This window comes from Rhipicephalus microplus, chromosome 7 (assembly GCF_043290135.1).
Source record: "Rhipicephalus microplus isolate Deutch F79 chromosome 7, USDA_Rmic, whole genome shotgun sequence".
NCBI classification, from domain to species: domain Eukaryota; kingdom Metazoa; phylum Arthropoda; class Arachnida; order Ixodida; family Ixodidae; genus Rhipicephalus; species Rhipicephalus microplus.
In genome coordinates, this window is record NC_134706.1 from 34,545,090 (window position 1) to 34,672,739 (window position 127,650).

At 45.4% G+C, this 127,650-nt stretch overlaps 3 protein-coding genes across 9 annotated transcripts; 2 read left to right on the plus strand and 1 right to left on the minus strand.

Moving 5' to 3' along the window:
• Positions 1 to 21,003: 21,003 nt before the first annotated feature.
• LOC119180345 (uncharacterized) lies at positions 21,004 to 55,863 on the plus strand. Of its 2 annotated transcripts, none has more exons than XM_037431528.2 (9): positions 21,004 to 21,273; positions 30,260 to 30,358; positions 31,941 to 31,993; positions 33,366 to 35,301; positions 39,719 to 39,894; positions 47,362 to 47,508; positions 49,427 to 49,520; positions 54,807 to 54,856; positions 55,666 to 55,863. In XM_037431528.2, exons 1-9 carry the CDS (start codon positions 21,258 to 21,260, stop codon positions 55,687 to 55,689), a joined length of 2,595 nt encoding a protein of 864 aa, XP_037287425.2. In that variant the 5' UTR covers positions 21,004 to 21,257; the 3' UTR covers positions 55,690 to 55,863. The 2 variants fall into 2 exon arrangements, with proteins under 2 accessions (XP_037287425.2, XP_037287427.2); XM_037431530.2 differs by having other exon boundaries at positions 21,126 to 21,273; positions 47,365 to 47,508.
• A 13,717-nt stretch (positions 55,864 to 69,580) lies between these two features.
• On the plus strand, positions 69,581 to 120,094 carry LOC119180350 (uncharacterized). 6 transcript variants are annotated; one of them, XM_075868994.1, is made up of 4 exons: positions 69,581 to 69,732; positions 74,621 to 74,712; positions 114,664 to 114,976; positions 117,493 to 120,094. In XM_075868994.1, the coding sequence occupies exons 2-4, from the start codon at positions 74,661 to 74,663 to the stop codon at positions 118,433 to 118,435; spliced, it is 1,308 nt and encodes a 435-aa protein (XP_075725109.1). In that variant the 5' UTR covers positions 69,581 to 69,732; positions 74,621 to 74,660; the 3' UTR covers positions 118,436 to 120,094. The 6 variants fall into 6 exon arrangements, with proteins under 6 accessions (XP_075725109.1, XP_075725111.1, XP_075725108.1 ...); XM_075868996.1 differs by lacking the exons at positions 114,664 to 114,976; positions 117,493 to 120,094 and adding exons at positions 93,700 to 94,072; positions 97,908 to 104,388 and having other exon boundaries at positions 69,632 to 69,732; XM_075868993.1 differs by lacking the exon at positions 69,581 to 69,732 and adding an exon at positions 73,663 to 73,801.
• On the minus strand, positions 70,191 to 74,197 carry LOC142767406 (anaphase-promoting complex subunit CDC26-like). The gene has a single exon (XM_075868997.1). It carries the CDS (start codon positions 73,819 to 73,821, stop codon positions 73,594 to 73,596), a length of 228 nt encoding a protein of 75 aa, XP_075725112.1. The 5' UTR covers positions 73,822 to 74,197; the 3' UTR covers positions 70,191 to 73,593.
• Positions 120,095 to 127,650: the final 7,556 nt, after the last annotated feature.

Here is a 127,650-nt window from a genome sequence, read left to right on the forward strand (position 1 = left end):
TTGTCTCTCTGTCAAAGTTTAGTCACAACATGGGCTTGCGCTTTCATTTAAAGTTACTTCAGCATGTTACAACTCGTCAAATGTGGCACAAGAGGAGCAGTGAGAACAGAACTGCATCATGCGAGGACGCTTAGAGAGGGCAAAAACAATAAGCTATCCTACGTAGCCCACACACCAGTCTCTTATCTGAACCCTTTCTCCGTTTGTTTTTGTTTGGTGAGAAACAGCCCTTATCTTTGGTTGGCAGATAGGACGCACCTTGTCAACAAGAGGATGGTACAGCTGGTTGGTTCAGCATTGTAAGCAATAAAGAAAGTGCCTTAGGTCCTGCCCACACACACATGTGCACACATTAGTCTAGTTAACTGCTGCAGCTTGAGAGTTTTGCTATTAGTGAGGTCCAGATCAAAGGAGTAAATATTTCGAGCTGGGATGAGCAAGGTTTTCCTGGAAGTGTTCAAGGGTGCTCGTGAAAGTGTGACAACTTTCACTTGAATCATGTTGCAGCTTATGTTGCATTGCTAGAGAAGCGTGCTGAGTGTCGCTAAGGACGACAGTAGTGCTCCTACTAGGATAAACAAAACTACAACGGCTTTTCTGCCAGGCTACAGAATCCATTCCCGTAAAATGCGTGGTGTAGCAATCTCTCCATTTCAATATTGCGGTGTTTTCAACTGAAATTCATCAAAGCTTCAGAAAGCAGTACAGTTCTCCTTAACATTTATCATTTATTGCAAACCAGTGAACTGTCTTCATGTCTCCCATTAGAATGGGTCATTGACCAAGAGAAAGTGTGTCGTTTGATTTACACAATAGCTTATCGTTGTGCTGGAATTTCAAGCTCGGACAACTTTTGCTTAAATTTACACAGCTTGCGTTGTTTCCTTTTGAAACTAATATTCATTTTTCAAGTTCTTCAAGCCTGCTGCAAGCCATTTCCAAGGAAGGCTTGTAATGAGAAAATCGTCAACAATCACCACATTAGCATCTATTTAGGTGGCCATGAAACCTATATGTATATTAATGCTGAGATTCGCATATTATGAAGCGTTTCAGCGCTCTTAACACTGGTTTTGCTTGCACACTTTCTCTAGTTTTTCGGCAAGTGGTCTTTAGTGAAATATGGCAATGCTATTTTTGTAACTTTCTATGGTGCTAGCTCATCTGCCAAAACAGCATCGTCTGACGAACTATGCTAATTGGGTTGAATATTTGTTCAAGAGCATATCTAATGAGCCACAGTTGTTGTTTTCTTTAAAAAAAGGGTGTTTGTTATAGTATGGTGAGCATTGTTACTGAGTGAATGAGAGGCACCTCATTGTTTTTGAGAGCTTTGGAAGAGAAAGTATTTGCCAAGCTCTGTTGGTCCGTTCACTTCAATTGTCAGCTGGAGTCACTGACATCACGTGAGGCGTCCCTTATGCCTATAACATTGTTTGCAAATTACTGTTGTGGTATTAACGCAAGGCTCGATCGAGGTTTCCAAATGTTCAGAAACTGGCGCGCATCAACTGCACTGCCGGAAAGCATTTCTCCCTTGCTAGTGTCTGGTGCTGTATAGCGTGACGCTGTTAAACAGAGCCCTGATGTGTGTTGCTTAATTCTTGTGGCAATCATGGTGTGAGCTTGAGCTGCAGTAGTCTACGTAGGTTTTACATGATTGGTCGGTCAAAAAAAACAAAACAAACAACTTGGATGTTGTCAGAAAGTGACTTATGTGGCCTCTTTCTGCATCGTTGGTTGAGGCTCGGCTTGCAGTACTTGGCTCTGGCATCCTAATCTGCTCGCTGCTTGTAAGCTTCCGACTGTTGAATGAAATGATAATATTGTTACACTTGAAGGAGACCGTCAAAGGCTGGGAGGGGCTGTTTGTTAGGTCGTGAGGGTGAGCTCAGGAACGGCCGACTTGTCAGAGCTCCACCTCATCTTCTTCGTTTATAACTCGGAGCGGCAAGTACAGTCATCGTGCTGTTCATTGTCTTTGTTCATGTGCACATTTAGAAGACAAGTACTGATGCAGTTATCGAAAGAAAAAAAAACGAAGTAAGTAAATTGCTCGAAGAGCCACCATGGATTGACTTTTTTTCCTTTGAGTACTTAATGTTGAAGGCCTTATGTTTAATGTTATTCTGTTGACAAAAAAAAGTTAAACTGTGACACACTAATACCACTCAGCTGCTTACTCGAATCACATACCTTCACATATGGCTTCATGTGGGACGTCACAATCGGTCATTGCATAAATAGTGGTCTTAGCCCATTCAGATGTGTGTGAACAATGAAGAACTCTTTGCAAATTTGTTGACTAATTATTTCAAGACACACAATATCCTACTCCAGCAAAATCTGCAATAATGATTACTTTTGTGTTTTAGAGTAATTAAACCTAATCAGACTAAAATTCAATGTCTTTGAAGTCACTCATGTTCTGTGTTTGTGTAATTAATATCAAACTTTATGCGTCTTCCTCTTTCTTAGCTACTAGCCCACAGAATAGTATAAACAGGTTGTGTACACAAATGTGCATAAACCACTTTTCAATGATTAATCTTTTCAGGCTCGAAAGAAAAGGAAAACGTGGCAAAGTTACTGAAAAATTTTGTTTGCTCGATTAGTAGAGCCTTTTCCTGTGTGAATGAAACGGTACCATTCTTTTAATTCAGTGGGCTTGCTTTATTTCACTGATTGAGTAGAAAAATATAACTGAAAAGTGGCTTCACAGCATGCAATCAAAAGTGGTAATAAAATAAAAGCCAGGACACAAATGCCCCGACATAGATAAGTGCGTCCGTCTGGTTTCAAGAAGCATAAGTATGACGAGTGTGGTCTTTATTGGTTCTGTGTACGACCGCTTTTTTTCGGTGATGCATATAGCCATCATGCAACATTTTGTTGGAAATTCTCACTCTGACCGTACACGTCAATGGTTGCGAAAGGGTTAAAAATTCGCAGCATTGAACGTGTTCATAAAATAAGTAAGGATATAGAAAGGAGCACGCACAAGTGTACAGGCACTGTGCTTGTCGATGTACATGTTCTTTTTGTTTCACCGGTGTGTTTTGTGACTACCATTGAGACAAACCAACCTGTCCATGTCGAGGTAGTGTCAATGCTGACTTTGAGTCTCACACGCTTTAACTGTGACAATTTTTTTGTATGCACACCCACTTCGTCACTCACCGGCTTATTTATGTCATGCCTGTGGACTGTGCTCACGAACCGTGGTATTGAGCATTTGCCGTTTGGTGGGGGGTAATTCTTGCAGCTTTTATAGGTGGTGGTAAGTAAATATAAGTTGTAGAAGAGGTGTTAGAGAAGTGCTGACATGATCTTGAGGCTCCCCAAAAGGAGTATTTTTCATTCCCATGGGATTCAAACTGGAGCCCAAAAACTCATACGAAATATTTTACTTTGATTTGAAAGGAACACCAAAAAAAGCACTGGCTTAGTTTAGATTGATTAACTGCACTTTCAGAACTCTAATGCCATATGCATCACTATCATTACTTGATTATCAACCGAGAAAGTCGAGGATGAAGTTCCATTTTTAAAGTTCGTGCTAGAATCTCTGCGTGTGTCGTCAAAAATTTCAAAATGTATTTTTCGCATTTGCACGAAACTGGCTTGATGATATTCTCCTAAACTTGGTATGCTATGGCTATGACACCCACAGATGACAATACATTTTATCTTGTCGATTAAAAGCTATGTTGGATCCAAAATCTATAACATCAAGGTGTTTCGAGAGAGAATCTTAAGGTGTCATCTCCCCACGTATTTTCTTTTGGCACGCTTTCTTGCTTACCAAGCATTGTGTCACGGTAAGAGTGGTGGTTTCAGTATTGTGAAATTTTACTTTGCTAATACGCGAAATATTATGCGAAATATTGTTTGGTCTTTAGTGTCTCTTCAACGTGAAAGTGTGCTATGCCGGGGTCTAGCAAGAGTTCAGTACGTCAGTAAAATGAATGCCATAAGAGGGCAAGGAAGTAAGATGGGAAGAAAAAAAGATCCATTGTTGGCAATCGAACCCACGAATACTTTCTCCCACGGGCGATGGCTGGCTATCGTTTAGCCTAGTACACCGCCTCTAAAGCCATGACGGAGGTTATGTGAATGCACCTTTTACCTCCATCACCATGCCCTTGTTCGCAGGGTGGTGCACCCATCTGTAAACGGGAATCAGGTTATGCGTAGCTTCCGTGATTAGCTCAGGCAAGGCACTGTTGCTACTACCGTGCCATTCGCGTGTTTCCAATAGAAGTGTAATTTTTGTCAATGTTCTGACACCGCGAGGAGGAGGCTTTAAACAAAGCCCCGCTCATAGAATTCATCAATTTTTAAGTGTAGCTCTCCTACGCTCGCCCGGCTATTGCACTGCATTCCGCACTCACAGAGAACACACAATGGGTGTGGCGTGGCTGTTCGCGTTTCGCGGCACATTGGTAAAGTGCATACTGAGCATCACTGTTTGTTTGTAGCTGCCATCTCTGCACCGGATTCACCGTATGTGACGTTTACATGTACGTTAACGACTTCAGCTGCCGCAAGGGTTATATTATGATTATGATCCGTCTGAATGGAGATGTGTGGCTAGGCATCGAAGTGAGTGCGTGTAGCATCAAGCGGTGCTGTATCTGCCGAACACCAATACATGGTGTACTAGCTCTCATGTAGCATTGCACTATAAACAACCAATTACTTCTGTAAAGACTTGTTTAACTTTCCTGTTATATTGATTCCTGTGACGAAGGGATCAGCAAGGTTCTTTTTTTTTTTCCTCACCCGGTATTTGCAAGCCAGCCCTTCTGTAATGGGCATTATCGCGGCGAGCCGACGCAGTTCGCCACGTTTCTGAACACGGCATCTTGCATGAAACGTAAATTTGCAGAGATCACTGTTGGGAGTCTCTGGACGATTCTCTCGTTGTTGTTTATGTGAACCACGAGCGAGTGACGGCAAATGCCAGAGTCACTACTAGTATGTCGCAAGTTGCCGCATTTACACGACTTCAGACTTGTGTTTACGCGTTATTGGGAAACTGCCGCTTCGATAGTGTTTTTAAGGTAGGGGTATAAGGAATATATTCAATGCATTCCCAAGCACTACGAAACTCTGTTCAGGGTTAAAAAAAAAATTCTATATTCGTTTCAGTACTCTTCTCACAGGTACTGGCTATTATTGATTGTACAAGTGGTACCGCATTAACAGCACCAATTTTAACAGCTATTGGTTGGTATCGGAAGGTATTAGTGTGGTAAGCACTGCACTACTGACTGTCTGCTGTGTTCTTGCTAACATTTGTCGTTGTGACTTGAAGGCTGGGGTTTTATTAAAAATGTGACCTCGTGCTAGATATAACTGTATGCTCATGTTGTCTCTCATCCAGTCTTCTCTTTCGCACAGTTCCTGAGAAGTCTGAGTCAAATTCGTTTCTAATTTAGATGTTAGTAAGAAGGGTAGGATTCCTTGTGGTGATTTTATGCTGCCAGAAGTGTTGCTACAGTGAAACGGAAACGGTTATCGAGCAAGCATTAATAAACTCTGCAAGCTTCATTTACGATGTATATAGTGACCGATTCTATTATTGCTCTTTATTTGTAAGCCTGTGTTGTTTTGACATGGCTCGTGGCTTTTGTATTATTCGTTGCAACAGTGGGGCACTTTCTCTGCACTGAACTGTTCTTTCGAGATGTCAAGGGTTAGGTGTTGACCTGTGGAAAGCCAAAGTCTGTTCCTTTGGAAGGTTTCTCAGTGTTTGTAATCTCAATAGTGGGATAATGTGCGATTCACCAGAGTTTACGTTTTTATCTCTGAATAAACTTGTTTTGGAACGATAATGAAAAGATTTCTGAATTTCCGGGTCCCACATGCGCCTGCTGTTGTGCTTCGGCTTCCTTTGACGACTGTTATTATAAGTGACTACAGTAGCTGTGCTGAGCGTCCATTTCTTGCTTCTTTACTATGACCTAAGAAATCCTTGAATTCATTTCCCCTGGTATACAGCACTGCATATCGTATATCTTGATTGCTCGTCTGTTCTTCGATCAGGCTAGTTGATTTTGTCTAAATCCACATACATCATTTTACCCTGTAATGCCCACGAGCAGTTATGCCTTAGAAGAATTGTGAGAAAGTACTTACCATTTTTACTCTTCTTATAGTATTCATTTGAAAAAAAAAAAATGAGAAGTTTCATCTGAGGCATAACTTGATTACTTTTACTAGAGGTGTATAATTACTTTGGTACATGTGTAACTCAGTTTAATTTAATTATAACATGATAAATATGCAATAATTAACTGCTTCTTCATGAACCTTTGAGAGCTTCTTTACCTTTTTTGAGCAAGTTCACTGTGTCAGACAGTGGGCATTATGTTCCTTTAACGATTGTCCACTGCATTCACTCTGAGAACTATGTTCTTTTAAAGCACAGAACCACAAAAGACCTTATCGACCTCGCGTTCCATGTGCTTAGAGGATGTTACCTCACACCACGGAAGCACTTTCTGAATTGCTGACTGACAATTAACAAGAAACTGATTCAGTGAAGCAAGTATTTCGTATTGTGGATTAATAGCACATGAATGTCAGTTTGTGCCAGCAATAGAGCATCTTGAGACATTTTGTTCTGTACCTTGCAAATAACTTTCTATTAAGCTTGAACATCTTGCTGAGGACATATTTACACCACTGCCATTCAGAATCAAAACTTACATTATTTATAATAAATAATGTCAGTCAATTCCAGGCAAAAAGCTGTCAGATGTTTGACCTTGGAGCCTACAGAGAGAAAGGGGTTGTTGATTTCACATATTTCTAACAGCGACAAATGAATGCAGACTATAAAACAAAAAGATCAACTTGCTCGAGAAGTTATTGAGACAAAGCAATCAGTTGCCGATACAAGGAATGGAATGGTAAAAACCGCGATGGAGAGACTCAAACCCAAACGTCTGGCAACATCGAAGGTGTTAGAACAAATTAGGGAGCCAGCACCCCCAATTTTTTGCCGATTCCCCACATCCCTTCTCCTTTATTTGCCATAGCAGTGTCGTACAGCACTGAAATATTTGCTTGTGCCTTGCTTTCAGAGCACCACTGTGACACGCATCCCTGCATTTCACTAAACTTAAACGCTTGAACTACCCTCTGTGCTAAAAGCTTCTTATATATAGAGCCTGCCCACGGCAAATTATCTTTTCACCCACTTTTCTTTCTTCACATTTACGTTACAATTGGGTCTAATAACTTCCCGTGTACATTCCTTGGTATTATTGTCTGTTGGATCTCATTAATATTGTGTCAAAACATGGAAAAACAAGCCCATAAGTATACACTTCCTTCTCTATTCATTAACGAGGGTCTCATACTGGCAGACTTGGTGCTTTTAGGTTGTATACGAGGAACTATTGGTCAGCTGCCCACTCGTAATAAGTTCACGTGCTACGTGACGCCGCACAGGCTCATAAAGGGTGTACCACACTCGATGCCATGGCTGCTGGTGACACTGACTGACATTGCCACGTTTAAGAAATTCGCATAGACACCCAATAAAGTGGCTGGGGGTGGATAGCTGCCGTGGTAGCTCACTGTTAGAGCATTGAACACGTTATTCGAAGGTCACAAGGTCGGTTCCTGCCCACCGCAAATTATCTTTTCACCCACTTCTCTTTCTTTACATCTACATTACAATTTGGTCTAATAACTTCCCCTATACTTTCCTTGGCGTTATTGTCTGTTAGATCTCATTAATATTGTGTCAAAACACAGAAAAACGAGCCCTTAAGTATACACTTGTTTCTCTCTCTCTCTCTCTCTCTATATATATATATATATATATATGTGTGTGTGTGTGTGTGTGTGTGTGTGTGTGTGTGTGTGTGTGTGTGTGTGTGTGTGTGTGTGTGTGTGTGTGTGTGCGCGTGCATGGGTGCGTGGTTTCAATGTAAGCAGCTCTGCTAGAGCTCTCTCCCCACATCCCCACACGTTCTGCCCTACCTCCCGTTTTCCGGCTGCGACGAAATGGCGTATCCGGGTGCGTCTGCCGTGCCAAGTCTGACACCCCCTCCCCCCCCCCCCCCCCGAGATGTTTCTCGCAACACTTTTCTAACACCGGCGCTAGCACCAGTGCTGCACTGTTCTGTCGCCCCGAATATGCCACCTAGCCTTGTTCATCCCCAGCTTGCCATTCTTCCCTTCGCAACAACCCCCGCCTTCGTTCCCTCCTAGACCCGAGGCGATGTCTCCACAGGAGCCATTCATCCCACCTCGCCCTATCGCTGGGGTGTGCGGGTTGTCTCTCGTGTCTCGCTTCATTTTCGTTTCTGCGCGAAAAACCGCCGCTGCTTTTCTGTACCGTTCCGTTAGCTCCCGTGTCCGCCGCCAGGGGGACCTAGTTACCTTTTTCGCACGGTCGGTATCGTTTTGTGCGCGCCGGTGGTGCGCCTCCTCCTCCCCCCTCCACCGCATCTGTGCTGCGCTTTGTCGGTGGTTCCTGGTACGTTTGCACGGCGAGCGCGAGTCTCCTTTCGACGTGTCTCTTTTGTCCCTCAGCCCCTTTCCACTCCTGCCTCTCACCTCTGTCACTGTCCTTTTTGTCTCACACGCGACGCAGTGTTTAGTGCCGTCGTTCTCGGTTTCGCCGTTCGTGTGCGCCTGGCGCGATAATCTCCTTAGCTTTGTCTCTTTTCTGTATTTTTGTGGTGCGCAGGCTGCGCGCGGCGGCTCAAACCCGTCCCTTTGCTTCACGCCGTGTTTGTTTGTTTTTTTTTTTTACCCGGATTCGCGCTCTTTGCCGTGCTGCCGGATATCTTGTCGTTCCCGCAGGCGGAGGACGTATCCCTAGTGTCGGTTCCTCGCGAAAGGAGGAATAGAACGCGAACAAGAGAAATATTACGAGAGTGATAAGGGACATCTCGGTCAACAAAAGGCTCGTCAAGCTTTTTTTTTTTTTTCGTTCTGCGTGTGATAACGGACCACAGTCGGGCAAGCAACCACGTTACGTCCGCAAGCCAGCTGGTTGTCTCGTTTTCGAGTCCGGTGCTGCTAATTAAGTAAACGACTTTCGTAAATAACAGAGTTCAACCTACTTTTCCGGGGAAGAAAAATTGTCTATGAGAGTGTTTGTTGAAACAGTGCTGCCCCGCCGCGGTGGTCTAGTGGCTAAGGTACTCGGCCGGCTGCTGACCCCCAGGTCGCGGGATCAAATTCCGGCTGCGGCGGCTGCATTTCCGATGGAGGCGGAAATGTTGTAGGCCCGTGTGCTCAGATTTGGGTGCACGTTAAAGAACCCCAGGTGGTCTAAATTTCCGGAGCCCTCCACTACGGCGTCTCTCATAATCATATAGTGGTTTTGGGACGTTAAACCCCACTTATCTATCTATCTTGAAACAATGCTGCTAATTTGATTGATTCTTGTACGAGCATAATGAGCCAACTGGATTGTCAGGTCGTCGAACAAACAATTTTGCCGTTCCGCGCTATATTTCGGTGAGGTGGTGAGGGGGGGGGGGGTGGCAAGGGGAGTTTAGGCCCGAATTTGCAAACCAACCGTTATCCTTGTCTCATGTGTTCCTCGAGTTTACAACTCTACAGTCGTTTTAAGGGCATAGAAAGGGTAACTGGGTAAAAAAAAAAAACTGATTGGTTTGTGAATACCAGTTTACATTGTTTATCAGACGTACTAAAGACAAAAATGGGATAAAGAAAACGCGAGATAATGCTGAGGTCTATTTGTGAATAACTGCCTTAGTCGTCATGCCAGCAGGAAAATTGGCAAGATTGAAGAAAATCGGCGAATAAAAAGAGCAGCGTGCGTACGTGTACAGTCGTTGTACAGATCTCGAATTAGAACGGGTAATTCATTATCATATTGCCGCCGTATAAATGAGAAAAAAAAGCGCTTCTTCCTCTCCACAACCTCCTCCTCTCCTTGGAGCTGTTTTCGAAGCAGCCGAACTGTCCGCCCGCGCGTCAATCGATGAATGCGTAATGGTTTATGTGGGCGTCCGATGGTGCGCGCGGCGTTGGTGTAATTTTTTTTTTCCATGCAAGTCGACTAACTCATTCATCTCGTCGAGGTATTATGGCGCCAGTAGAACGATAGTTATAGCGCGAGAACAAAACGACGACACAGAGACAAGAAGGACACGAAAGTCGTTTTGTTCTCGCGCTATAACTATCGTCATGCCATACCAACTAGCCCAAGCTGCCAGTAGAACGTTTTGAGGGTCACGTGTGTGTGCGCGGTAAGTAGCTATTGGTGTTCGCCCGTTATGACGTCATTGGTTAAAAAAAACAAAAAAAAAACCGACGCTATCACTAGTCGAAAATTGGCGCACTGGAAAGCAGGCAGTAGTAGTGAACCAGGAAGCAGGTCACGCTATTACTTTCTCATCCCTTGTTTAACACTTGCGGGAGCGTTGGCACAATTTTGGGGAGGGGCACGCACGAACGTTGAGCCCCACCCCTGAAAAATATTCTGGCTGTGTCCCTGTTGGTTGCTACTGGCTAATGTTCGCAGCGTCAGTCATCTCCCGTCATTGAAGTTTGGCTGATGCCATCGTTCGCTAACTATCGGATATAGTTCACTATGCTGTATCGGCGGGCGTACTACAGGTATTGTTGAAGAGAGGGATACGATTGGTGTGGCTTGAACCTCTCGTCCCAATTTCTTTTTATTATTTTTTGCATTTTTACACGTGTATACATACCATGGTGATATATACACACGCGCCCGCACAAACGCACGCAAAAAAAATGCATGCGGTATGGTTCAACCTCCTCGCCCACGTAGAAGAAATAACTGGCTACGCCACTTGATACGTAATGGTCTGTCCGCTTTTCTGCGCGGTGCTGCCAACGAGGCACCTTAGTGGCTGGACAATGCCAGTGGCACCGTTATATCTCAAAATATTGCTGGAAAGTACGGGTAAGGGAAAAGTTCGAAAGCGGTGCAGCCGGCCCGGGAAGAGAGTCGGGCCCAGCGTTCGCTGGCGTTTTCCCCTTTGCTGTGGTGCGCCGTCGCGCTATAACGCCGCCGGGCTGGCTCGGTGCATTGTGTGACCCGGCGGTGCATTGTGCGGGCGGCGGCGCCGTATTTAATCCCTTCGGAGGTTCGCCGTTCGTCGATGCAGTCCGTGCCTCTCCTTCCCCGGCGGCGTGGTGCGATCTCTCCGAACTGCCTGCCGCTCTTCCCTCGTCTCGCCCAAATACGTGCAGCGCGCGCGTCAAGCGCTTAGGCCTAGCCAGTGTCCGTGCCCACGATTTTTTTTTTTTTGGGGGGGGGGGGGGTATAGTTTATGAGTACATCGGCTAACTTTCGATGTGAAGGCGTGTGGATACAGTTGTTACCATGTTATAACTACGTTCTAATCAAGTGACCACATTCCGCAGACTTCAAAGTGGATTTGGGAGGGGGGGGGGTGGCTGCGAAATGATGGAAGGAAGATAGTGTATGCAAGAACTCTGGCAGAACATCTTCGCCAAAGGAGTTACGCAAGTCCCTCTACCGAGTACAGCGGATGCGAGGAAAACCGATGACGTTAGAGGGAGATAGTGGAGCGAAGGAGGTTGGAACCTGGTGTGGGAGAGAGCAAAGTTTAGTAATAGAAGGAGTATGGTATAACTGTCAGTTCAAGCGCACGGATAAACAGAAAGGAAGAGAGGACAAGCGCTATTCGTGCGCTTGTTTATTCGTGTGCTTGAACTGACAGTTATACCATGCATATCGAAGAACTAGCCCAACTTTCGATTCTGTTGCAGTAGGAGAAGTGCTGAGTCAAGGACTCGGGGAGGAGGAGGGGGCCGAGCGTTGAGAGAGAGAACAGCGCTCGGTGAAGTGGAGAGGAGGAAGGAAATAAGCAGATGGAGTAAGTGTAGAGCAGGCGAATGGTAATTGGATATTACGCAATAAAATTTCAAGGCGGGATTGAAACTCGGGTACCCACAGTCGAAGGGGAGCAACCACTCGGCTATCCAAGAATTTTAACTGGATATATATATATATATATATATATATATATATATATATATATATATATATATATATATATATATATATATATATATATATATATATATATATATATTTATTTATTTATTTATTTCAAAGTACCTTACAGGCCCCATGAGGGGCATTGAGTAAGGGGGGCTATACATATATACAAATAAACTGGAAAAAAATGTACAAGACAGACGATTGAGCAAGGGGGGAATACATATAGACACCTCAAAATGAAAAAAAAAGTACAAAAGAAACAATTGAGTAAGGGGCGCAATACTTATATACATCTCAAACTAAAACAAATACAAAAGAAACAATTGGAAAATAATAAGTCAAACAAAAAGCACCAACATGTACAAAAGTTCAGCATGTACAAAAGATACACGCATAGTAACCGTGGGCGAAACACTGTATTTCCTGCGCATGCAGCGGCCACAAGGCAGAATCCTCGCGCACATGAATGTGACAATCACAAAAATGAACCAATACGGACCAATGAATTATGATACGGCATCTACTTGCTGAGGCATGTGAAGTGGCTATATATATATATATATATATATATATATATATATATATATAAGCACCATACGATTGCGGACAAGATTGATTTTGATTGACATGTGGGGTTTAACGTCCCAAAATCACCATAGGATTATGAGAGACGCCGTATAGTGGAGGGCTCCGGAAATTTCGACCACCTGGGGTTCTTTGACGTGTGCCGAAATTGGAGCACACGGGCATACAGCATTTTCGCCTCCGCCGAAAATGCAGCCGCCACAGGCGGTATTCGATCCCGCGACCTGCGGGTTAGCAGCCGAGTACCTTAGCCACCAGACCACTGCGGCGGGGCAACTGCGGACAAGAAAACGAGGAAAAGAAGATAGCGATGAGAAAGAAAGTGATAGAAAGAAAGAGATTGAACGAAAAAAGAAAGAAAGCTTAGCAATGGCTAAGGGCTGTAGTGGCCGAGCTAGCTGACCTCAACTGCGAGCTCGTTTTCGGCCGAAAGTGGACAAGAACACCGTCCCGCCGGTGCAGCGGGACCCTTGACGCAAAACCTGGACACGACCTGCCTGAATTAGGACGTCTGGTGACCTTTCTTACAACCGTGTCGTGTTTGTAGCGTGTAACGTAACAACTACTACTTATATTTGGCCATGGTTAGCACGAGCAATGGCTTCAAAGGAAGGAAGAAATCGGCAGCATCAGTGGCGTAAATCTAAAAGAAATCAGAGGGAAGAACACACATCCTGCATGGCGGCCATGTTTTTATAAACATGTTTTATGTTTGATTATGCAAAATTTTGAAGTATGCCCTGAAATGACGAATATTATGAGCGTTGGCCTCGGCGCCAGGCCAGCTAGGGAGCTTATAACCTAAAAGCAATGAGCACTCAATGGTCGAAACGTACGGTGATGAAGTTAGCTTCGAAGTGTGGGCTCTTTTGTGTTGTATAGCATAGTGTGCCGTGCCTAACTAGTGTGATGCTTTAAAGCGACACCAAACAGAAACAATGGCTTGGTTTAGATTGGATAAACTGCCATCTGAGAACTCTTACGTCACGCGTCTCACTATCATGAGTTAATTATTTGCGGTGCAAGTTAAGGTTGAAGTTTCAATTTTATATTTTGCGCCGAAATCTCGCGCGCGACACCAACATTTTCAAGATGTATTTTTTTTTCGTGTATACTTTGGTGATATTGGGTCGATGAAATCTTTTCGCATTCTATAGGTCTATGGCGCCCATAGATGACGGGGTATTTCAATTTTATCTACTAGAGGCTGCGTAGGGCTCGATAGACGCCTTCGTAATCGATGACGTCATGGTGTTTGGTGTGGGAATATCAAGGATGGCGTCTCCAGCCGCATTTGCTTTTCGCGCGTTCACTCGCTTGCCAAGTGTCGCGTTGCGGTAAGAGTGGTGTTTTCAGGGTTTGTTTAATTGCAGTTTACTAACACCCCAAAAGTCGTTTTTTTTTTTCTTTTCAGTGTTCTTTTTCAGCTAGATTTCCAGGGGGCACACTTGCAAAGGGTGCCCCTCCCGAGCCCCAGACCACCAGAGGTGTTGGGACCCCCCTACCCCCCTTCTTACCCAATAATTCCATTGGGTAGCACTTTTGAAGTCAAAGATTCGCTTCCTACTTGGTAGTATATTGAGTCATAAAATTGGGTACCACAAGGCTTCATGTAAGTCATAACCAACCGCATTGTGAGGGACACGCATATCAAGAGTATACCGTGATGATGCGTTCTCATTTCGTTGCATTGTGCCTTCTCCCCGACAAGTGGCCGTGGTGTGGTCTAGTTGGTAGGCCATGACGACTGTTAAAGCGCTATTGCTGAGAACGACGACAAAGGGACAAGAAGGCGGCGCGAGCGTCTTGCCTTCCCCTTTGTCGCCGTTTCTCAGCTCGCGCCCGAACAATCGTCATTCCCCCGAAAGTTTGTTCTGCACCTCGCTCGGCGTTGCACTTCTGGCGGGATATGGGCCCACCTTTGACGCTGATGACATTACATATGATGTGTGATTCCGACGTGATTTCTCAAAATTCGGGACTTTGTAAAGTTTTTAGTGACGTGAATAGGTCACGTGGGTCTTTCTGTCACTTTTCGTCTTTTAAAGTGCCTCTTAACAAGACACCTTGTGGTAATAATAATAATAATAATAATAATAATAATAATAATAATACCATTGGTTCAACGTCCCAGCACCGCGATACGATTGCGATGGGCGCCGTATAGGGGAGAACTCAGGAAATGTAGACCATATGTGGTGCTCTTTACCTTGAATTGACATCGTGCCGTTCGCTATAGTCTCTAGCATATTCCGCCTCCATCGAAATGCGACAACCGCGTCCGGAATCGAACCCGCGACCTTAGGGTCGACAGCCGAGCAGCGTATATCCACTGCTCGCACCTCGGTGGTCTAACGGAGACACCGAAGGCTTACGTCTCTCTCTGAAAGACGTGCTTCGTGACACCGGCACAACACCCTTTTCGGTTTTAGAACAGCTGGAATGCCCCCCCCCCCCCCAAAAAAAAAGAATATTGTAGCAAAGTCGACAGCTGCAGCTTGTTGGTACGGTTTCACATTATATTTTAAGCAGCGCAAAATGACAGGACAAGAAGTGGACACTACTATACGAACGCTCGTATAGTGTCCACACTTCTTGTCCCGTCTTTTGGGCTGCTTTAAGTTGACATAAAATATTCATCGACTGATTCTATAAATTTCCGCTAGGTTTGCTATAGGAAGGCGCCGTGTTTCATTAATCCACCACCGGGTGGTGCCTTCGTGCCAACAAACGGCTCGGTAAAGCTGCTCGGGGGGTGCAGGGCGTCTGATGCACGCACGCCACGGATCTCGTCGGTCGCCTGGACCCGACACGTTTGCGTGCTTCTTCACCTCCTCCCCGAACCCCGGCTTAAGACTAATGACGCAGTGCGTATGCCACGCGGCTGCCTTTGAACGAATCACAGAGGAGGAGGAAGGGGATCGGAAGGGGAAGGTGGGGTGGGAAGGGAACGCAGATCGAACGCCCTGCGGGCCGCAGACAGGCCGGCTAGCCCTATAGCCTGCTCGTCGCGTCGTCTCCCCTGTGGAAAAGTCGGAGAGGTTTGCGTTGTACGCTGTGAACTATTTGTGTGCTTTAGGGGCGAAGCGCCTTAATTAGGGCCGAGGCTTCTCCGTCCGCTGGCTGTGACGGGGAGATGCGTTCATCTGAGACGCAAAGGTTTAACAATAGACTAATGTCAGTCGTAATTGCGGCGAAACAATATAAAGCACCTACGAGCACAAACCCTTTATGCTAGTCGGTGACTTCAACGCGTAAATTAAGGACCTTAGGACCTTGTTTTGTCGTCGACTGTCTCGCTCAATATGCCTACATTTTAGGGGGCAACACTCGGGTGACGTATATATACGGTATAGTCGAAACATTAGCGAGACTAAAACCCCACTTGCTTCGCCCACTTCTCGTGATTCACTTCGTAAAGATGTCCTTTCTTTCTTTATATTTTTTAGTCCTGAGTTGACGCGTATGTGGTTCTGTTTGTGGAGGGAAGATGTGTAAATTTAAGGGTTCGTTTCCTTTGTTAGGCACTGTATTAACAAGAGCTAACAGGCGCTGATGCCAAGGAAAGTATGTTGTTAAGAGTAAACGTAATGTAAATGTAAAGAAGTGTACGACGCAGCGACGATGGCGGTAGTGGATGTACAGTGCCAATTTTTATGAAAGGGAACACGGGAGCGCGTGGCCTGCGTGCTCAGGCTGCTGCTGGCAGCGCGTTCAAGCGGGAGCGAGAGCAACCACTGTCTCTTTTCGCGTCATCTTGCGGCGAGCAAAAGAACCATTCGTTGCTCATGTGGAACAAGATATCGTTTGTACGCGGAATGTTAGCGAGCCTTGCAGTCACAGCGCACCAGTGACGCAGTACGTTGTATTTCGCGGGCACGTATTATGCCATACTACTACTACTACTACTACTAATAATAATAATAATAATAATAATAATAATAATAATAATAATAATAATGTGAGGTTTTACGTCCCAAAACCGAGCTATGATTATGAGAGACTTCGTAAACACCATATGATGTTCTTCAACAGTCACGGACATTACCCGGGCCTCTACCATATCACCTCCATCGAAATGCGACCGGAATCGAACCCGCGACCCTCGATTGGCAGCCGAGCACCTTAGCCACTGTTCCACCGAAATGGACGGAATGTATTAGATTTGAGAAAACTCACTAACACTTAAAGGATAGAAAGTGAGAAGTCTTAATTCATTTAAGCTCGTTGAAAAATAGTGTGACCTGCCCCATGCAAGAGTGCGCAAGAACAAAACGACGACACAGAGACAAGAAGGACGCGAAGAACACAACTTTGTCGTCGTTTTGTTCTCGCGCTATAACTATCGTCATGCCATACCAACTAGCCCAAGTTGCCACACTTCTAAGAGTGGGCAAGCTACATTTGGTCGAGGTGTCGCATGGAATGCCTCGGCATATTTTAAAACCGTCTGGCTAGAGTTAGCTTGAGCACCTCGTGTAGCATGGGCGTAGGCAGATGGGAGGTGACACCTTTCTGAAATTGCCATTTTTTCGATCTTATGCCACGCGAAAAAAAAAAAATCAGGGAAGGTTGGGGGGGGGGGGCAGCTTTTGGCTACGCCACTGTCGCGTAGTGGTGCTTTGCTTGTAATAAAAAGGCTTCGTTGTGAGAATGGCCATGTGGTGGGCGAGTTGGCTTTACATTCAATGGACACTTTTAGTTGGGCGTACGTAACGAGCCCACGTACTCAGCACGGCAACGAGAGAGAACTGCGCATGTGCAGTACGTAACGCATCGAATACAGAGATGCGCGCTTACGCCCGAAAAAGAAAACAAAAACGCGGCGCGCCTAAACGTGACGAGGCGAAGCGTACGCGGTGTGACGCTCTCGCGATATCTCTGTTGATATAGGAACCAGATAGCAAAGCGGCAGCGACGGCGTCGAACGCAGAGAGCAACAAAGCCGGCCCAAACCGAGTATACTTTACTTTGAGGGACGATGTTGCGCTGCTACAGCTTGAGGGCGCTAAAAAAATTGCCCGCAGCTTCCCTCGGGGAACACTGAGGAGGATGCGGAGCATATAATTGGTTAACGGGGTGTTAAAGTGCGACTTACTTGGGTCGATGGCTAAATTGGTTAACGTGGTTGTGAAATGGGGTGTTAAATTGCGACTTACTTGGGTCGATGGCTAAATTGGTTAACGTGGTTGTAGGAGGGGGTGTTAAATGAGTGAACACGTACACACGTATGCGAAAGGGCGGCGCTGGTCGAAGGGACGTCGATCATTGTGTTTGTGGATTCGTTGGAATTCATTTCACCGCGACCTTGGACGTCGACGCGCCGTACAAACCAACCGACGAGCGGCAACTGAGCGAGCGAGCGCCGACCTTGAGTATATATACAGCTCGACGGCGCATGCACTGTCAGCTGTTGAATGTTCTCGAAGCGCGACGCCACATGCGCGTCCACTGGAGAACAGCGTTCGTGTTCGCCATTCTTTCCGTTTCCTCGGTCCTGTATTTTCGCTCTACAGTGCTTCGCGCTGCTCGTCTTACTTGCTCTGACGTCACTGAGACGGTCATATTGGTGCGCCGCATGACACACGCAAGCTTTCTGTCGTCACATGTGATTGTTGTATCGGTTGCAAGTTCTCCCGCCATCGACGACGGACAGAGGCCAGTAACGTTCTGGCCGCGTCGTTATCAATATTGAAGCAGGTCGAGCGCCGCGCGATGTGACCGTGCGGTTTTGTGCCGCCTTTACGTCATCAAGGTCGCCATGTTATGGTACGTTGTAATGATGCTACCATGACGTCACGTGCGAAGCGCTAAAGTCCGTCTGTGTCCTTTTGCCGTGTTTGTTTCGTATTAATTTATGACAACCATCACGTTTCCTTTTACCTTTGTAATATAAGCGACGGTCCGATCCCCCTCCGCCGCCCTACCCGATGTGGGCCACACGGTAATTATTATGATAGTGAATTAAGAGGAGCGAAAGACGTTTTACTTCTGCCGCTACTGCCCGCACGGTGGCGTTAGTCGAATGTCGCCTTCTCTCCATCTCTGCTTCGTTCCTTTTTTATTCCTCTATGTCGTACTCGTGTCGCATACTTCCTCTTCTTTGTTCTTTATTCCCGCAGGCCGGTGCTAACAAAGGAGCTCGCGTGCTCTGCCCGCGAGCTGCGAGTGCAACAAAAAAGAAACTCATCGATTCGCGTCATCGGAGAACACAGGGCACGCGCTCCTCGGCTCTCTCAAAGAATACACCGACACGTCCTCTCTCCTTTCCCTCACTATGCGCTCTTCTTTCACCTTCCCTTCTCCGGATACAGTGCCTTCTACGAGTGCGTTGTCATACGAGAAATGGATGGATGGATATATGGTGCGTGTTGCAAAGCAGCGGGCTCCGCTCGCGTGCGTCTCGCTCCGGCACCGCCCAATCCCTCTTTCCCCAGCCACCTTCCCCCTTTCCCCCTATTCTGTTCCCTATTTGTTGTATTCCGTTATCTTCATCTCTCCTCAGATTTTTGCTTGTCTAAGGGATTCCCCCCCCCTCCTTTGTTTTCCGCCTTTTCCCTAGCGGGCTATACATAAGCATTATCAACAGAAAGAGGGAACACCTCCTCTCCATTGACGTCACAGCCTCGGCAGTGCCTTTGTGTGTGGGGGGAGGGTGGGGGGGTCTCGTATAATAAAGTAACATTAATATGAAACAATGAATCGGGTTACATTGACAAATCGTACTCTCGAGGCACTGATGTCGTTAATTTTACAATTATAGACATGCTCGTTCTTAAAGGGCCACTAAACCACCCGGACGGAGGTCGAAATTTAAATGTGTAGTTGCAGTTGCGCTAAGGTTGCGCACCACTTGCGGTAATATGAATATTCCTTGTTGCCACTGTTTTCGTTTTTCGCAATATTTTAACACTTTGGAATTCCTTCCCGAGGTACGCGCTAGAACGGTCCCCTGAAGTATGCATTATCGCTCACGTCGCATGGCCTCGGTTCCGGATTTCCAAGCTTTCTCGTGAACCGACAAATCGCGTAATAATATTTCGCACAGACTCCGGAACGAAATATTATATGACGTTTTGGGTTGCGTTATTTTGCGCTGGCCGAGAATACTGTTTTCGGTTCCGCTCCGGTATACACTGGTTTTGAGGGCGCATCTCACGTAGCAGTGCGCAATAATCGTTGTGTAGTGGGTGTTGAGAAGGTGTAGCGTTCGGTATTGTTTGGCCGTCTACCGAGCTTGCTCGAGCGAAGAAACTTACGACCGTACGTGGCACCCGCACGCGCCCATATATAAAACGCTGGTCAGTTTATATGCGTGCGCGGACAACCTTGGCCGCTGGCTTTCTGCCCAGCGACGGCGTGTTCATCTGATATTAGGTGGCCTTGTTTCTCAACGGCCGGTTTTCGTGTGGCGAGTATGTACTGCGCATTGCCAGCCTAAAGGTTCGTGTCCTGTCTTCGCATTAGCATATGCTTTCCTTTGTTACGCAATATATGTCACGCCGCTCTAATAGTAACGCGTTTCTTCTTTTTTTTTTCAGTCAGAATCGTTTGGAAACGTGTAAGCTCGTCTTCGTACACGTGACTAATGCACTGGTTTAAACGACGTTCCAGGCTTCTTCGATGTCGTAACGCATGCTAATGGTTCAGTAACGTTTGGTTGAATGTCCTACGCCGCTGTACGCCATGGCGCATTGGTTTTCACATTCGGGAGGCTGCGTTTTCTTGCCAATTTCTAAAGTGCATCGTAGCCGACACCTGTCTAATGTAGTGTTGGCTGCTCTCGCAGATGGCGCCAGCGTTGAAAACGAAAAAATCATAGCATCGTCGTAACTTTCAAAGTAAAGGCGCGCCTGCGGCGACGACGATCGAAAAAGCGAGGGGCGCGCGCGCCTGCCTGTCAATCATCCCTGAATGCGCGCTTGTTATTTGTGTATACATACGTCCGAGAAGAGAAAACGAAGGCACGCAATGGCGCGGCCTTTCCCTCTTCGCAAAAGCATTCGTCGCCGTTGTCGTAAGCTGCGCGCCCTCTGTCGCTTTGCCGAAAGGGAAGCCAGCAGGAGCGAGAGGCCTAGCGATGTGTAGGGTAGGCGTGCGCGCACAACGTACACACAGGGCAAGCAGCCGCTCGAGAACGCAAGCCTCCCTGCAGCGCGTTTTTTCTGGGAGGAGGAGGCGTGCGTGGAGCTCTCTGTCCCGCGCCGGCTATTTATCTATCTATCGGTCGGGGCCGAGCTCGGAGCGAAGCCCGAGTGAAGTATGGAGGGATGAAAGAGACGAAGAGGGGGGGGGGAAGAAGCGTTGCGATGGATGGGGGAAGGAAAAAGCGCGGGAAAGTAAAAACGACGGGTGTCTCGGTCCGGCGCCTCCCGCTCCTTCCCCCCCCCCCCCCCCCCCCCGCCATTCGTCCGTCCGCTTGGCTTTCCGGTCGCAAGGCATTTGCGTGTCCTGTCGGCTAGCTCGCTCGGACGCGTGGCTTCTCTCGCTCTTGCCATGGGTTTCGCTCCTGCGGCGGCGGCGGACACAGAAGCGGCGACGCCGGCACACGGGGTGCTCCACGAAACTGCGGCGGCAGCAGCGCTGCTTTCAGAGAGCCGAGCCGAGTTGTAGTGTGTGTGTGCGCGTGTGTGTGTGTGCAGCGAACGGCACGACTTTGGATTTCTCGGCCATGTTGGCGTGGTACGGTAAGTGTGCTGCTAAGACGTTGCCTTTTATTTGTTCCGTTTTCACTTACGATCCTTCGTTCGCCGAAATCAAGGCGAGCAGCAGCTGGTTGTCGTCTGCTCGCTCCCGATCCGCCATGTAAACAAACACGGGATGTCGAGCGGCCGCCTCCGCCACCGATTGTGTGTGAGCAGGCCCCCGCTTACTTGCGTTACCTGCGAGGTTTCAGTTTGCCGTGTTGGCGAAAAGATCCGCTTGCTCTTACGTATCGCAATCTGATTTCGATACGCGCAAGACTTCTCATCGGGGTGTCTGCAAGTCCGCTGCTCATTTCGTCGTCTGCTAGCTGCGCAACGCGTAGTAAGCGGTACTTTTCATGTTTACCCTGCGTTATCGCGAAAAAGAAACGGGGTCTCCGCCGTCTGCTCGGTTTAGGCTTAGCAACCTAGTCTGCGATGGGCTGGGCTGCGGCGTTGCTGCATTCGTTGCTTCGGGCGGCACCCCTTTTTATTTTCTTTTTCGGGCCGTAACGAAGCCGCTTGCACTGCTTAGTGTCTGCAGTGCGCGATGCCGAGAAAAGGAGGTGCTTCCCGCTGCGATGTGCGTTCGTCTGTTCGCGAGGACTGTGACCGGAAGGGAATGGTGGTACGTGGGTGAAAGAAGGGGGGGGGGGGGATATGTTCTCGTACTACGGACTCTACGGCTCAGATCGATTGGAAACTGGAGGAGAAAGAGGTCGCGTGAGCTGTTTGGGCGGGCGGTGGGTGGCAGTGGAGCGAGTGCGGGGGGGAGGAGAAGAGAGAATGCTTGCTTGCCCGCGTTTCGTCGAGCCGCGCTGTCAGCCCAGGGAAACCCAGTTTCCTTGGAAACGGCGGCTTGCCGGCACCCGAGCGAGCCCGAGGCTTTTACCCCGGTACACAGCCAGCGGCGCGGGCTTCCTTTGGCAGTCGTCGACGCGTCTTCCCGGGCACGCACACACACACACACTGGTGCGTGCGTGTGCGCGTGGAGATTTAATTAGTACCCTTTCCCACACTCTCGCTTCGCGACCCCTTTCCCGGGACTGCATCCCTGCGGGGGCCCGTCGTACTGTTGAGAAAAGGACGCGCCTGTTCGAGAGATAAGCAGGCCAGAGACGCTGCACGGAATCGCATTGTAGCTCCCCTTCACCCCCTAAATCCTACCCCTTTGTCACTAGGTCGTTTTTGGAGAACGCTCTTTGAGAAGCGAGTGTACTGGTAGTTTCCTGTAGGTGGGCGTTCTCCCCTCCCTCCAACGACGACAGGATGCGGTGGGGTGGCTTATGATGGTATGGGCCGCCTACGCGCAGCAGTACGTGGTCAACGAGGAGGAAAGGGGGAATTGGCGATGACCAATTGTTCCGGGATGCATGGGACGAGTACTACGCGCGAAGTGTAATCGATTTTGAGAATTGGAAGTTGGGGGGGAGGGCGACGACGTTCGCGTTTTTATCCCTATCGCATTGCTCTCTAGTGCTCTCCTCCGCCCTCGTTTTTTCACCCTCACTTTCTGACTCGAGTTGGTCCTAATTTGGTGGCTCGTTGGGTTTAAAAATAGAGGAGAGATCAAAAACGTGATACGTTATACCTTTTTTTATTGTTAGTGAGATGGAAGCAGGGAACACAAGTGACCCACAAGAAAATGCATGTCGGGGACCAGAAATCATCAGTAGCATGCAAAACCTGCTCCTTCCTGGTTAAAGAAGCCAACTTGCACAACCAATCTAGGCAAATGAAGGAAAGTTGTCGTTGCAGTGCAGGCTGGCAGCTTCTGTTTGATAGAAGGCCGAGTAATGACTTGCGCACTTATTCTGCCAAGTTCAGAGGTGGGCAAATGCATTTCTCTTGCATGGTTTAAAGGGACTGGCAACTGGCCAGAATGTGGGATTACACTTCGGTTAAAATGTGAAGACCATGTGTTTAAGTGACCGATTGAACCATCTTTTTTTTGTGATGTAACATTTATAATTTCAAATTTCATTTAAGAGTTGCAACATATTGGTATTATATGCAGCCTTGGGGGTAGGGCCTTGTAAGCCAAATTGCTCTTTCAATAGCAAAAATAAAATAATAGAACACCATCAGAATTTTTGCTGAGGTATCAAAATGGGGAGGAAACGGAAAAATAAGAGAATACATCACAAAGCATGATATCATTCTAATGATTAGAAAAAGAGGAAGAAAACGAGTTTTATTTCCTGTAGTACACCAAGAGCTATGTACTTGGTTACCTTAAGGTTCCGATACCGCAGAGGCATTCACCGGAATAAAAAAACAGGTATCACAAAGGAGTTAATGATTATTACGACAAAGAAGTTGCTTCAGTGTGAATTTTGTTTTTGCACAAAAGACATTGGGGTAGCTGATTAAAGCAAGACTGTATGAAGTAGTTGCGAGTACGCTGACTATATCTAGTGTAGCAGCGAATCACCCGAAAACGGTTTTTTGATCGGAGGCAGCTTGCTGAGAAAGACGTGAGTGCATGCTCGTGTCTATTTTTGTGTGGACCACCGAGAACACAACGGCAAGGTCACAGTGACAACACTGGGTTGCAGCGGGATGTGGAAACAGGCGCATTGCAAAAGCTATAACCTCGTCAGTCCCAAGAATTCACTAATGAAGAAAAGATTTTGCGAAACTGTGTTGTCTGGTTTCCTCGTCAGTCCCAAGAATTCACTAATGAAGAAAAGATTTTGCAAAACTGTATTGTCTGGCTTCCTAAAAACGAATACAGAAAGATTATGAACTTCAAAAATTTAAGCTTTGTATGAAAATGTTATGGTACTCCTGAGCTTTTGAAGTCTTTGTGATTGTTTGCAACAAAAGTGTCAGACAGAAATGTCTTCCAATATGACCTTCAGGGTGTTTGAAGTTAAAGGAATGTACTGTAGACGTTTTAGTTCACACTACAACTAAAAAAAAGAGCTTTCACTTATTAGGAGGACACAGCCAAGTGCTCGTATAGTATGCAGCCGTTTTGTTCACTTCTTTTCCTAATATGACTGGGCACACGACCCTACTTATCTGGGCTCAGCGAAAGCAACTCATGCTTATTTTGGCAAGACAAATTTGGACACGCAGATATCGAATTGTGGTGATCATAGGCATTTCAGCCGGGGGGGGGGGGGGCAAGGAGGGCACGAGCCCCCCCCCCCCCACTGAGAAAAGTGCGGGGAGGGGGGGGAAGGCGCTGATCCCCCAACTTTCGACAGTGGTCACTCTTGGCTGCATGTTGGGGAAACCAACAAGTAAGGCGGAGTTTTCCGTCCCAACATAAATCACTCAATTGTGTTCTTACAAAAAAATGAAAATGTTACGAAGCAATGTCACGACATACCTCGATTTTGCCAACACTTCTCCTGTGATGATTTTCGTTGTAGGCTCTTTGCAATGCAGGTTGCTTATGCAACGCTTTCGCGTCTTGTGCTGTAGTATTGTAGAGCAGGCAAGCGCTGAACAGGTGCCGTATAATATTACATCACTTGTTCATGCTTTTATTCTGCTTTGGCTTGTCGTTGGAGTTACAGACGGGATCGAGCAAACTTTTTATGGATCAGTCGAAGCATTTCCTGCTTCCGGAAAATAATTTTCTTCAAAAAGAAAATGTTACCGCCGCTGCTCTGTCGAAGCCGTTGTGAGATGAGTGTGACGAATCGTTTTTGAAGTTGTTACGTTTTTTTTTGTACAGAAACGCCATAAATTGTTTCCGGTTTAGTCTCTGATAAACTTGATTGGCCTTGCTTATGGTAACTTCGAGCCATAGTGGCAGCTTGTAAAGTGGCCACGAATAAAGCAGTGGACTCGAGCTCAGTAGGAAGCTCAGCTTCTAAGCTTGCCCCACAACTTGACCCACCAGACCAGGGAGAAGGTCAGAAACCGTGCTTTTTAGCCCTATGGAGACTTAGTTAAGAATCGGGCTAGTTGGTTTTCACTCAACTTCAATTGTCGTTTACAGCTCAAAATACATTTCAGAGAGCTAGAAAGTGCACACGTGCAATGCTGCTTATTTCACTCTATTCCTCTTTCTCTCAGCCAGTATGAGCTAACACAGATGTTACGTGCACCAACTACTAAACACCGTTATGCTGAAAGTGGAAATATTTTATTAAAGTCATAATCTATCTTGCCAGCTGCTATATGTAGTCTCTGCTCATGTGATTGGCAGCTAACCTACTTGAATTACATTTAAAAGGAGATGCTCTCCGACTTCGTGATGTCATGTAACAAGCAGGCGATTTTGTGGCGCACAGAAATTTTTAAATGCTGAAGAACCAGTAGCGAACGATATGCCGTGATAAAAATAGTTTATTTTCTTATTTTTATGTGGTCTTCATGTGGTCGTGCTTAAGTGGTTATTACACGATGGATCACTTTCACTTAATTTGTTGACTCGAGTAACCAGCTGGTGCTGTGTGCATGACAAGAACTGTTTACGCCGATCATATACAGCTAACAAGCGTTTCAAAAGGAAGCAACGATGTATAGTTTATTTGCCCACATTTTGTTCTTTCTAAGAAAAATGAATGTATGAACAAACTTTATTTAAAGTCCAGCAGTTTTCACCGGGCGAGTTGGGGGAAGAGGGGAATAACCCCTGTCCCTTTGTTGTACTTATGGAGATACCTGGGGGCCCGTTATGGAGCTTTAATACAAATACAATGAGTGTAAACAATGCACGACGCCCCTAACAACACTAATTATACATTTAAAAGGACTGCAAAGTTGATAAGTTACAAGTAATATAACGATAGTGATATTAATAATAATAATTGCACACTCCATCAATAGTGTTTGGACTAATAGCAAATATGGCAAATTATGATACACGCATGCCTGAATATATGCAAGACAGTGTAATACTTATTGTGAAAAAATGTCAGCAATAATTCATTGAAAAAACATGGTTGATCCTTTCATCATAGAAATCGGCATATAACACTAAAGTAAAATGCGCCTTTACATGTTTATGGCAGATTGATAAAGGAGGGTTTGCCGAATGTTTGTTTTGGTGTTTTGCAGCTATAGCCCTGTTCAGCGTGAATGTATCCTTGATGACGCTTGGTACATCTCTATCCCTACGACTAACATTCACGATGAATTTATTAAACAAACCATTGTGGTATCTGTAGATGTTAACCGCCAAACCATAATCGGAGAAAGAGGCGTGATAGCAAGATGAGCATAGCATATTGGATGCTTGAATCGGGCTAGGAGGGCCATTCCTCGGCCTGTTTGAGTGAGATTGAACTTCAATGGTATTCAAGAATGTGCGTCGTCTCACCTCTCTGTATGCAAATTCATATCAAAGTGCCAGCGCATCGATGAAGTTCTCCCTCCAAAAGTACACACACACATCATATACATACAGACATACATACATACATACAAACATGCATAAACACATACCGGCTGACGATTAAAGTAGATTCGCCCCTCCACTCACGTAAGAGTTGGTACACCACTGGTGGTGATCTGTAGCCTTTGACACTACAATATCCGATGGGGTACTCTGGGACTGGGGAGGTTGCAAATTTAATAATCAGTCAAAAAATGTGTATCAGCACTATTTTTTTTTCACTTTCTACCTTTCTAGCATCCTTTCCTCACTTGTATGTTAGAGATACCAGTGTAGTTTACACTTAAAAGGCCCGCTTGATTGGTGGTTTACAGCTTAAATGTGCAACAAAGACCTATGTTCTGGCTTTCTGCATGTTGCTGGTCTGCAAGTGTTCACTTGTACATGGCTTTTAGTCAGAAAATTGTAGTGTCACTGAATTCATTGCAATGTGGGTGTTTCTACTACAATCAATAGAAATTATGTATAAGAAAGCCTATTGAGAAGATTGGTAATAGGCACACTCAGTTTTCAACCCTCCAGAGAAGGAAGCGAAAACGAGAAGGGCCGGTAGTAGTGCCATGAAATTGGCGTAGCAGCCCTATTACTTCATGATTTTCTAAGTGTCCACTTTTTATCTTCCCTCCTTGCTAACTACAAGCTAATCAATTGTATTTGTAAAGCTTTAGCACAATATTGCTGTGTAAAGCTTTAGTGCAATATTGCTGTCGAAAATGTGCAAATACCATGCTTGATCACATACCCAAGTGACCACTTCTGTGATCTCATTGCGAAATTTTTTTCAGCTCATTTATTTTCATTATTTTCATTATTTCATTATTTTCAGCTCATTTTATTTTTGTAAAAGCAAATGATGTTTTATAGTAAAATGTCAGAATGCATGTGTTTTAATGTTTCATCTTTAATAATCCTTTAAAATGCATGTTGTATTTTTATGTTGTTCATGGCACTGCAAAACGTGGCATAATTGCACAAGAAATTTGCACAGTTTAGTAAAGATTTCTGTATGTGCAAGTAGTTAAATACGAGCAATATCTCCATACAAAAGTCTTCCATCCTCTTGGCTTTGTACTGGTCGATGTAAAATCTTTCAACTTTTGTAATTGTGTATCGCAATGGTTTGCTTGTGATGGTGGTCCCTATTCGCAGGCCATTCCCCCCTTTTTTATTTTTTTATTCGTAGACTTGATCATTGTGTATTAATGGCCAGCCTTGTAATGGTTTACAATGGTTGTACATGTCTAAATCTTTTACAATGATATCTTTTACAACAGAATGACCCATGTAATAGAGAGTTATTTACATACCAACTGTAAAAGGTAACATAATCGTGCTCTGCCTTTACAATGAGGCGACCTGTATAACGAAGTAGTCTAAATGTCCCAAGTACTGGACATTGAGTTTTATGTTTTCGATTGTAATGCGCCCTCTTGATAAATGCTTCCTTATTATCCCTTTGCAATGTGGTGTGGCCTTTTCTTGAAAACACGGCATTCTTTGGCCTTTCTTTGTGCTATAGTTAAACCCCTTTATAAGAGGCATGCTCTGAGCAGCAATTTATCAGATCTCTCTTCTCCTTTGTAAGCAGGTCACTTTGTATGCATTTTCTTATCAACCCGCATTTCAGTGTAGGCACTCTAGTGTCTTCTATACCCATTTGTCTTTCATATCAGTGTCTCTTATAAAGGGGTTGAACTGTATTGGCGAGCGATAGATGGCAAAGGCTGAGGCAATGGTTAATTAAGCATTCTTGTTGCCCTCAATTTTCCTTACCCCCCCTCTGGTTTAAATACTTTGCTGCACGTGATAGCTTCGATGAAGGCAGTATCCTGATAAACGAGACAGGAACGTGGAACATTTGGCCGGAACTTCAAAATACGTTGCTATGTTTAATGAGAAGTATCAGACAATTATGCTGAGGAAAGTGTAGGGGACATTATTATTAGCAATCGCAATGTAAATGTGAAGAAAGAAAAGTGGTTGAAAAGATAACTTGCCGTGGGCAGGGACCGAACTTCCAACCTTCGAATGACGCGTTCGGTGCTCTGCCAACTGAGCTACCATGGTGGCTATCCCCCTATCCACTTTAGTGGGCATGTTTGTGCATTAAACGTGGAAGTGTCAGTCAGCGCCGCAACAGGCAGCGCTGACTGACACTTTGTTATTGCAATATGAAGGCGTTGCTGACTGATGCTGCTGCTTTTGCAATTTGAAACCAAGCGTATAGGCGAATAGACTACTTTCTGCAGCAGCACTGCCCAAGTCAATGACATGGAGACAGCCACGTTTAAAGTAACTTTATATGGTCCCTACGGGACCAGACGAGCGGATAGGTCTGCCATCTTGCCTTACTAGCAACCACAGCTATGTGGCAAAGTTGCCCTCTGTTTTTGCAGGCAACACGCCTGTCGTGTTGCTTATCAACTTACTTGGCTTGCAACCTTCACACATTGTTTGCAGGGCTTGAAGGCCGCTTTTTTACCCGATTGCCATCAAAGTGCAACGTAAAAGCTGGCTAAATAACATGGCAAAAAAAAGCGACATTCTTGGTCCGCACGTGGTGAAAAGTGCAGAGCTAGCATTATCAACTTCTTTTGTCTTGTGACATTCACATTTGACACATTTGTAAAAATTTTTGACCGACTAACAAGCGGAAACATTCAGTATTCACATTATGCTGATGAAATGCGACATTCATTTACCTTGAAGGTACATAAAATCACCTGATTAACTGCGGTGAATATAATGCAACGAAGAATTATGCCTGGGGCTTTTGAAATGCCGAAGAGCACAACGACGCACTCTTTGCACAATTTGCGTTGTGTGATGCATGGTTGTTACTTCACTATTCTAAAACGATTTATCACATGTGTTAACGCAAATCGATACCCGATATGTAACCTACATAAGGTCAGTTTAGAGCGCAACTTGAAGTTTCAGCGTAGCTTTGTGGTACAGTACTGTAATGCCACGCAAAAGACTCAAGTTCGACTCCCAAGTAAGACAAGTATGTTTTTTACGTAGGTTTTTCGTTTTGTTTGCATGCGATAGTGGTCACGGACCCTGTTCGTGGCGGTGTGCACATAGAGGTGATCCGAAGTCACCACACGCATCTATGAACCGTGTTCAGAAAAGGCGCGAAGACCGGCCGGATTTTCTTTGAACTTGACTGGGGATCATTCGCGCGAATGCAGCAGCGGAGTCGAAAAACATAAAATTGGTTTGAGCATCAGCTTCTCCACAATGCATGGTTGTTAGCGGCGGCGTTGGAAAACAGTTGTGCTACTCTGGTCCCATAGTGGTCATATACAGTTGCTCTGGCCACGGTCTGCCGTTAGCACCATATATTTTTGATTAAACGTACCGGCTGTCGAAAAGTGTCAGCGCCATATATTTTTGATTAAACGTACCGGCTGTCGAAAAGTGTCGACTACTGCTTGCTTTAAATTTGGACTTCATAACGTTGGCATTGAATGGTGTAAATGTCTTGCATTTATAGATAGCCTAGCGCGTGTCATAGAAGGGTACACTTGTATTCCATTTGTGATAGAATCTCTTGATAGACTTTGCACTCCATAGACTGCCTTTATGAAGAAAGCCCTTTTGATAGACCTTTCCTTGTACTCGCAGGACGCGCGGAGACGGGCGGCGTGGACGGCGTAGGGGCCCAGTACGCCAGCTCCCCCCAGGTTCCCTGGAGGGGCATGGCTGATCCAGCTGCCTACCCGGGTGAGCCGTTCTCTCTTTTAATTTCGTCTTAAATTTCTTGGCTGCCTTATCGTGTGTTTGGCATGACCAATCAGTGTTTGGGACCTCGTAAGAAGCTCGACTACAGTCCTGTACCAATCGCCCCGGCTGATTTTGCAGATAGCAAAATGAAATGAATTGCAGGGTTCCTTGTGCATTATTTTTCAAGATGACTCGAAAGGGAATGCCATACTTTCCTTCTTTTTTTTTTGTCAGTTAGATGTCCTCAATATTGTGTCTAACAAAGTAACTGAGCCCTTTGATATGCTCTTGTTTCCTTCTAGCAAAATATGTAGCATTAAAATTTTGCAATGCAGTGAAGTTTACCAAAGGCGATAGCCCGTATTACTGTCACAAAAGTCTTATTAAAAAATGCTCCCCAGATGTGTGGTGGGCTTAAAACTTGTCTGCGTTAAATGTTGCAAAAAATACATGCCCAAAATTTACACAGCTTTATTTTTTTAAATATGAGTCTTTACAAATGATATAGAATTATCACCAAGAACCAGCAGGCCTTTTGCACAACGTGCAGTACTGGCATAGTGAGAGCTGGAAAAGCGACCTTTCCGCAGCCTTTTTTAAACTCTCTGGGGGTAACTGCTTCGAGTACACTTGCATGGCAGCCACTGTGCCATAAGTCATCATAAATATTGCGAAGTGGGGAAGCACCCTATATTTCATTATCCGTCATTCGCCGAAGTGTGGTACCCGCTACACACATGGTAAGGCATTGTGTGCACTCTGTTCATGCTGAGCCAGATGACGATTATAGCTGTGCCTTATGTAATGAGTTTGAGGCATTCAACAACCCACTCTCTTTATGCAATTCACATTGTGTGATGCCTGGTTGGTACATCATTCTTTTAAAACACTCTGTTACACATGTTAACATTGTAGCGAGATACAGCTTCGCTTCGACAGTTCCAAATAAATTTAGAGATCAGCATGGCCACGTCGCGCGCTGTCATGTCGTCGTCTTATTGCTCCCTTGCTACAACGTCATTACTCACCCAACATGAAGCGTGCCTAGGATCAGTTTTCAAAAATTTTGAGCACAAGAGTTTTTCTGTGGTAGCATACTGTGCTGCCACGCAGAGCGCCTGAGTAAGAGTCTCATTTTATCGTGGGTATTTTTTGTTGTTTTTTTTCCCTATTTCGCGCGATAGCAATTACAAACACCAGCAGCGGCAGACGACTCGGTGTGAAAATCGGGCCTTGAACGTTGTGACCTCGCAACAGCTTTCACTGTAAAAGGAACTGCGGGCAGCATTCAGGTTTTAATAAAGTTTCAACGTTCGCTAATAAAATGTCGACGTTCGGTTCCAGTCAAAGAAAAATGGCACCCGACATTCACAGCAATGGGACTTTTCTTCAATCCAACAAGATAACTTGTCAAACTGGTTTACTGTTGCCTTTGCGATTTCCATACTTCCCATACTTTTTGACTAGGGAGATAATATCCTAAACTTTTCAAAATAATACATTCTTACTGTCACTAATTATTGACTAGTGCTTTCGGGTTGCTGCAGTGTGTTCTCATACTCCTATGCTCTTCTCTTTTTAGGTTGTGTCGGGCAGAGCATGAACTTTGCAGAACACCCCTATGAAGGTCGAGGGGTAAGTGTCTCACTTATTGTTTTCATCCATCACTTCCTTTTGTCATTTTTGTGCCTCTTAGTTCGGGAAACCACCAAAATATTTCAAGTGGTAATTAAGGGACACTAAAGGCAAACTATTCGTACTACAGCAAGAGGTTACCCCCTTCATCAGGTGTGACCTGTGAAGAACTGTCTGTAAATGCATCAAATTTACACATCAATTCAAGAACAGGTATCTGGGCTAGTTGGTGAGGATTGATAATTAGTAAACGATGCCAAAAAGAAAGACGATAGTACGAGGAAGCGCACGAAACACGCATGGCCATGCGCCACAGTGGTGGCCAGACATGTAGGCTATAAGACGATGTCATTGCATCATGTTCATAGCCACTGAACGCTGCTGGCAAGTGTATGAGAATTTACAGGGCATATAGCAAAATGAAACTTGATAAAACGAGTGGAGAAGGGCGTGGGGTGCAGTGTTGCTAGAAAATAGCAAATGTCAGTGTAGCGCTGGCCAGAGACGGGATTGACGAATGCTACGCGCCACACTGGTGGGTGATCTGAATTAAATTAACGACCACTAAAAAGCAATTTACTTTCAGACCAATCGTTTTTTGGCAGAAAACGAGTGCAAGAAGGTTTCCTATATTTGATTTCAACATTCCATGCCGACTTGATGCTGGCCTTCAGTGTCCCTTTAATATCGATGGACTTGGAACCCCCATTATTATTACATTTGGTAACTGATTCATTTATGTATAATTAAAAAGCTGTGCTGCTTGTAAATTAACTAATACATTAAAAGGTCCCTGTAACGAACATTTTAGAATTGTATATGCAGTTAGGCCACAATCAGATTGATTGATTGATTTGTGGGGTTTAACGTCCCAAAACTACCATTTGATTATGAGAGACCCCGTAGTGGAGGGCTCTGGAAATTTAGACCACCTGGGGTTCTTTAACGTGCACCCAAATCTGAGTACACGAGCCTACAACATTTCCAGGCTACAGTCAGAGTAAATCTAAATCATTCTTACCATAACTTAGGTGCCTCCTTGGGTAATGGGAGCGACATGTCAATAAAGGCTAGTCTTTTCTATTCCATGCTTTTCTTAAACTTCGCTGTGTGATCAGGGCTAAGCTCTTCTGTGATCGTCTGCAAGTGCATGGAAGATGTGATAATTCCTTGTGATGTGGCCCAAAGTAATGCAGCTCTATGTACTATGACTGATCCTCAGGTTTGATGCTGTCCCTGCCACTGAGCCATGCTTGTTGAGTGCAAATTTATTGAGCGCTTTTTGAAGCAATTGCTGTCAATGTACTTTCATGAATGGTTTGTCGTGTCTGTAGAGTAAAGTGACAAACGCTGCTGCTGCTTCACCTTGCAGCCCGGTCACTGTCAAAGCGGCAGTGGGGGCTACCCATATCCGGGACAGTACCGGCCTCACCCGAGCTCTCCGCCAGCTTCTTATGGTCCACCGCCGGGCCAGCACTGCGGCGGCAATTACGGCAATGGCCCCATGCCAAGCAGTCCCGGACCCTACCCACGGCAGCCGTACCCTGGGGCCGTGCCCGAGATGCGGTACGGTCCCCGTCACTCGGCCCCACCAGCATATCCGGGCTCCCCAGCACCACTCTCAAAGCCGCCAGGCGCCTGGGACCATGGCATGGGCGGCGGCGGGAACTACGGCACAAGGCCCGTCATGATGCAGAGTCCACCGCAAATCCGCTCGCCCGTCAGCAGTGCACCGACAATGCACACGATGGGAAACTACCGCACGGTGGTGCCTCCAGGGCCTGCCGGCCCTCCCATGGGCGTGGCACCGCCCCCACCGCCTCACGGGAACGTGCCGGTACCGCAGAGCCAGTCACCATCATGGTCCCAATCGCCCCGGACGACCCCTTCTCCGCTTGCTTGCCACGCGCGATCGCCGGCACCATCGCAGCAGCCACCATTCTCCCCGCCCACACCCGCCCCCACCCCGCAGCTCCAGAAACCTCCATCTCCCATAACAGGCTCCCACGATCCCCTCCAGTCGCTTGAGAAGATGGTTCTTCTAGACCCCCACAATAGCAGCAGCGGAAGCGCGAGCTATGGTGGCATGCAGGAGTCGTCCGGCTATGGATCCACTTCTGGTGGTGGCACTGAGAGTGGACCCAGCTCGCCGTACCCGACTTACTACAACCTCGACCAGAACCGGATGTGCACTCCTCCGGACCCAGGCCCACCTTATGGCATTGCGAACTTTGCTGCCACGGGTGCCTACCGTACGGTGCTGCCCAACATGGACAACAACCCAGCCCTGCGGGGTGAAAGGACCGGCAGTGGTGGCATTTCTGTTCCGTCTTCTGGTGTGTATGCTCAGCCTGTTGTGAATGGTGTGAATGACAGTGATTTTGGGTCGGGCAGTAGGCCTATGGCGGGTCCCCCGCCAAGGTCTGGTGAATTTGAACGGCCTTATGCCAGCGCAGGACCAAGGGGAGGATCACCGCCCAGCGATGACCCGATAAAGCGGCGACGTAGTTTAGACAGTACACTGTGCAATCGGCCTTCTAGTGTCGGGGGCCCCGGGCCATCGGCAGTGCCGTCTGGTTCGGGTGCCATGGACGGCGGGGGCAAGCTCAGGCGGCGCAGTGTCGCAGGTGTTCCCGACGGAATGAACGCGTCGCCGGTGCCCCTGACAGCTATGCCGACGGAACAATCACCAGCACAGAGGGTGAAAACGGAACCGGAGGTTAGCGTGTCGGAACCAGAGCGTGTGTCAGTGAGTGGTGCGGGGAGTGTTAGTGGTACTGCTACTACAACTGCGGCTGTTGCTGCTACGGCGATGGCAAGTGCCACCTCTGCGGCTTCTGCTACCACTCGACAACAGCAGTCGCCAACAAAGCGCAAGAGGGGACGACCCTTTGGCGCGAAAAACAAGGCCAAGGATTCGGGAGCCGTGGTAAAGCGGAGGCAGCGCAAGGGGGGGGCGGTAGCGCACTCGGTGGTTGCAGCGACGCCCACCGCCGTGATGGTCACTGCAGCAACAACGATGAAGGTTCGCACGCCGACGACGGGACCGTACGTTCGCGTGCTTGGGACGCGTGAGCGGCCGCTGTCATCACACATCGTCAACATGACTCCACGCACTGTGCCAGAGGACGAGAGCAAGCGGAAAAAGGTCAGTGCCCCCGCAGCCCGTGTGGGACCGCACCATGCAACGGGTCGTCGGCTCGCCGGATCGGCGGCGCACACAAGCACGTTGTCACCGCACTACGATGCTGTGACGCGGGACCCTACGTGGTTGTGCGCGTTTTGCCTGAAGGGCAGCCATCACCAAGGTGAGTGGCGGCCTTTAGCAATGCGCTCAAACTTTTTCACATTGCGCATCATATTCAGGCACAACCTGTGTTACCTCACAATGTCGTTGGTGTTGTAGGTGTGACCGCAAAAAAAAAGCGTGCCCATTGACACGTATAAGTGCCACCCTCAAAGGTGCGCCGGCACATGCATATTTGTGCTTATCATTTTTGGTAGTAGATGCTATCTCTATCGTAGTCTAGTTGGCGATCAGTTGGCTCTGAAATGGCAGTCTGATCTTTCTTTGAGGTGACCAGTCATCTCACATTGCCTCGATTCCTTGTTGCCTGGATATGAACGCATGACCATCGTTGCCAACTGAAGCAAATGAAGTGTTACACTGATAAGTGTGTAGATGATGGTCTGATAATGTCATAGAAAAAAAAAAAGCAAGAAAGAAAATCCCCAGCCTTGATGTAACTCACCCTAATATAACGAAATATCAGTTATAACAAAGTGAAGGATAGTCCTGCAATAGATATAGTGTTAGGAATATACCTTTAACAATATTTTTTTGACGTAACGAACATATTTTAGTGTAATGTGCAATCTTGTTATAATGAGGCGTGAGCGTACATCAGACACACTCACGTCACGTCAAGCTTTGCTTGTCTCCACTTTTCCCAATATGGCAAGAGTTTCTGAATCTTTTCCTTGCCCCTGATGCGAAAGGCCACCTTGCTGTCATTTTGTTGGGGTAATGCTCATGCCACTCGAAATGGGCTTTGACTCTATGCCATCAATTACGCAAGCCTGTTGCAAAGTGTGATATTGGTGACTTGTGTTTGGGTGCTACCAAAGTCATTGAGGTGTTGTATTGTCAGCTTCGCTGCTATATGCTTAGTTGTAACTTAGTAAGGCCCATTTTGTTGGACTTGCGCTAACAGTAAAGTCTAGAAATTGACTACAAAAACGCAACTAGGGGACTGCTTACGTGACAGCTAGCAGTGCAGCCTTCATTGAAAAAAAACAAACAAAAAAACACTAGGCACAGGACTGAGGCTGGCACTGGGGAACTTGTTTGGTCTTCTATTGTATTTTGCTGTTTTTGAACAGTTTGCAAAAAAAAAAAGTTGGAAATTTTAATTCCTTTGCAAAACTTTCATTTTGCTTGTAGCTTCGTCGATGCCGTGCATAGGAATTTTAGAACCTCAAGAATGTTAGTTTTTTTTTCTGTTTCTCCGAGTTTTCTCTGTTTTCTTGGTGAACTTCTAGAATCATAATGTTATTGGCAACAGTGTTTTAATCATCAAGATAGTAAAGTAAATGTGGGGTACGGAATGAAACCACAGCAGGACATTCTACTAGTACTAGATGATAGACAACTTAGTGCATCAGTTAATTTGTTATTAACTAAATTTGTTATTATAGTTGTTATCTCGTGAGTTGCAGCTGTGTACAGATTGAGAGAGACTGGTTAGCCATTAGGAAAAGTGAAAATCCTTCACAATGCATTAGTCCACACCGCATCGTATGCTCAGCATTCCCTGTGTCTGTGCTCAGGCATTGGCCAGCAACAGCCATGTTGTTACAGTCGAACCCTGCTACAACAAATGCCGCTTCAACCAAATTTCTGCTACAATGAAAAATCACGATTCCCGTCAGCAGCCCATAGTAATGCATAAATATTCTCGCCACACCAAACACTTCTGCTATCCCGCTTTAATAAAACATCACGATGCAGTTCCAGGCTCGTATATTTATTGTTCTACAGTAAACCCAATCTTCAACATTTGGATGCATTTTCAGAATCTGAAAATACATTGATAAAGTCCAAAACACGCGTTAGCACCACCAGAAACCGCCACTGTTCAGCAAGCATGGGCGCCGCCATTGCTTGATAGGGATGGCAATGAGGCTGCCCTGCTTTTGCCACTGGCTTGCTTTTGAGCCACAGACAATCCGAAGCTGAAGCTCAGTCGCTCCAACGCTCGCTCAGTTCATGGTTTCCTTCACGCAGCTGCTGGGTGCAACCACGGAACGATGCGTTTTCCGATTCCAATGCTTATCATTTTACTTGTGCTTGGCCTGTGGGGTACATAACCAGAGCTGCTGTTCGTCCACATTATCAACAATATCAGCTAGCTGCCAGTGATGGATGATAAGAATGGCATAGAATAAGACAAAAGTCACCGCTCCACGATACCCTGCCTTCATCTCAGCATTGTCAGATACACCTTGATGACGACAGCTGCTGGTCAATGCAACTGTTGGGTACGTTCACGAAAGCGGTTGTAGGCGTTTTTTCAGCATGCTTTTCACCATGGCCTCGCTATGCACAACTGAGAATTGCGTCGTGACGCTGCTGGGAAAAGAATAGGAAGCCATGGACACTTTTTTTACTTTTTAGAATAAACATTCCTTTGTTTTGCTAGCTCAGATCAGCTATATTTTTTTCAATTTCACTACAACGAATTATTTTCTGCGCTCCGTGAGTTTCGTTGTAGGGGGGTTTGACTGTACTAAAAAAAAAATGGCAGCACACTGATTTCTTCGAATTTGAATTTATTGTAGTTTTAATGCACTGCAGGCCTCGTAAACTCAACAGGACACTTGTGTGCGTGTTATGTTTGCATATGGGTGCTTCAACAGCTATGTATTCATCACTATTTTGCACGGTTTCCAATATTCATTCTGAAACTCTCATGGACGCATGTAGCAGGCAATGCTAAATATAAATAAACTGCTGATCTCGACGACTACAGAACATGCCTGATACTTGGTTCTCAGCTTCGCATGACACAGAGTGGTATCTGGTTTCGCGGTTTACAAACGCTGCTGTTGGGACTAAGGGCACGTGGCAAGCACGAATTTGAATTGAAGCTGGCAGTTGTGTCTACACGGGATCTGTCATGTTGCTTTACTGCCACAGATACCGGTGGTTACCGATACAGTAATCAAAGGCAAACCTAGATTGTATCAACCTAGATTCGAAATAAGTACGGTATTCGTGCAACAACTCGTAAGCAAACTGGGTGAGCTCCAGTTCGGACGTCCACAATTATGTTCGTAATGCCATGTTGACCGCTGTGTTCAAAGGTCAAGCAAAGGTGCTTTTTTCCCAGTCGTATCTTCTCTGCAACCAAGCTTTACAGGGCATTTCATATGGTGGTTTTAAACGGGCCTTAATTTACTATGAGACGAACATTCCTAGTCTTCTTTAACAATGAATGTGCGCCTTGCATTATATAATTCATCTACAGTAACTTAAGTACGTAGAGTAACGTTTATGGGACCGAAACTGCTTCTCCATTCGCAGGAAAATTTCCTGTGGAGCAGATTATTTTCCAACTAGAAGTGGCAAACAAATTCCAGCTAAAAATGACTGCCCAGTAGGGAATCGAGTGCATATACATGCTGGAAACATCAATTCCAGCTGGAAAAAAAAAACGTTTCCAGCTGGGAATGTGAAATTTCCAGCCCAAACAGCCTTTTAAAGATGACAATCTTTCTTGGGGATCTTAGACGGTTCGTCTGTCTGTCTGTACATTTGTCTGTTTGTGTCCATTTTTAACGGCATCGGGTACTTGAAACGGTCGACCCCATCTTCAGCGCCCACCTATGTTGCTCAAGGTTGAGCGTTCGTGCTTGTGCAATTGTCAATTAAAAAGCAATCATTGCGCATGTCTTGGGCACCATAACAACACGTATATATTCTACATGTGCGTCTCTTACTAGAAAAGGCATACATAAGTAATTTTAAGGACCGTAGCGCTTAACACGCTGCGCTGACCATGCAACTCTTGCACAGAAAGGCGAGTGTTTCCAACGCTTTGCTAAAACGAAACGGTGGTGGCACCTAGCCATCGCCTTGCGTTCTACACCTTATCACCTCCGAGATGGGCGCACACACCCGTCTCACAGCCACGCATTTTGTTTTCTAAGACAACTGCCAGATGGCGCTTATGTCTCACGTGTGACGTGACTTGATGCACTCGTTCCCCTCCGCTGCACGCTCGAGGCACTCTAACACAGCGCCTCCAGAATACCATTCACTGATTTTCTTGCACAAAACATGAAATAAATGTCTTGTTCACTCTCTCCACTCGCAAGACTATCGTCTTTCGAAGACATTTGCAGATTACATGCAGATACGGGGCCAATTTTTTCTGCTGTGAACCAGGCTGGAAAGTCAATTTCAGCTCAGAGTTCACATCCTATTTTCACTGATCTTGGGCGAGAGTGAGCAGGACACATGCAAAAATTGTGCTGATGCATTTGCTTTCCTGGTGAAAAGTCTTCTAGCAAACTTTACTCCAGCGACATTCTACATTTAAGGTCTTTCTCACCTAGCCTCAGTCTCCTCCTGAACTTTTTATCGTGTTCCAATTGACACATGCCCACTCATTCCATGTAGTGTTACTCCTTTTAACGTCTCCACTTATACGCCTGTGCCAGGGTTAGGTGATCTGTATGGGCCGTACCCGGGCACAGTGGTGCGGCCGGCCGAGCCGGAACCGACGAGCAGCCAAGAAGAGACGCTGCTACGCAGGGGCAGGGCTACCAAACGGAAAAAGAGCGACTCGTTCTCTGGCACTGAGGATGGCACCACACCGCGACGAGGCAGCCGGCAGGTGAGCCAGTGTACAATGTGTCCATCTATCTGATGGACTGCCTGTTTTAGTCGCCAATAATTGACTCCCACTGAACAAGCAATGTGCCCCCTCCCCCTGTTTTTGATTCTTACGCAATGTCATTTTGGTGCCGTCGTTGGGAATGGGGTTGCCTCGTTTTCCACCGCTGCCACCACTGTTAGGAATGGGATGTCACACCGTCTCACTGCTTTCATCACTGTTGGGAGTCGGTTTGCATGGCCGGCGCAAACACGTGCGGGTGTCGTGCTAGGAGCAGTCGGGAGGACGAGTTGGAAGGCTGGAAATGCTTTATACAGAGTATATTGCCGCGAAGCGATTAGCCGCGAAGCGGATAGCCGCGGATTAGCCGCGAAGCGGATAGTGTTGCGCATGCCGATACCGCCGGCACGCGGCCTTACCGTGGCCCGCACGTCGACCATTCGTTGATTACGAGATGGCCCCAGATTCTACGATGACTGTTATACCTGCTTTTGGGGGCGTATCTCGGATGGTGAACGCGCCTTGCAATCCAGTGGGGCATTCTGTCCCCGGACGGCCGCCAAACACGCTGTTCGCCACCCGCTATTTTTCTTTAGTGGGCGCAAGTCAGCCAAATAAACGGATTCCCTTTTATTTCTACGAGCCTCCCGGTCTCCTGTCTTCGGGCTACCCTCACTACTACGTGACAACTGGTGGAGGTGCGTGGTATGCACAAGAACCACCTTAAAACAGCCATTGCAGAAAACGAGGACGCTAAAGACACGGATACTCGAAGCAGCCGCCGCCTCCGAAACCTGCCACCTGAGCTGGGACTGCTACCGGACCCCACGCGACCACGAAAGGACGCTTCCACAGCCACTATGGGCAACCCACAATCACCCATCCCTGTCATTCTGCAGCTGCCGCGGGTGCCTTCAACTTTCCAAGGTTTTGCCGCTGAAGACCCAGAAGAATGGCTGGACCAATTCGAGCGCGTGGCTACCATAAACAGGTGGGATGAAGAAATGAAGCTGCTATACGTTTACTTTTTCCTGGACGGCCCCGCCAAAACGTGGTATGAACCATGAGACCACACTGACCACCTGGGAATTTCTGAAGAATGAGTTGCTCAGGACCTTCACCAGCATCATGCGAAAAGAAAGGGCCCAGCTGCTGCTAGAATCGAGGACCCAACAGCCGAATGAGACCCTAAACGTGTACGTCGAAGAAATGAAGTGTCTTTTTCGGCGAGCGGACCAAGACATGACCGAAGACAAAAAGGTCGGATACCTAATGCGAGGGGTGAAGGAGTCGCTTTTCGCCGGCCTCATAAGAAACCCCCCTAAAACAGTCGCCGAATTTACTGAAGAAGCGCACATCATAGAAAGGACCCTGGATGCCTGGACTCAGCAATACAACCGCCCGTTTCAGCTCAGCTCGCTCTACTCGGAACTGATCTGAGGTGGGATAACCACCAACGATCTGCTGGAAGCTATTCAAGAAGTGGTTAAAGAACTACGTCGATTGCTACCTCCTTCCCCCCAGCTCCCCCAGGTAGCATCTTTCTTGGACATAGTGCGTGATGAAGTCCAGCATGCGCTTGGCTCTTCATCAGCGACGACTGGAACAGAGGCCGAAGCAATGACTTACGCCGCTGCAGTGAACACTAGGCCACCCCGACGGAACGAGCCCAGTCCTCGACGGTACCCTGCAGCCCCAAGTAGCCGTCCGCCCTTCCCCGCCCAACCTACATACGAGACGCCCGAGCCCAAGAAAATGCGACACCTGGAGAACTCCCGACGACTGTCCCCTATGCTTTCACTGCGGTGAGGCCGGCCACATTCCTCGACACTGCCCCTACAGGCGGATGGGACTGCATGGCTTCTCATCTCGGGCACCACGGCCACGCCCTGGACAACGACCTCCGGCAATCAAAGACTACTTGTGCCATACAGAGTACTTGTCCAGCCGTTCTCCATCACCGCCATCTCCATGCTTCGCGTCACTGAACCGCAGCGACAACGAACGAAGAAGGTCCCCAAGCCTCCATAGAGGAAACTAAAACCAGCAATCTTTGGAGTTGAGGTTGCTTCAAGAGGAAAAGCTGAAGACCCTCCACCGACGACCATATATGACGACAGCACATCATCTACGACGACGACAACGCACAACAACCCAAGCCGCGAGACGAAGCAAAACGAAGCAACAAGACGAAGCCGTGACCCGAACCCAAAACCAACGCGCAACTCCAGCCCACGTGTCACCGATTTTGAAGTATCTATCGACGGCCACCCGGTAACTGCCTTGATTGACACAGGGACTCACTACTCGGTCATCAGCGGGCCATTGACTGACAACTGAAGAAGGTTAAGACTGCTTGGAATGGCCCGCAGATCCGCACAGCGGGAGGCCACCTCCTCACCCCATCAAGGCAATGTACTGCAAGGGTGACATTCATTGGTCACACATACCTTGCGATTTTCTTGGTGCTCCCACAGTGCTCCCGTGACGTCATTCTCGCCATGGACTTCTTGACTCAACATCACGCGGTTATCGACCTGGCGTCCAGATCCATCAAACTTTCCTCGGATGAAGCCATAAATTCATTCTCCGCACCACATAATCGCGCAGCCCTCTGTGTGCTCGAGAATGACGTGAGCGTCCCACCCCGCTCAACCACCCTAATCACCGTAACCACTAATGCTGTCGAAAATGCCCATGGCGTCGTCGAAGGTAACATACAGCTTTTGCTTGGTCGTGATATCGCAAGAGGCATTGCGGACTTCCGGAATGGACAAGGCCCAGTGCTGCTAACAAATTTCAGCCAAGAACACCGTCACCTGGCCAAAGGCACGATCATTGCCTTTCTCGATTAAATTGCTGAAGTCAGCGACACCCTCGCCCTTTCGAATCCAGCGACCATCACCCCACAGACCCACAACTCGCAGCTGTCATTCGACATTAACCCTTCCTTTACTCAATGCAAGCAGCAACTGCTCCAGAACCTTCTTCGACGTTATGACGACTGTTTTGCCACTTCAACTTCTCTCGCAAAGCATCGAATCATAACACAAGAAGACATCCGCCCTCTCCATCAAAGCCCTTATCGTGTGTCGGCACGTGAAGGCCAGGCCGTCCGAGAGCAAGTTGAGGAAATGTTACACGACGATGTAATTCAGCCATCGAAAAGCCCATGGGCAGCACCGGTCGTCCTTGTCAAAAAGAAAGACGAAAGTCTTCGGTTTTGCATCGATTACCGACAGTTATATAGTGTAACCAAGAAGGACGTGTACCCTTTACCAAGGATCGACAATATCCTAGATCATCTTAGTGATGCAAAGTACAAGTACTTCTCGTCTATTGATCTGAAGACAGGGTATTGGCAAATTCAGGTTGATGAAACAGACCGAGAAAAGATTGCCTTCATAACGCCGGATGGATTGTATGAGTTCAAAGTGATGCCATTTGGACTTTGTTCCGCTCCAGCAACCTTCCAGCGTCTAATGGACACAGTACTGGCAGGCCTCAAGTGGCAAATATGTCTCATATACCTGGACGATGTGGCCGTCTTCGCCTCCAACTTTAGCGACCACCTGAAAAGGCTCCGGATGGTACTGGACGCAATTAAGTCATCAGGGCTGACACTGAAGCAAGAAAAATGCCATTTTGCCTATGAAGAACTACAGTTCCTTGGCCATATTATAAGCAAAGATGGCGTACGATCAGATCCCGAAAAGACAGACGCTATCGCACAGTTTCCTCAGCTGCAAGATAAGAGAGCAGTGCGCCGATTCTTAGGACTGTGCGCCTATTACCGGCGGTTCGTCAAGAACTTCTCACACATTGCTGACACTTTGACACAGCTCACCAAGTGGGACGCCCCTTTTAAATGGGAAGCTGCGCAACGTGAGGCATTCAAAGAACTTCAACTACGTTTATAGTCGCCGCCGGTGCTGGATCACTTTGATGAAAATGCCAAAACTGAGATACATACAGACGCCAGCAGCATTGGCTTAAGTGCCATTCTCGTTCAGAAGCACAACGTCTGCGAGCGCGTCATCGCGTATGCAAGCTGCTCACTGTTGAAAGCGGAAGTGAACTATTCCACGTCTGAGAAGGAGTGTCTTGCGATAGTATGGGCCACCTCAAAATTCCGCCCATACTTGTATGGCAGACCCTTCAAGGTTGTAACGGACCATCATGCGTTGTGCTGGTTGGCCAGTTTGAAAGACCCTTCTGGCCGCCTCGCTCGATGGACCCTACGGCTTGTGGTGTACACGTATCCCGAAGGAGTAAGGCCACCAGCGTGGGTCCGGTCTTAGCGAGCCGCAGGGCACGCGTTAACCGGCGCCGTGGCGAGAACACGATACTGCTCAAAGTCGCAACACTTTATTGTGGCAACACCAAACGCAGTACAGCCCGTTGCAAAAGGCACGGCGGGAAAGCAAATAGGCTTATCCACGCCACGGGCACAAAGTACTACACCGGGTGCCACGAGCACGTCTCCGCGGTAAAGGTGATCCACGGAGACACCGGGACCAAGGCCCGGTTGCTCAAGCGAGAGCAAAGGCGCTCGCATTGGCTTCGAAGGGAGACGGGTCAGCGTAGCTAGGCCATGCACTAGGACACCGTACCACCCCTCGGCCGTGCGTACGCAGCGGGGCCACAAAAGGTGAGCGTTCGCCTCGGGCGCGAGGCGCCGTCAGCGAAGTCCGACGAGCCCCGAGTGACGGGAGTCGACGGACGGAAAAGATAGCGTGGCTCACCGTTTGCTGTCCCGAAGAGTATCTGTCTGCTCCCGACGCAGCGCGTGAAAACCTCTCGGGAGTCCTTGCGCGCGGCGCCACAGTCAACATCCGCTTCCGGGTGAGGGAGTTAAACGTCACTTTGCTCTCCCACCACGGCAGACAGCAAGGGAAGGCAGACATGTCGGGACATGAGAACGGCAGAAAAGGCGGCAAAGCCCGCGCAAAGGCACAAGCTAGCCCCAATTCCCACAGGCTTCAGGAGTTTGACGTGAAGGTGGTCTACACGTCTGGTCGTAAGCACTCCGACACAGACTGCCTCTCAAGAGCCCCTGTCGGCGCACCCCCAGGCCATGAAGACGACGATGTCTTTCTTGGGCCTATCAGCAGCAGCACCTTTGCATTACAGCAGCGCTTAGACCCGATCCTACAACAGTTGATCAACTACATCGAAGGAAAAGCCTCCATACCGTCGGCACTGTTCAAGCGTGGGTTATCCTCTTTCTGTGTGCAAAACGGGGTGGTCGTTAAAAAGAACTTCGCACCGAATAAGGCAGCTTACCTTCTTGTCGCCCCAAGCAGCCTCCGAGAAGAAATTTTACAAGCGTTACGTGACGAACCCACTGCTAGCCACCTCGGTTTTACACGCACTCTCCACAGAATTCAAGAGCGGTACTACTGGCCCCGCCTCTCCTCAGATGTTGAGGGGTACGTCATGAGTTGCCGTGAATGTCAGCGCCGGAAGAGACCTCCAAGAAAACCAGCTAGATCGCTCAAGCCAATTGAACCCCCGTCGAGACCATTCCAAGAGATTGGTATGGACCTGCTTGGACCTTACCCCATGTTAACATCCGATAACAAGTGGATCATAGTGAGCACTGATTACCTCACCCGATACACTGAAGCTAAAGCCCTTCCGAACGGCACAGCCGTAGAAGTTGCCAAATTTTTCGTCGAATCCATTCTCCTCCGGCATGGCGCACTTGAGGTACTAATAACAGACAGGGGAACGGCGTTTACGGCTGATCTTACTCGGGCAATCTTACATTACAGATCACCGAAGAACAACTGCGTACCATCCGCTGACAAACGGTGTCACGTAACGCTTGAACAAGACCATTGCCGATATGCTCGCTATGTACGTGGATACAGAACACAAGACCTGGGACTTAATTCTGCCTTACGTGGTCTTCGCCTACAACACCGCGGTGCAGGAGACCACTAAAATGACACCATTTAAGCTTGTCCACGGGAAGGATGCCGTTACTACCCTGGATGCCATGCTGCCTAATGTCACCGATGAAAACAACCTAGACGTGGCCGCCTACCTTCAGCGTGCAGAAGAAGCCCGGCAGCTTGCGCGTCTGCGCATAAAAGACCAACAGTGAAAACACGCAAGACGTTACAATCTGCGGAGACACGATTTAGCGTACAGGCCAGGTGACAGAGTCTGGGTTTGGACGCCCATTCGCCGCCACAGATTAAGCGAAAAACTCATGCACCGTTATTTCAGCCCATAAAAAGTCATCCGTCAAGTGGGTGAAGTGGACTATGAAGTGGTCTCTGATGGGGCTAGCTCATCCCAACGACGTCGCGCACGTCAAGAAGTGGTACACATCGCCCGTTTGAAGCCCTATCATGCACTCTAAAGGACGCTCCCTGTTTGCGTCTCTTGTTTTGTTTATGTGCGCGTGATTCGCGCTTGTTTGCCATTTACCTTCGCACAGTCTGTCTTTTTGTTTTATTTTAAACAAAGCATCGGGTCGATGCTTAGGTTGAGGAGGGGAGCAATGCCGCGAAGCGTATTGTGGATAGTGTTTCGCGTGCCGATAACACCGGCACGTGGCCTTATCGTGGTCCAAGACGCACCGCGATTCATCTGCGAAGATCGTGGGCCGCACATCGACCATTCGTTGATTACGAGATAGCCCCAGATTCTACGACGACTGTTATACCTGCTTTTGGGGGCGTATCTCGGATGATGAACGCGCCTTGCAATCCAGTGGGGCATTCTGTCCCCCGACGGCCGCCAAACACGCTGTTTGCCACCCGCTAAGCCGATGTGTATATTTTTCTTTAGTGGGCGCAAGTCCGCCAAATAAACTGATTCCCTTCTATTTCTACGAGCCTCCCGGTCTCCTGTCTTCGGACTACCCTCACTACTACGTGACAATATACATGTTGGGGTCTGAACTTTAAAGAACGGGCAAGGTGGTCTTTGGTGCTCCAGATTAAACTGGGACGGTGGGGTCCATTCACACGTCCTCCTCTCTAGACGATGGCCAAAAGTCCACTGATGCTTCACCTCTTTCCGGTGTATTGTGATGATCACGCCTTCGCTTCAAAGGGTCAATACTCGATCGGTAACGTAGGATTACGAGGTTGGTGAATGACCGCACTGGTGGCCCTGTTAGGGTGGGGGTGGGGGGGGGGGGGCAGTCAGTAACTTGGTGATTTTTGCCATAGATCATCGGGGTTTTTAGAATTTTTAATTGCAAGAGAGATATTTGTCGAGCCCCTTGAGTGCCTGATGTGACAATGTTTTATTGTATTCTGCTCTATTCTAGTATGTGCTATAATTTAATTACTCTAGCATGAAATAAACAACTGTACTTACTATAAATACTATTATACTATAAATTAATTACAGTAAAATGGATCGTGAAATCTCTGTGAAAGTGCAGAGTAGTGTTTCAGTGGATTACTGTTGACCAATGTTTTTTAATGCTTCTTTTTGAAACAGCAGAGGTTGAGTGAAGCTGAGCGAGAACCAGAGGTGTGCAAGGAACTGTGGGTGCACGAGGCATGTGCAACATGGTCTCAAGGTGTGTACCTTGGCGGGAACCGGGTGCACGGGTTGCAAGAAGCCGTAGCCGAAGCCGCTCACCTGGTGAGTCCTCCTCTTTGGCACCGTTTGTCAGAGTGAGAAGTTTCATTTCGAAGAAAACTTAAAGGCCCCCTAAGGGAAACAATGAATTTACATAGGTTAAAAATTGTACTCTGAGAATCCTAATTTCATTAATTTCACCATCATAAGCTTATTAACAGACAAGAAAAATTAGACTTTCAGTTTTAAATTTAATGTCAAAGTCCTCACGCATGGTGTCACAAACTTATAATGGTATTTTTCGTGCTTTGACAACATTTGCTCAATGAAATTTTCTGAAACTTGGTACGTTATGCCTTTGGCCCCCTCAAAGTATGATTTACTTCATTTTTGCCGATTAGCAACTACATGTCAACTAGTAAACACAGTGCAAAATCGATGAAGAAGCCGCGCTGTTTGGTGCAGGAAACTCAAGTTGCCGGCGCTTAGCATCCACGTTTTGGGGTCTCTGGGCTCTGCCTGTTTTGCGTGGCGTGATGTCCGTTCGTTCTAGCAACCGCCTGAGAACTCTCCTTAATTCGAACAATTACAAGCTTTTACCGTGTAACCATGCTCATGACTGTACCATTACTGGCGCTGCAAAAAAATGTGCAAGAGCTGCACATATGGCTCCGAAGTAGGATGATAACCGCCTGTCAACTCTAAAACCACATCTAACCAAACTAAATGTACGCTTGTGACCGTGCAGTCATGCATCCACGAAGTGCTGGGTTGCATGGTGTGCTCACAACTTGTTCTGATGAAATGGTGCTAGTGACCTGACAATCACCGACTTAACTACGCAACCCTTCTTCTTTTAACAACGCACACGAAGAGAGAGAGAGAGAGAAAAAAAAAGCTGCCGTGGTGTGTTGGTTCTCTCTCAAATGCCGATCTGCTTCTTTCCGCGTAGAGACGCTCCTCCGCTCTCGTCACATGCTGGCCACGCTGCGGCTTTGGCACAGAGGGTAGTAACGGAGATGCAGTCGTTGTTATCGTCTTTAGAGAGTGTCGGCGCTGGACATTACCGCGCGCAACTTCTCTTGCCAGGAGAATGCTGAAGCTGCAGTAGACTTTGCAAGCTGCGTGCCGAATTGATTGACTCGTTGCAAGGCAAACATGTGCAGATGTGCATAACCGATTACTTCAATTAATGACGGATGTTCTGTGATTTGTGAATAAATATAAGTCTTCTGAAACTTCACCCTCGTGTGTCAGCTCAATGCACATGCGACACTGCATGGGGAGCCGTCTGTTTACTTAGCTTTCATTAATTCGAACTTGTTTCAATTCAAACCAGTCTTCGGGCCCCTTCGAGTTCGAATTATCGAGATTCGACTGTATAGTGATCAAAAAGCATCTTGAATGATTGTCAGATAAACAGAAGGTTTGTGCTAAGTAATTGGGTTTTCTTGGTACGTATTAACTGCTGAAAAATAAGTGCAAGTGTTACTAATGCATGCTTTTTATTCTCGGCCAGGAATGTTCGCACGTGAAAGTGTTACAAAATGGAAACCTATCTTGTATAGATAAGAGAGAGTTTTTTTAATGCCTGGCGCATGCAGCAATAACTTCAGTATACAGTATCAATCCTCGTGATTTTATTTGCCGCTACGACTAGTTGTGATGACATTAGGTACCTCAACATGAAAACTTTTTGCCTGCGCAGTCCCAACAGTGCCACGAAGCAAAAGTGGCCATGTGAATGCCACAGTGTCTTGTGTGAGCATGTGGCAGAGAATTTCTACCTTACTGTGTTGTAGAATACAATAGGAGCAGAAACTAAATTCTAAAAACATGTTTTAATCAATTGTTCAGGGCCCACTCATGCTTACCAGTGCATTTTCTGGGCTTTTGAGGGCTTGGCTTTTGATTTGATTCATAAAACTGATAATGTTCTTGTAGTGCGCCCCTAAATTTGTCGTTGCCTTCCTCCTTGCAGGTGTGCTGCAAGTGCAAGCTCGTCGGTGCTTCTCTGGGCTGTCTCAGCCGGGGCTGCAGCGAAAAATACCACTACCTCTGTGCCGTCGAAAAGGGTACGTTAATACTACTTTTAATACAGTCGAATCTTGTTAATACGTAGTTGGCCGAGAACGACGTTTTGGTACGCAATAAGTGATGTACGAATTAACCATCAGTGCCAGTTTAGCGGCTACTTACCGGTCAGAAAAGAACACCACAATCCTCACAAACATGTGCGCACACACACGCAGGCACGCAAGCTTTATTTAGAGACAGGCAGCAAAAAAAAATCTGTGATCTTCACTTGCCACCGTGGTGGCCTTGTCGCGACAACGGCACCTTTAAAGTCGGTGAGGCCGCGAGCCAGCTGGTTCATTCGGCCGCGCTTCTCGGCGAAGGCTTGCACCACAGTAACAGCACGCGCAGCTTCGGATAACGAAGGGTCGTCGTCCACTTCGACATTGCTCTCCGCCTTACTTCCGCTTGAATCGGGATGAGGCGCGGCGGCGGCAAGTGTCGCTGTCGGGAAAGTCCGGAGATGCAACGACATCTCTGTCCACATCTTGGAAAGTGCCGAAGTTCAACTTTTCGGCTCTCCCTCCTTGCCGCTCGAGCACCTCAACAAGGAGGCTCTCGCACTCTTTGGTGTCCTCACCATCCTCGTTGTCGTCGTTGCTTTCTTCTGGCATCCTGAATTGTGCTCGCGTGAAACAGTTCCGTATCGTAGCAGTGCACAGCAGCTGTATAGCACCTAGGAGGTCTATACTGTACGTTTTGTCCCTCTCCATGGCAAGCAACATCCTACGCAACGTATTTTCCCGGTCAATCTGCTTGACAGAAAACGTATGATGCCCTGATCGAGGGGCTGGGCGAGCGCTGTCGTTTTGGGCGGCAAAAACGACAGCTTAATAGCTGACAGGTTACCCACATCAACATGCGCCGACGCATTGTCCAGTACTATCAGTATGCTTCTTTTCTCGGCAGCTAAATGGCGGTCCAGCTGGCGCACGTACTCCGCGAACAGCTGAGTTGTCATCCAGGCTTTTTTGTTGTGCTTGTAAACAACGCCGGATGGCAGCCGAGCGACTTTCAAGCACTGCGGGTTTCCATACTTGCCAATGACCATCAGGAGCAGCTTCTCACTGCCAGTCATATTTACGCCAAAAGCGATTGATATGGGATTTCGGGCACGTTCCCCACCAGTGCACTTCTCGTTCTTAAATGCCAATGTCCTGTTTGGAAGCCGGCAATATAAAAGTGCCGACTCTCAAAATTGAATATGTCAGCAGCACCATAGGTTGTCAAGGCTTTGTAAAAAAATGACATCCTGCCATTATATAACGCCTTCTTTGTCTACTGCAGCATCCTCACCACAAACAGCCTTCCCCACAATGCTGTAGCGGGCTTTGAACCGTGATAACCAGCCGTTGCTGCAGGCGAAATCGGGGCAGTTCAGCTGATCTATGAAAGTTTGTGCTTTTTCAATTAAAAGGGGTCTGCTATCCGGCAGATTCACGCTTCAAGCCTTTTTCAGCCAAATAAGCGGGGCCTTTTCCACTTCGAGATAAGCAGAGTCTCTGATGCGGCGCCTCTTCAAATTACTGCCTGAGCTGCCCGTCAACTTTTCGCGAGCATTCCGAATTCCGCGCACAGTCGTCGGCGGCAAGTTCTTTTCGCGGGCTACCCCAGATCTGTTATCCTCATTTTCAATAATGAAAATGGTCTCAAGTTTTTTTTTACACTCAAGACGTGGTACATAGGCATAACAAGAAGTTTTAGTGTGTGAATTCAATCGCACCCCTCGCGCATAAGAAAAAACACGACGCACAAAAAAAAAACGTAGGCAACACAACATCACACCGCCGCCATGATCAACACTGGGGGAAAAGTGAGGACTAAAGACCAAATAAAGAAACGTGCTCAGCCTGGCTCAGCGCTGTTGAGCCGTTTAGAATACGTACTTGGCTTGGTTTGGAAAGCGACAGCTAATTCGCAGCCCCTACCGGGAGCAGCGACAGAAAGTTCCTGGGTTACCAAAAACCGATCTCGAAGGCCATACTTTTGCCCAATGCTATCGGCAACAGCTCTACGCGCAAAAAATACATCAACGTGGCCATGTTTTGGTGCCACTATTGCTGGCTGTTTAGTCCGATCGTCGCAGCTAGTGTATTGAACGTCTGCGTGCACAATATTTTGTCGATGTTTGGCCTGTGCATGGATAACGAGAACAAAAATAGTACGTACTAACTGTACCTAACACCACAAGCGACTACGGCTTAAGCGGTCAGTCAATACATGGGGTTCAATGAAGATTGGGCGGGGGATTCCTCGCGACTACGTATAAACCGCAGTTACACATTAAGCGGATACATAATAAAAAAGTTTGACTCTAGAGTAAAATGTAGTCCTTTCATTCTATAATAATAATTGTCATCTCATTTGCCCGCATATATTTTAATAATTAAAGTAATTGGCACTTGCAACTTTCTTATTAGGAATGCTATGGTAGACTGATAAGTGTTAATGACCAACAATATGCTGTGCTTGCGTTGACAATGCAAAGGCTTGCAAGATGGATGACGGTTGGTGTTGTGGTACAAAAGGACTACTTTTTGACCTGTTCTTTTTTTTGTGTGTTTATAGATGACACTCTCTGAATTTTCTTCTTCTCTCTCTCTCTCTCTCTTTTTTTTTTTTACTTGGATCAACCCTTTATGGCGTTCTTTACAGAGTCCTCCTAGCCTAGTATAATCTTTGCCTAGAATACTGTTTGTGGTGAAATGAGTGCAATTCAGGGATCTAAACAAAGTGTGGTGGCATGTTGAAATAATGAGTTACCATGAATTTTAGGCATAAGATTACACGTCTTGCGACTGCAGCTATTTTGCTTATGATGCTTAGGTCTCATTGTGTGGATCAGCTGCTGAGCATATTTTGTAATGCTTCACTTAGGGGAACCAAAAAAGTCATGATTAACCATTTTTCTAAGTTAACTATGTTTTGATGGAAGTGCGTGTTACACATTAAAGCATTTGAGTTGAAAGAATGCTGCCCTGTAGCTATTTGTCTGCCAACAAGCAATCCTTTTTCTCCTCTTATTTTTTTATTATTACAATCTTTGATCCTAGCATGCAGTTTTATGGTAGTGCAAGTACTGCTTCATAGGTGCTGTTAAACTTTTCTTTTAATGGTAGATCTCTTCAAGCTTTTCATTCCGCTGTTTCTCATGATCAGAAAATTAAACTGCTGTACCGCGTGCAACGCTATAACTCTGCCTGCATATGCTCTCGTCATCATGTTAGAATTGACTATAACTGAAGACAATTTTGTCTAGCTGATGTACATTGAAAAATCAGGATATGTATAGCACCTTTTTCTGATTCACCCAGTAGTTTAGCAGATAATAAGGCTTGCAACCAGCACAGCTATTGAGGTTGACCCAATAGATGAGCAGTGTAGGCGTGTTCAATGTGTGGGCCCTCTAAGAAAGCAAGGAGTAAGTGAAGAACAGACGAAGGGAAGAAAAAGGAGAGAAGGAAATAGAAACATACAGGAACGTAGAGAATCTATTAATTAGAACAGTGCTAATTAGAGTTTTGCTAAGTTCTTGCTTATGAATATTGTATTAATTGAGTTAACATCACAGTAATTAAGACATTGCTAATAATCTAGATCTGCCTCAAGCTCGGCTGTTAGTACAGCCTTGCACTACTTGTGCAAGCTGCGTACATTTTTTCCCTTCCTTTTTTTTTTATTCAGTTAACGGGGCCACTCACCAGGTTTGAAAATTTTGAGCTGACAAGCGCAATGTGTAGCCGAGGCGTTCATGATCACTTCTGTAAAAATTTGCAACGCTACGCGCCGCGGACATGGGTCAAATTTCAAAATGAACGCTGCTCCCTCTCTCTCTTCTGCCGGCACGCGCCAAGAGAATGAAGGCATGACGTGCATGTATGAATGGCCCTACGTACACGGCAATGCAGTGACATTGGTCCTCTACGTATACGACTCTGCTCTGACGTTGCAAACAGGGGCACGTGACATGGCGAAAATATTTTAACACAGCATGCGTAGTTTATGTAATTTGTTGCTTGAACAGATCGATCAAGCTCTAGATAAATGATGAGACGCAATAAAGGAATGTGTCTTTTTTCATTTTTCTCCCGCGAATTGCAAAGAGATGTGGGGTTAATCTGTCGGCGTTTCACATGCGTTCATGTCCCCGTGGTCAGCGCATGGATCAGACGACTGCCGTGGAACGCTCCTACGCGTTCGCGCACTCATTGTGCTCATATATTCTACCGCGTCTAAACCAGCGCTTCCTGACCATCCCGCAGAAACAGGCAGAAGACCACAAAATAACGGTGTTCAACAAAGCAATGCCGTTCACGGGCTCGGGGGATGGACGTGTTCGGGTACGTCATGCGCACATGACCTCTTGGTCGGATCCCGGAGAGGGTAGGCAAGAGATTTGGCTTGCAAAGGCTATGCGGAGGAGCGGCAAGGGTTTCGAGCTCTCTTCCTCGTTTCGCGCCGCTTCAAGAAATCTGTTTCCTCCGCTCGTGATGAACCAATTAAAAAATTTGTGTGGCAAATTGTTTCTCATCGGACACCCAAGAACTTCCATTGTCTAACTAAAATTTGGTATGGGGCCTGGTGAGTGGCCCTTTAAGTCTAGGCTGTGAAGCACAGTGTTGACAGATGCAGGACTAGTTTCTTTTTAGATGATTTCCTACCTAATTAAGGGAGCTATTCTCGAACTGCCCTAACTACTGTACATGTCCATTTCGGCAGAGCACATTCAGTTACTGGAGAAAGCGGCTAGATGTACATGTCATTGCACTCATGTACGTCGATGCTGCAAACCTGCACAGCACCCTCCCCTAACTGAAAAAAAATGTACAACGCGCAGTCACAGGCCACTTGAAATTTGCAAGTCTGTTCTCGCATATGAGTCAGTCTCGGATTCTTCCAAATGGTGCAGGGAACGTGTAATAACTGTCACAGGTGCGTTTAATGGGAGGCCACTTTGAACCTAACTTCGAGAGCCAATGAGGGTACAGATACGGAAGCTAGTGCCCCACCTCCGAGATGCATGCAGCTAAAAGTGGAGGCTGTGTTCGCTACTGTGAAGTGCGTTTCGTTCCTCCCTCTTGTGTTGAAATTCGTGCGAACTCCGTGACATTTTAATGATATTGTGGAAGAAGTAGAAATGGTATGTTTCTCATCAAGCTCTGGCTGATCAGCGACGGTCAAAATGGACACATTTAGTATAGCTGTCCTGAAAACCTGAATTGATGCTGATTTCTGCCTTTCTCACTTCAAACCCTCCCTTTTTTTTCTTTTGCTTTTCCGAACAGGTTGTCAGTTGGACACGGAGAACTTCTCCATTCTGTGCCCCAAACACAAGGTTTGTATGTATAATACTCCCGTTTGCTCATTTCACAAGAAACTTACTACAGCAAGATGGCATGTTTAGCCAGTTGGATTACGTTCATAATTGAAAATTTTGTTGAAGCGCACTAAAAAACAGATGGACAGAAGAAGCTGACAAGGACAGTGCTTGCTCTCGCAACTGAAGGTTTATTAGTCAGAAAGCTTTTCTGACTAATAAACCTTCAGTTGCGAGAGCAAGCACTGTCCTTGTCAGCTTCTTCTGTCCATCTGTTTTTTAGTGCGCTTCAACAAAATTTGCAATTATAAACTTACTACATTATGATCTTGCACCCACTTGCAAATTGGAGGGTTGGTAGCTCAGCCATTCATTAGTTTGTTACGTGCAAAATTCTCTATGGGCTCATACGCACTTTGCCGCTAGGTAGTGCCATCTGTCCCGGCTGCTGAAGTGTGTGCTTCCATGATATGTTGAAATGCTCACACAAGGAAGTTTGTGCGGACGAACTAAAATTATTGTGGATAGCAGGGCCAGTTAACTGAACTTTCTGTACAGTAAACCAGCATTGCTAGAATAACCTTAAAACCACATAGTAAACCAGGCCTTCAAGAACACCCGTGTCTGTGAGCGAAAATAATTCACGTCTAAAATACCACAAGAATGAAGCAGCACAGAAAAAGAGCGTCACAGACCTGTGTTTATTCGTTCTTCTTGTGGTGTTTTAGAAGTCTATAATTTTCCCTTGGTGATGTGCCAAATATCCGTGCAACGAGTACTTCTAAACACCCATGTCGTTGAAAGCCAATTGCTTTTTTCTTTTGCAGAAACCAAGTGCACGACCCTCCTAAGCTGTCATCGCCAGAACGAAAAAACGTACCCTTTTGGCGGGAGATCTTAGACACACGAAGGGCAGCGAGGCCCCTCCCTGGACATGCATTTTTGCTCCGAGCAATTTTCCAGAGCCTGGTTTACAAAGGCGCGGGCACCACTACCATTTCTTAGAGACTGTGGGGGGGGGGGGGGGGGGGGGGGCTCGGCAGAAGCCGTGATTCTAGTTTGGTTATCGTGGGGTGTCACCGGGGTGGCATTGCGCGGTTACCCCTTAACAAGGCCATCATTCGTAATCTGCTCAGACTCGTTCTATTCTTCTTCTTTGCTCCCTTTATATGGTGGTGCTTCCGAAATGGTTTCTCTCTTTGTGTAGTTGGTAGCGAAAGTGCAGCATGGTACACTTCTATAGGAAACATCTGTGTGCTTTTTTAATTAAATTCGATGGTGTCGCAACACCACTGAATTTGTTCAGCAGCTCGGTAAGCTTATTTGGGCATGAAAATTAATTACGAAGCTACACTGTGGACGTTGTATGTGCTGAAAATGTTTTAAATGCTAATTAGGCATTTCTTTTTAGAAGGCTGTACTGCACTGCATGGCTGGCCACTAATTAAGTCCGTGGGACGTGCTCACTACAACGCTCGCGAAACTGTACCTTTTTAAAAGCGCACCGCTTCTAAATGATTGAATCGATGCACAGCCAGTGAGAACGGCACACGTTTCATTTCACTGACTCTGTCGCAAATATCTATGTCCCGCAGAATATCTTCTTGGCCGCCTCGTGTAAAACGTGGGCAGTTGAAAAAACAAAAACGAACCCCGATTTTTGTGTCAACGTGCGAGACTAGCAGCGTGATCCGTGCGAGTGGAAAAGTCCACCAAATGTTGTGTCGTTGTGAGAGTGCGTTGTTGCGATTGTGTTAGTTTTTCTGCGTTACTTGAGTGTCGGTTGTCGCGTGAGCTTTACGGAGCACGTCCACGAATCGAAATAGTACCGGCGGTGCATGTGTGAGACGAGCCTAGATTTTGTTTTCTTAGGGCGGTTCTTTTTGGGTGGCGCGGCTGGGTAGAATACTCCTCCAGTGCCCAGTAAATATTACTGTGCAGATTTTTTAGGTAGGTTGTTTTTGTTAACTACTGTGATCGTTGAACGTTGTGAGCGACGGACGGCGGTCTTGTGGGGCAGTGCGTTAGCACAGGTCTTTTTTTTTTTTTTTCAATGTGCAGAAAGTTTCATGTCTTCCTTATGTTCATGTGTACTTCAAAAGCATGCATATATATATATATATATACATAGATTGTTTTTACTTTAGTTATGATTTGTTAGAAAGTCGCCTCCAAAGCAGTGGTGGTGTGAAGCTGTGTTGACACATCAATGAACTTCTATTTTCGGCAACCTCCATCAAACGTTTTAATCAATTACAAAGCGGGTGTCCTGCAAGCTAATTGCGACTGCATTTTCTAACATTGCAATCGCAATGTATAGAATTGAGGTATACAGCCTTTTATGTTTTGTCAGCATAGGCAGTGCGGCATTTTTTATTCAGTGTCACTTTTTGCTGTTTGTGCATGTATTGACAAAGTGCATAGCTGTGCTGCTATTTTTTTTTTTAATGAATTTGTTGCAGCTTATAAATTTTTTTTGTTGTTGTTGTCAATGAAAGTAAATGCATGTAGAATCAATGCCATGTCTTTTCAAAGTATGTAACCCTGCAAAGTTCACTTAGGGCACCTCTCGTCGATTTCAGTGTAGTAACTTCACAGTAAATGTGTGTGGTTCAATCCACCATCTTTGGGAATACGGTTAAGATTGAGCCTTTGCAGAAGAAAAATGTTGCAAGAGTGGAATGGTGCCAAAAGTCCTTGCCTCTGTTGACGCAAATAGTGAAACATTTTCTGAAACTTTGATATCTCAGCTACGGTGGAAGCCGTGTTGTCTACATAGAAGTTTTATTAGTCGTACGATTCACGTGCGTCTCCTATGTCCATGTGTGTCACCCGGTGTGCGAAACAATTTTTGGGCTTATACCGTACCACAGAGTGCTATTCCGCACAGAATAGTCTGGTTTCGCTCTACCGGCCTTGCAGTGCTGGGGTCCCCGACGTATTTTAAGGTGGTCGATCGGGGAGGACTGATTCGAAATAGTATTCCGTGATACTATACAGTCCCCTTGTCCCTTTTACGCCGCTGCCCCAACTACAATGTGCGGACTTTATCGGAAGTACACAAGCCAAACAGCATCTGTGTTCACGGTCTTGCGGTCACGGTCGTTTCTTGGGGTCCTTGTAATAGTTTAGCATCAGTCGGAACTGAAGAGCTTAAAAGAGCACAGAGAAGCTACAGTGGTTCGTGTACTTTTGGAAGAGGCTGCACCCTCTGATTTAGATTTGCAAAGTGAGACTAGCGTAACAGGCTACGTTCTGCTCATGGCGGGGTGTGTGGTCGATGGTGCTCACTCGTATGGTAACCCATCACCGGTTTCTGAAATTGCGTTTTTGTGGCAGCCTGTGCGCTGTCTTGGGAAGTTTACAGCCGTCAGTTGATTATTATTTGTGCCCTGGTTCCTCCACAGGGCTTTTGTAGGCTGGCAGAAGCCAACGCGTTTGAAAAAAAAAAAAAAAAGTATACGACATTTTTTTAGTTGAAAAAATGTTGTATTCGTTGGGGATTTATGTATCGTGGTCGTCGGGAGTTTCTAGATCTGAAAGGATGACAGACGAAACCACTTTTGCTGAAACGAACTGCCCGGGGCTTCCGCTCTTTTTTTTTTTTTTAAATCTTGCGAGACGAAAGATCATTATTCCCTCTGTCGTGGTCAGTGTCGTCGTGATAGCCTTTCACATTTTTTTCTTTCATTCTTTCTTTTTCGGAGTGTGTGTTTTTAGAGATGTGAAAACTTCTTTTTGAAGTCTGTATTATGGATGACTGGAGATGAGTGTTTTGTTTGGTTCGAGAAAGAGAGAGATTGTGCCATTGCTGATAGTGACCTATGTACGTATGTGTGTGTGTACTGTATTTGTCGTTCTTTCTGAATTCCTCTTCACCCACTTCTTGGATGCCCTCTTCGGTCAGCGTTAGCTCTACCATGGAGTCCGTACTTGCAGCCACCATTCAATGTGTCTTTTTCTTTTTTTTTTTTCCGTGTGCAACACTGTCGATGTACATAGTTTTGCTTGCTCCGAGGAGAACAAAGCGTGAGAAATATAAGGAAGAAAAAGTGGTGGCAAGCTGTGATGTAATAAAACTGAGATGAAGCTTGTCCAAAACACGTCTTCTGTTTTCTCAGTTTCCCGCTCGCACGCTTTTATAGGTTGGCGGCACCAGTTGCAATGATTCCAGCCGGCCTTCAGTCGTGGCACCATGAACCTCGATACATATGTGGAGCAAGAAATTAACTACTGTCTATTACATTCAAGGAAAAAAAACATGCATTTTTTTTTAGCAGAAGAAAGTGCTCAACAGGACGAAGAAAGAGTGCAGACCACAGCGCCGTTATCTGTGTTCTTTTTTCACCCTACTGTTTAGCACTAAAAGCCAGCATAATCAGTATTAGAGCTTGAGTGGCCGTGCGATAGTTTTGTGCCATACATCGCATCTTCAAGACCAGCGTGTTTTTTTGATGCTGTGGCTGATGATAGTCGTGGCTTATAAGCTCGGCCATTCCTAGGGATTGGCAGCGTTCAACAACCCACTCATTGCACGTCAGTTCACCTGTCTTGACATCTGCTAGGATTGTATGCTTCTGTAGTAATGACCTCTATCAATTGAACAACGAACGAAGCGCAGTAGCAAAACGCTGCAAGTGGTTTGACGCCCTGACGACGCGGTGGTTCTAAAAAAAAGAAAGTAACCCTCGCTGGCGTCTCCTCCTCAAACCTTGGCACATTCAGCAAGCAGTGGGGAACGTCAACTGCTCCACGGGTTCATTGCCTTCCCTGCAATGCCAGGGCTTGCCTCTCGCACATGGCAAGCGACCGTACATAAGGCCCAGACTGGCTTTGGAATGTCTGGTTTTCCTAAAATAAGTGTGGTTGGAGTTTTCTCATTCCTTCAGCTACATCTGTTAATGCGACTTCTTCCTAGACATGACCACTGCATAGGGTCTTCTTTTAAAAACCAAAGCGGTTTTAACCCTTCCGGCCCTGGCGGTGTCAATTGACACCACCGCCCAATTTTTCCCCTAGCATTTCGGAAACGTAACTAACACTGCTCATTCTTGCGGGCATAGTTCTCCAATGATCCCCACTGCAATTGACACCAATATTGCGGCACCTTTGGGGAGATAACAGCCACAAAGCAGAAGAAACGCGACCGAAAGATATGGACATAGATCTCAAATGCCTAAAGCGTTCTAGATCCCCTGTATCGAAAAAACCTGGCTCTCTGAAACATGTAAAAAGCAAGAAATACCAGAAAGACAACCTTTCAAAAACCGATTTGCTAAAGGAAAGTATTTTAGATAAGGTAGTTGCCGAAACCATTTCAACGAAATCATAGGGTCTCTTAAAATTATACATTGGAATTGCCGATCTCTTCACTCAGCCATAACAGATCTGTTATACCTGTCTTCCAAATTCGATCTGGCTATTATTGCATTACAAGAAACTTGGCTTTCCAAACATCATTTATTTCACCTACCCAACTTCCAAACCTTTCGTCTAGACCGTCCATCCAAAGGTGGAGGTTTAGCTTTCTTTATAAACAATAAAATTAAAAAGTCAAAAACTCATACAAATGTATGTCTTCTGAATGCGAAATTTTCGCGTTAGATATTTCCTTGCCAGGATACTTGCCTTTTTCGCTAATAAACGTCTACTTTCCTGTAGGCGTTCATGACACGAGATTGTTAGATATGGCTGCTAATTCATGCTGTAAAGAAAAAATTATTGTTGGCGACTTCAACTCTCACCATACCTGCTGGGGTTTTAGAACAGATCAGTGTGGACAACGGTGGTGGGACTGGTCGGTAGACAACAACTTATTGTGCCTTAACACTAGAACGCCCACATTTATTCGAGGTCATTCACGCTCCGCCTTAGATTTAAGCTTTGTAAGTTCGGCCATTGCTAGTACATCGTGGACAGCCCTTGATTGCGCCTCCAACAGTGACCACTTTCCAATAATGTTCGAGATCGCTTGCCCCGTCAAACCTTCATGCTTCAATGTCCGGACCTATATAATTTATACAAAATTTCAACACGACCTAAAAACTGCTTTAGACACTCCCTCTCAGGATGGAGATGACACTAAAGCTATGAAATTAAGCGCAGTAATTAAAAGGGCATACAAAAACACTGAATTTGCTGTTAAATCGGCAAAGAGAGTACTCTATAGCCCCTGGTGGAATTCCAGCTGCTCACGAGATCACAGACGAAGACAGGCAGCTTGGAAGAAGCTAATACATAATCAGTCCCCTAAGAACTGGTCACATTATAAATTTCTTGCCGCTGTATTTAAACACACGGTGGCCCAAGCTAAAGAAGAATATAATAAAGGACATTTCGATTTTCTCTCGAAACCTAACAATAAGAAAGCTTTATTTCAATATATGCGATCTTGCAAAATCCTGCCGTTTACAGTAAATACTGATTATGAAAAACTATCATTGGAAGAAACGAACTCTTTAGAGTCAATTGGCAGAGGTCTAGAAATTAGATTTTCTTCGACTATGGCTTTCAACTGGCAAAAGTCTAGCATAATCACTGACTTCGAAAACGTAACGCTGTCTGAAGCATCAAAAGTAATTCGAGATCTACCATTGTCAGCTGTCCAGATGGAATCGCAGTTCCTATGATTAAAATTTTATTCAATCGTAATCTGCTCAGACTCGTTCTATTCTTCTTCTTTGCTCCCTTTATATGGTGGTGCTTCCGAAATGGTTTCTCTCTTTGTGTAGTTGGTAGCGAAAGTGCAGCATGGTACACTTCTATAGGAAACATCTGTGTGCTTTTTTAATTAAATTCGATGGTGTCGCAACACCACTGAATTTGTTCAGCAGCTCGGTAAGCTTATTTGGGCATGAAAATTAATTACGAAGCTACACTGTGGACGTTGTATGTGCTGAAAATGTTTTAAATGCTAATTAGGCATTTCTTTTTAGAAGGCTGTACTGCACTGCATGGCTGGCCACTAATTAAGTCCGTGGGACGTGCTCACTACAACGCTCGCGAAACTGTACCTTTTTAAAAGCGCACCGCTTCTAAATGATTGAATCGATGCACAGCCAGTGAGAACGGCACACGTTTCATTTCACTGACTCTGTCGCAAATATCTATGTCCCGCAGAATATCTTCTTGGCCGCCTCGTGTAAAACGTGGGCAGTTGAAAAAACAAAAACGAACCCCGATTTTTGTGTCAACGTGCGAGACTAGCAGCGTGATCCGTGCGAGTGGAAAAGTCCACCAAATGTTGTGTCGTTGTGAGAGTGCGTTGTTGCGATTGTGTTAGTTTTTCTGCGTTACTTGAGTGTCGGTTGTCGCGTGAGCTTTACGGAGCACGTCCACGAATCGAAATAGTACCGGCGGTGCATGTGTGAGACGAGCCTAGATTTTGTTTTCTTAGGGCGGTTCTTTTTGGGTGGCGCGGCTGGGTAGAATACTCCTCCAGTGCCCAGTAAATATTACTGTGCAGATTTTTTAGGTAGGTTGTTTTTGTTAACTACTGTGATCGTTGAACGTTGTGAGCGACGGACGGCGGTCTTGTGGGGCAGTGCGTTAGCACAGGTCTTTTTTTTTTTTTTTCAATGTGCAGAAAGTTTCATGTCTTCCTTATGTTCATGTGTACTTCAAAAGCATGCATATATATATATATATATACATAGATTGTTTTTACTTTAGTTATGATTTGTTAGAAAGTCGCCTCCAAAGCAGTGGTGGTGTGAAGCTGTGTTGACACATCAATGAACTTCTATTTTCGGCAACCTCCATCAAACGTTTTAATCAATTACAAAGCGGGTGTCCTGCAAGCTAATTGCGACTGCATTTTCTAACATTGCAATCGCAATGTATAGAATTGAGGTATACAGCCTTTTATGTTTTGTCAGCATAGGCAGTGCGGCATTTTTTATTCAGTGTCACTTTTTGCTGTTTGTGCATGTATTGACAAAGTGCATAGCTGTGCTGCTATTTTTTTTTTTAATGAATTTGTTGCAGCTTATAAATTTTTTTTGTTGTTGTTGTCAATGAAAGTAAATGCATGTAGAATCAATGCCATGTCTTTTCAAAGTATGTAACCCTGCAAAGTTCACTTAGGGCACCTCTCGTCGATTTCAGTGTAGTAACTTCACAGTAAATGTGTGTGGTTCAATCCACCATCTTTGGGAATACGGTTAAGATTGAGCCTTTGCAGAAGAAAAATGTTGCAAGAGTGGAATGGTGCCAAAAGTCCTTGCCTCTGTTGACGCAAATAGTGAAACATTTTCTGAAACTTTGATATCTCAGCTACGGTGGAAGCCGTGTTGTCTACATAGAAGTTTTATTAGTCGTACGATTCACGTGCGTCTCCTATGTCCATGTGTGTCACCCGGTGTGCGAAACAATTTTTGGGCTTATACCGTACCACAGAGTGCTATTCCGCACAGAATAGTCTGGTTTCGCTCTTCCGGCCTTGCAGTGCTGGGGTCCCCGACGTATTTTAAGGTGGTCGATCGGGGAGGACTGATTCGAAATAGTATTCCGTGATACTATACAGTCCCCTTGTCCCTTTTACGCCGCTGCCCCAACTACAATGTGCGGACTTTATCGGAAGTACACAAGCCAAACAGCATCTGTGTTCACGGTCTTGCGGTCACGGTCGTTTCTTGGGGTCCTTGTAATAGTTTAGCATCAGTCGGAACTGAAGAGCTTAAAAGAGCACAGAGAAGCTACAGTGGTTCGTGTACTTTTGGAAGAGGCTGCACCCTCTGATTTAGATTTGCAAAGTGAGACTAGCGTAACAGGCTACGTTCTGCTCATGGCGGGGTGTGTGGTCGATGGTGCTCACTCGTATGGTAACCCATCACCGGTTTCTGAAATTGCGTTTTTGTGGCAGCCTGTGCGCTGTCTTGGGAAGTTTACAGCCGTCAGTTGATTATTATTTGTGCCCTGGTTCCTCCACAGGGCTTTTGTAGGCTGGCAGAAGCCAACGCGTTTGAAAAAAAAAAAAAAAAGTATACGACATTTTTTTAGTTGAAAAAATGTTGTATTCGTTGGGGATTTATGTATCGTGGTCGTCGGGAGTTTCTAGATCTGAAAGGATGACAGACGAAACCACTTTTGCTGAAACGAACTGCCCGGGGCTTCCGCTCTTTTTTTTTTTTTTTAAATCTTGCGAGACGAAAGATCATTATTCCCTCTGTCGTGGTCAGTGTCGTCGTGATAGCCTTTCACATTTTTTTCTTTCATTCTTTCTTTTTCGGAGTGTGTGTTTTTAGAGATGTGAAAACTTCTTTTTGAAGTCTGTATTATGGATGACTGGAGATGAGTGTTTTGTTTGGTTCGAGAAAGAGAGAGATTGTGCCATTGCTGATAGTGACCTATGTACGTATGTGTGTGTGTACTGTATTTGTCGTTCTTTCTGAATTCCTCTTCACCCACTTCTTGGATGCCCTCTTCGGTCAGCGTTAGCTCTACCATGGAGTCCGTACTTGCAGCCACCATTCAATGTGTCTTTTTCTTTTTTTTTTTTTCCGTGTGCAACACTGTCGATGTACATAGTTTTGCTTGCTCCGAGGAGAACAAAGCGTGAGAAATATAAGGAAGAAAAAGTGGTGGCAAGCTGTGATGTAATAAAACTGAGATGAAGCTTGTCCAAAACACGTCTTCTGTTTTCTCAGTTTCCCGCTCGCACGCTTTTATAGGTTGGCGGCACCAGTTGCAATGATTCCAGCCGGCCTTCAGTCGTGGCACCATGAACCTCGATACATATGTGGAGCAAGAAATTAACTACTGTCTATTACATTCAAGGAAAAAAAACATGCATTTTTTTTTAGCAGAAGAAAGTGCTCAACAGGACGAAGAAAGAGTGCAGACCACAGCGCCGTTATCTGTGTTCTTTTTTCACCCTACTGTTTAGCACTAAAAGCCAGCATAATCAGTATTAGAGCTTGAGTGGCCGTGCGATAGTTTTGTGCCATACATCGCATCTTCAAGACCAGCGTGTTTTTTTGATGCTGTGGCTGATGATAGTCGTGGCTTATAAGCTCGGCCATTCCTAGGGATTGGCAGCGTTCAACAACCCACTCATTGCACGTCAGTTCACCTGTCTTGACATCTGCTAGGATTGTATGCTTCTGTAGTAATGACCTCTATCAATTGAACAACGAACGAAGCGCAGTAGCAAAACGCTGCAAGTGGTTTGACGCCCTGACGACGCGGTGGTTCTAAAAAAAAGAAAGTAACCCTCGCTGGCGTCTCCTCCTCAAACCTTGGCACATTCAGCAAGCAGTGGGGAACGTCAACTGCTCCACGGGTTCATTGCCTTCCCTGCAATGCCAGGGCTTGCCTCTCGCACATGGCAAGCGACCGTACATAAGGCCCAGACTGGCTTTGGAATGTCTGGTTTTCCTAAAATAAGTGTGGTTGGAGTTTTCTCATTCCTTCAGCTACATCTGTTAATGCGACTTCTTCCTAGACATGACCACTGCATAGGGTCTTCTTTTAAAAACCAAAGCGGTTTTAACCCTTCCGGCCCTGGCGGTGTCAATTGACACCACCGCCCAATTTTTCCCCTAGCATTTCGGAAACGTAACTAACACTGCTCATTCTTGCGGGCATAGTTCTCCAATGATCCCCACTGCAATTGACACCAATATTGCGGCACCTTTGGGGAGATAACAGCCACAAAGCAGAAGAAACGCGACCGAAAGATATGGACATAGATCTCAAATGCCTAAAGCGTTCTAGATCCCCTGTATCGAAAAAACCTGGCTCTCTGAAACATGTAAAAAGCAAGAAATACCAGAAAGACAACCTTTCAAAAACCGATTTGCTAAAGGAAAGTATTTTAGATAAGGTAGTTGCCGAAACCATTTCAACGAAATCATAGGGTCTCTTAAAATTATACATTGGAATTGCCGATCTCTTCACTCAGCCATAACAGATCTGTTATACCTGTCTTCCAAATTCGATCTGGCTATTATTGCATTACAAGAAACTTGGCTTTCCAAACATCATTTATTTCACCTACCCAACTTCCAAACCTTTCGTCTAGACCGTCCATCCAAAGGTGGAGGTTTAGCTTTCTTTATAAACAATAAAATTAAAAAGTCAAAAACTCATACAAATGTATGTCTTCTGAATGCGAAATTTTCGCGTTAGATATTTCCTTGCCAGGATACTTGCCTTTTTCGCTAATAAACGTCTACTTTCCTGTAGGCGTTCATGACACGAGATTGTTAGATATGGCTGCTAATTCATGCTGTAAAGAAAAAATTATTGTTGGCGACTTCAACTCTCACCATACCTGCTGGGGTTTTAGAACAGATCAGTGTGGACAACGGTGGTGGGACTGGTCGGTAGACAACAACTTATTGTGCCTTAACACTAGAACGCCCACATTTATTCGAGGTCATTCACGCTCCGCCTTAGATTTAAGCTTTGTAAGTTCGGCCATTGCTAGTACATCGTGGACAGCCCTTGATTGCGCCTCCAACAGTGACCACTTTCCAATAATGTTCGAGATCGCTTGCCCCGTCAAACCTTCATGCTTCAATGTCCGGACCTATATAATTTATACAAAATTTCAACACGACCTAAAAACTGCTTTAGACACTCCCTCTCAGGATGGAGATGACACTAAAGCTATGAAATTAAGCGCAGTAATTAAAAGGGCATACAAAAACACTGAATTTGCTGTTAAATCGGCAAAGAGAGTACTCTATAGCCCCTGGTAGAATTCCAGCTGCTCACGAGATCACAGACGAAGACAGGCAGCTTGGAAGAAGCTAATACATAATCAGTCCCCTAAGAACTGGTCACATTATAAATTTCTTGCCGCTGTATTTAAACACACGGTGGCCCAAGCTAAAGAAGAATATAATAAAGGACATTTCGATTTTCTCTCGAAACCTAACAATAAGAAAGCTTTATTTCAATATATGCGATCTTGCAAAATCCTGCCGTTTACAGTAAATACTGATTATGAAAAACTATCATTGGAAGAAACGAACTCTTTAGAGTCAATTGGCAGAGGTCTAGAAATTAGATTTTCTTCGACTATGGCTTTCAACTGGCAAAAGTCTAGCATAATCACTGACTTCGAAAACGTAACGCTGTCTGAAGCATCAAAAGTAATTCGAGATCTACCATTGTCAGCTGTCCAGATGGAATCGCAGTTCCTATGATTAAAATTTTATTCAAGCTATCCCCCGGCGACGTCCTTAATCTTATAAACTACTCTTTAAAGAATGCCTGGATACCGTATGACTGGAAAATAGCTAAGGTAATCCCATTAATAAAAAAGCAAGGATTAGGTTTTACCATAGAAAATATCAGACCCATCTCGCTAACTTCGAACATGGTGAAACTCATAGAGAGGGTCCTAAAGGGCCGAATAAACTCCTGGATGACGAATAAAGTCATATTAAAGCCAAATCAAATTGGTTTTCGTTGTGAATGCTCAATTTGGTGCGCCCATGCGAATTTAGAGAGTCTAATACAGCTTGCTCGTAAAAGGAAACAGTACGCCGCATTAGTAACTCTCGACATAGCTAAAGCGTACGACAGCGTCGAGCACTCTATTCTACTGACCACCTTGCAGAGTCTAAAGTTTCCTCAGTATATTACTGAGTGGATAGCAGAATTCCTAAAATCAAGGGAATTGTATTGCGTGAAGGATGGCTGTTGTTTGCATAAATTCAAACAGAAACATGGTGTTCCGCAAGGGTCCGTCCTATCTCCAGCATTATTCAATGTACTGATGAGCTCTATTCCAATTGTTCAGGATGTTAGTGTCTACATTTATGCAGAAGATATCGCGTTCTTCGCTGCAGAGAGCGACATTTACTCACTACATCAAAAACTGCAAAGATATATTATTACACTAGAAATTTGGTTGCAATCCATTTCATTGTCATTGAACATCAGTAAAAGTGCACTGGTGTTTCCTATAGCAGATACAGTTTCAATTTCTGTATTGTATAATCGGGAACCTATTCCACAAGTAGATTCAGTCAAGTACTTAGGAATGATTTATGATGAAAAGCTAAATTGGAGCCCACACATTGAATATATAACTGCAAAGGCACAACGGGCGTTAGGTTTATTACGCAGGTCAAGCAACAGAAAATACGGGCTGCGCAGACACACAATGTTAATGATATATAAAATGTATGTGCGACCAATATTGGAATTTGGGTGTAAATTATTCTCGGGGGCTGCTGGTTATAAAGTTAAACCGCTAGTAACGTTAGAGCGAGAAGCCCTGCGAATATGCCTGGGACTTTCCAGGTTCGTGGCGAATGATGTATTGTACCAAGAAGCGCGAGTGCCAACACTCCTTTGTCGATTCCGCATTCTAACGGTTCAAACCTTCTTAAAGTTTTACAGTTTACCGGCGCGAAGATCAGAGTACGCATTTATCAGCGACCCTGACTCTTTCTTTCTTGCACATTGGCCTCGATTTCATACCCTTCAGATAATTTTCGTTAAATAGAAACTGGATTGCATAAAGGTAGACATTAGCGCAGTAATTGAAACTAATTCTTTAACCCTCAACATTAGAATAGAGTACGATGAAATCTTCCCCCCACAAGCCAAGTTGCAAACTCTTAGATTTTTGACCACTACATTAAATGATTACTTGGTATATGCAGAAACAAAAAATGTCTTCTGTCAACAATGAAAAGGCAGGCGTAGGAATTGCGTCTGATTTCCTCGACTGGTCTTTTTCAGTAAGGCTTCCAGGTTTCACTCCTATATTTGAAGCCGAGCTAGTAGCTATTATTTTAACTCTTCGTAAAATTCCTACGACCGAGACCAGTGCAATCATCCTAACAGACTCACTTTCGGTGTGTGCAGCTCTGACAACCTTCGAAAAATCTCGTGCCCTAGAAGCGTTCCACACATTAGCACCGCCGCATTTAAAGCTCCTCAAATTAGTGTGGGTCCCAGGTCACTGCGGATTACAATTAAATTAATTGGCAGATGCTCTGGCACGAGCATCACTCGGTGGACCAGTAATTTCAGTACTTCCCGAGTTAGAATACTTATCAGGAGTTAGATATAGGGAATTTGCTATTTTTACAGATAGTTTAGAAAATATCACACAATGGACGGATTATCAGCACCTCAAATTTCCATGGAAAGCCCAGTGGAGTCCGTCAAAAAAACTTGAAATTATAATCTCCAGGTTCCGGTGCCGTGTCCCCCCATTAAATTTTTATTTACACAGAGCTGGTTTGACACTTCCCCTTTTTGTCCGTTCTGTGAAGAATCAAAAACTATTGAAAATTATTTTGGCTCATGTCGTAACTATGCATTAATTCGGAAACGACTTTTAGATATTCCATTTGCGAAGCTAGGTTTAAATTTAACCACAGCAAATGTTCTAAGTTTTGGTGCCTCTGTTTTGGGAAATTGCCACAGAGATGCATTTGATGCGGTGTGTAATTTCATTCAGGACTCTAAACGTTTTTCAACATAAAGCCACGTTAACAGGTACTAAAAAAAAAACGCGTCGAAAAGTAATTTTTCAAATCTGGATAAATCTGTGACATACCAAATTAATCGTGTTTGGCAAAACCAGCTGTCTGGTCGTGTCCCAAAATCAAGTCGTAGCTATTAGTGTCTACTTTCTTGTTGATTCTTTCTTCTCACTATCTAAATCTTTGGTTTTTTTCTTTTTTTTAACATACTGTCTTCACTATACAACTCCCCCGCCCCCCCCTTTTTTTTGTTGTAAGCAATAATGCAGTTATCATCCATATGAGACTATATGTTTCCTTGGCCGATCCCCCAGAGTGGGTACGAGCCATGGATTAGAGGCTACAAACAAACAAACAAACAAGTCTTTGCTGAAGCCGAGGCACGTAAAGTGAAGCGGATAAGCGTCATTTTTGGGATGTCATACCGGAGCTGTTTCCGTGAGTATTTGGCTGGCAAGTCAGATGTCGGTTCTCATTTTGTGTACACTAATGATTAACAGGAATCACGGAACCATTTTTCTCATTTCTTAATCACTGAGCCCTAATGACCTAATTTAATGCCTTGCTATTTAATCAAGAAATGTTTGCACCACTGGCTCAATCTTTTGTGGTAGTTTGAGGCCCTAACTATGAGAAAAACATGCACAAAAAATGTATTCGACCAAATGAAAAAAAACTGGCCTGAAAGGGTTAAGCATTTTCATGATTCTGTGGTAGAGTACTTTACAGTCGCCCAAAATGACTGTATTCAATTCCAGCTTTGACCCTTATTTTAATGAAGGGCGTGCGAATTTTGGTACCACATGCCAATGTGGCACTTAAAGCGTTTAATGGCCTTTAATGGGAAATATAAGCTTCGCCCTCAGATCATTGTCCCATCTAATGAGAATGCACAATTGTATTTCGAGAGTTTATTCCAATGCAGAACGCTATGAGCATCGAAGCACATTGACAGCACACAATACCACGAGGACAGCTACATATACTAAGGACTGAACACTATGAACAAGACTCATTTTCACAGAAATGTCAACAGGATGTCCCTAATGCATGCTATTCGATACTTACTGCACAGGTGGTGCAAATGGCCAAATAATACACCAATCGCAAGCCATAAGCATGTGGAGACAATGCACAGTTGAAATGATACAGGTGATTCACATAATGGTTAGTGATAGCATAAAATGTATATATGGAAGAACCTGCATGCATACAATGACATCGTCTTACAAAAAATCTTAAGTACTTGCACGTGCATTGATTAAACACTGTTCAATCCATTTGATCAGAAGTGTCCCCATTTTTCGCGGTTACAAGTATTTTCGTCAGGTCAGGGCAGTTGACGTTTTCCATACAGGTGTACATATTCGTGTCTTGTCGGTTTGAGTTGGAAAACTTCTCCGCAGGTTTCATCACTCTAGAATCGGTGTCTAAACATTCCCGACAAACCTCTGGGTTACGGTCTCTGGTACATCTGGTGTTAACGTTGGCAGAGCCAGTTTCCAGTTTTGGTCGTGATGCACAGTGCCCCCTTCCAATTTTTGTAACTATGATTTAACGGGCCATTGGGACACCAAAAATATTTCAGCGACGAGCAGCAAGAAATGTGCTTGCTGTGAAGTTTCCTGCAAAGATTAAGATGGATAGTGGGTGTTGACTGCGACTTCATTGTTCAGGAACTTGACCCATTAGCAGTCAGCATACTTAACAAAGTACACTTTATTTTTCGGAAATAGAAAGTGCACAGTCCAATATTCTGATTTTGCATTAGAATTTTCAAAGGCAGAGGTTGTAGCGTGATACTCCTTTTCTCACTTACGTATTGACTAGAATCTATTTTTTTCGTGCTACAATGTCGTCACTTTCCGAAGACGAGTGCATTTAATGCGTATCGCATTTTCAAAGTTAGTTTGAAGTTTCCCACTTGTGTACTGAAAAAAAAAAAAAAAAGAAGATTGCACTTCAGAAGGAACAAAATGTTGTTTCCAGTTTTGGTCGTGATGCACAGTGCCCCCTTCCAATTTTTGTAACTATGATTTAACGGGCCATTGGGACACCAAAAATATTTCAGCGACGAGCAGCAAGAAATGTGCTTGCTGTGAAGTTTCCTGCAAAGATTAAGATGGATAGTGGGTGTTGACTGCGACTTCATTGTTCAGGAACTTGACCCATTAGCAGTCAGCATACTTAACAAAGTACACTTTATTTTTCGGAAATAGAAAGTGCACAGTCCAATATTCTGATTTTGCATTAGAATTTTCAAAGGCAGAGGTTGTAGCGTGATACTCCTTTTCTCACTTACGTATTGACTAGAATCTATTTTTTTCGTGCTACAATGTCGTCACTTTCCGAAGACGAGTGCATTTAATGCGTATCGCATTTTCAAAGTTAGTTTGAAGTTTCCCACTTGTGTACTGAAAAAAAAAAAAAAAGAAGATTGCACTTCAGAAGGAACAAAATGTTGCACCAAAACGAAAGAATAAGCTAAAGTGCATAGTTATGCTTTGAAGAGTATAACCAAAGGTATTTTTCATAGTAAACTGTGCCTCTGCGGATGCTGTGCATTGGCATTTTGTTGTAGATTGCCTCATAAGTTCGAACCAGGCATTTTCTTTGGAAGAAGCAGTTTCAACGGTTGTGCGAGGCTTGGTAGGCAGGAACCAACATTTGCGTGGATATATGAGAGCTGTTTGTGTGTTGTTAGGACTGCTGACCATGCCTCTGACCCTGACATGTATATTGATGAGGATGAGATTGAGGATGTAGATATGTATGTGTGGATGCCCTCTGCCAGTGGTAAAGGAGGTTTACCGGATGACTCCCCGAATACTGCTTCTGTTTTGATTTAGAAAATTATCTTTTCATAAATGATTATGACTATGACATATAGTTACTAAAGCAACAAACTACAACATAGACGAGCCACTACGCTGACACAACAGGTGGTCATCTGCACAAAAGAAAAGCTTAGTGCCACAGCTGGACCTCGTTGGCAGCTACAACAGTGGCATGTGAGGGATACTCCATGATCTAAGTGTGCATAACAACAGAATCATGTGGTGGAGGCCCCTATTTACAGAGACAATAAACATTGGTGCACTCAACATACAGAGGATCTGTTGATGTACTGGAGGTTAGCAGACCCGCGCGTTCACCCTTGCCATTCACCTGCGTAATTGCAAGACACAACCTGCGCTTTGTACTGAACAGAACTCTCGAGTAGTCACCAGTGCCCATAGTGCCTTCTATTAACCTGCATTCAAAACGAATATTTGCACTACATGTTTGAAAGATGGGGATGTGCCATCCGTCATGAAAGAAATGGCACATCGAAAAGTATGGCGTTACAATTTGCAAGAAGCATAGCTGCTGTGACGACTTTTATGTGTCAATTAAGATAACTTGGGTATTATTTTGGCAATTAAAAGCCCAACGTGCTTCTGAAGGAGTAAATGTAGCTGTACGAAAATTGGCAGCCGTTGATGTCTGCTGTAGATGGATAAATATGAGAACTTTCATTGAAATCCAAATGGTTATTGCATGCGCTTTAGAGGGTTAAGGGCAGTCTAAGAGTGCTAAATATCAATTCTCTTTCTGAACTGCCTCCTTTCAATGGTCTCTGCGCAACGTTAATTTTGCCATTCTGGATAATACTGCAGCGAAACCACTACCCCAAGCAAAGGACATGAGCACGCACAAGGTTGAAAGAAAATGCGCACATTCACTTATACAAGCCGCTATTATAAGCGGAAAAACATTTACTAAAGTGTGCTGGCTCGAGAGGCTGCATTTGAAATACTCAAATCAATAATTTGATCAATAGTGGGATACTGAATTCCGGAAGCTGTTACTCAATACAGGGACAGATGAGCAGTTGTCCTGCGTTAATTTTGAGATATACTTTTGCCTAAAACTTGAGATATGTGTTGCCTAAAGTTTAATGAAATCCCTGGTGGTGATTGAAGCGCTGAAAGAACCCTGGTTTGTTCCATATGGACATACGCTTGCGTACTGTGTTTCGAAATGATTTTTCTCATACAAAAAAAGAAAAAAAAAGTGAAAAAAAAACCAGCGATGATATGCAACCACAGCGGCACCGCAACTTTGGTTAATGTGGCTGCAAATATATAAAAAAAAACACACACACACAGCACAATAAAGGCGAGGTAACTGAACGTCCGCGTTTACTAAACGTCCATCCTGGGCAGACAGCTAAATGCACACTGTCCACGTCGGTAGGTAACGTCACAAGTGCGTTCTCGCAGCGTGCACCATTGATAACGCTGGGCACAGCCAACCCTAGTTCGTCACGCGCGGTTCGGGCTTGTATCCGATGCGTTCGTGAACGCTAGGCTTCGCCGGGCTCAAGCCCGCAGAGTCTGCATTCGAAGCGGTGGCCTTGCCGGCGGCGCCACTCGATTCGCAAGCCGCCGCCGATCCTTTGTCGTCCCACTCCTTCTTCAACGCCTCGTACTCTTGCAAATCGTCCAGTTTCACCTCGATGCGGGTTGGTTGCCGCCGATACATGGTCGCGCAGTGCGGCAGAATGCGCACGAGTGAAAACCTGGGAGCGCTTTTGTGCCGACACAACGCTCGCAATCGTACGGCGCGCGCTTACAGGACCGATTCGGAGTTTTCTATGAATAATCGCGCGGCGCGCGCATGAATAGCGCCATTTTGTTTTGTCTGGCCTACGCTTTCTGCATGCATGCCCAATCGATACCTTTTAGTACGATAAAAGTACGGTAGCGGCGCAACGTACTTGAAACTATAAATTCTTATTGTATACAAGTTTTTGAATGTTTACAAGCGCGCTGTTACTGCTTCTTTTTTGCTTAAACACGCTCAAGTTATTTGACTGTAAACAAGACTAGAAAGAGTCTAATTAACGTCATAACATTCAGTAGTTTTGTTTAAAAATGTGACGCCACCTAAATTAGAGTTTTTTTGTTATATTTGGCAGGCACAAAGAACTGCACAGACCCATGGAGGAACACAGACGTAACATATTTGTTGTTGTTTCGTTATTTGTGTCTACAAATATCTTGCCATTTGTGGCCACTAACTAATAAAAAGGCTTCGTTTTTTAGATTTATTTTTGCGAATAATTAAAAAAGCGTTAAAAATATAATTGTCGTAAGAGCATGTATAAGTGAGTGGATTGGATTGGATTTGCTGTGTACCTGTAGTTGTTGACGGGCTGTCTCAGAGCTGTTTCGCGGCGGTGACAACGGCACTAGCCCTTTCGCTTCTTGTCTTCGGCGTTATCGCGTCAAACGTTGTCGAAGCAAGGCCTACAATTCAAGAGATTCTTCTCGCCCCACAGACAGCGTCTCGTGCGTCAAGAATCGTCGTAGCTCAGAGTCATGGAGGAGTCGACGTCGCCAGAGCCGGAGTCGAGGCCTACCAGAAGCAGAGGTATGTGGCGGCAAAATGTAAACCGCGCAGGTCTTCACTGTCCCGACAGCATCGTGTATTTCTTTTCCCCAGTGTCGTGCATGCCGCGTTGCGATTTAGGGTGTCCGTTTAAGCGAACTTGGCGTAGCAAGTCTTGGGGGCTAGCAGATCGATTTTTGTGCGTTACACGCGGTGTTCACCCGGCATGTTCACTGTACGGTGTGCCGGGACGTGAACCCATTTCAGTGTTTGGTTGGGGGGAGGGGGGGGGGGGAGGCTACAGCATAGGCGTAACAGCCGGGGAAGAAGGGGGGGGGGGGCAAGGGGGGCGCTAGCCCCCCACTAAGGAAAGTTGGAAGGGGGGCTGAGCACCCCCACTTTCGACAGTGGTCATTCTTGGCTGCACGCTGGGGAAAGGAACAAGTAAGGCGTGGTTTTCCATTCCATCACAATAGTAATTGCTCAATAATGAAAGCGTTAGGCTATATATGCTACAACACAGTGAAATTTCGCCAATATTGCCACCTTGATGATTTTTCTCGTGTGCTCATATATATATATATATATATATATATATATATATATATATATATATATATATATATATATATATATATATATATATATATATATATATATATATAGTGGGAGTAATAATTCAATGGGCCAGTTAGTCTTCGTGAAGGTATGGGATATGGCACAACGGGAGCGTTGTCAACAAGGATAAATATATTTATTTCCCAACAGTTTCGGGAGGGGACCTCCCTTCATCAGGGGATGAGTTATACTGACATGAACTTCCTTGCTGCCGCGTCCCTCTCGCCTTGAAAGACGTTTGCGAGAGTGAGAGGGAACTGGAAGAAGGGAAAAAAAAAGAAGAGAGAAAAAAGACGAAAAAAGAAAGAAAAGAAAGAAAGTAAAAAAGAGGAAGAACCACTGTCAACACTGAGAACGAAGCCAACTGTCCGTCTAAACAGCACGTCTGAACAGCACGTGATATGAACCGTAGGTGGATGTAGACGGACAGTTGGCTTCGTTCTCAGTGTTGACAGTGGTTCTTCCTCTTTTTTACTTTCTTTCTTTTCTTTCTTTTTTCGTCTTTTTTCTCTCTTCTTTTTTTTTTTTCCTTCTTCCAGTTCCCTCTCACTCTCGCAAACGTCTTTCAAGGCGAGAGGGACGCGGCAGCAAGGAAGTTCATGTCAGTATAACTCATCTCCTGATGAAGGGAGGTCCCCTCCCGAAACTGTTGGGAAATAAATATATTTATCCTTGTTGACAACGCTCCCGTTGTGCCATATCCCATATATATATATATAGTCCAGTAGATACTCCGTGAGCGGTCACAACGTGGTTTATTTCGACGTTTCGGCCTAGAGTCTGGCCTTCATCAGGATCGAAATAAACCACGTTTTGACCGCTCACGGAGGATCTACTGGACTATATGCAACGCTATGACCACTCAACCACCATATACATATATATATATATATATATATATATATATATATATATATATATATATATATATACCGGCTGACGAGTGGTGTAAACTCCCCCCCCCCCCCCCCACACTCGCGAAAGAGTTGGTACGCCAACGGGGCTAGGGAAATGTTTGCCCCCCCACTGTCAAAAGTGCAGGGGGAGACAAAACCATCCCATTTTCTACAGGCGACCTGTTTTCGCTGCTCACTGGAGCAAATCTTTTCGTTCAGCAAAGCAAGTTCGATCTTGCGCAGCTTAATCGGATTATACAACATGGGGGGGAGGGGGTTGCACCCGCGTTTTCCCTCAGTTAAAAAATCGAGCATTGGGGAGCTTTAGAATAGTGCACCGCGAGCCCTTGCGATGTGGTGGCTGCCTCTGCACACGCGTCATAACGTGACTCACCGTCCGCGTTCGCGGTCCGCACGCAGAAAATCCAAAATAGCGTGCGCTGATCGAGGTCCACAAAGTGCTGTGAGTAGCTTCCGTGCATTTGGGTTTGCGGTCGGGGCGAAAGTCCCTAGACTTTTCCCTGGGGGGGGGGGGGGGGGGGCAAACGCTATTCTAAAACTCATATGGCACCCGCAGCCCCTGCAAACGTTATTCTAACCCCCGAATGCAGAGATGTTACTTGACTCGTTCTTGACTCAAGACAGTCTTGCGGTCACCATAAATCGTTCTCGAACTTGCGGACGACTTGAAGGCGACTTGGCTCGGTTGAAGTCAGGACAATTTTCAAGTCAGCTGCGGGGCTAGCTTGAAAGCGACTTCACGCGTTATTCCAACATGGCCACCTCTCGAATGGACGTCGCGCGGAGGGTGGCCGCTTTTGTGTTTGCTTACCTCGCCATAAGCGTAGCATTTTATGAGGCGCACTGCCTGCCGAAGATTCTTGGACCTGCTTTACGTGACTAAGGAAATTCAATGGGAGTTGTGCGACGAGGAACAATTCCACGCTCGATACAGATTCACGAGGAACGCCGTGCGGCAGCTGCTGGGTATGCTGCCGCTCCGTGAAAGTGGGGACAACCGAAGACACCCTGTGCCTACAGTGTTACAGCTACTGATGGCTCTCAGGTTTTACGGCGCTGGCACATTCCAAACAGTCACCGGGAATCTCATCCGCATTCCGCAGTTGACAGTTTGCCGTGCAGTAGGAAAAGTTACGCTACTCATGGCAAAGCACCTGTACGCAATGCTGGTGCACTTTCCGCAGCTGGCAGCACTTTCTATAGTTATGGGGGACTTTATGAAGTGGCTGAGTTCCCTGTTGTTACAGGCTGTGTCGACTATACACACGTGCATATTAATAGCTTTAGTGGGGACGACACCGAAGTGTTCCGTAACCGCAACGGCCATTTCTGTTTTTCTTAAAGAAACACGACGACAATTTCCGCCTCTTTCGGTACAAAATTGACTCGGCGCTGTGTCTGTGTGCCTCGTCTATTCTTTCGTCCCATCTAGGGCGCTGTTTCTCGCTCAGAAAGGCATCACTTGTAGCACAACGCTACGTAAAAGTCCACACACATAAAATAGAGGTGCCCCTATCACGGGTTTTTTTATCCGCTTCACCATCATGCAGCACTGCTGCACCCCGCGAGACAGAATTCTGCTGAGGGCAATGTCCTGACCCCCGCTTTTTCTCTTTACCAAGCTCAACAAAAGGACACGAATCGCATTTGTTCCCAGAACTTTTTTTTTTTTCATAACTGCGCCCTAGCCCACTACAGGCATACACACAGGCGAACAGAAAGGCAAATACCGCAAAAATCGCGTCACCTCGTAAGCCAGGTCAGCACAAATATATGCTGTGGCGTTCGATTGAAAAAAAAAAAAAAAAAAACAACGAAAGAACCCAACGGGATGCTTGCTTCGCCTCTAAACAAGCAACCATGGAGAAACACGCCGCATTTGGGTGGCCACTAAAACCAGCGAGCAACAAACGCTTTACAGAAGCAACACTGCGCATCGCTGTGGCGGCAGGCCCCACGTGCCACACTTTAGCCATAAAATGGCAAGAATATGCTTGTGGCCCTTCGTTTTTATAGTTATTTTAAAACGTATGGTCTTTTTTTGCTGTAATGCATGCCTTACGCAAACAACTTCATTATCACCCTCGTTAATAGGCAAGCAGCGTGTTTCTGCTTTGAAGCTCGTTCTTGACTGGACCAAGCAAGACAGCCTGAGCATCTATGAAACGCGAAGGCTGACTTGGGCGTTATGAAGTCCGCTGCTTGCTTCACGCCGACTTGCTCAAGTTAAGTTAAAGTCGCGAGCCAAGTAACATATCTGCATTCTGGGATAAAACTCCCTATTAGAGAATTGAGAGTCTTAGAATACACAAAGCTTGCGGGCGTAGCGTCTGCGTTCGTCATTCCACAAGAACCCGCAGAAGGTGAGCGAAAGACGCATGCGCAACGCAAAGCTTTGCGTTGCGCATGCGTCTTTCGCTCATTTCTTGCGGTGTTCTAAAATTGTATTATTAGCCCGCACATTATGGTGTACTGTATAGTTGGACAAAATGGAGTGTAGTCTGAACAGGAAACTGCGTCTTTAATCTCTAGCCAATTGGTGCTCGCGGAAACGTTTGAGTTCATCTAGATGACGCTTAGAGAAGTATTTGCAGTTAGTTCCCTCGTCTGTAGTCGTGACAACTGTACGAACTTCCAAACAAAACAATAGAACCATTCACCTTACCCATGCGATGTAGCTAAGTTTGTGTCGGCAAAGAGCTGCTTATAATTGCTGCATTCAAGTGGAATGCCAAATCATTGACCAAATGTTAGCGTACGTTGCATTGGATAGGTAGCACAGAAGAACACTCTCAAAAGACACAGAAAGCACAAGAACTAGTTGCGCCTAATTGTTTTTGTGTATTCCTTGTTTTACGTGAATGCTGTCTAGTCCCGCCTGTATGGTCAAAATTCTCCATCCTTTATTCAAAATGTACCAGCTAGCCAAAAGAAATGCTTGACTGAATCGTCAAATCATTACTCTCAGAAACACTTCTGCAGGCATCTTTTTAAGGGGACACTGAGGAGAAACAGTCATTTGGTTGAGATTGACCAACTACACTCTGAGAACTCTAATGCCATAAGTTTCACTATCAATAGTTCGTTATTAGCAGAGAAAATTAAAGTCGAAGTTTGATTTTTAAGTTTCACACCGAAATTTCTGCATGCGATGTGAAAAATTTTGAAATGTATTTCTCGTATTTTCGTGACATTGGCACGATGAAGTTTTTTAAACTTGCTAAGTCTATGGCATCCACAGATGAAAATTTGCTTTGTTTCTATCGATTCAAAGATGCGGAGGACCCCGTGTCAGACGCCTTCAAAATTTTTTACAACACAGTGCTTCGTGCAGGCATCTCAAAGTGGCGTCTCCACCCACATTTTAGCTGTGAAACTAGGCATTACAAGGGTGAATATTTTTCTTTTCACTATCATGGCAATTTCATAGGGTATCTGGACCTTTGCCAAACTCAAACGGCAGAGAGTATGCATAGCTGTGCACTTCATTGCCAGTCTTCTCTGCTGTCTTATTCTGTGCAGCTAAGAGGGTATTCGGTTTTTGTGTTTGTCTCTGATATGAGCATAGTGTCAAGCTATAATTTGGTGAGACAGGTCGTATGAGTGTCATTGGCCTTGAAGGACAGCTCCAAGACTAAGATTTTTTTTTTTTGCATTGTAATCAGTTTTTTTTATCCGTCTTTTTGTCTCATCATGCCGAAATATTTATTTTAACACCACTCATGTTGACTTCTCGGGCGCACTTGAAGCACACGAGCGTTGTAATAAAAGAACAATTTACTTATACTTAATAAAACAAATGCCACACAGGCCACAAACTGCACGCGAGTCTCTCCCAACGTCGTCGTCCTTCTTCCCTGCCCATAACATGGCACGTGCATTTCTAACATTCGGTCATCCTGCAAGCGACTTAACGTACTCGTTAAAGCTGTCCCAAAAACATTCTTCGCTGATTCTACTTAAAAATGTACGACCATCCTACTCACTTGCTTATTAAATGGCACATTATAGAAACGAGATGAAGAAGGAACAAAAACAAAATAAGGCAAAACTACACTGACGCATTAAGCTTTTCAAGGCACACAGAAATTTGCCTGTTCGTAGCGGGAAAATTTCAAGGAAATGTTGTCGTTTTCAGCCATTCTGACTGGCTTGACTTTGAGGTAAGCGACAACACGCACGGTGCAAGTGTTTTTTTCCCTACACTTCAGCTTCGACGCTTGGTGTGGCTCGGGCTTCGACTTTCGGCCTTTCTGCGGTGATTCTTTCTTCGGATTCGCTCCGGCGTTTGGAAGGTGTTCTGTGACCTCCTCAGTGACGTCTGGTTCTCTTGACTTCGGCTCGTTATCTTCCTTCGGCTTTGCCCGGCGATGTTCTTTCTCTCTTCTTTTTGTCAGCTATCTGGCACTTTTTCCTTTTCCCGATTCTTCAAGTAGCTTGTGTTTTATTTTGTCGTCGTGGCTCGGCTGCTCTTTTGGTGTTTGGTGTTCGCCAACCTCGCTGTCCTCCTGCTTATCTTATGTGTCGCCTTTTGTATTTTAGCTGCTTCATCATCTTCCTTTTCCTTTCCTTCTTCGCCATTCCAGCACGATTCTTCATCACTCTCTCCGCCTCACTGTCTTTTCTCGCCGCACCGGGTTGGAAGTTCATCTGCTTTTCCTTGCCTTCAGCTTCGGCTGTGTCCTTGTCTTCCAGGTTTCCTTTTTCTCCGGCAGACATCCTTGGCTTCAGTTCTTCGCCTACCTTCGTTGTCGGTGATTCGCTGTCTCCAGAGTTCTCGACATGTGGTGGGACTTATTTGAAAAGGGGGTTCACTTGTCCTTTGGGAGTTGCAGCAGGCGCGACTTCTCGTCCCTGTAAACTCCAGGCTTCGCCTGCTTCCGCCGTGGCACTTCCGGTTGAGAGAAAACGGTGGCCTGTTGCGTAAACTCTGGAGCTTTGTTGACACTGGTACGACGGAAATGTACCTCGAAATTCTCCCAAGATCTGATTTGGGAGCTCCTAGAATAGTACTAATCATTGGCAGCTCCAACCAGTTGAGCCTTGGCAGTTTCCAGTGTGTAAGCAGCTGACCACCCATAAAGTTTCGATGTTCGATGAACTTTTTCAATCCACTGGCACGATGAATGAGCATCTTCGGAGCCGTAAAAGTGACTGATGTTGCGACTAAGGTCGAGAATTACCTGGAACGTTGGTACTGGTTGAGGTTGTGCCGACACAGTCGGTCATTCCAGCAGGGCCAATAGTAGACAGTCCTTTTCTTGGATATCTTGCAGTGGTTCACGAGCTGTGATCTTATCTCCGTGGTCGGAGTCCGCGTATCCACCACCAGTCGGGTTAACCCGTTCGTCGGTGCGTTCGTCGGCTTACGTTAACAGGCTTCATAGACTGACCAAACTCATTTTCTCACCGTAGCGATTGGATGGCGATCTCACTTCTGAATTGTTGACTTCGACCTTGTAATAATAAAAAATAATGTACTCACACACATAAACACACGCCACAACAGGCTACTAGAGGCCACACAGGCCAAACACTGCACGAGAGTCTCTCTCAACGTCGTCGTCTTTCTTCACTGTCCACAACATGGCACGTGCATTTCTAACACTCATGATGAAGTCAAAATATCTCTAGAACTGGGAGCTCAGCTTTAATATTGCAGTGAAAGTGTTAGAGTAAAATATAAGAACTATTTCTTGGGTGTGCAAGCAGATAACCTTCCTGAGAGCTGGGCCTTAAAGGGGCCCCGTAACACTTTTCGAGCGTGGTCAGTAAACACTGCTGATCAGTAGTCGAGGCTCCCGAAAACATGTGTGCTATATGTTATAGCGCAGCATGCCGCCTGGAATTCACAATGAATGTTCAGTCGGCTAAAAATCGCTTTCTCTTCTCTCGACAAGTGACACTACTGGCTTAAAATCACTACGTTCTATTCCAGCCATCGGCTGATTTGTGCATGGCGCACTCGGTCGTCACTGGGGCCGCTGCGTGATGTTGCTACTTGTCCAGGTGTGCGCGTGGGTCATGCCGAAAACCTGCACATTCAAAGTAAAAAAAAAAGAGAGAGAGAAAGTGCTCAGGACGCACCAGGCATGCGTGATGCGTTTTTTTTTCCTCCATGCGATCTCTCGCTGCACTTTCGTCGGGTTGAGAGAAGATGGAATGCAATTGAGGCATGCAATAAATCTTTGCAACTCCACTCGTACTGGACGGATTCTAAAAATTTTTGTGGCAGTGAATTTGTGAGGCAATAAGCTCGTTTAGTGAATGGCTTCTTAGAAAAGTTTTGCAAGGCCCCTTTAACCCTTTGTAGGTTCACTTATGATGTTAAACTAATATGATATAAACCAAAACCGGAAATGGTATTGTCTTATATACTACAAAGAAATAGTTTGCTGCAAATTTTATCAATATCAAGCCGGTAGTTTACACTTTACTGAAAAGAAGTTCGTGAGAGTTTTTTCAAAAAGTGGGAAAACACTGTCTCATGAAGGCACCACCTCATGTTTGCATCAACTGGTATTTATTTAAGATGAAACGACCAAAGCAATTGGCACTGCTGAGTGTCACTTCTCAAATTGTGGAGCGGAAAGTTCTGCGGACCTCATTTCAGCAGAACACCACATGCAGTTCCACCACTTGCAAGTCCTACGTGTGGTCGTCTCCTATAAAGCTTACTTCACCTCATGCACCAACCTTCTTTTTTTTTTTTTTTTTGTCTATTTTGCTGTCCTTGCACTCTATCAAAATTATTGAGTACAGCTGTTGTCTCTGAGTATGTGCAAAATTTTTATGAGGCATTCGATATCAAGAAAAATATTTCATGGAGCAATATCCGTAATTATGTTGAAGGGTGAGCGGGGCAATTTGGCAAAGGATCGTTCCAATGCATTTATCTGTCCAGTTATGCAAGTTTACAAAAACACGGGATGACTGGACGCTAAAGCCACCTCTCTGAAAAACCCAAAAAAAGTAAGATTCTACAGTATTTGGATTGGATAAGTTCTATCAATTTGAAGAACCAAAAAATATTTGGAAGCTGTAATGAAAAAGATCTGACCGAAATTCAATGTCTTTGTAACACTACAACCACATTTTGAAAGTATGGTAATTTTTTTTTGACGTTACCAATACTTAGGTAAAATATGAGTAAATTAGCATTGCACTAATTGCAATGGGCTATTTGGGAGAAAATATTACCTGCACATGTAAAAGTGGGACGTATATGCCTAACTGTCGTACAACGGCTTAATACAGCTGCTTTGGTGTCTTGTTGTTTGATGACATGATTCCCTAAAACGTGAATGACCTTAAAGGACGATTCCAAGACTTTCTATTTGTTCTGCATGGTGACATGGCAGTGTTGCTTTACTTTACTGTCTCCTCTTTAGCAAAAAAATAAAAGAAAACATTTTTATGTTGGTCAAAATATTTTCAAGATATCCCCACAACAATAAGCTGAGCTTTCTAAAGCACTCTCCAGGCTTTGTTTCAAAAATCTTGCATCATTCACTGTCCGCTCAGTAAGAACACAAGTAGCTCTTGGCTAACAGAAGTAGCAGGGCATGTAGCCGAACACTAGTTTGAACGAGTGGCACTTCTGTTTGCGGGGTCAAGATCTAGCTTACCGTGCAGTGATGCTTCTCTTGGAATGTTAAACTTTTGTGTAAGAGACATAACAAGAGTGTGATGATTTTGTCGAACCCAGAAACACTGATGAATTAGCCTGTCTAGGAGTGGGGGGATATTGATTTTTTTTTAGATTAGCTGTTCGAGGAACACCTATACTTGACATTGAAAACTAGCGCCAACGCAGGCATCTTGCAACTATTAATTGTGTAGGTACATGTTTGTGAGGAAGTGCCCGAATGCATCTCTTGTGCGATTGACCTTTGCGTGCAACTGATGTGTGAGAAACACTGGACAATGGAGAAGTCTAGAATACAAATGTCGTTTGACACTGATTTCTCTAAAGTAAGCATTGCATTTTTATAATTTTAGTCAGTATCATGACGAAATGGAGTTCCTTGAGTGGTCAGTTCCACAACTCAAAATAGAATTCTCAACACTCAAGTTTGATTGTTCCTCAGAATGCACGTCATCTACTGCTGGTAAGGGAGAAATGCTGCCAGTAATTACATGTCTATGTCAGTTTTTGTTGGTTGAACTGAACAAGAAAGCTTCTGGATGGACAAAGAGCTTCAAAGAAACTTCTACAAAACTGGTGTACTTGGCATGTCCCACAGACCTTTGTGTGAAAACTTCGTCAATCTATATAAGTGTTGGTGGTGCTCAAAACTCTTCAAACACTGGAATAATGTTAGGTGAGAAGTTAAAAAAAAAAGACTCAAACAATGTGCGAAGTGCATGAAGAGAATTGGAAGTACAATAATTCGGAGCAAATAGTTAGTCGGTGAATTTACTGCTGAACAAGCAGCCAATCTGGCAGCAATTCGAGGAACGGCTTATTGTATGCAGCGTGTGGTATTGTCTACAAAGATGGCGGGAAACCACTCCACCAATTGTGAGAAGCTGTGGACACTTGTAGGGGATGAAGTGATGATGATCTTGTGTTGACAGATTAATGTATAAACCAAATTGCACGCACCAAAGCTTACTCTTTGGAAGCGGGCTCATTACATTCCAGAAATGACGAGAAGATTCTTGTGCCAAAACTTTAAATGGTGGCCATAAAAAGTATGACATACTGGCAGTACACCATATGTCAAAAGCTTCTGACAAATTTTTTTGAACTAAGGCGTTACTGAACAATTTATTCTCAAGGCAGTAACACATAGTCTGCAATGGCACTTTACTTCCCCCTTTAGGGTGTTGTGAAAGGAGCTTTTTTTCTCTCTCTCTCTCTCTCTCTCTCATTCAGATGCAGTCCAGTGATTAAGTACAAGTTTTCGCCACTTTTCTTTCTTTATTTATTTTATTTATTTATTACAAGTACCTACATCGCCCATTGGGCATTGTTGTAGGGGGGTTACAGTAGAAAATATAATACAAAACAGCAAAATTAAAGGCAAATAAATTGTGCCTTACAGTATACAGGAGAAATCAACACTTGTAGTACAGCGTTTGAACAAAAGTACAAAACACAGGATTATTCAACGAAAGCAGAAATTATACTTATAAAAATCAACAACCAAGAGAAGTACAAAGCAAACGTTAAATATATGGGTTATTTCAGCAGCTCAAACTGCTGTTTCAATGGCTGTTAGGAAATTAGAATCAGAGAATATTGGTATTTTTAGCGCATTCCACTCACTAATAGAAATTGGAAAGAAAGAGTATTTAAAGACATTCAATCAACAGGTATATTCTCTAATTTTATATAAGTGATCTTTCCGTTTGGACATATAACTAGGCGTCTTTAAATACCGCTCTTTATTTAGTCCAGTCTTACTGTGATATATATTATAAAGAAATTTAAGTCTTTGAACTTTCCGTCGTCCACAAAGGGGTTCCCATCCCAAGGCCTGAAGAATTCCCGAAGACCTTATTCTAAAATCGTAGTTTCCTGTAACAAACCTAGCAGCCCTTTTTTGCACCCTCTCCAACTTTTCTTTTAGTACACTGATAGGATGCGCAAATTAGTACCTCTGGTGCCTCAAATTTCACACGGCAGTCGTGTGCTGTCAGTGGCGCCCTCCCTCGGCGTTCACGCGCGTGGCTTCAGTCGGGAGAGCCGAGGGAGCGCACCAATTTATATTTGGTCATTTCAGAGTTGCCGGATCCGCTTATTATAATGTGAATTTGAGCTTTTTTTTTTTTTGCAGAGTCGCCTGTAGAATTTTCCAGTCGCTTGTCGTGTTTTTTTTTTTTTTCGGGGCTCACTTGCGTTTATCTACCAAATAGTTATCTTGCTAATAATCACGTACAGTTTCAAGATCAAGAATGGGAAAATTGTTTCCGCTTCTATTGGGCTTCAAATATTTTGTGTAGAGTAGCATCTGGCAACACTGGGGCACTTCCTGCACCTGTCATTCACGCACGCTCTGCTGATCGCCGATCTGGCGTCTTGTAGCGAGACCGCTGAAAACGTCATCGGCGGTTTCCGTTTGGCCGTGAGTAACGTAAGATAACGATCGCTTCCCGAGAGTTTCATTCAAGGAGCTGAGGGATACGGCCTCCCTGAAAGTGATAGATGGCCGAGCCGGCGTCGATTCAAAGCGGCGATGCGAACGCGCTGGAGAGACGGCGTCGGTCGCGGCTGACGGACGAAGAGAGGAGGGCTCGACAGGCGGAGGCGAAGCGCCAGCGGAGGGCCCTGGCGACGGACGAAGACCGCGCCCGGCAAGCGGAGGCCCAGCGGCGCAGGCGCGCCCGGCTGGACGAAGAAAAGAAGGCGGCATTGCGAGAAGCCCAGCGGCTTCGCACAGCGGCGCGGCGGCAGGAGGAGCGTCAGAGGAGCGCCCTGGACGAAGTCCGCGCCCGGCAAGCGGAAGCCCAGAGGCGCAGGCGCGCCCGGCTGGACGAAGAAAAGAAGGCGGCAATACGCGAAGCCCAGCGACTTCGCGCGGCGGCACGGCGGCAGGCCGAGCGCGAGGAACAGGCGGAGAGGCGTCGCGCCGCCTCCAGGTTGCGGATGGCGCTGCAACGCGAGACGGAAACCGAAGAGGCGAAGGCCGCTCGGCGCGCGGCCGACCGGAGGCGCAAAGCGGCCGAAAGAGCGCAGCGACGGCACGCCGAGACCCTCTGGCAGCACGGTACGATCTCGGACGAGCTGCTCTCGTGCGACGTCATCGTTCGAGACGAAGACGCCATCGGCGCGGTGTGCAGCGTGTGCGACCGGTTGTGGTTTGGCAGTGACTCCGGCGCGGCGGAATCGGAGAGCGACGGCGTGTGTAGCGGTGACGCCGCAAAGACCTCCGGAGTTTGTCCTACGTGCCGGTTGACAGTGGGCAAGGTTAGTTTACCTCCACAGACTGTGGATGTTCGCACTGCCCCCCTCGAATCAGCAGCACCTGGTGGACTCGGCTGAAGTGAATGACTTGCCATCACCGTTGCTGCCCCCCTTTTCCCCTCACAATTGTGTCAAATATCAGGGTACACACCTCAGTCACTACAAGACTACAAATAAATCATTGCACACGTGTGATTAAGTTGGGTTGCCTGCTTATCATCACTGTACAGAAGCTGCGTTATGTCTGTTCGCTGTGCCGGCTATTCGCAGCTCTCTTAATCTGCGCATGTATTTTAAACTACTCGTGTAGGCTGCTTCCACAGCTTTCTTTCAAGGCCAACACAAACCTATACACTTCCAGTTCATGTTGTGTGCTAGTCTCGAGGATACAGTGTTTTAAAAAAACTTGGACCATTTCCCGCTAAAGGGAACCATGTGTAGATGCGAAGCAGAGGAGGCCAGCGCTTACACTGGCAGTGATGTTGATGCTGGAACTCGTCAAGCAAAAGCCAATTAAAGAGGCCCTTGACTTGATTTCAAACGCATAATCCAGTGCCTACGTATACTGGGTGGCCAGTGAACGGTTGTGCAGCGCGACCAGTCTGTTTTTTACTAGCAAGCGCTGCCTGCGCCTGCCTTGCGATGCAAGAGATGGGGAGGGGAGCGACAGTTTTGCGGGTGTCTGCCTGGGTCGGCACGAGGCTTGAGCATGTGCAGTGGGGGTGTTCGGAGGAACAGCGTTACACAGGCTAGTCAAAGAGCTGCTTCGAAGTTTCAACTGTGTTGTTAATAGCTTTGCAACGAACATCACTCTCCCTGCTTATCATTGTCTGTCTGCCTGGGTCGGCATGAGGCTTGAGCATGCGCAGTGGGGGTATATGGAGGGACAGCGTTACACAGGCTAATCAAAGAGCTGCTTCGCATCTAATAAACTGCCAGGGGCTTCAAAGTTTCAACTGTATTGTTATTAGCTTTGCAACGAACGTCACTCTCCCTGCTTATCACTGTTTTTCTCTTTTTGAATCAATTGCAATTTTCATGTTAGGCTGTTGAGGAATGTAAACTGCTGCATGCAAAAGGCAGTGTCCACACTGATAGAAAGCTGGCAAACCTTGTTATGTGGAGTTGTGAAAGCACACTGGTATTCACAAACTTTTGCCACCAGTACGTAGTGCCACTTTCAGATGAGCCCTGTGGAAAGTCTTTAGATGGAATCAAACGAATGGTCACTACAACTGCAATGGTCAGATATATTGATTTTGTAGTTTTTTAAAGTTTACGTCAATAATGAACAATGTACATGCTTTGTCGTAAACGATTTGTCCAGCTCTCCTGTGCTCCATAACTGTCATGCAATGAGGGTGCCCTACTCTGCGTGTAAGAACTCTTGTGGAGGAAATAGGCGTCCCACCCCTCGAACGTCAAGTGGCAGCTCTCATAGTGGCAGTGGCATGTTATAGATCAGAATTTCCAGCGTTCGTAGGTGGCCTCTATGTTTGGACGACCAAGGCACTGTGGTGCAGACATTTGCTTGGGGGGCTGCTGAAACGCACTGTTGCAGAACACGGTGCATTACATTTGTGGCTCTTGGTAGCAGGGCTACGGCAGATATGCTAGTGCTGCAGTCGTTCAGTCTTATCTGAATGAAAGAACGTTCATCTGCTTTCACGTGGCTACATTTTTCTATAGTAGAATTGTGACAGGGAGCTTGTGAAACTGCGGGAAAGTTCGATATAGCCGCGAATGTTTTAATAGTTTCAACACACTGCTGTTCACCGTGCCGGTATTTAAAAGCTGTATCATATCATGAAACGCTCTAAGCTTGGACATTTTACACATGTAAATGGCCAGATGAACAGTTTTTTTTTTTTTTTCTCTCTCTCCTGAATAGCAGCAGCGACTGATATTTTCGCGCCGCACTACCGTCGGACTTTGTGCTGCATGATGTCTGTTTTGTGAGTTCTTTCGCAGTACGCATTCGGATGAGTCCAATTAGGCAATCATGTGAAAGTTTTATGGAGAACGTTGTAGCTGAGAAAAGGCGCCGAGATTTCTGCGAAAGCATGGCCTGGACGTAGAGCAACAGACGCCTCTTGTAGCAGAGCATGACTCGGAGCACATGCCGGCCCCAGCCTATCTGTGTTTAACGAGCATAGCCTGCTAAAAACACCGTCGCACAGGTGCTTTGGATCACAATCAAAACTGACAAAGATTACGCTTGAGTTTGATAGTGACTATATTTGATCCTGACCGAGCAGTGTACGAGCAGGCTCGGTCAGGACCTTCTATCGTGACACGCCTCGGCCTGGATATACTTAACCAAAATTGAAGGTGGCTCCTGCAATGACAATGTCTCTGTCGCATGGGCATTTTCAATAGTGATTGAGCCGGACCAGTATTTTTCGCCACTGGTTTCGATAGCTGTCACAGGGAAACTTCGTTGTCATGAAACCACTGGTATGCCACAACTGTGAAGATTTATGAACATGAAGTTGTAAAGAATGAAATAGTTTGATATACAGAGATTTGTTAGTGCCTTTTTGAGAAGATTTATAGCCTGGGTGGCCATATATTGGATGTGGGCAACATCAGTGTCCTGAAATTTTCGTGCACATTAACAACTGAAGCTTGCCTCCAGTCTGCTGCCAGGGTGCCTGCAAATTTTCTGGCAAAATAGACGAACATGTTCCTTTGCTTCACAGTTTCAGAAAACATGTGGTGATGTACACGGAGACATTCTTTACCCCTTCGAAACAATTTTGTCGGTGCTGTTTTAATAAGTTTATTTTTTCATGCAGTAGGAGGTCGTGTTGTACGTCATGCACTTGCAGTGCAGCGTTTGAATGTGCGGAAAATATGGCCTCCTGTGCAAGAGAACCAGCTAATTTGTTACTTATTGAAATCAAGGTTCTTAACAGTGTCTAGAAAACTCTGAACAAATGCAAGGCTCTGCAGGCACGTTGCATCAGCCGCTTCCTCTTTCGCTGGTTGGGTACCACAATGACACCCGGATTATACATTTCACTGCCGTTCTGAGTATGTGGAAAAGCAAGCGACTCGGGCTGCTTTCTGCCAATGGCTCTAAGAGCACTCGCACTGGCCCAGGCGCGAAGCAAACATGGCCATCATCTCTCGCATTCATCAGCCCCCATTGTCTTTTGCAGCGCCTGGTGTTGAGAGTAGTGGCGCAGCTGACCCTCGCACTACAAGGCCAAGAAAAATGTGGTCTTTAGACTTGGATGTATCATTACGAAACATGCGGCAGTTGCAAATATGTGTATGCATTTCCTCAAGCTACAACAATACGCTTGTCCTGAAGTTTTCCCAGACACATTAATATGTCATTGTGCCGTATTTTGTGCATGGGTTGGTGTCTGTCTGTGTTGGGTGCCGGAATGTCGCACCAAAATGCAGGCAAGCGATCACTGCAGAAGTCTTGCGCAGTGTTTGTGGCTGTTGAATTCGTAAACGGAGGGTGTGTGCAGGAGATGACGTTTCGACATGTAGGCTTGTCTTTCACGACTGCAAAATTTTAATGCTGCAGTTGCAGTCTTTGAAAAAGACAAGTAACCACTTGACGAAATGTCACCTCCTGCACACACACCCTGTTTACGAATTCCTCATCGCAAGCTTCCCTTTGCTGCCTTTCTTGCGGCTGTTAAGCACTTCAAACATACCTTTTCCTTTAAACATGCACGGACCCTTTAATCGTTGTGAAAGAGTTCAAAAGTCTGAAAAAAAAAAGCATAGAAATCCGGTAATTGTATGGCTCGTTTACTTTCATGCACACACGAAATGCGTCCCAGTAGCATGTCGTCATGTGTTGGGTTCCTGGGCACTGTGGTATATATAGGGCAGTCTACTGGCTCACCAGCTTGTCACATTGCGAACAGTGCACACACGTCTATGGCAGTTTTTGTGCCGGACTCAAGTGCTTTTCAAAGAAAGCTGTTCAAGTCACTTGCAGCAATTATGGGACAATCGAACACAATATAATATAGTCAGGAGCCACTGTTATAAAAAAAAAGTCTGTGGCTTAACGTGGTTATGCCCGAGTGTGCGTAGCAAGAAGCAGTTAATCCTACAGTCTAGCTTGGTTTTCTGTACGCTTCTCGAGAAGTGCTGCTCGGTCTTGCTCCATCTCTTCAGCTTGCTGCCGATGCTGTCCCGTCCTGTTCTGACAACAAACCCTGGCCTCTTTCAGTCTCTCCGACTGGCTTTTCGCGGCTGCCGATGAAACCCATCGAGCCGCCTTTAGCAGTGCAAAGCTGGCTTCTCCTCTGACATCATTGCAGATGGCGCGGCTAAAGCCCCTGAACCTTCGGAAAAGTACAGCTTTATCTTGATCTAAGCTGCTCCCTCCTTTTATAGGACAACTTTTGGTCGCATGGTAGTTTTTTCCCCCTCTGCCTCTCGGCGCCATGTTGGAAACCCCAAAATGCCACTGGGCTGTGTGTTCACCGCATGCAAAGCGCAGAGCGTGTGAAGTGCAGATGTGCATCTCACTCATGTTTCTGCGATGCTGGGTTGCTGCGCGTTTGGCTGCCATGACAGTGACACCTAAGGGAAAATTCTTTTTGCCAGTCCATACTGAAAAGAGAGCGAAGGTCGTCGCAAAGTCTCGCCCCACAGCTTGGCACTTGCACGAAGAAAAAAAACGCTCTGTCAGAATTTATGATGATGTGCGGCAATTTTTCATTGCATCGAGGTCACAGTGTACTCAGAGAATACGTTGCTAGAAATGGGTGACACCATCTCCAACAGCGAGTGATAATTTCGAAAGTGTAGTGGTGCAACTGCAATCAATTGATTCTCCACTTTCACAATGCACCAGCTGGGCCGTCCAGAGGTGAGAACGATCTCAATCGCCTGTACGTCGGCAACGCCCATGAAGGCATGCATCGTTACAGTGGGTGTAAACTGCGCCATACATGCCAGACATGCCAGAACAGTGTACTGCATGTACACTACATTGTTTCAGGCAGATAAGAGGTAACTCGTGAAAAATCATGAAGTTTTGAGCGAGTGCCTTCGTGGACCTCATTATAATTGCTAAAGTTATGGACGACCGAGACAATTTACGCACACTGGAAAGATTCCAAATGGCATGGTTGTACATTGTGGCTGCTGTTTAAATATTTCTTCTCTATGCAACAAATGGCATGCCATGGTTTGAGGATTTCATTTCAATCTTGTTTAAATAAACCCAGTTGGAAATATCTGTGCCCAGATACGCAAGGAAAGGCTGCGCTCCGAAAGAAAGCGTAGACAACATGCAGTGAGCACAGCTTGCACCAGCTCTTGGGCCGCCATAGTTCATTAAGGATATCAGATGGTGTGCACACCCTCATCAACTAAATAATCAACGTGGGAATGAAGAGTGAATCGTGAAACTGCCAAGGCACGGCAGCAGCGGCGTGCAGCCGGCTCAAAAACTTCACGCGTTCGCAAGGCGTGTCAAGAGGGACAGCCGTTGTTGCGGGTGGAAAAGGGGGGGGGGGGGCGAAAACCTAGATGTGCAGGAGAGGGGGCGACGGAGGGGAGAGCAGAGTGCAGTATTTCTACAAAGCACAGAAGCATTAAGCGCGGCGCTGCCAGCTGCAGTGTTTGCTAGGCAGAACGGCTTGGCTTGTGGTGCAGCCACTGGTCATGGTGAACTGGCAAGAATACAGCAAGTCTAGCTCTTGCTACAAAATGAATCATACTGAAGTCACACTTCGCCGACTCTGAATAGGGCACACGCGCGCATCTCTTTTCACTGGTGGCCCACCCAGCTGTGGTAGATCCGGTAAGCCACTTAGAGTGCTGCATATATAAAAGTGTTTTTTGTTATTACACAGGCAGCAAATACCGCCTAATTCTTTAATGTTGACAGGTTGGCAACCTCTTAAACATGAAATTACTGTTCGATTTTTTAAAAGATTTACATACTTTAACGTTGTATGCCCAGGTAATCGCTAGCTCAGCCTTATGAGAGGGGGTGCTGCTGCTATACTTTCATCACAGATAGCACCTGCGTCGACTTAAAAGGGTGTGGTGGGGTAGACTGACTAAAAAAGTGATATTTTATTTCATTACTACGAAATTAATAAACCTGCTCAGAAGCAACATTGTGCATTTGCTAATGTGTAGGAGCTATAATTACGAAAAAAAAGTTGATTGCAAAGTCTTTCTTCTGGCATGTGACGTGTACAAATTTCTGTTAGTGCCATGCTCCCACAGTTGTGTTACCATGACAACTCGTCACTCATTCTCGTCAAGTACACTTCAAGCCACCCTCACGATCTGAATAGTTAGCTACTTATGCACTTTTCGCCGAATTGTAGGCTTTCGTACAGCTGACATCATCGTTGTTCCCCATCCCTTATCACATCCCGACACTCATAGGGCCTGTAATCATCATCATAAATGGCTGTACTGTTTATTCGAAATAGCTGTGCACTTCTAGGTACTCATTCTATGTGCATTTAGTTTCTAACTCATCTGTGGTACCTTTGCTTGTGCCGTTCACGTATGCTCTAGTGTTTCAAGCTACAGTTCTTACAGAGTTTATTTCCTTCCTGTTTCTTTCCCCCTTTTCAGCGAGGAGGCTGACTGAGGAGCAGTTGCAGGCGATGCTGAACAGCGATTCAGAGTATTCGGACGACGACCCGGATTTCGAAGAGGAGACAGTGGTGCCTAAACGGCGCAGCTCGGTTCGACGCCCACAGAGCTCCCAAGACTCGTCAGAGTCCTCTGAAGAAGTTGACGAACCTGACGGGCCTTCACCGCGAAAGAAGGCAGTCAAAGCCAAAGGGGAGCCGGTCAAGAAAAAGAATAGGACAGCGGGTGAGGAGGGGAAGGGCGGCCCCAAGCGTTCTTCATCGTGGGCACCTGTCAGTGACGTGCCGCCGCCGATTGAAAATCCGCACCTGTACTCGTCATGGAACAATGAATCTAAAGTTGTGGAGCCCTCGTAAGTTGGTCTTGTTTCCACATGTATTGTTGCGAATTTCGAGCAGTGGTCGATGACACGCGACAGGGACTGAGTTGTTTGTAGCAAGTGCAACATACTAATGCCTCGCGTAGATGACAGGGTGGTAATATATCGCACACACAGCTCGCACGTCCATGAAGCGACGTAGATTGATTGTCGATATAACGACACTCGCTCGTTATGAATGTCTCTTAAGGGGAGGTGCAAGGCGAAAAACAACTTTTTTTTTCCAAAATTGCATGTTTTTCTCATTTTTATTTGCTTTGACTAGTATATAGTTTCTCTACTTTCACATATAAACAAACTGCTGATTGCAATAAAAGTCGAAGTAGGTTAAAATTGCTTTTAAAAGGGCCCTGAAGCACTTTTTCAAGTAACCATCTAATTCACTGGAAGAACTTATTGCCTCATAATTCAATGCCAAAAAAATTTTAAGAATCTGTCCAGTGCGAGTGGAGTTAAAGATTTGTTGCATGCGGTGATTGCATTCTCTTGTCGCGATGAAAGTGCTGGAAGCTAAGCAGGGAGAGATGGCAAAAGCAATGAAATCACGTCGCGCGCGCCTCGTGACCTGGAGCACCTTTTTTTTTTCGTATGCCCGGCTTTTTCAGTGCGATCGTGTGTGTACGCGTGGACAAGTCACGGTTTTCCGCGGCGATCTCTGTAACAACCGTGTGCACCATGTTCAAATCAGCAAGTGGCTGATAGATGGGCTTTCTACAAGTAATTTTTAAGTGTCTTCCGTCATTTGCAGAGAGAAGAGAAAGCAATCTTTAGCTGACATTGATAATTTATTGTGAATTCTAGGCCGCTTGGTGGGCTATAATATTTGGGTCGTGTGTTGTCGGGAGCCTCTACTACCGATCGGCAGCGTTTTCTGACCATGCTCAAAAAGCGTTGCAGGGCCCCTTTAAAGACCGCAAGGTGCCTGATAAAAACTGAAAAGAGCTCATCGTCTAGAGTCCCCTGGAAATTGTCAACTGGCTGCTTGCCTTTGTATTTTGCATGATAAGTTCACTACAGTCACATGCTCAAAATAACAAGGCTTGCCAAGCTTTCATGATGTAAAAAATTATCAAAAATTAAGTCTTTCCTGCATGCATGAGCTGTCAATTATACCTATAAAATGCCTTTTTCTCAGGATGTATTTTAGTGCAACTTCTTGAGTTTAGACACCTTGTTTTGTTCTTTGTGCTCCTGATAGTCTGATGGGGATGAAGCTTTGCCCACATAAAACTTAACATGTAAAGGTGCAAGTATCTTCTTTGAAACTTCTTATCGCTGTTACGATTATTGCGAACCTAAAGTGAACAAATTGTATGAGCTGAGGATCTTAAACATTCTCAGATTACAATTTTTTCTTGCCAATTAAAATGTATTATATGTTCTTTCTTGGTGGTTATTTGCATTCTACAGTTATTTTAGAGCAATATGAGCTATTAAAGGTAAAAAGTTTGTCCAATACGAGCTATATTTGACATATTTTCATGGCATAAAACTAAAACCGTGCAACTTACTGTAAAACTAAGTACATATTTGAAACCAGCGTAAAAGCTTATATATAAAGCAAAAATTCCGTCGCCATAAGCTATAGATTAATGGATTTTTTTTTTTTTTTTTTTTTCAAATCGCATTTCTCCTTAGAGGGGGCCCTGCAACACTTTTTGAGCATGGTCAGGAAATGCAGCCGATCGTTAGTAGAGGCTCCTAACGACATGCAAGCCAAATAGCATAGCACAGCACGCGACCTGGAATTCACAATAAATTATCCAAGTCAGCTAAAAATTGCTTTCTCTTTTGACATACATGTCATGCAATAAGTCCAAAAACCAAACGTAGTAAGCCCATCTATAGGCCATTGGCTGATTTGAACATGGCGCACTCGGTCGTTACAGAGATTGCCGCGGAAGGCTGTCACTTGTCCACGCGCGCACACACGACCGTGCTGAAAAGGCCACGTAATCGTAGAAAAAAAAAGAAAAAAGTGCTCAAGGTCACGAGGCATGCGTAACGTTTTGTGTTTGCCTCCTCCCATCCCCCTTGCTCGGCTTCCAGCGCTTTCCTCGGGATGAGAGAAGAGACAGTGCGATTGCAGCTTGTGACAAATCTTTGAAACACCACTCGTACTGGACGAATTCTTAAAATTTTTGCGGCGTTGAATTTGTGAGGCAATACGCTTTTCCAGTACAATAATTCCATGGTTACTCGGGCCCCGCCGTGGTGGTCTAGTGGCTAAGATACTCGGCTGCTGACCCGCAGGTCGCGTGATCAAATCCCGGCTGCAACAGCTGCATTTCCGATGGAGGCGAAAAGGTTGTAGGCCTGTGGGCTCAGATTCGGGCGCACGTTAAAGAACCCCACGTGGTCAAAATTTCCAGAGCCCTCCACTACGGCGTCACATATCTATCAATCAATCCATGGTTACTCAGAAAAGTGTTTCAGGGCCCCTTTAAGCCACCTTCGCCACCGTACACTGATGTCATTTGGAAAAACGTATTATGATTTAGAAGGGGTTTTGAGCACTAGTCAAGGAAGGGATGCAGCTAATTTTGTTCCACAAATACTCATGGGCATATATGTCGCATATAATTGTGAGTAGTAGTGTGATCACTGATCTAAAAATGTTACTGGAAATCGTTTGAACCAGTGTATGACATTGATGCAGCCCTAAAAAGAAAACAAGTGTGCTCGGTTTTCTTTTTTTTTCTACTTGGCTTCTTTATGATCCCCAAATTTCAAGGTCGCCAGCTTGCAGATCCACACTTTATTTTGTGTCTGTCGAAGGATTTGGTTCGCAGGACAAATGTCAACATGGACTTTACTATTGTTTGCACAGTGGGGTGGTCCAAAGTACTGTTTTATTGAAATAGTAGTTGTGCGCATGTCAACGCTTCGTGGTTTAGATTTGCACATATTTTTATTTTATTTTTGTTTTCTGTTTTGTGCTGCTCTAAATTTAAACTTTCGTGATAAACAGTTTTTTTTTTTTTAATCGCAAGCTGCTTTACCATAGGATTTTCGTGTTCCAAAAGTAACATTTTGCTGCTCCAAATTTCGCTTAGCTCAGGCTCCGCTGCAGTGTTTGAGAAACTGCTCAAAGGGCCTTTTTCAGGTTAGAACAGCGCGTCCAGTGGAAATCGCCGTGCATCAGTAGACGATCACGGGGGGGGGGGGGGCCTCAGTGATGATTGATTGATTGATTTGTGGGGTTTAACGTCCCCAAACCACCATATGATTATGAGAGACGCCGTAGTGGAGGGCTCCGGAAATTTTGACCACCTGGGGTTCTTTAACGTGCACCCAAATCTGAGCACACGGGCCTCGACATTTCCGCCTCCATCGGAAATGCAGCCGCCGCAGCCGGGATTTGAACCCGCGACCTGCGGGTCAGCAGCCGAGTACCTTAGCCACTAGACCACCGCGGCGGGGCAGGGGGGGTGGGGGGGCTCAGTATTTTTCTTGATGATTTGCAAATGTCGCCCAGTGACCCCCAACTAAGCATGGCATCAAAAAAACACACTAGGTTGCACATGGGCAGACTGGTTTCCTGAAAAAGGCCCGTTGTTTTGGACTATTCCAACGAGATTGTGTGCCCAAGAGCAGCTAAGTTTATTGTGGACGTAACGCGAGCCCTAGAGGCAGCGCTGCTATTTCGGATCATACACATATACGAGGTGTTTTTTGCTGGTGATTAGATTGCAGATGATCGTTGTTCATCCCCTGCATCATGGTAGAGCAAGTGTTGCTCGTTGCACGTACAGCAAGTGCATTTTAAAGTGCAAGTTCCACAACAGTGTATTGGATTTCCTTGCAGCAAAAAGAGCGACGATAAAACGTACTACTGTTGCGTCCGCGACTGCGAGTCCGGCGACACGTCCGACAAGGAGGGCCTCTGGCTGTTCTCTATGCCAGAGAACGAAGAGCTGATGTCGTTGTGGGACGAGCGGCTACCAATTGACTACGACCGCAACCGGCCACAGAGTCCGCGGGTCTGCTTCCGCCATTTTGAGAAGGCCGACTTCGTGCGACGGCAGCAGCGGCTCCTTGGTCTACGCGAGGACGCCATCCCCTTAAAGGTGGAACCTCGCGTCGAAGGGCCGCGCATTAAGCAGGAACCATCCTGAGCACGCTGCCTCGGCGAGCAGCAAGGATGCATTTCAGTCTCTTTCCGGAAAAGTTGACAGCGAGGTCGTTTTGTTTGTGTGAATGGGAGTGTGCATAAAACATGTGTGGGAAAGGAATCGTTTTTATTCAAAGGTTTCTTCGCACACACAACACAATTTTTCTCTCTTTTTTTTTTTTTTGATGTGTATGTGCGTTCAACAACTTGCCTCAATACATTGCTTTGGGTTGTCTCTCGGTGGCTCGAAATGCTGGAGAGCTTCCCCTCGAAATATCCCCTACTATTCACGGTCTGTGCTTAGAATTACCGAACCCAAAGGCTGCAATTAAAAGCCACACGAGGGCACAGTAAGACAGCAGATGCGCTCTGCCCGTCTCTCTTTTTATTTGTTTGCAAAGTTTGGGGGGGGGTGGGGGGATTTACACAGGTGGAAAGAAAAAACAATCAGAGGACAAGTAAGACTAACTGCACCAATGTTAAGAGTTGTTTTTTTTTCTCTGCAAAGCCAGTTGTTAGAAAATGTGATGTCTGAACTTTCTGTAAGGTCGTTTGTGGGGCTATCACGCCACTCTTCAGGAGCAGCTGAGGCTTGTCGTTAGACGGTTAGACATCCCAAAATCCTCCTCATCACAGGTTATATGCGTACTGACCATAACACACGCTTGCACACCTTGCCATACAAACCTCGCCAAATAGTAGATCTGCAATTGGTCATTGCCTTGAAAAAAGTTACTCTGTAGCCACCGCTACTTGTCCGTCTTTTGGGACACACGAAATGAAAGCTTTCTGTGAGCAGTTACCCCTTCCTTGCTTCAGGGGGTGAGGCATCCGCAGACTTCATGCGACTAGTGTGCAGATAGGTTTGTTCCAGTGGTGCACAGTCCTAGTTTGTAATCTCTTGTGGCACCATGTCACACACCTAGTCATGTATTTTTGCAAAATATGCCCGAGCTCAAGGTTTTTCTTCTTTCCTCATTTGTTGAATTTCAAGGAAAGAACTTGCCGACGCGCCCTTTCTCTGACAATTATAGACCTTAATATTACGTTTGCTACGAATTCGCGAGCCGAGTATGCCTAGAAAATCATTGGTTATTCTTTTCATTACAAGATGTCATCTCTCTTTCTTTCTTTTTTTTTCTTCAGAGGGTTTTTCACGCTGCATCTGATCAAACTTCTGCTGTCAATCAGTAAACTAAACTACTGTTGAATCGGGCTGTCAAGAATTCAGTTGCTATTGAGCATTACATCACGTGGGAGAAATTGCAGGGGCGTTTCCGTGGAGTGAATATGTTACAAAGGGCTAGCCGCAACCGAACTCATAACCTTGTCAATTTTGGTACTGTTTGCTTGGTACGGAGCCTGTATTCTTTTTCTTCTTCTTTTTTTATGGGAGCGTATTGGCGAACATAGTGTAAAATTTTCGTGCTGTTCTGTAAAAAAATGTTCTGCGGCATGCTAATGCTTCATGCTTCAATCTTGCTTTTTTTTTTTGCCGTAGTTTCTGGAAAATGTCATACTGTAGTCCATGGAAGAGCTTTTTTTTAACTGCAACTGTATCTTTACCTTTTTTTTTCTGTTGCTGTAACATTTTCGATGTTTCTCTGAATGAAAAACAATACATTATCTGCATCGCACTGAGTCACTGTGAATCATCATGGCCACCATCATCATAATTTCATATTGGAAGTAAATGAATATATGAAATTAAATGGAACCCACGTTACACTTGTTTTGTTCAGCTTGCCAATGCTCTAAATGATTTCTGATTACACTCATGATTATTAGAGCTTCAGTGATGCCCCGTTACGCAGCAGAAGTCTACTCAACATAAGGGTAATTTTTTTTTCATGAAGCCAACATTGATGCATACCAGTGGTTTATCATTGTTGTATGTTTGCGCATAGTGAGCTGTGGCAAAAGGCTTATGAAGCGAACTAACGTTCAAAGTTTCGTTGTACCCACCTGTGCACTGCAGAGCTTGTGCACAAGTGTTGTTTTGTGGTGTTGTTTTAATATGAACATTCATTTCTGTCTCGTTCGTTTGAATAACTGTTTTCTGCTTTTAAGCACTTTGTTCATGAAGATAACAGCAACACTGTACTTAGATCATGCTGGGTGTGTGCCGACTGTTCGTCTTCTTTGTGCTATTTTCTTGACATGGCAGATGCGTAACTTTCATGCTCGTGAGCTTCGGGATTTCTTAGTGGTCTTCAGCGTGTTTTCTGTCAGGTGAAGGAGCTGGCCAAGTCAAGGCCTCTGTTGAAGCAACGTGAGTGCAGTTGTCACATTGGCAGCTAAACCTCACCTCGCCACCCCACACTAGACCTCAACTCATAATGAGGTTAGAGCGCTAGCCCCCTTGCATTGCCGGTCAGTGGCACCTTGCCCTTTTTTTTTGTTTCGGAAATATTTCATTGCGAGGTTGCTCTCGAACCCTTCTGGAATGCACTGGTGCAAAGGTGCATTTTCAGGCGTTTCCTTCTTTCACAAAAGTAGCGGCACTAATGAAGACTAGTTTGGGCACTCCAAAAAATAATGGTGCCACGCTCCATTTCGAGAGGACGGAAAGCTTCAACTATGGGCCAGTTCGTAAATGCAAGTGTTATATACCCTAATCAAACATTTCACCGTGTCTCAGTCCTTTGAGAAAAAGAAAGCTTTGTGCGTTTGTGATTTTAGGGGCTTGCTGCATTAAGCTCGGATCAGCACAATTATAGCGCCTCACTTTTCCAGCATGATGACACGAGACCAGTAAAAACTGTAATGCCCCTGCAACAGCTCTCTACAGCAACATTGATTACAGCAGCCTTTAACACTTTGAGGGTCGCATATGAACATGTACGTCATCGGCTATCAGCCAAAGGATGGTCAAAGTTCTGAGACTGTCAAAGACGTACATGTAGATTATTGCTTGCATGTCTAGGACGTGCCTTTTTTTGTCATTCTTTTTTTTTTTTTACTTGGCATATGCTGCCACAATGTGCAAATACATGGAATTGTTTTCTAGCATCGACACCTTTCTTTTTTATGCTTTACTATAGCGGTGCACCGGCTAGTTTTAGTTTTGTCCTTTGGCGGGTTCCCGTGTGCTGCACCCACAAAACCAATGACTTTCCGAGTTGGAATCTTTCAAAGATGACCGATTTGTTACTCTCGATATTGCTTCCCCGATACGCGATCACGTCTGTTTCCACGCAGGCACCTGCATAAGTGATGCCGCTCTGGTTTTGTTTCCCGTTTTCGAGACTCGCAAAAGCTCTTCCTGTCTCGATGAAGACAAGACGAAGGATTATGATGGGCTTTGGACTTGTTTTTACTTTTTTGAGACGCTTAAAACTACGCAGTTTTCTTCAGTGCACTCACCGACTCAGTTTTATTTTGCTGTGGAAGTGTTCCACTGTTCCTTTTCCGCAACTGTGTCCAGCAGCGATTCCTCCAAATAGTCGCTTGACTGCTGAAACAGAGTCTGATTCGGTAAATGTCGCCTTTTCATGTGAGGACCTACATACGAGTTCAAACTCGGGTATTGATGAACGAGTGACATTTCAAAAGCATACGCAATGTGAAAATGCAGACTGCACCAAAAGTGGCTTTTCTCCCTCTGCGCTTCCACTTGACATCAATTTCTGCCCTTATTTTTATAAGTTTGTGAACTGTACCAATGTTTATTTCAACGCATACTTTTTCAATGGTAATATAAGGCTTTTAGAATTTACCTTGCTGTTACGGGTAAACCATGTGTAACAAGTGATTGTTTTTCACTTTATGGTCACCAAAAAAAGTTTAGCCAATTTTTCTTGAATTCAGCTAATTAGAAAAATACATATTTGGGATGCACATTGCAAAAAAATCGACCGTCAAAGAGTTAAGGGCCGACTACACAAAAACATTTAATCTGGCCGAGTCGATTATCGGTGGTAAATTAATAATCACTGTTCACTGATCTTTCATTCACCAGTCCTCACTACTTTAGCGACAGCAAGATTTTTTCCATTGGTGGCCTGTAAAGGCACAATGCAAAAAAAATTTTACCAATAAATCCTGAGCAAGCACCTCCGCCCGTCCTCTACTGTAAAACATAATCCGACAAGATTTGGAGGGGGGGGCTTGCTTGGTTATGGAGCAGAAAGAGCTACTCAGAATTAAAAATGGACACATGTGGTTCTAATCAAATGGTTTTTTTTTATTAGGTGCGCATGCATTCGCTTTTTTCTGAAAGAGTGAATGAGACTGTAGAAACTGGCAAGAGGGGAATGCAAGGGCTGCTCCTGCTCTGGTGCACATCACTTACCTCCAGAAAAAAAAAAAAGGGGGGGGGGGGGCACTGGCTCGGTATTTTGCAGTAAATTGATCATAAATTAGTGGCTATCAACACTTGAACATTCGCAGCCTCTCAGTAGTTTCTACGCAGAAGACGTGCACCTGGGAATAGGCAGGTGTGACTTTGCAGTGTCCCGTTTAATCCAAAATTCGCGTATGCCTGGATCAGATTTTCATCACGGGGTTAAGAACATATTCCTGCTTGAATGATCCATAATTACTCTTGCGTTACAATCTTGCAGTCTCACTTGTCAGTCCCCCCCCCCCCCCCCCAGAAAAGCTCTCAACTACTGCAAGACCTTCGTTGAAATCGTTACACCTGTTTGCTGAACTAAATATACCTGTTTACTGAACTTTGTTGAAGCTAATTATTATTGCTATTTTATCAAACAGCCACAAAAACCACTACTTTTTGCAGTGTAGCAATATTAGAAACATTCATTGCCGTCTTTCATTCACTGTGTAGCCCTCACAATTTGCAGTGAAGCATGTACCAGTATGCTTAAAGAAGGTATTTGTTTGTTTAATTCACCAATGGTCAAGTTTCTGCTCCATATGTTCTAAGGAATATTTGATTTTTAATCACTTCTAGTTGGATCATTGTATTAGCCACGAGGGCCTCCGCTAGAGAGGGCCAGCGCTGCGATCGTTTTTGATGTCACAGATCGAATGCGCGCGCGCGCCTTTCTGCGTAGTAGTTGTGAAATATGGAAGCTTTGCTTTCGCGACACCACTTGCATCGTCTGCCATGGCGGCACCGTTCTAAGTTGTGCTTTTACGATGCAAATTAGACACGAGAGTGCCACCGGCTGGCACTGTTCTTAGTCGTGATTTTACGACGCAAATTAGACACGAGAGTGCCACCGGCTGGCACCGATTTGTAGTTTGCTTGCTCGTATTATCAGGTCTTACCGCTTCTTTAAGCACTGAGCTTCAAAACAAAGGGGAGCACGCCCGGTGTCCATAGCAAAAAGCGCAGGAAATGTGGTGTTCTAGCAGGCAACACAACCGGGCATCCTATGATTGACGTCATCACGTAAAGGTGGTACGACGGTATGTCCTCGAGGCCAATAGGCAAATAGCAAAGCTGAACATTGCATTTGTTTTCTAGTTCACTGATTTTCGTTTTATTTTATTTATATGAGCATTGTCGCTTGTTAATGATCATGTCACATTGAAGACATTGTATCGGATGATGAGAGAGGTTTTTTTGAGATGCAGATACTCCCGATATCTGATGTTTTGTTAGTCTTCTTATGTAATGCCTTTTTCATTCGATTAGTTGCATATAAAACGCTTGTGTGACCGAAACTTGAATGCGCACATGCTCTCTTGAAGCCAAGTCACACTCTAGCCTAACTAGAGCTTTCAAGGTTGGTCAGAGCCAAACTGCCAGATTAATTTTCTTAGAACAATCCTACTATGGCAGTGTTCTTTTTTTTTTTTTTTTTTCCGTCGGGAACCTGTGGTAGAACTATTGGCTTGCGTTGCTCATCGCAAGTTTTCTTGTCTATGCCCTTTTCGTGAATTTGCCTCATTACATATTCCATGGAAGCCAATTGATAACAACCAACACATTGTCTTTATGCCACAGGCCATCCAAATGCTGTCAATCAATTACAAGCTCCTGCCACCATGCTATTGCATTCAGTTTTTGTTTGAACAGCCCAAAACTTGAATGTTCTTCTGGGACTATTTTCTCTCACCAGTGGTACTGCAAGCTTTTTGGTTGCCGTTGAACCTCCCGATGTATCTGAGTAACATCATTCTTAGTCCCCGTCATTTCTGTGCTCTTCCTTTATGTCAATAGTACCCTTGATTCAAAAATAAAGAAAACAAATTTTCTCTCAAATTTATTTCCTGGCTCCAATTGAATAGTTCCAACTAATCCCACCAACTGGACTTGAAACAATCGGAATTATGCCTTCCGTCAAATCGTACCAATTATGACCAACTAGACAGGTCATTTGAATTCATTTAGTTTCCCTATTGCATGCAAATGGTAGCCAATTGGGAAAAATAAAAAGGAAGCCTCATGGCCAATCGGTCAGTTCATTAGATCTGACTGCAGCTAAGCACAGCTGGCTGCCAACATAAATTCACATCGCAATCCAATTCACTCCAGCTCTCGACTCAATTGGGCATCTGCAGTCCAATTGATGACAAGTAGCAACAGTGTCGTGAATTCAGCATTACAAACAAAGATACCGTGTATAAGTGCTAAAGAAAATGCAATTATGGACACAGGTGTAGAGCAGATGACTGCTTCGCTGATTGACTGATGATTGATATGTGGGGTTTAACGTCCCAAAACCATCATATGATTATGAGAGACGCCGTAGTGGAGGGCTCCGGAAATTTCGACCACCTGGGGTTCTTTAACGTGCACCCAAATCTGAGCACACGGGCATACATTTCTGCCTCCATCGGAAATGCAGCCGCCGCAGCCGGGATTCGATCCCGCGACCTGCTTCACTGAGGCACTTTGACTAAACTCGTTCGCCATGCTGAAATTCTCCTGGAGTGAGGTAACGCCAATTATTTCACATGAATAGGCAACCTTTTACAGCAGACTATAACTAGAACAAGCAAACGCTGCCTTTTGTTGCATCATAATACAACACAAAAATGTTGTTGCAAGACTCGTTTGATAATTGTACAATTACCTTGACGCTATTCTCCTTGTAGATTGCTTCTACCTGCATAATTAATAAGCCATGTCTGGTTTTTTTTTTTCACTGAAATAAATTCCAACAAAAAAAGTAACAACGAAGCACAACAATATGAACTTGTGCGACAAAATATATCAGTCGTTAGTCTAAACTGAATGATCAAATTCAATGTCAGCTTATTTTTATTTACTTCATAGCATTGCTCAAGTATGTGGCTTTCTACTTAACTGGTGCATCAATTTTGTTACAGTCTCCTGCTACTGCAGATACAAAATCTGTGGCACTGCTTGCAGCTGTGGTGTCTGAAGCACCAATTTATGCAGGTATGGGCCACTGTCAGTTTTGCTAAAGAGAGCAATACCGGTTAAGTTTGGGGAAGAAAATTTGCACACAATATTTCCTCAAGTGGCTACATCAGAAGCTGTTAATGTTGCTAAGTCATTAAAGAGTACATGAAGGCCATTTAGAGTGCAGTGTATAGCGCTCAAAACTATAGGGGAAGTAATTGAGTACTAACAAAATAGTAGTTACTTGTATGCATACTATGAGAACTGCCTGGGCCATGTGAAGTCGAGCTTAGTGAATGAGGACAAATAAATCGAGGCTGCGAGGTTATAAGGAATTGTAAGTGGCTCAAAGGTAAGTCATATTCTGGAAGAACAGCGGGTGATGAAATTCGCAAGTTCTACAGTTCACATTTCCAGATAGAATACAACCACAAAACCTGGTGTAGAAAGCTGTTGCTGGCTCGATGCCAAAGTCGTTTTATATTAAATTAGTCAATTAAGGTAGGTTCGCACCAGCAATATGTTTCCAGCCAATTAATGTTCTGATGTGAGTAAGCTAGGCTTACTTGCCGGTCCGCGGACAAGAAAAAAAAAAAAGGACAGAAGAAAAACCACCACGATTACCCCTCCTCTCTCTCTCTCTGCTCTAAACGGCGTCTTATCAAACCAGGAAAGTATGGGGCACGACCGGCTTTATAAATAGCGACCTGCGCACGCGCCCTTCTCCTACGGGGCTACGCGGTCCAAGAAAAGCCGCGATGTTGACGGCGCGTCTCACCAGGGGGCACTGGGTTTAATCCTCAACTTCGTGTCGGCTGCTACAGCTACTACGACAGCGGAACGCGCGAGATCGTGTAAACCCCGTGCCTTTGCAAACATCAGCTGTTTTGTTTTTTGTTCTGCCTACCATGACGTGAAACAAGGCAGTATATACCAACTTCCAACCAACCAACTTCGAGGAAACGTAGAAACGTCAGCACTCGTAACGGTGGCTTGTTGCACGGGCCCGCAACCTGGGCTAGCTTTTCCTGGCAGCCTAGACAACATTGTCAAAGAATGTTATGCAGTGCCATGCTGGTTCTGTCTAATGAGGTATAATTAGCAGGTCCGCGAGGTGCACTCCGAAGTGCAGGAAAACAAGTAGGCTAGGTCGGCTGTTACATTTTGTGCGCGTACGTACTTGTCACTTTATCCTTTCGAGAGTTCTTGCGCAACTTCACCTTCAATTGTGGCTTGTTTGATACACAGGTCACACAGATTGGTGCAATGAGCTCGCTAACTTTTAAACTGTATTACGGTAGTTGTACCTGCATTGGCCGTCTCGTCAGATTTATCGCGTTTTATGCAGGTGACGGGAGCGCCAACAAATATTACACGCTTTTTTTTTTTTTCTGGGTTTTACGCGCTGTGCTTGCATTTGGGCTTCGAGGCGCACCGTAAGGACTACGGAATTAGTTCAAGGAAACTTGAACGTGTGACGAAATGAGGACACACCCAACTCATCTAATCCATGCATTCAAGCTTAGAGCAACAATAGATCACAACTTGCCAAATGTTTTATTCGTTAAATGACACACTGAATCACGAGCACATTTAGAGACAGTCTGGCCTTCAGAATTAGACCTTCAGCACCTTTCGCAAGGTGGGTTTCGTTTTACGGTTTCGTAAACTGCTGTGCTCCCTCCAGCACAGCAGTTTAGAAAACAATTATATCACGGTGTCGCTTTGTTTTCTTGTGTTGTCTTTTTTCTATCTGTAACTGTTCACTTAATCTTATGTTTCAGTTCAAGCTGCGTAATGATTGTGCACATACATGGGTAGCGTTCCAGTGTAGCTAGGTGAGGCAGCAGGAGCTTCCGGATGTCCGTGCCAGTAGCAGCTTGCTTGACAGGCTCGACAGGCAAGGCTGGCACTTCACCCAATCAGATGTGACTTCATAAGATCCCTGCACTTACTCTACAACAGGCTGTATCTGCCCCCCTGACAAGCTTGAAAAAAACTTCGTGTTCGACTTGTGATTGTCTCCAACAAGACGAACCACTCGAAAGCCAGCATCTTCAACAGACTGCATCACATTAAGAGCAAGATGAATGTTCTTCAGCCACAGGTTCCGCACATCCGTGATCGGGAACTCGTGGAACGATATTCCTCGTGATGCGGCCGTGCGCCCGCTTGATTTGCAGAGCGGTACGCAGCAATAAACCATTGCGCAAGTTGCACCGTGTAACTACTTCGCCCAACTTCTTTCAACCATAGCTAATAGTTGAGGTAATACCAAGAGACGTGCATGCAAATGCACAAGCAAACGCGCCGATCACCCTCGCCCGGCAGCATACGCAGTCGCGAGGATGGGAGCCGTGAGGATTAAAAGCAGCGCCACGGCTTGCAGCGGCGCTCGCGGAAACTATAAATAACACACCAAGCAAAAAAAAATCACGGACACGGCGCTGGTGGCGGATGCGCAGGTCGCTATTTATAAAGCCGATCGTGGTATGGGGTTCCAGATCCAACGCCATATGCCCCTGCCAATCGATTCTTCTAATGCGAAGTCACTCTCTGATTTGAGGCTGGGAGATAAGCAAGCTTGAACAAGTGGCCTAGATCTGCCCAGCTGTCACTCGGCCTCCTACTCCCAAAAAAGCTGAACCGTGTTCCTTAAGGGGTTGTAATTATGATCACCTCTCCTCACCTAAAACGGTGCTTTGTTATAATTCCGATCGATCAGAGTTTTAAAGCGGAAGAGCGTGACGAACATATGCGTTTCCCGTGAGCGGGCATACGATCGATTAACGTACGCACCTTTTATAATTAGGCGTACGCATATGTCGACGCTCGGTTAGAGAGCCGCTCGGCGAGGCGCAGGCCGGGCGCACACCCGCCACACAGTCGAGCGGCGATCGATCAGTTTGCCGATTCAACATGATTCAAGTCAACCACCGCGCAAGTTGAGGATCTGTGATCGGACATGCTGACGTCCCACTTCGTGTTTGTATTGGCAGCGGGCAAGCTGCTAGCACCACAGACTACCTACTAGCGCACGGACAAGCCCACCGCTGAAGATCTACCCTGCAGAGCAGCCACATCACCTTAAAAAAAAAAAAACGCGAGGAAAAAAAGAAGAAACTAGAGCGCTTAAGCAACGCCTCCTTAAGACGCATTTATCTTATATTACGCTGAGCACCAATCAGCCAGCAGGAGGGCCTTCCCTGAAATGCAAAGGAAGAAAAGGACAAAACAGATAATTAAGTGTGACAGCGTTCGAGGTCGAGCGTTCTGGGGTCGAGTTTGGCACCGTTGAGTGCCATATTAGCATCGGTGTTGTTAGCCATGACACGGACTTCTGATCGCGATCGGGCTCGTTACCACATCAAAAACCTATAACGGTCGAACGGTTCGATCGCGATCGAAAGTGGACGTACCTGGAACGATTGACGCTACGGGCAGGTTACGCCTAGGGTGCCTTAGTTACGCCATGGCTTACGAGTTCACCGGTTCTAGCGGCGAAATGTCAACGAGACACCGGCTTCGTGTTGTTGTTTCAGACATTCCAGAACCAGCGCCGTCAAGGTTGGTTGGTTGGTTGGTTGGTTGGTTGTACCTCAGAGTCCCTGCGCAACCCACTACGGGGACGGTACCTCATTTGTGAGGTGGAGCTGTTTTACCAGCTAGATTATTTAGGTAACGATGTTTAAACAAATAACCAATTGGTAAACGATATATTGTAAAGAAAATAAGCAGAGGTAATACAAAGAACGAACAGACTAATATGGTTTGAAATAAAGTGAATTTATGCGTCAGCTTAACGTTCTAATCGTTTTGTTGCCTTAAGAAAATCGCATTCGGCCTCGCAAACGTTCCTGTGGCTAAATCCTTTTTCAGTTGCTCCAAAGGAGAGGAGCAACGAAAGGGATAAATTTAAAGCCAACCTACGGAGACGTTCTCCTAAGTGCAGTTTTTACCCTTTTCTTTCTTTTTTTGAACTGCCACACCATACACTTGTACTACTCTCGCTAGAGCTTCCCGCAGATTACTATTCTAACTCACATGTCGCTCACATGTCACATGTTCTCACATTCTCGCATGTCGCTCGCTTTAGGGTAAGCCCAGAATAAACAGTGAATGCAAGTTATCTTGGCCAAAGTGACGTCTTGGCAAATGGTTCGATGGTGACCCACTTCGTGGGTGACACAACAAAGTGAGCACCCGGCCGAGATGAGCGGCTGAAAATTCTCGGAGGCCGAACTTGGTTAGCGACGCTAGCGACACACTTGTGCCACTCTCCTTGCGCATCGGCGCAGCTCGCCAACGCGCTGGCGCGTTGCCAAAACCCATCGTTGGCCAAAACGGCATAGTTGCACCCCTGGTTGTACGGTTTGCGGTTGTGTTCGCCCCGTACTCTTGGCAGCGCCCAGCGTGCGTCGAAGTACGTGCAAGCCGTAGAGTTCCGTGCAAGCGGTCGAAAAGCTTCGGTTGATGGCCCATCATTGAAGTCACAGGGTGCTGTGCGACGCTCTTTTTTTGTGTGTGTATACGGACGTTCTTAGTACGGTAGTGTACGGCGATGGCGTCTTCACGGCCTCGTCGCAACTGCGGTAAGATGTTTGAACGTGTTATCAAGCAGTTCGGACGCTTTCGAGGCAATTCGAGTGCGGCAAAGTTCTGTTTGTTGCAAAAATTACTGCCAGACTTGGGGAGTCAGTGTTGCCAGACTGCCGCCAAATTTGACAGAACATTTTGCCCCTGTAGTTGTGGCTTCTCCGTGAGAATTTGGTGTCGTCCGCGGTGCATTTCGCGAGTGCATGAGCAACGCTGGCCTCTTTAATTAACGGAATGAACCGCGCCTTGCAGACGTTGGGACGCGTTCTCTTGCTGTGTGCTGCTGTGCAGTTAAGAGGCCATTTTAATTAACGGAATGAACCGTGCCTTGCAGACGTTGGAGCGCGTTCTCTCTCTGTTTGCGCTGCTGTGCAATTAAGAGATCGTGTCTCAGAGTTCGAGAATCAACGACGTGTCGTCCGCCGTGCATTTCGCGAGGGTGATGAGCTTGTTCGCGAGTGTGTGTGCGACGTAATTAACGCAATCAACGATGCGTTACAAAAGTCGGGGCGCGTTTTTTTTTTTTTTTTTTTTTTTGCTGTGTGTGCAGCTGTGCAATTATGAGATCGCGTCTCAGTATTAGGGACGATGGGGAAAACTGAATAGAGTCGCAGCAGGCAGTGCGCTGCTCCCCCTCCATTTTTTTTTTCACAGCTGATCGACGCGGTTGGAGCAAATTGAACGCGACGGGGTGGAGGGGGGGGGGGGCAGCGCATCGCCTGCTGCGACACTATTCAGTTTTCCCCGTCGTCCCTGATACTGAGACACGATCTCTTATTTGCACAGCTGAGCACACAGCAAGAGAACGCACCCCGTTCCCCGATTTCCGCAACGCTCGTTTTACGTTCATTTTGTTAATTAAAACGGCCAACGTAGCTCACGAACTCGCGAAATGCACCAAGGACGACACTAAACCCTCGCAAAAAAGCCTCAACTACAGGGGCAAATTTATCTGCTAAATTTGGCGACAGTCTAGCAACAACCACCCCACAGTCTGGCAATTGATTTATGCAACGCCAAACGGAACCTTGCCGACTTTTCTATTTTAAGGCTTGATTAATTAATATGTGGGGTTTAACGTCCCAATTTTTTTTGAAGGCTTGTCCAGTGACACCGGGAAGCGGAAACGCTTCACTGATGGGGATCATGGGATATAGCCAGTCGTCATGTTTTGGAGGCCTTTGCAACGGACGGTTTAGTTATAACGGACCTGAGGCCTTCAGCAGCGGCATTCGTTGCTTTTCTAGACGATTTAGATGTCAAGCAGAAGGCGCGTTGCGCACTGCGTGGCATGACGGTTTTATCTTGCGCTAGCACACTGGGGTGGCTTGAGACGTTCCTTTTTGACGCTCTTGGTGGGTAATACTGCATGGTGGCGTAATCCGAACCCCTCAGCTGCTGACACAAGAGACGCCGGTTCGATCCCGGTCGCTTTTTGATGAAGGCGGAATGCCAGAGGCCCGTGTACTGTGCGATATCAGTGCACATTAGAGAACCAAAACGTGGTTAAAGTTCCATGGAGCCCTCCATTACTGCATGTGTAACGAGATATGTTATTCCCACGAACGCATGGTATAGGCCTAACTTTTTTTTTTTGAGAACTCCTTTGGGAGTTCAGCGGTGTTAGAACATTAGCATTCAGTGAGGATGGTTGGCTGAAGCGGCGTAAAAAAAAAATCAAGTACAATGTGCACCAGATGGTTGAGCGAGTGTTGGTACTTATTTCCATTTTGTTGTAGTGGCAGGCGTTGGCTACTGCCTAATACGGTTGTCACGGCACCATCGCAATCGAAAGTGCTTGTACATCGCCATGTTAAATGTTGCATTTCAAGGTTCTGTGTTGGGTTGACCATTTCTTAAATTTTGGTTTTGTGCCAACACCAGAATAAAAGCATGGCTATTTGGCACTGTTGCTGTATATGTGACATAGTGGGCACGGTGTTCTGAGGTGTATAGCGAATGCACTGAGATGGTAACAATATACAAGCCTGCCAGTGCATTGAGATAAATCCACGTATTATGAGCACCACTTGTTGCAGTATATGTGACATAGTGTGCACGGTGTTCTGAGGTGTATAGCAAATGCACTGAGATGGTAACAATATACAAGCCTGCCAGTGCATTGAGATGAATCCACGTATTATGAGCACCACTTAACTCAGCTATAATAAAGATGCCCAAATAGCGAAAAAAAAAAAAATTCAGCCATTGAGTATGACATTCAATTAACTAAGGCACTGCAATAATAATTTATGAATTGGCTGTGTATACATACATTCAGTGTGCAAAACAAACATCAAACAGGTAAATAGGTGGCTCCGGAGATGTCACTGCAGTGATTTCAACAGAAGGTCTTTTATAGCTGCCTAGTCTTTTCAATTGTTCTTATGATGCACACAAATTCAAGTACAGTCTTTTGCGAATGCCTTGCCTTACAAAACAATTTCTCTTGTAGAAAGATTTGGAGATGTCGACGTGGAGGAACAACGTAAAGTGCTCTAAACACTCTAGAAACAGTTGCTCCATTTGGGGTTTCCTTTCGGTAGTTGTGATCTCGCTGGCGTTAATGTGTCAGGCTGGCATTAGCACATAAGCACTGCACTCTGAAACATGCTCTATGGGGTGTGTGTGTGTTGTGAATAGTGCACGTGTGCCCACTTTGTAGTGTGTCGTTGCCTAGACAACAGAGTTGCTGGTTGTGTGTCCCTTAACATAAGGGAATTTGTTTTATGCAAAAAGCAAAATCGTCTTTTAGTTTTCTCTGCTTGCATATTAGATCAGATTAATATGCATGCAAGGGCCAAGTCTCATTACAGCAACAACACTCATAAATATAGCGTTTTTCTGCCACCTTGTAGTCAAAAATGGAATGCTGAAGGCATAAAAAGTGTCAGCTAACAACCTTCTTATCATATTAAGGGCCTCTAAAACATTTGGAGATTGACATTTTGTTTAGTTGTTTGTTATGTTCACAAGTCTGCAAAGAAGATATTTCTTCAAAAGTTTTTTGAAATGGCGCTGTAATAGCGGTGCTGAAACTGTGGTGTAATCGTAAACGTTAAGCACGTCTCATGATTGAAATAAGGCTCTTTCTTTCTCTTCTCTTACCTTCACTACGCTCTGTTATGCCGCTCATTTCTCCTCCGGACCAAGTGTTCCTCCTCACCATGCGAGGACTTTGCGTATGTGATTGAAGCAAACTGGTTTCTTCAAATGCTGACATGATCATATCCTCCTGGTAACAGCACGACCATGACTGGGAATACCCGGAGGCTCATACAGGAGTTCAGGATTTTCTTATTCTATGTTCTGATGCGGCATGCAGCGCTGCCTTGTTTGGCACTGATGACGTTGGTGGCATACTGAAGTCGATGCACACATGTGCTTGAAATGCTAAACAAATATCTCGAACGTAGTTTTAGGGCCCCTTGAAGGGCCAGTCAATAAGCTCAGACTTTTTTTTTTTACACCACCTAAACAAGCACGGTAATTCGGAGAGTAGGCTGCAGCAATCACGTTTTCTGAATATTACAGAGCTGCGCGCCGCGCAGAGCTTCCATTTCGAAAAACAGTGCCCGCGCTCCTTTACTACACCTGACCTATACTTCTTGACCGCGCAGTGACGACAACTTGGCAACGTGACGTAGCAAGCAGCTCGTCGATTTGTCTAAACCAGATCTCAACAAACAGCAGTGATGTCGACAACTGTTCCAGTTCCCACCCACAGTTATGGCCGAGTTATTCAATCATAAGAGTTGTGAAACTCCCCATAGGCTCCATGCAAACTGGGTCCATGAATGCCCCAAAAGAAATCAGGACATTCACTAACCAAGGTTTTGGGAGTGAGCGGATTGTCACGACCCCTGTTGATCAGCATACCCACTCTTAGGAGAATTTTTTGTGTTTTGTGTTGCTGCTCACACATGGCACAACAGTCTGCTCTTGAAAAATCGAACTCCAGAAACATATGGCCAACTGTACGTCCGGGTTTCGGAACACAGTTTTGCTGCAAATCTAGAGACTGGGCTGCAGAGAAGCATCAACACCGGGTAAATAGTAAACAACCGGGTATCACAGCAAGCGTAAGTGCTTTGCCACTAATCAAGTTCGCCGATGACGTCAATCGCTGACGTCTTGTCACATTGTCGAAGTGGGTGGAGTCACGACGACAGCCACTCCTTTCCCTCCCTCTGAAAGGGAGGGGTGGCGAGGACGCGCGAAAATTTAAAACCAGCTGAACGCCATGTTCCAGCCCCTGTGAATTCCTTAATATAGCACATATTTGCAAAATTTTTGCGGCAGCATGTTCAGGAAGTAAAAGTGCACATGTTTCTCTTTACAACAATTTTTGGACTTTAAAGTCATTCACTGGTCCTTTAAGGACAGACTGGTCACTAAGCAATTTCGCTGCAGACATAGGTGTCAAGATAGAGCATTTTATGGCAGTGTGAATCAAATGTAGTGGCACCACTGTTAGCAACATGGTATGTGTCTGTAGCTTAAGATCACTTGCCGATTGTCGACGAAGTTGGCATAGTGCTTTCACGGCTTGTGGTGCCGTTTTTGTTGCAGTGCGGCGTCTTTCAGCGGAGGCTATCGACTTACTCGATGTACCGTCAGACAGCATGGATGACTCCGACGACCCTGACTTCATGCTGGGCTCTGACGAGCACCACCACAAGACTGCGCACACACCAACAAAGAGGGCGCGCCGTGTTTCGTCGGGCAGCTCGAGCACTTGCAATGAGTCGCAATTGGTTCCCCAGCCACCGAAGAAAGTTGTCGCTCCAGTCGTGCAGGCCTCAACGCCATCATCAGGGACCATAATAACCGTAATCAAACCAGGGTTCACCGGGTTGGAAGAGGCAAACATCACACCGCCCACGTAAGTGAAAACATTGCTCGGTCTCTGTTAAACCTGTGGATTGATGAGTTGCTCTAGTTAAAGCATTGCAAAATGAACTTAGTGGGACCATTTTGATTTTTGAAGCGTTGTAGGCTGGTGGCCACTCGTCACAGGAGAATATGTGTATTGGAACTTCCTTATATATGAACACGACTTTGTACTACATGCAACTAGCATTCTTGCGTGACAGGTCTGTGTCTCTTTTTCAAAAGGCCCATGTGCTCTGACTTGCTACCATTGCCATTTCAGTATAGCATTTTTTTCTTTTGCACATTATCATATGCATTTTGAAAGCATGTGGCCTTGATATGCATATTGCCACGGAACAACAGTACATTTCAAGTGCATATTCCAGAAGAAAATGCTAAATGCCTATTTTGCTGTCCAGTGAACAGGCTTCACCCAGCAAAGCATTTAAACTTGAGCACTCTCAGCAGGCATGAAGCCTGATTTTTGCTATTGCGATGGGAATTGCACCGAAAGTGCTTGCAACAAACAGAGTATTATTTATCACACTCTTATTCATATGCATGCATGGACACTTATAGTATATTTTGCGACAGTGTGATTTTACAGTGTGTTCTCAGTTGTCGCCTGATGTGGGGATTGTCCGGAGTCTCCATTCTCGTTTCTGCATTCTTAAAAGTAGATCTGTCCGTATTAACATTTGGGATCAAGAAACACATAAATGTTATTATCATTGAATAACTTTAAAGAATGAGACCTAAACATCTTCATTGTACTCTAAATTTAAGAAAGGTATTGTTTGATCCATCATCTCCCGCATTTTTTTCAACCACCTGCAGTGTAGGAGTGGCCCGCTTCACTGCTTTGCTAGTTATCCCCCTGCCACAGACACATTTCAGTTGATCGTTTCTACAATACGCACCCATTTGTAGAGCAAAGCCATGAGGAAATCATGCTTTTGCCGGAAGGGAAAGCTTCTTAGTTGAAGCAAAATTTGTCTGCGGCAGCCGCATTTTCGATAGAGGCACAAATACTTGAGGCCCGTGGGTTTAGATTTAGGTGCACATTAAGGGACCCCAGGTGGTCAAAATTTTCAGAGCCCTCCACTACAGCATGTCTCGTAATTGTATGGTGGTTTTGAGAAGTGAAGAGTGAACAATTTTTATTATGAGTTATTTAGAGCGAAATTTCTCTTTGTCCGAGGGTCCCGGGACCAATGCTTGTCCCGGAAGGTTCACTGTACCACTTGGGAGCTAACGAGGATGCTAAGGATTGGCAGCATGAGGGCAAATCAGTCATCAACTCTCAGCACATGGACACGTCACGAAGTTAAGGTGCCTTCATCACATTTATGCAAGTGTAGCTTGCATACCACGACACTTTAGGTAGTCGGTATTCTTGCATAGGTCTGTCTGTCTTATAAGAAATCCACATGCAATGGCTTGCAACAACACCCATTGAAAAGTAGCATTTGTTTTATCATAACTTGCACGTGTTAAATGTACATCCGTTTCTTTTTTACTTCTTTCTTTCAAAGGGCTACTCACCAGGTTTGACAATTTTGAGCTGACAAGTGCAATGCATACTTGGAGGGTTCACGATCATGTCTGCCAAAGTTTGCAACGCTACAGATCGCGGAAATGGGTCAAATTTCAAGACGGAATGCTGCTCTTCTTCCTTTCACGGGCGCGCGTCCAGAGAATTGAGAGCATGACATGCATGTAAGAATTGGTCTGCCTACGTGGCAGTGCTGTGACATTTGTCGTCTAGGTAAACGACAGAGATCTGATGTTGCCAACAGTAGCACGTGACACCACGAAAATATTTATCATGACATGTGTAGTTTATGAAATTTGTTGCTTGAATAGATGAATCAAACTTGAGATAAATAATGAGACCCAGTAAGGGAATGTGTGCGTCTTTTCTATTTTCTTCCTTGAATTCCAACTAGATGCAGGGCTAATGTGCCTGCGTTTGGCATGTGTTTGTGTCCCCGTGGTTGGGAGATCAAGCAGACGCCTAGTCCTGGAAAAGAAATTAATGATCCTGCATGTTCGAGCACTCATTATGCTCATCTATTCTACCGCGTCTAAGCCAGCGTTTTCAAACCACACCGAAGAAACAGCCAGTGGAACACAAAGCAACACTAGCCAACAAAACAATGCCGCTCGCGTGCTCGAAGATTGGGCTTGTTCGGGCGCGTCATGTGCACGTGACTTCTTGGTCGGATGCTGTAACGGGTAGGGAAGAGATTTGACTTGAGAAGGCTATGCGGAGTGAGCGGCAAGGGTTTAAAGCTCGCCTCCTCGCATCTTCTTTTCACGCTGCTTCGAAAAAATTGTTTTCTCAGTTCGTAATAAACCGATAGAAAAAAATTTCATGGCATAATGGCGTCGTTGGACACGCAACAACTTCAACGGTCTAACTAAGATTTGTTATAGGGCCTGGTGAGTGGTCCTTTAAACATTGGCCAATTAGACAGTGTGGCCCCTGATTGAAGTTGCGTCTTTTGTCATTTTGTTCCGCAGCCGCAATGGTGGGACTAGATACATCTGCTGCGTGAAGAACTGCACCTCGCAAGGCCTGAGCAACCTGGATGGGCTCTGGCTGTTTCCGGTTCCGCAAGACGAGCCGACCCGTAAGCTGTGGCTTGAGGAAATTTCCGTTGACTTGGGCGGGAACCGTCCCGCCAGCCCTCGTGTCTGCTACCGCCACTTCCACGACAATTTGTTTGTGCGGCATCAGCAGCGCCTGCTAGGTCTACAAAAGGGCGTCCTTCCATCCAGGAATCCGAAATCGACCTCAAAGAGCAACAGCTCCAAGAACAACGTCACCAAAATTGCACCAGCAACACCCGTGACCGCCTCGGTACCCGCAGGCACTGTCGCAACGCAATCCCAGACTCGAGTGTCGACGGTATCCATCACGAAAGGCCATGAGATGACACCGTTGCCGCAAGTTGTCGGCAGAGTTGTGCGGAGCCCAGCTCCGTCAAGCACGACGCCCGCCATGCCGATGAACGGAATATTCATCAATCTCCCCTTGGAAAAAGCGGCTGGGGACATCAAGGTCGAAGGTGAAAAATCCCAGACGGCCGCGGCCTTGTGCGAGACGCCGACAAACGGTCTCGCGTCTTGCGCCAACAATTCATTGTCATTTCCGAATGGGAGGGGACCACAAGAGTGTGGTGGGGACGTGGCAAACGACGACTACGAGCTCACACTCGCAGACATTGAAGAGGAGCTGCCGTGCCCCGTCCGAGACATGCCTTGGGATTCCAGCCTGGACGACAGCGAACTGCACTTGGTTTGGAACAATGGGCCCGACACGAATACCTGCAAGAAGGTTGTTCTCGACCGGGAGCGACGAGTGAGTGTGTACGTGGGTGAAAGACAGGTGGTACTGACTGTGCAAAAGATCACGGACATGTCCAGTCTGAAGCAGCTCTTTACTGAACTAGGCAAGTTGTAGCTGGCCGGTCATCATAGTGTCCAGCATCGTTCAAGGCAGCTTTCTGATGGTCGTGTTTTTCGTTTTAAGTTCAGTGTTTAAAGAAAGGTGGCTTCCGAAAGTGAATGCAGGTTGTATACATTCAGGAAGATATTAGTTTACAGTACAGACCCTTTGTTATTCAAGACTGCAATTTCTCAGCAATGCTTGTAACTATACGCAGTTTCCATTATCTATCTTTGTCTTGTATGTGCTTGAATTCTTATACATTTTTAGTTGATTTATGTTGCCTTCCCGATTAGCGCATCTGACACTTGTTTCTTTATTTTGTCTTTTTTTTCTTGTGTGTTAGAAATGTTGTACCCACCCCCTCTGTAATGCCCTACGGGCCCTGAGGGTATTCTAATAAATAAATAAATAAATACCGTTTTCGTTTCAGGCATTTGGTTGTGTCTGGGTATATTATTATGTGAGCCGGTTGCCCTGGTCTGTCTGAGTGGCATAAATTGAAGTATCGGGGGTATGTGTGCACGATTGGCAAAGTTCTTGAAAAAGTGTGACGTGCTCCTTAGGGCTATTGTAATAATATGCCATAAAAACTTATTGTAATGAACATCAGAAGAACTGATGACTTCTGTACTCTGTGCAACTATAGGTAACAAATTCTTTTAGTTGCAGAAAACATTGAAAACTTACCTCAGTTTGTTTTGCAATATTCTTTTTCAATGGAGTTGATGCAAGCGTGCTTCTTTTTAAGTGTTTGCCAGATGTGCTTTGTGGCATGTTGTATTGTGTGGACGTTTTTGAGGACCCGGTGTCTGGGTTGTCATCTTTCATTTCAGTTGTATAAATCTTTTTGTGTTTTTGTAAGATTGAGAAAGGGTTCTTATTACATATTATGATTAAGATTAACGTCTTAAGATTTAGAAGGGGTTCTTATAGCACTAGTCAAGGGGTGCAGCTAAGTTTGTTGCTTAATTACTCATGTGCGTATATGCTACATAAATGTGTGAGCAGTAGTGTGATCACTGATTACACTACTTGCTTGCAAATGCTTCAATCTTCTTTTTTTTTTTTGCTCATGTGTGTAAGTCTTGCGGTGGTCCTAGTTTCTGGAAAATGTCATACTGTACTTCTTGTCCATGGAAGAGCCTTTGTTTAACTGCAACTGTATCTTTGCCCTTTTTTTCTGTTCTTGTAACATTTTCTATGTTTCTCTGAATGAAAAACAAAACATTATCTGCATTGCACTGAGTCACTGTGAATCATCATGGCCACCATCATCATAATTTCATATTGGAAGTAAATCAATATATGAAATTAAATGGAACCCACGTTACACTTGTTTTGTTCAGCTTGCCAATGCTCTAAATGATTTCTGATTACACTCATGATTATTAGAGCTTCAGTGATGCCCCGTTACGCAGCAGAAGTCTACTCAACATTACGGAAATTTTTTTTATAAAGCCAACATTAATGCGCACTAGTGATTTATCATTGTTGTATGTTTGCGCATAGTGAGCTGTGGCACAGGGCTTATGAAGCGAACTAACATTCACAGTTTCGTTGTACCCACCTGTGCACTGCAGAGCTTGTGCACAAGTGTTGTTTTGTGGTGTTGTTTTAATATGAACATTCATTTCTGTCTCGTTTGTTTTAATAAACGTTCAGTGGTTTTAAGCACTTTGTTTATGAAGATAACGGCAACACTGTACCTACATTATGCTCAGTGTGTGCCGACTGTTTGTCTTAGTACTAACTTCTTGACATGGCAGATGCGTAACTCATGCTCGTGAGCTTCGGGATTTTTTAGTGTGTCTTCAGCGTGTTTTCTGTTCAGGTGAAGAAGCTGGCCAACTCAAGGCCCCTGTTGGCGCAACGTGAGCACAGTTGTCACATTGGCAGCTAAACCTCACCTCGCCACCCCACACTAGACCTCAACTCATAATGAGGTTAGAGCGCTAGCCCCCTTGAATCGTCAGTCAGTGGCACCTTGCTCTTTTTTTTTTTTTTCGGAAATACTTCAATGCCAGGTTGCTCTCGAAGCCTTCCGGAATGCACTGATGCAAAGGTGCATTTTCAGGCGTTTCCACAAAAGTAACGCCACTAATTAAGACTAGCTTGGGCCCTCCAAAAAATAATGGTGCCACGCTCCATTTCGAGAGGACGGAAAGCTTCAACTATGGCCCAGTTCGTAAATGCAAGTGTTATATACCCTAATCAAACATTTCACCGTGTCTCAGTCCTTTGAGAAAAAGAAAGCTTTGTGCGTTTGTGATTTTAGGGGCTCGCCGCATTAAGCTCGGATCAGCACAATTATAGCGCCTCACTTTCCCAGCATGATGACACGAGACCAGTAAAAACTGTAATGTCCCTGCAACAGCTCTCTACAGCAACATTGATTACAGCAGCCTTTAACACTTTGAGGGTTGCATATGAACATGTACGTCATCGGCTGTCAGCCAAAGGATGGTCAAAGTTCTGAGACTGTCAAAGACGTACATGTAGATTATTGCTTGCATGTCTAGGACGTGCCTTTTTTGGTCATTCTTTTTTTTTACTTGGCATATGCTGCCACAATGTGCAAATACATGGAATTGTTTTCTAGCATCGACACCTTTCTTTTTTATGCTTTACTATAGCGGTGCACCGGCTAGTTTTAGTTTTATCCTTCGGCGGGTTCCCGCGTGATGCAACCGCAAAACCGAAGGCTTTCCGAGTTGAAATCTTTCAAAGATGACCGATTTGTTACTCTCGATATTGTTTCCCCGATACGCGATCACATCTGTTTCCACGCATGCACCTGCATAAATGACCTCGCTGTGGTTTTGTTTCCCGTTTTGAGGACTCGCTCGGTAAACATAAGACAAAGGATTATAATGGGCATCGGGCTTGTTTACACTTTTTGAACACGCCGAAAACTTCGAAGTCTTCTTCGGTGCACTCACCAACCCAGTTTTATTTTGCTGTGGAAGTGTGCGCCCGTTCCTTTGCTGCAACTGAGTCCAGCAGCAGTTCCTCCAAGTCGTCTCTCAATTGCTGAAACAGAATCTGATTCGGCAAGTGTCGGCTCTTCATATGAGGAGCGACATCCGAGTTAAAACTCGGGTATTGATGAACGAGTGACATTTCAAAAGCATACGCAATGTGACAATGCAGACTGCACCAAAAGTGGCTTTTCTCCCTCTGCGCTTCCATTTGACATCAATTTGTGCCCTTATTTTTATAAGTTTATGAACTGTACTAATGTTTATTTCAGCACATGCTTTTTCAACGGTAGTATAGGGTTTTTCAGAATTTAGCTTGCTGTTACGATAAACCATGTGCAACAAGTGATTGTTTTTCACTTTATGGTCACCAAAAAAAGTTTAGCCAATTTTTCTTGAATTCAGCTAATTAGAAAAATACATATTTGGGATGCACATTGCAAAAAAATCGACCATCAAAGAGTTAAGGGCCGACTACACAAAAACATTTAATCTGGCCGAGTCGATTATAGGTGGTATATTAATAATCACTGTTCACTGATCTTTCATTCACCAGTCCTCACTACTTTAGTTACAGCAAAACCTTTCCATTGGTGGCCTCTAAAGGCACAATGCAAAAAAAAAATTTACCGTAAAATCCTGAGCAAGCACCTCCCCCTGCCCCCTACTGTAAAACATAATCCAACAAGATTTGGAATGGGGCTTGCTTGGTTATGGAGCAGAAAGAGCTACTCAGAATTAAAAATAGACACATGTGGTTCTAATCAAATAACTTTCTTTTATTAAGTGCACATGCATTCGCTTTTTTCTGAAAGAGTGAATGAGACTGTAGAAACTGGCAAGAGGGGAATGCAAGAGCTGCTCCTGCTCTGGTGCACATCACTTACCTCTAGAAAAAAAAAAGGGGGGGGGGGGGGGGCACTGGCTCGGTATTTTGCAGTAAATTGATCATAAATTAGTGGCTATCAACACTTGAACATTCGCAGCCTCTCAGTAGTTTCTACGCAGAAGACGTGCACCTGGGAATAGGCAGGTGTGACTTTGCAGTGTCCCGTTTAATCCAAAATTCGCGTATGCCTGGATCAGATTTTCATCACGGGGTTAAGAACATATTCCTGCTTGAATGATCTATAATTACTCTTGCATTACAATCTTGCAATCTCACTTGTCAATCCCCCCCCCCCCCCCCCCCCCAGAAAAGCTCTCCACTACTGCAAGACCTTCGTTGAAATCGTTACACCTGTTTGCTGAACTAAATATACCTGTTTACTGAACTTTGTTGAAGCTAATTATTATTGCTATTTTATCAAACAGCCACGAAAACCACTACTTTTTGCAGTGTAGCAATATTAGAAACATTCATTGCCGTCTTTCATTCACTGTGTAGCCCTCACAATTTGCAGTGAAGCATGTACCAGTATGCTTAAAGAAGGTACTTGTTTGTTTAATTCACCAATGGTCAAGTTTCTGCTCCATATGTTTTTAAGGAATATTTGATTTTTAATCACTTCTAGTTGGATCATTGTATTAGCCACGAGGGCCTCCGCTAGAGAGGGCCAGCGCTGCGATTGTTTTTGACTTCACAGATCGGATGCGTGCGCGCGCCTTTCTGCGTAGTAGTTGTGAAATATGGAAGCTTTGCTTTCGCGACACCACTTGCATCGTCTGCCATGGCGGCACCGTTCTAAGTTGTGGTTTTACGATGCAAATTAGACACGAGAGTGCCACCGGCTGGCACCAATTTGTAGTTTGCTTGCTCGTATTATCAGGTCTTACCGCTTCTTTAAGCACTGAGCTTCAAAACAAAGGGCAGCACGCCCGGTGTCCATAGCAAAAAGCGCAGGAAATGTGGTGTTCTAGCAGGCAACACAACCCGGCATCCTATGAGTGATGTCATCACATAAAGGTGGTACGACGGTATGTCCTCGAGGCGAATAGGCAACCAGCAAAGCTGAACATTGCAATTGTTTTCTAGTTCGCTGATTTTCGTTTTTATTTTATTTACATGAGCATTGTCGCTTGTTAATGATCATGTCACATCGTAGACGTTGTATCTGATGATGAGAGAGGCTTTTTGAGATGCAGAGACTCCCGATATCCGATGTTTTGTTAGTCTTCTTATGGAATGCCTTTTTCATTCGATTAGTTGCATATAAAATGCTTGTGTGATCGAAACTTGAATGCGCACATGCTATCTTGCAGCCAAGTCACACTCTAGCCTAACTAGAGCTTTCAAGTTTGTTCAGAGCGAAACTGCCAGATTAATTTTTTTAGAACAATCCTACTATGCCAGTGTTTTTTTCTCCGGAAACCTGTGCTAGAACTATTGGCTTGCGCTGCTCGTTGCAAGTTTTTTTGTCTATGCGCTTTTCACAAGTTTGCCTTATTACATATTTCATGGAAGCCAATTGATGACAACCAACACATTGTCTTTATGCCACAGGCCATCCATATGCTGGCAATCAATTACAAGCTCCTGCCACCACGTTATTGCATTCGTTTTTTGTTTGAACAGCCCAAAACTTGAATGTTCTTCTGAGACCAACATCTCTCACCAGTGGTACTGAAAGCTTTTTGGTTGCTGTTGAACCTCCCGATGTATCTGTGTAACTTCATTCTTAGTCCCCGTCATTTCTGTGCTCTTCCTTTATGCCAATAGTACCCTTGATTCAAAAATAAAGAGAAGAAATTTTCTCTCAAATTCATTCTCTGGCTCCAATTGAATAGTTCCAACTAATCCCATCAACTGGACTTGAAACAATCGGAATTGTGCCTTTCGTCAAATCGTACCAATTATGACCAACTGGACATGTCATTTGAATTCATTTAGTTTCCCTATTGCATGCAAATGATAGCCGATAGGGAAAAATAAAAAGGAAGCCTGATGGCCAATCGGTCAGTCAATTAGATCTGACTGTAACTAAACACAGCTGGATGCCAACATAATTTCACATCGCAATCCAATTCACTCTAGCTCTCGACTCAATTGGGCATCTGCAGTCCAGTTGATGACAAGTATCAACAGTGTGGTGAATTCAGCATTACAAACAAAGGTACCGTGTATAAGTGGTAAAGAAAACGTAATTATGGACACAGGTGTAGAGCAGATGACTGCTTCACTGAGGCACTTTGACTAAACTCGCTTGCCATGCTGAAATTCTCCCGGAACCCGCAAGTCGCGGGTTCGATTCCCGGCCGCGGCGGCTTCATTTCCGATGGAGGCGGAAATGTTAGAGGCCCGTGTGCTCAGATTTGGGTGCACGTTAAAGAACCCCAGGTGGTCAAAATTTCCGGAGCCCTCCACTACGGCGTCTCTCATAATCATATGGTGGTTTTGGGACGTTAAACCCCACAAATCAATCGAAATTCTCCCGGAATGAGTTAACGCCAATTATTTCACATGAATAGGCACCCTTTTACAGCAGACTATAACTCGAACTAGCAAACGATGCCTTCTGTTGCATCATGTTAGAACACAAAAATGTCTCGTTGCAAGACTCATTTGATAATTGTACAATTACCTTGATGCATTCTCCTTGTAGGCTGCTTCTACCTGCATAATGAACAAGCCCTGTCTGGTTTTTTTCACAAATAAATTCCAACAAAAAAATAAAAACGAAGCACAAAAATATGAACTTGCGTGACGAAAGATATCAGTCGTTAGTCTAAACTGAATGATCAAATTTTATGTCAGCTTATTTTTATTTACTTCATAGCATTGCTCATGTATGTGGCTTCCTACCTAACTGGTGCATCAATTCTGTTACGGTGTCCCTGCTACAGCAGATACAAAATCTGTGGCAGTGCGTGCACTGTTACAGATTGAAGCACTAATTCTGCAGTCTGAAGCACTAATTATGCAGGGATGGGCCACTGTCAGTTTTGCTAAAAAGAGCAATACCAGTCTAGTTTGGGGAAAAAAATTCGTACACAATATTTCGTCATGTGGCTACATCAGATGCTGTTAATGTTGCTAAGTCATTAAAGAGTACATGAAGGCCATTTAGAGTTCAGTGTATAGCGCTCAAAACTGTTGGGGAAGTAATTGTGTTCTAACAAAATAATAGTTACTTGTATGCATACTATGAGAACTGCCTGGGCCATGTGAAATCGAGCTTAGTGAATGAGGAAAAATAAATCGATGCTGCGAGGTTATAAGTAATATTCAGTGGCTCAAAGGTAAGACATATTCTGGAAAAACAGCATGTGATGAAATTCGCAACATCTAGAGTTCGCGTTTCCAGATGGAATACGGCCACAAAACCTGGTGTAGAAAGCTGTTGCTGGCTCGATGCCAAAGTCGTTTTATATTAAATGAGGCAATTAAGGTAGGTTCGCACCAGCCTACTATTTCCAGCCAATTACTGTGGGATGAAATTCGCAAGATCTAGAGTATGCGTTTCCAGATGGAATACGGCCACAAAACCTGGTGTAGAAAGCTGTTGCTGGCTCGATGCCAAAGTCGTTTTATATTAAATGAGGCAATTAAGGTAGGTTCGCACCAGCCTAATATTTCCAGCCAATTAATGTGGGATGAAATTCGCAAGATCTAGAGTATGCATCTCCAGATGGAATACGGCCACAAAACCTGGTGTAGAAAGCTGTTGCTGGCTCGATGCCAAAGTCGTTTTATATTAAATGAGGCAATTAAGGTAGGTTCGCACCAGCCTACTATTTCCAGCCAATTACTGTGGGATGAAGTTCGCAAGATCTAGAGTATGCATTTCCAGATGGAATACGGCCACAAAACCTGGTGTAGAAAGCTGTTGCTGGCTCGATGCCAAAGTCGTTTTATATTAAATGAGGCAATTAAGGTAGGTTCGCACCAGCCTACTATTTCCAGCCAATTAATGTGGGATGACATTCGCAAGATCTAGAGTATGCGTTTCCAGATGGAATGCGGCCACAAAACCTGGTGTAGAAAGCTGTTGTTAGCTCGATGCCAAAGTCGTTTTATATTAAATGAGGCAATTAAGGTAGGTTCGCACCAGCCTACTATTTCCAGCCAATTAATGTGGGATGAAATTCGCAAGATCTAGAGTATGCATTTCCAGATGGAATACGGCCACAAAACCTGGTGTAGAAAGCTGTTGCTGGCTCGATGCCAAAGTCGTTTTATATTAAATGAGGCAATTAAGGTAGGTTCGCACCAGCCTACTATTTCCAGCCAATTAATGTTCTGACGCGAATAAGCTAGGCTTACTTCCCGCTCCGCGGACCACTAAAAAAAAAAAGGGACAGAAGAAAAAACCACCACGATTACCCCCCCTTCTCTCTCTTTCCCTGCTCTAAACAGCGTCTTATCAAACCAGGAAAGTATGGGGTTCCAGATCCAACGCCACATGCCCCTGCCGATCGATTCTTCTAATGCGAAGTCATTCTGATTTGGGGCTGGGAGATAAGCAAGCGCGAAAAAGAGGCCCAGATCTGCCCAGCTGTCACTCGGCCTCCTACTCCCAAAAAAGCTGAACCGTGTTCCTTAAGGGGCTGTAATTATGATCACCTCTCCTCACCTAAAACGGTGCTTCTTTATAATGTCAATCAATCAGAGTTTTAAAGCGGAAGAGCGTGATGAACATATGCGTTTCCCGTGAGCGGGCATACGATCGATTAACGTGCGCACCTTTTATAATTAAGCGTACGCATATGTCGACGCTCGGTTAGAAAGCCGCTCGGCGAGGCGCAGGCCGGGCGCACACCCGCCACACAGTCGAGTGGCGATCGATCAGTTTGCCGATTCAACATGATTCAAGTCAACCACCGCGCAAGTTGGGGATCTGTGATAGGACATGCTGACGTCCCACTTGTGTTTGTGTTGGCAGCGGCAAGCTGCTAACACCACAGACTACCTACTAGCGCCCGGCCAAGCCCACCGCTGAAGATCGACCCTGCAGAGCAGCCCCATCACCTGGGAAAAAAAAAAAAAAAAAAAAAAAACAATGCGAGGGGAAAAAAAATAAACTAGAGCGCTTAAGCAACGCCTCCTCAAGACGCATTTATCTTATTACGCTGAGCAGCAATCAGCCAGCAGGAGGGCCTTCCCTGAAACGGGAAGGAAGAAAAGGACAAAACCGATAATTAAGTGTGACAGCGTTCGAGGTCGAGCGTTCTGTGTTTGGCACCGTGGAGTGGCATATTAGCATCGATATTGTTAGCCATGACACGGACACTTCTAATCGCGATCGGGCTCGTTACCGCATCAAAAGCCAATCACGGTCGAGCGGTTCGATCGCGATCGAAAGTGGCCGG

Bases quoted from the DNA above. Each gene is read 5' to 3' on its own strand.
- LOC142767406 (XM_075868997.1), bottom strand. From the start codon at position 73,821: ATGTATCGGCGGCAACCAACCCGCATCGAGGTGAAACTGGACGATTTG.
- LOC119180350 (XM_075868994.1), top strand. From the start codon at position 74,661: ATGGAGGAGTCGACGTCGCCAGAGCCGGAGTCGAGGCCTACCAGAAGC. The intron at 74,713-114,663 runs GTATGTGGCGGC...TTTTTGTTGCAG, and splicing joins GAGGCCTACCAGAAGCAGAG to TGCGGCGTCTTTCAGCGGAG. The intron at 114,977-117,492 runs GTAAGTGAAAAC...TTTGTTCCGCAG, and splicing joins GCAAACATCACACCGCCCAC to CCGCAATGGTGGGACTAGAT.
- LOC119180345 (XM_037431528.2), top strand. The intron at 30,359-31,940 runs GTGAGCCGTTCT...TTCTCTTTTTAG, and splicing joins TGATCCAGCTGCCTACCCGG to GTTGTGTCGGGCAGAGCATG. The intron at 39,895-47,361 runs GTGAGCCAGTGT...TTTTTGAAACAG, and splicing joins CGCGACGAGGCAGCCGGCAG to CAGAGGTTGAGTGAAGCTGA.